Raw genomic sequence first — 121,896 nt, 5'->3', positions numbered from 1 at the left:
AAGAATTTTAAATGCAGGGCTATATTGAATTGGCAAACTGCAACATAAGACTGGGGCAACATAGGTAAATGAATACCAATTTCACTCTATGTGATGCAAGCATGCTACTTTCCCACTAATTTAAATTACTTCTGATCACTATGAGCCAGAATGCATGCCCGGACCTTAAACTGCATGTTAAGAATAATGCCTTACTCTAGAAATTAAATCTAATTAAGTACAATAACCAAATGATGATACTTTAATTTTTTTTAAATGCAAAAATTAAGATGTCAGTCTTTCCTTTGATGTGTCCCTCCCTTACCACAAAAATGAAAGGAGTGACTCATTTGGCAGCTTGCAGGTTACTTCATTTCATCCAGGTTAACCTCTTTTAATTTACGACAGGGTTTCTATACCGTATACTGCAAGTGCCTGCTCCTAATACTGATACAAGCTGCATTTTAATTTATTTAGTTATTCATTAACATGCAAATTATCTAGGAATCCCATTAAGCAGGATGAAACAATGTAGAAAACCCTTACTTTTAAAAGAAAAACATAAAAGAAAAAGAAAGCCTTTTACTGCTTGTGACCTCCATTTGTAGGTTTCCTTTATTGTGCGTAAAATAGTTTTCCTCTTTATGTATCCCTATGGTTCATTTATATGGTTCTTATTTTGGTACAATTCCCCACAATAGTCCAGAATGTGCTGTTTCGTTAATAACTTTTTTCTTCTTCACATCCAGTGCAGAGTTGTAATAGGAGACTATTTCCACCCACAAAGGCTCCAGATGTTAAAACATTTCCCAACATCGACTTAATACAGTGACAGTAACACCTCCCTCCCACCCCTCCCAGTAGGGTTGGGACTGTACTGTATTCCCTACTGGTTCACCCTTCCCCCCGGTAAAGGGTAATGATTTCCCTGGGTGCAGAAGCTCCCTCATAGTCTCCCAGACTGAAGGACCTGTAAAAGAAAAGACAGAGGTATAGTTAAATCTTACCTTGAACCTTAACTGACAGATCAGTGCATAAACAAAGAGCTTTTTGCCTTTTTTAAGTGGTAGGTGCCAATCTTTAACATAAAACCAAATTTCTGCCGAGATTTTCCCTTTTAAGTTTGTTTAAGAAAAGAGCCCATTTATACCAGATAAATTAATGAAACAACACCATATACTTTAAAGCTATGCTGACAATTCCACTACTGTGACTAAGCTTAGATTTAAGATAAAAGCAGTCCTATATATTCTAAAAAGCTTTTACCTTTTTAGTACAAGATTATGAGGTAGTTTGAGAAAGAATATTAAACATACATTCTACTAACATAACATTTTCACTTTTAGGTGGATTAAACAAGATAGTTTGTACTGAGGATACACTATGGTTGAGACTAATTGACAATTTAACCTCTTTGGATTCCTCTCCATTAGGATGATTACCCCACTAATTTCAGAACTAAAATTCCATAATTTATAAATATATAATGTTTGAAATTGGTTTATTTTTAATCCATTGTTCAGATCAAAAATGTAAATCAATTTCTTATGTCACTGTCTGACAAATCCTAGGTTGACTTTTTAAACAGATTTGCATGATTCACTCACATAATTTCAGCACAAAAATCCTAGAGCAAGTATCAAATTTATATAAAGACTGAATGAATAAACTTAATTTGCTCCCTTTTTCTGGGTAGTATAATAATCTCTTCACAGTATCACACTACATGTGAAAACTTTGATTTATACATTGTGCACAAACAGCATACAAAGCAAGGTGGTATAAGAATACAAGTATTCTAGAATGCACAATCACAGTTCTTTTCTGAAGTTGAATCATTCTCCAGACAGAATTATAACAATTGTGAATTGGTGCATAAAGTGGAACATGGTAATATTAAACACATCAGCACCCACAAAACATCAAGCTCTATAGCCAGGAGAGTTACAGATTATATACAACACCAGGCCTACTGACACCTGACAGGATGCATTTTTCTCAGAAGGAAAAGGGGTTTTGCACAGGAGCTTGTTGGGCTCCTTGATAGAGCTTTAAACTAGATTGGAACAGGGAAAGGGACAAAACCAGGCTTGCCAGTGATAAGCAATGGGATGGCATGCCAAAATTTGAGGGACTAAATGCTGGTGACATCCTTCAGTCTACTCCACAAGGTGTTGGCTACAATGAACCACACTTGAAATGTTTCTATAGCAACTTGTGCAACTTGAGGAACAAGCAAGAGGAGCTCAAAGCCTTGGTCCAGTCCCTAAGATATGGCATCATGTCCTAGTTTTGGCCAGGACAGGGTTAATTTTTTACAGTAGCTGGGAGGGACACATGGCCAGACCCTAATGCTATTTGATACCATCTCAAGTCACTTGCAAGGGGCAGGAGTAAGGGACTCACTCTCTCTCCTTTCAAGTCAGGGAGAAAGTATGGTGGGTGAAAAGGTCCAGTACTGGTTTACTTTTCATGTAAATTGTTTCTTTGTCTTATACCTTCTGTTATTAATATTGTTGCTGTTACTGTTCGTTTTTGTATCTCGTTGCTGTTTCCAGTAAATTGTGCTTATCTCAACCTGTGGTTGTGTGGTTTAGGAGAGTCTCCATGGGGGCACTGAATTGGGGAGTACTATTCCTAAACCATGACACATTGGCATAAGCAAAACCTGGTGGGATGAGTCCTGTGACTGGAGTGCCATGTTGGGTGGTGATGCCTTAAGCCCCTAATGGTTTTTTTTAATTTATTTTTCTAATATTGGTAAGACTTGTAAGTTTTAAAAGCAGCAACCTCCCTCCTTTGTCCCTTGTCCCTTATCCTTTTCCCTCTAGCACCCTTGTTTATACATTCCTTAACCCTCTTACCCCATTCTATCCTCCCTATATCACTCATAGCCCCAAATCTAATAGAAATGTTTAGTCTTTTGTCAAGGCAAGGCCTAGACAGTTGACAGAACAGCATATCTGGGCCTAAACCACAGAATGAAGTCAAGAATTAGGTAACTATGTACCCTTTGTGCTCTGATGATGGTGAAGGTGATGAAGTAGGTGGTCCCAAAATGCACCCCAGACCCATTTTCAGGGGGTGGACCCCGGGGCGGACCAGAGTAAAGGCCACAGGGTGGACACATCTAGGATTGGATGGATGGTATTATAAAATGTAACCTCTCGGGCACGGGGGCGAGCGTCTTGTAACATCTTCTGCCTTGGCAAATAAACCCTTTCTTATCTCACCCCTAATTAACTGCTCCGGGAGATTTTTTTCAGCACCTAAATCCCACGGCAACAGTTGGTGGCCCGTACGCTGGGGAGACCTGGACCGGGACTTCTTCAGACTGGAAAATTTCATCGTGCAGGAATATTCCTCAGGAAGCCGGCTTTTGTCTGAGATAATTCCCGCCCCGGTCTGAGAAGCCCAGCTCCACAGAACCCACGGAAGCAAGCACGGAGCATAGAGGTGAGATAAGAAAAGAGCGAATAAGGAAACGGTACCTATTTGGTTAGTTAGCAGCTGTGGGAAAATTTTGTGTTTTGTGTTCCGGGATAGGGAACACGAGTTACTGGAAAGTTAACTTAAAGACTTGGGCCCAGATAGTCGCGAAAGTCGCTTTCCAGGAGGTGAACGGGTGGTTCACCATCGCAGGTCAGGGCGGGTTTCAGCCTAGGGCTGTGTGGTTTGGAGGGGACGCCCTCCGGTGCTCTGACGCTGTGGAAGGGCCGGTGGGGCTCTGGAGTCGGTGTGACTCAGTAAATAGCTGAGGGGTTACGTAACAGCCTTATAACCTAAAGTGCTACCTTTACACCTAGTGTGTGACTGGGGTTTGTTTTTGTTTTGCAAACATGGGTTGTGTGGATTCAAAATTTACGATCCCTGAAGAATCCCCCCTAAGTCTGGTTTTAAAACATTGGAAGACTTTAACTAGTTCTGAGACAACTTTAAAGAAGGAAGAATTGTGTAGGCTGTGTATAGATGCCTGGCCGTTGTTTGGCCAAATGAGAGGAGTAGCATGGCCGGAATTTGGTCCGCTAGAACTAGGTACAGTGCTTCGATTGATCTCGCTTTTACATGTAGAACAGAGGTGGCAGGAAATTCGATATGCAGAGCTGTTTTTGAGGCTGTTAACACGCCCTGAATTAGGTGTAGGAGATAAGAAAAATGAAAGTTCAAAACAGAAGGAAAAAGCAGAGATGGCTTTAGGAAGAGGGAAAAGGAAAGATCGAGTTGAGGCTGCTCCTGTCCCACAAATCCTATTTAAAAACACGGGGAATGGTGATTTAGATGTGTTAATATCACCGGATGGGAGAGAAAACAGCACGGGAGCTGCAGGAGGAGCGGCTCCTGGACCAGCTCCTGCTGGGCAGGCAGGAGCCATCGGTGGACCCTTTGGTGCGGATCTAGCTAAACCGGGAGGGATTAGGCAAATTGAGGCCTCTGGAGAAGTTAGCTCGGGTCCAGCGGGAGCAAGTCCTGTCGTTTTGGCTGGAGTACGCACAGAGGTGCAGGTGAAATCAGCTTTTGTTGAAGCTGCTTGCAGCGCGGCAGAGCAGAGCGAGAGTTATGCAGATGCTGCGGAGCTGGCTAACCCGGAAAGAACATCTAGTTTGATTGAAACAAGGGTAACAGCAAGAGAAACTCCCGGCCCCACAGGGGCAATGGTTGCGGGGGCTGCCCTGCCTGTTCCAGCGAGCGGGGAAGCAGTCTGTAGCTCTGCAGCAGCTGGTAGCTTTGCCGGGGCAGATAAAGTTGTCATAGCAACAACAGAAATGAGCTCGAAAGTAGAGGAACGAGTAACAGCTAAAGTTGATAGTTGTATCAGTAACGGAGTAAGAACGGTGAAGGCTGAAAAGTCAGCTTTTAGTAAGGTTGCTTTTGGTGTAGTAACATCAGGAAAAGTTATTATAGATGTGGCATCTGTTGTAGAAACAAAAGAGATTTTGGAAGTCACAGCGAAAGCGCCGCCGGGATTGGCCAGTGCAGAGACGGCGGCAGGTGTAGGAGTCGGTGATCTAGACAGTGACAGTGAAGCGAAGGCGTCGACCCCAGGGGGGGCGACGACCCTAAATGTAGAGGTGTTTGTGAGACCGAGTAGCCCAGCACCACAGATGGGTGCTCAGGCAGTTGATTCTATTGGTGGTGAGAGCGATAGGAGAACTGTAAGAACGGAGTTGTATGCCCCAAGTGCAAGAGATATGAGTTGGGTAAAAATGTACGAAACCAAGCAAAGAGCAAATGAATCACCCACAGAGTTTCTAAACAGATTAAAGGATGACATCGAATCAGATATGGGAAAGAAAAATCTGGTGTACCTATTTGTAGGACAGTCCACAGATGATATAAGAAGAAAATTGCAAAAGGCAAGTGGTATTGAAAGGGACATCGATGAATTATTAGAGATAGCCTGGACAGTATATCAGAACAGAGAGCAGAAAGCTAGTATGGTGGGCAGTGAGGCGATTATAAGAACAGCCATTGCCGCGGCAACAGAACTCCCGGCTCAGAGAGCAGGGGAGGCTTCTGGAATGGCCGTTACCACGGCGACGGAACTGGCTGGCGCCGTGAAAAAAAAGTGTTACCTGCGTGTGATACAGTGAGAATGCGTGTGACAGGGAAAGATCCGGGGACAGAGAAAGCGAAATTAGAGCAGAGGGCGATCCCGAAGTTTAAAACTGTAACGAGCACAGTAAAGCGGAGACAGGAAAAGCTAGTCCTAGTTGTTGCTCTGACTAGTGAAGAAGTTTTAGTTCCTACTAGTGTGGTCCAGGCAGAGACTGCAGATGCAAGTGCCAGGGCAGCGTTAACCACGCGCACAGAAAGAATGGGTCCAACTGCGGGACAGGCAAAATCTGGGTTTGATACAGGAGGTGTTGCCGCCTTTGCAGACAGAGCGGGGGCCGCAGCAGGGGCAAAGGCAAATTATTTCCTGGCTGTGGCCAACACGAGCGGAGCAACTCATAACACCTTAGCGGCTGCGAGCAAGAGATCGGTTGGGGTGCAGAGGCTGCAAGAGAGCCTAGAATGGTGTCTGTGGTTAGAGTCCCAGCCCAACCTAACACGGGACCCTCCGCTCCTCCCATCAGACCGAAAGGGGGGAAGAGAAGATAGAAGCAGTGTAAATTCCTGGCGAACACAAAACCTAAAACCCGCCGGTGCAATATGTGTTATAAGGTAATAAGGTGATGCTTTGAATACTGATTTGTCTTAAATATAGACTAAAAATGTGTCAGAAGTTAACTGTTCACAGACAGTCTGTTCCAGCAAACCAACCTGGAAGCTGTACCACTAAAATTCAAGCTGAGAAGCCATGGGAACAACTTTTATGCAGGAGTAGACACATGTCTTAACTGCAAACACCAGACCAAGAGTGAGTAGATAAAGGCCTTCTGACACAACTGAAAATCAACTTGCACTAATGGTGGTACAGAAACATGCATATATTGTAATTATTGTGTTTCTTTTGTTACTTTCTATTTTATGTTATTTTAAGCTTCGCTTATTGTTAGCTTAATTGCTAAGAATTGAAAGCTTATATTGCTTTTGCTCTTGTTACATGAATTGCTTCAAAGCTTGCAATGTTTATACTTGCGCATATCTTGTTCCAATGACAATTTGTAAACATCTATGTCTCTCTGCAGCTTGTGGAAGAATTTCCCAAAAGCAGTTTGATGAAGGGTCCATAGAATTTTCATGTGATTGTGGAATCGTGTTTATCTATTTATGTTTTAAGATACTTTTTATCTAGTGTCATCTAGGAATGTATGTGAACCTGAATTTGCAAAGAAAGTCCTACGCTGAAACAGAGGACGGATAAGAAAGTGGCATCAATGCTGTAGTGAAAAGCAGCAGAGCCGAGAAACCACAGAGTGACCCTTTGCCTGGATGCCATCACAGCTTCTGTAAAGCAGCGGTACTGCTCTAGCAGGTTCAACACTGCATCATGGGGATCCTGGTTCTGACTGCTAACCAGGAATTTACAGCACTGCAACAACACTAGTTCCGTGGACTCTCCAATAAGGCCCTAAAATCTGGCTTGCACCATTGCTCACAATCCTTGAGACAATCTGGTAACATCGTTGTTGGAATAATTAAAGTTGCTTAAATAGTTTGCTGAGAATGCTTTCTTAGCTCTATTGCTTTGTTGGTATTCATATATCTATAAATGCACCTATTTTAACAGGTGAAGAAGCTTTTATCCATGGAGGCAAGGAGTCCCTGTAAGACTACTCCATGAGGTAAAGATGATTGACTGCAGTCTGGGACAGGTTGGAACAGGACAACCTGCCCCCGGTAAGGCCTAGAATTCTTCCAGAGAGTATAAGCTCTCTGTGGTGAGCTACTGGCACTGCCAGGGTGCTTTTTGCATCCAGATGCAGTCTGCTTCAGGTAAGGTCTTGACTGGCCTATTAGATCTGTGACTGGCAGTTAATCGCTTTATGTGATAAAAGCACAAGCTCCTCTCTCAGAAGATTGAAATGCAGGAATTCCAAGATCCAAAATTCCTGTGAAATTGTCATCGATAGTCACACTTCATCGACTCCCTAGTTACATAAGGAGGTTTATTTGTAGAATTGTTTAATGTTTTAAGATCTGCTTCGCAGGAACTGCAGAAATTCATCATGTCATCTAAGCCTGTGAGGCTGGACACTCCTGCTCATCTGCTCCAACCCAAGGACTGAGTTTATGTTAAACTGAGACTGAAACTCCTGCAAGCCAAATGGAAAGAACTGTTTTTAAGTCCAGCAGACCATCTCCAACGTGGACAGTTATCATCAAAGACCCTAAATTTCACCCAGGAAGAAGAAAAACCTCTGTTCCTGAGACGAGTAGAGCAGCAAGGACTGTTAAAATAGTGGTTAAGTTTGCCTCTCTTATTTGAATTGCTTAGTATAGCCAGGAACTATGAATTAAGTTTAAAGCCTAAATTTATATTTGGCATTAACAAAATGCATCAAACATTCTTTATAGGGTGAGTGCTGAATTTGCACTATAGATTTGGCTAAAATTTGGCAACAAGTTTAAATTGCATATTGGTAATTCTTAAAGATATTTCATTAAGTCTATTTCTACAAACTTACTTCATAGTTACCAAGCTAAATCCGAATAGATCAGCCACTCATGTTAGTACAAAAACTGCATAGCTTGTTATATGGTTAGTGCTATGTATAAGTAGTAGAGATTGAACAAGATCTTTGTGGCAACAGTGGTTACAGGCTCTTTAGGAAAGATAGGCAGGGAAGGCCAGGTGGTGTGTGGCATTGTATGTAATAGAAGGGCTGGAGTGTATGGAGCTTGCAGTTTGCAATGGCACAGTTGAGAACCTCTGGGTAGGGATTAAGGGACAAATAATGCAGATGTCATAGTGGGAGTCCAGTATAGACCACCCAGCCAGGATGATGACACCAATCATAGAATCATAGAATGTTAAGGGGTTGGAATGGACCTTAAAGATCATCTAGTCCCAACTCCCCCTGCCATGGGCAGAGACACCTCCCACTAGACCAGGTTGCTCAAGGCCCTATACAACCTGGCCTTGAACACTGCCAGGGTTGTGGCATCTACAACCTCCCTGGGCAAGCTGTTCCAGTGTCCCACCACACTCGCAGTAAAGAATTTCTTCCTAATATCTGACCTAAATTTCCCCTCTTTCAGTTTGTACCATTTACTACTTGTCCTAGCACTACAGTTCCCGACGAAGAGTCCATCTCTGGCTTCCCAGTAGGCCTCCTTCAGATACAGGAAGGTTGCTATGAGGTCTCCAAACAACCTTCTCTTCTCCAGGTTGAACAGCCACAATCTTCCCAGCCTGTCTTTGTAAGGGACGTGCTCCAGTCCTCTTATCAGCTTTGTGGCCCTCCTCTGGACTTGCTCCAATAGTTCCATGTCCTTCTTGTGTTGGGGGCACCAGAACTGCACCCAGTACTCCAGGTGGGGTCTCATAAGAGCAGAGTAGAGGGGCAGAATCACATCCTTCGACCTGCTGGCCACGCTTCTTTTGCTGAAGCCCAGGATTCAGTTGGCTTTCTGGGATGTGAGCACACACTGCTGGCTCATGTTGGGTTTTTCATCAATTGAAATGGACAATGAAATAAAATATTAGATATTTAGCTATGAAGGTATGACTTTGCAAAATGTAAAACTGCTTAAAAGTCTCTGACCAAGCTGTGGGCAATTGAGATAAAAAGTTTAGAGAATAGGGAAGGTTTTTTTTAGCACGTAGAGAGGAACTGTAACTGTTTGAAGTGATAAAACTTTATGTAACTACTCTATAATGGTAGAGAATAGGAGGTAAGACTAAGTGTCTATTTAGATAAGGCAGACTGCAAAGGAGTGTATGTGTATAACCTGTAACTGTTTGAAGTGATAAAACTTTAGGTAACTATAATAGTAAGAATAGGAGGTAAAACTAAGTGTCTATTTAGATAAGGCAGACTGCAAGAAGAGTGTGTGTAAAGATAATTTTGAACTTGCTACTTTCAAAACTGTATAAAAGGCTATGGTATTTCTTGGCTCGGCGGAGTGCACTGGGGGGAACACCTGCCCCTTTGCATTCCCCGGCCGTAATAAATGTGCTTTTCAGATTGTCCAAAGGTTTCTTTGAATCACAACCATCACCTCCAAGTCTTTCTCCGCAGGGCTGCTCTCAATCACTTCTCCGCCCAACTTGAAGGTGTGTCTGGGATTGCCCTGACCCAGGTGTAGGACCTTACACTTTCTTGAACTTCATGAGGTTTGCATTGGCCCACCTGTTAAGAGTCCGGATTTGTATCTCACTGAGTTGTTTGATTGATGGGTAGAATCAACCATCTTGTCTGTGTGTGTGTGTTGGGGGAGGGGCCATGGTTGGGCCTGCAGCCTCATGGCAGTAAGGCACATGGTAAGGCCTGCAGCCAATATGGCTGAATCTATGGAGTGCACATGGCATGTGAGCCACGTGGCTGGGCTGTCAATCAAGGAAGGCCTGCCAGGTAGCCCACCCACACCACAACCCCTGGAGCCTCTGATTGGTTACAGCACCCCTCACTTAGGCTAGGGGGACACTGAATGGTCAGTGAACTGCCTGGAAGGAGTGGCCATGGTAGCCAAACTCTAGAAACAGAGACGCACAAGGTCTCTATCTTGCCTGGCCTGGTCTCCTGGAACCTGCCAACATGTGACCTCTTGGTGATAACTACATTTTTCTTTCCTCTCTTTCTCTCTTTATTCTTTCTTCTCTTAATCTCTCTTTTCTTCCTTTACTCTTTTTTTCCTCTTGTGAGTAACTTAAAACCTATTGAGTTGTATTTCACTTAAGTTGTGGGTTGGTGTTTGCTGGGTGCAAAGAAAGTTCCCTCCTCCACAGAAATGCCTGCTGGCTTGTAAAACCCTTGTGGGGGTATAGAGGCACATGGACAATGAGCCCTTGACCACAACTTTTTGTGTGCAGCCATCCAACCAGTTCTTTATCCAGAATGGTCCATCCATCAAATCTATGTCTCTCCAATTTGGAGACGAGGATGTCATGCAAGACAGTGTCAAACGCTTTGCATAAGTCCAGGCAGACGGTGTCAGTTGCTTTGCCCCCATCCACCAATGCAGTAGCATTACTTTGGGAGTTAATGAAAAACACATGAAGGACAACATAGTCAAAGGTCACAGCCAGCATGGCTTCAAGAGCAGAAAGTCCTGCTTGTCAAACTTAATCTCCTTTTATTACAAGGTAATCCACCTAGTTAACCAAGGGAAGACAGTTTGGGATTTCAGTAAGGCTTTCAATACTGTCTCTCACAGGATCCTTCTGGACAAAATGTCCAGCACACAGCTAGATAAACAGGTCGTGTGATGGGTGAGCGACTGGCTCATGGGTTGGGCACAAAGAGTAATAGTGAATGGGTTAACATCAGGCTGGCAAGCGGTCACTAGCGGGGTTCCACAGGGTTCCCTCTTAGGCCCATTTCTCTTCAACATCTTCATAAATAACTTGGACGCAGGACTCAAAGGGATGCTAAGCAACTTTGCAGACGATACAAAGCTGGGAGGAGCTGTTGACTCCCTCGATGGCAGGGAGGTCCTGCAGAGAGACCTTGACAAATGAGAGAGCTGGGCAATCACCAACCTTATGGAGTTTAACAAAGACAAGTGCCAGACTCTGCACCTGGGACAGGGCAACCCTGGATGTACGTACAGACTGGGGAATGAGAGGCTGAAGAACAATGCCGCAGAAAGGGATCTGAGGGTCCCCATCAATGGCAAGTTAAATATGAGTCAGCAGTGTGCCCTGGTAGCCAGGAGGGCCAACTGTGTCCTGGGCAAAGCATCACCAGCCAGTCAAGGGAAGTGATTGTCCTGCTCTATTCTGCACTGGTGCGGCCTCATCGTGAGTACTGTGTGCAGTTTTGGGTGCCACAATATAAGAAAGATATTAAGCTATTAGAGAGAGTCCAAAGGAGGGCAACGAAGATGGTGAAGGACCTAGAGGGGAAGCTGTATGAGAGCAGCTCATTCTGCCTCCTCATGAGGGGAAGCGAAGGGGCAGGCACCAATCTCTTCTCTCTGGTGACCAGTGATAGGATCCAAGGGAATGGCAGGAAGCTGTCAGGGGAGGTTTAAGTTGGATATTAGGAAAAAGATTCTTCCCCCAGAGGGTGGTCGGGCACTGGAAAAGGCTCCTCAGAGAAGTGGTCACAGCACCAAGCCTGCCAGAGTTCAAGAAGTGTTCGGACAATGCTCTCAGGCACATGGTGGGATTCCTGGGGTGGTCCTGTGCAGGGCCAGGAGTTGGACTCAATGATCCTTGTGGGTCCCTTCCAACTCAGCATATTCTATGATTCTATGATTGCATAACATTTTTTATTCAATGCAAAGGTCATATAGTATGTGGTTATGAATGTATTTAACTTCTCATGGCTAAAGTGTCTTAAATTTGCTTTCCTATCCTAGGCAAATATGCCTGGCTTAGACCACATCCGTCATCTACTAATACGTAAGACATAAGGAAGCCTGTAACTTTAGTATGATGGCTTGAAGATTATAATAATCATTTTGCTTATTAAACCTAAACAAGCACTTTGTTACACCTACATTTCCAACCTTATCTTAATACATTACTGCGTGTAGAGAAAGATAGTGGTTCCAACATATCTGAAAAATTTTAGCCTAGTGAATTAATTATGTTTCGTATAATGTAAACAGCGAGGAAGACTTGTTATACAGCTCTGTTTAGCAAGGAAGATTAGTGTGCTTACCTCTAATTATGGGACTGCAGCTAAAGTGCATAAGGTTAAACTCCATAGTAAGCTGCAAGGCGCTCCTTTAAGGGAAGAGGAAACTGGTCAGAGAAACGCCTCCAATTATCATCCCCAACTTGATTTTTAAATCCATGAAGAATCTACAAATGAGAGGGGAGAAATCAAGATAATCATTAAACAGCAGATACGTGATCATTATTTGCTAGCAGCATATGCAGTAAGCCACAAACTGCTGGATTGTGCATCTGTCCATTTGAATTCCTCAGTTTGATATTTAAATGTTACTAAGAAAGAAAGGAAGTCCAGGGGAACTCCCTAGCCTGGTTCAGCCTTTGAACTAATACCCATTGCTGGTCCTCCATGTGAGTGGTGATGAAGTCACAACGCAGAGTCCAAGGGTGATCAAAAGAGACTTTAAGGCTTTGGGACAGTTGGTGAGGGAAGCAGGAGCACAAGTTATTTTTTCCTCTGTTCTTCCAGTTGAAGGCAGTGACATTGGAAGAAACAGATGGACTCAGTCTGTACATGGCTACATGGCTGCTGTCACCACCAAAATTTTGGTTTCTTTGATAATTAGATGGCCTACATGGCACCAGGCTTGATGGATTCAGACAGGATTCCCCTCTGTCTTTGGTCAAGGGCTAGCAGGGCTTATTGATAGGGCTTTAAACTAGATATGACAGGGGAGGGGGATATCATCAGGTTTAAGGGTGATAAGGTAAGGGATGATATGCCATCCCACTCATACCAGTCAGATGCTAGAGCAAGCAAGAGATGCCCAGAGCCTAGAGGGGGATCAAAGGTCAGCAGGACAGAACCTGAAGGGCAGCACCAAGGAATTCCAACCACTCCAGACAGAAAGTCGGCTTCATTGGGGGCCCAACTTAAATGCCTTTATGCGAATGTACACAGCATGGGGAAAAAACAGGAGGAACTAGAGACATGCGCACACCTGCACGGCTATGATCTTATTGGCATCACAGAGATGTGGTGGGATGATTCCTTTGACTGGAGTGCTGGAATGGAAGGATACAGGCTCTTTAGGAAGGACAGGCAGGGTAGATGAGGAGGGGGTGTTGCCCTCTATGTCAATGACCAGCTGGAGTGCATGGAGCTACACCTGGGATGCATGGAGCTCTGCCTGGGGATGGATGAGGAGGTGACTGAGAGCTTGTGGGTCAGGATTAAAGGGAGGGCAGGGACAGGTGACATTACAGTATGAGTCTGCTACAGGCCACTCAACCGGGAAGACCAAGTGGATGAGGCCCTCTATAGACAGATAGGAGCAGCCTCATGTTCACAAGCTCTGATCCTCATGGGTGACTTCAACCACCCCAACATCTGTTGGAGGGACAACACAGCAGGGCACAGGCAATCCAGGAGATTCCTGGAATGTGTTGATGTCAACTTCTTTCTCCAAGTGATAGAGGAGCCCATGAGGAGAGGTGCTATGCTGAACCTTGTTCTTGCCAACAAGGAGGGACTGGTGGGAAACACGAAGCTCTAGAGCAGCCTGGGCTACAGTGACCATGAAGCTCTAAAGTTTGAGATCCTTGGGACAGCAAGGAGGGTGCAAAACAAGCTCACTACCCTGGACTTCAGGAGAGCTGACTTTGGCTGCTTGGATCTGCTTGGTAGAGTGCCGTGGGATAGAACCCTGGATGGAAAAGGGGCCCAAGAGAGTTGGATGATATTCAAGGATGGTCTCCTCCAGGCTCAAGAGCAATTCATTGCTACAAAGAGGAAATCAGGGAAGAACACTTGTGTGGATGAAAGAGGAGCTCCTGGACAAACTTAAACAGGTAGCTTACAGAGAGTGGAAGCAGGGAAAGGTAGCCTGGGAGGAATACAGAGAGATTGTCTGAGCAGAAAGGGATCAGATTAAGATAGCTAAAGCCCTGATAGAATTAAACCTGGCCAAAGACATCAAGGGTAACAAAGCAAGCTTCTTTAGGTACATCAGAGATAAAAGATCATCATCATGGCTCGGCTTCGCGAATGAAGATTTGGGAAAGGCTCTACCCACATTTGTTACAAGCGCGCTGGTGGCTAAAAAGGCCAATACGAGTTAGACACGTCCGGTTGCAAAAGGCACAGCAGAAGGACTCCTTGGGTAGTCTATTCTGCAAGACACGATTCTTTCTGCGTTGTCTATTCTCCTCAAGAGTGATCCTGCGTGCTTTCTCAAAAGAAGCAGCAGCGTTAAAGATAGTGTGTCTCCAGACCTCCCGGTTGGAGGCCAGAATAGACCAGTTATGTCAATCAATATGGCCAAGGCTGAGATGTTGTTTCAGGGAGTCCTTTTATCTTCTCTTTGGGGCTCCTCTCTTGCGGCAGCCAGTGGCAAGTTCACCATAAAGCATGATCTTAGGGAGGCAGTAGTCCTTTATCCTGGAGACGTGTCCTGCCCAACGCAGCTGTGTTCTCAGCAACATGGCCTCAATACTTGTGATTGCTGCTTGTTCTAGAACAGACGTATTAGTCACATAATCAGACCAGTGTATGTTTAGGATTGTACGGAGGCAACGTTGATGGAAGCATTCTAAGAGTTGCAGGTGGTGGCGGTAGATGACCCATGATTCGGATCCATATAAAAGAGTGGACAGCACAATGGCTCTGTAAACACTGATCTTTGTACTTTTCTTCAGGTGTTTATTTCGCCAAACTCTTTTATGGAGTTTTCCGAAAACACTATATGCCTTTGCTAACCTGTTGTCTATCTGTCAATCTTACCATCCGAGGAGATGAGGCTACCTAGGTAATTAAACTGCTGAACTGATTTGAGCTCTGATTCGCCAATGGTGATATGGGGATGATGGAAGACTTCCTGAGGTGCAAGTTGATAGAGAGTTTCTGTCTTCTTTAAGCTGACTTCCAACCCAAAAAGCTCAGCAGCGTCTGCAAAGCAGGATGTTAAACGCTGCAGAGCTACTTCTGTGTGGGTGAGAAGGGCAGCGTCATCAGCATAAAGCAGCTCACAGACAAGATGGTTTAAGGTCTTAGTATGGGCCTTCAGTCGTCTTAGGTTGAATAGGCTTCCATCAGTACGATATCGAATGTAGATGCCATCCTGATCATCGAGGTCTGCTGTGGCCCTTTGGAGCATCATGCTGAAAAAGATTGTGAATAGTGCTGGTGCAAGAACACAGCCTTGTTTAATACCACTGGTTATTAGAAAGGGCTCAGAAAGTGTGTCGCCATATTTGACTTGGCTGTGCGGATCCTCATGAAGTAAGATGATCATTTTAAGAAACTTAGGGGGAACATCCTAAACGTTCCAAAATCTACCATAGACCTTTTCTGCTCACAGTATCGAAAGCCTAGGTGAGGTCGACAAAGGTTACATAGAGACCTCTGTTCTGTTCCCTACACTTCTCTTGCAGTTGTCTGAGAACAAATACCATGTCTGTGGTACTCCTGTTGGCTCTGAAACCACACTGGTTTTCAGGTAGAATTCCTTCTGCTATAGTGGATATTAGTCTGTTCAAGAGTATTCTTACCAGGATTTTGCCAGCAATGGAGAGCAGAGTAATACCACGGTAATTTGAACAGTCTGATTTAATTCCTTTCTTCTTATACAAAGTGATGATGACTGCATCATGGAGGTCTGATGGTAGTTCGCCTAGTTCCCAACAGCACACCACAAACTCATGAAATTTAGCATGGAGTGCTTGACCCCCATGTTTCCAGACTTCAGGTGGAATTCCATCAACCCCAGCTGCCTTGCCAATTTTCACCTGCTATATGGCCTTAAGAGTTTCTCCCAAAGTGGGGGCAATATCCAATTCATTCTTCACCGGTTGTTGTGTGATGGACTGAATTGCTGAATCTTGAACTACACGGCTAGTACTGAAAAGAGTCTGAAAATGTTCAGACCATTGATTCAGAATGGAGGTTTTATCTGTCAGAAGCGTTTGACCATCTGCACTGAGTAGAGGGCTTTGTACCTGGTATGTAGGCCCGTATGCTGTTTTCAGGACCTCACAGAATCCTCTGTGATCACCCCTATCTGCACATAATTGAGTTTTTTCAGCTAGATTGATCCACCACTTGTTCTGGATGTCACAGAGTTTCTGTTGGAGCTTGCTGCATGCAAGATGAAAGGTTGCTTTTCTTACATGACAGGATGGCAGTGCAAGGTGTGCTTGGTGAGCAGATCTCCTTCCTCAACAATTCCTGGATCTCTTGATTGTTTTCATTGAACCAGTCCTTGTTCTTCTTGAAGGAGAACCCTGAGGATTCTTCAGAGGACTGCAGGATGCTGTTTTTAATATGGTGACAAAAGAAAAACTGTGGAAAACGTGGGTCCTCTCAGAAAGGATACAGGAGACCTGGTTATCCAGGACATGGAGAAGGCGGAGGTACTCAATGTAATTTTTTTTCCTCAGTCTTCACCAACAAGCATTCCAACCACATTGCCCAAGTTGAAAAGGTGAAAGCAGGGATTGAGACTGAGTTCAAGACCATTTAAGGGAACCTGAAGGTGCACAAGTCGATTGGACCTGACGAGATACATCCATGGGTCCTGAGGGAATTGGCGGAGGAAGTGGCTAAGCCATTGTCCATCCTATTTGAGAAGTCATGGCAGTCCAGTGAGGTTTCCAATGTCTGGAAAAAGGAGACTAAGGAAGACCCACAGAACTACAGGCCGGTCAGTCTCACCTCAGTGCCAGGCAGGATCATGGAGCAGATCCTTCTGGAAAGTATGTTAAGTCACATGGAAAATAAGGAGGTGATAGGGGACATCCACCACGACTTCACTAAAGGCAAATCATGCCTCACAAATTTGGTGGCCTTATATGATGAGGTTACAGCAGTGGTGGATGAGATTAGATATTAGGAAGAAATTCTTTATTGTGAGGGTTGTGAGACACTGGAGCAGGTTGCCCAGAGAAGCTGTGGATGCCCCATCCCTGGAAGTGTTTAAGGCCAAGTTGGACAGGGCTTCGAACAACCTGGTCTAGTGGAAGGTGTCCCTGTCCATGGCAGTGGGGTTGGAACTACATGATCTTTAAAGTCCCTTCCAACCCAAAACCATTCTATGATTCTATAAGTGCAAGGTCCTGCACCTGGGTCAGGGCAATCCCAAGCACAAGTATAGGCTGGGCAGAGAATGGATCTGGACTAGCACTGGGGAGGACATGGGGGTGTTTGTGGATGAAAAGCTTGACATGACCCAGCAATGTCTGCTTGCAGCCCAGAAAGCCAACCGCATTCTGGGCTGCATCCAAAGAGGCATGGCCAGCAGGTCAAGGGAGGAGATTCTCCCCCTCTACTCCACTCTACTGAGACCCAACCTGAGTACTGTTCAGCTCTGGGGCCCTGTAGTGGGTTTCTGTGGCTGGGTTTTGGTAGTGGGGGGGGGCTACAGGGGTGGCTTCTGTTAGAAGCTGCTAGAAGCTTCCCCTGTCCCATGGAGCCAATGCCAACCAGCTCCAGGACAGACTTCCTGCTGATGGCCAAGGCCAATCCAATCAGGAGTAATAGTAACGCCTCTGTGATAACATAGTTAAGAAAAGAAGGCTGTTGCGCAGAAGAATTCCAGCCAGGGAAGAGCGGAGTGAGAACATGGGAACAACAAGGTAGACACCAAGGTCAGTGCAGAAGGAGGGGGAGGAGGTGCTCCAGGCGCCGGAGTGGTGCAGACCATGGTGAAGCAGGCTGTTCCCCTGCAACCCATGGAGGACCATCGGGGTGCAGAGACCCACCTGCAGCCCATGGAGGAGCCCATGCTGGAGCAGGTGGATGCTTGAAGGAGGCTGTGACCCTGTGGGAGGCCCAAGATGGATCAGGTCCTGCCAGAGACCTGCAGCCTGTGGAGAGGGAAGCCCATGCTGGAGCAAGTTTTTCCCGGGTAGGACTTGTGTCCCCTGTGGGGGACCCACGTCGGTACAGCTCATCCGTGAAGGACTGCACCCCATGAAGGAGTGACCCACGGGACAGCAGTTTGGGAAGAACTACTTCCTGAGGGATGGACTCATGCCAGAGATGTCCATCAAGGACTGTCTCCCATGGGAGGGACCCCATGGGAGCAGGGGAAGGACTCCTCTCCCTGAGCAGCAGCAGAAACAACAACTGACCATAACCCCCATTCCCTATCCCCCTGCACAGCTGGGAGGAAGGAGGGAGAACATGGAAGGAAGGAGGGGTGAAGGGAAGTTGTTTTTAAGTCTGTTTTATTTTTCACTCTTTGGCTCTTATCCTGTTAGTAATAAATTTAAGTACTATCCCCACTTAGAGTCTTGTTTTGCCCATGAAGGTAATCAGTAACTGACCTCGCCCAGTTCTTATCTCTACTCATGAATCCTTAGGTTTTTTTTTTTTCTCTCTTCTCTCTCCTCTGTCCAGTTGCAGAGGGAGAGAGAGAGAGCGGCTTTAGTGGGTACCTGGCATCCGACCAGGGTCGACCCACTACAGGCCCACAACACAAAAAAGATGTTGACCTGTTGAAACAAGTCCAGAGGAGGCCACTAATCTGATCACTGGGCTGGAACACCTCTGCTATGGAGACTTGCTGAGAGAGTTGGGGTTGTTCAACCTGGAGAAATGAAGGCTCCAAGGAGACCTTATAGCACCTTCCAGTACCTAAAGGGGGCTTATAAGAGAACTGGAGAGGGACTTTTCACAAGGCCATTGAGTGATAGGACAAGGGGGAATGGTTTCAAACTGAAAGAGGGCAGGTTTAAATTAGATGCTGTGAGGGTGGTGAGACTGGAACAGGTTGCCCAGAGAGGTTGAGGACTCCCCATCCCTAGAGGTGTTCAAGGCCAGGTTGGATGGGGCATTTGAGCAACCTGGTCTAGTGGAAGGTGTACCTGCCCATGGCAGGGGGGTTGGAACTACATGACCTTTAAGGTCCCTTCCAACCCAAACCATTCTGTGATTCTATGATTCTAATGTCTTTCTTAAAGGAAAAAAAAACCAAAAACATTTCAGTTAAGGGTGACATATACAATATAGCTACCCACACAGATTAGCATAAAAAAAATAAATATATCTTCTATATAAATATACATGTGTGTATGTAGTTTTAATGACTATGGTGACAACCTAGAGTTAGGCTAAACATTATGTCAATTGACACAGTTTATATTTTAAGATTACTGTGTTCACATTTATATTTTTAAACATGTAATATGTTCTGGGAGGAAAGCTGAGCCAGAACCACTGCCAGCATTTGACAGAATCAATGCCTATAAATTTCTTGCAAAAACGAAAGCATCCTGTGAGAGCTGTGTTTTTTCCATCGAACCTGTAGACAACTATTACTAAAAAGGAAGCTATTAAAATCTTTTGTGTTTTGAAAGAACAGAGATCCACAGCATAAGATGGGAAGACAGGAAAAAAATAATCAAATCTATAGGTTTCAGCCTGGACCCTCCAATGTAATAAATTAACTGAAAGCTACAAAAATTGAATGATATTGTCAAAAACATCTTAGTATTTTAGCTTGAAAACAGCAGGTTAAAAGGCAAACATACAAAAGAATAAAAGAAGTTTAAATGGCTTCTCCTAATAGAAAATAGTCTAGAGTCTCTGAAGTTTTGGTTTGTTTTTCTTTTTTAAACTCAAGGGTACTTAACTGTGGAACAGTCTGTCATGAAAACATCCTCACAAAAAAGGCAATGTCAAAGTTAAAGCTCATGGTACTGAGCTTAACACAATTTTCTAAGCAGAACTGTTCTTAAACAGCATGAAGCAATAATAACATTACAGTGTCACAAGTTAATTTATTGCTTTTCTCCCTGAAAGGGACCTTCCACAGGCAGAGTCACCTCTTTCCTAACCAAAAGAGTCTGATTAGCCAGCTGCCAAAAAACTACCCAAAAAATCTGAGAATGTTCAGGTACAACAAAAGGAACACTTTAAAAAAATCTCACAAGACAGTTTTAGCAATTGAGCTTCAGCTACAGTCTTCAGATATTTTGCTTTTATAAATCATGATACAGTTCTTTGGGTATGTATTGGATCTCAACACTGGGAGCTCATGTACCTGTGCTCTTGGAAGGGGTATTTTCTCTCTTAGCTCTAGTGCTCCAAAACCAACAAACAAACCAACCAACTTGAACACCCCAAAACCCAAACACTGGACAATCCACTAGCAAGAAAAAGGCCTCGTGGGACTACGAATTTTTTTTCCCATTATTTCTAAAAGGCATAATTATTGTTGGAAAATATGTAACTGGACTACAGTAATCATGTATTCAACTAGCGTAAAAACTCACTCCAATAAGGAAGTAATCTAAAAAATTTGTATGCCATCACTTGAAGAAAGCTTTGTCTCTGTCCTTGCATGGCAAAAAGCACAAAAAATACACTTAATAAAGCAAGGATGTCCTTATGCCAAGTAACCAAGAAACAGTGTCTAGTTAGAATGCATTAGATCCCATGTGGATATCCTGGAAAGAATCTGAAAAAGAGGAGCGTAGCTTATTGAAGCAAGTATTGAATGCTGAAGGACCAGGACAGTAACATGTACTGAAACTGCTTTGGACAACCACCACAGACAGCATCCTGGACTTTCTTTTAAGCTTGTATTTCTTGTTTTCTTCTGCCGATGCCAGAATACTCACAGTCATGCATTTCCTGACACTGATGTTCCTTCAAAGCCTCTCAGACAATTGTTCTCCTGACTAGGACAGCGAGATTTTTGTCTTTGCTCCTCAAGATGGGATTCAAATGTTCTAGTCCATTCTGATGTGCACACCTGGCATTACTTGAAGAGGAAGTGCCAATATTGACCCATGATGCACGTATGTACTTAGAAATATGCTCCATTCTAGCTTTAAGAGCACCATCAACTTTTGACATACATCCTTCCTAAAACCAGAGATTTCACTTTACAACATATGAGAGCCACACTACTGAACAGTAACAGCTGTAACTGAAATAAGTTTATTTTATTCTGTTTTTTATCTGAAGACCTCAGTGCCAAAACACAATATATTACTTTCTGTGTGTGTGGTTTTTTTATTTTTACTCAAGACAAACAGTCTTTTTGCTTAAATTATATCAACACTTTGTCTAGGGATGCGTTCTTGGCTATCACTGTTCATTAGTTTCTTGAAGACTTGTTTATCCAAGAGGAATTCTGAGGAGGGTTAAGCAGTCCCAGAAACTTATTTTCAGCTGAAGCAAGATAAACAGATAAGGATACTACTGGAATACTTTTCATTTTCATTTTTCTAGATATTTCTAAAAAAAATATGCTTCTTGGGGTGGGGGGCAGGTCTTAAACCACACAGATCTCATTTTCTAGAAAAGAAAAACAAAACAGAAAAAAAAGTCTTCTATCTTGTATAAAACCCCCTGTTCTTCCAAATGCAGTCAAAATGCAGGAGGTTGGACATTATGAAAAACTCTTTGAGGATGATTATCCTTTCAAATAAGATCTCAGGTGAGCTTTTCAATGCTTTTAAAAAGAAAATTGGAATAACCTAAAAGCATGTAAGAAAATATAGGTAAAAACCTTTTATTATTTATATGATGTTTTGTTTGAAAGTTTATGACTTTGCAAGAAAGCATTCATGACCACAAATACAGTAAATGCTAATAATGGAAATAAAAACAAGAAAGAAACAAAGGATCTAAAGCAACCAAAGTTCAGATATACTGTCATACTAGAAACATTACCTTACAGAACATGTCTCGGAGATCATCTTTTGGGTTAATCCATGATGCAACAGCATCACAAAAAAAAATAAAGTCCTATAGGATTAAACAATCACATAGGTTAGAAACCTTAAATTTATAGGTCTGAAAACAATGCACAATGTTCATTCTATGAACTATGCAGGGTATTTGATCCTAATTCACAACTGCTTCTGGTTTTAGACCTTTATTTTCCAGTTAATTCAGACAATAATGGTAAGTTTCGTATGCTTAAGTGTATGGAAACAGAAATGGCTGAGCATAGGAATACCTTTGTTTAATCAGATTTTTTATGAAATTGAACCACAGTTAAAAAAACCCTCAAACAACAAAAAACTCCTCCCCTCCCATACCACATTTGTTTAACTAATTCTTTCAGCACACATTCTGAGTTTGAGATCCAATCACCTTAAAAACAATCGACAAACTCATGACCATACTTGCAACTTACTCTCATGTACTTTCAGTTAGGAAAAAAAGCTGTTGTATTTCTTTAAGTAGAGCCAGAAGTTGTTTCTTGAATACACGGAATGTTTATCATACAGGTTCAAAACTAAAACCACCCCAAAATCGTTACGTTTAGTTCATCTGCTCTTATGCATTACCTCCTACTATACCATTAAAATATCAGTCTTAATGATGAAGTTGATAATGCACATGTTTTTGGATAGGAACTGAGGATCACAACTACATAGGAGGAGAGCTGGGATAATGAAAAGAGACCTTAATTACTCCCTCCCTTTAAGCTATGCGAAAGAACAGACAGCAGAAGGAAATGCTAAGTATAAAATAAGGGATAAGCGAAATGAACTGCAAAATTCAAAACAAGATAGAGGTTCCATTCTTGTGTTCCAGGGAGAAGGATTCCAGGCAGAGTAGAGGGAAATTCACTTTCATTTTCCTCTTAGAAAATATTACCTTTGTATAGCTTTACTTTGGAGCTGCAGAGACTAAAGAGCAAATCATATTCTATTCTTGAGATGTGCCATTTATTTTAAAGAGATGCATCGTCCTTGTCATATTGACTATTTAAGCAATATATCCAAAGTTGAAAGAGAATCTTCCCTACCCAAGTTTTAAGAATGAAGGGGTGGTTATTGTTTTTGTTCTGTTTCTTTTTTAAAAGCCTAGATTGTATCTGAAAAATAGGGTTTAGCATATCAACTGTTGCCTTGTATCCTCAACATAAAAAAGACTGATAGAAGTATCAAAGTACAGTTAATCCAAGTTCATTATTTACATATTCCTTGTAAGTAAAAGACAAAAAATAAATTTAACAATACTGTCTTTTCCTTTCCATAAGTGATAATTACTGAAGCAGAAATTCTGAAGTATGATGATATGTATCATTTGAAATATAAACATTTCGGTCTCGATGTCTAAAAAGCAGTTATAGCACATACTACAGGGAATCAATATCAAGCTACATTTTTTCATACTCCATATGCAGTTTTCACTAAATTTCACATGAGTAAAGAAAAAAGAAGTTAAGATCTATTTATGTATCTTACTTGGACTACTCCACTGGGGTTGACTGAGATCATGGTACATATCCCACGGAACGCTGAATCCTTTTCCTCATTGTCTCTTATGTTTCGCAGAGAGGTGCACCTAGTAAGTTGGAGAGTAAAACTTAGCTAATTCTATTACTTTTTCATTCAATCAAGTCAGGACTAGATTACAGCATTTGATGGAATAAGTCACACTGATAAAATTATCTGAAACACTATTTTGAACACTTAGAAAGGTACTTGTTGCACACAGTCTTTACTAGTATATTCCCATTAGGTATCATCTACAGAATCTTGCTTTCCTGTTGTACTATATACAGTTAGAAAGTGTGACCTGTATTCTATTAAATACAAAAGAAACATGTATATAAAATATTTATAGAAACTATCATTATTAGAAGTGAACATTATATCAGATACCACTTACAGAACAGTTATTTAACCTTTACAGCATCAAGCAAGCTATTTTATACATAACAAGTCTAGAAACATATTCCTTACAGCAATTCAAGTCTCCGACTGAATTTTAAGTAATGCACAGTTTAAATTTTACAGTATTTGCATGCATTGTATTATTATTCTCATGGATTTTAAAATGCTCTTTCATAGTCAAGCTTTAACACGCAAGCATGTGACAATCTTATCCCATGCATAAATTAGTCATTAGCCACAACATAAAGAATACATGACAGTGCTACTAAAACCTCACAAATCTGATAGGACAAGATTAGTCACATGGTTGGCAATGATTAAGGATTGAGATTTTGTAACCAACTGAAAATATATCTAAAAGTGAGATAGAAGAAAAAGAAAGGAAAGAAAGGAAAGAAAGGAAAGAAAGGGAAGGAAGGAAGGGAAGAAGGAAGGAAAGAAAGAAAGAACAAAAGAGAAAGAAAGAAAGAGAAAGAAAGAAAGAAAGAAAAGAAAGAGAAGAAAAATGAATTAAAAAAAAATTGAATAATACACACCAGGGTCTTATAAACTGCTGTAGCATGGGGGCCACCTCTTGAGGACAAACGAAACCAAGACGACCAATTGTTATTGCTAAGGTAATGCAATCACGGTTATACACCACCAAACGCCAATCAAGACATGAGCAAATGAGGGGGGAGGAGAAAAAAATAAAGAAAAAAACAACAAATAACTCAGAAACAGAAGCAAACAGAATCTGTATATGATAGTAAACATAAGATTTCACCAGTGCTGTTAATTACCACCCCTTGAATAAGAGGCAGCAACATACATGGTATACTCTCCAGGGTAAAAGAAAAATTAAAGAAGTAAATGAGAGAACACCAAAAAACACAATTTAAAATGCAAAGGCTTTTTTGATGTAAGCAGTCATTCTGCCCTCTTCACTAAATTTACCTACTTCAAAGTTTTTAATAAAAAGTACTATTATGAATACTATTGACAGAAAGGAATTAACCATTTTCAGTTTTAGTATCAAGTAGTGCTAAATACTTTATTTTTTCAATATTCAAAATTCAAGATTTTAATAGGCCTACTATCTATCATCAGTAAAAATATATTTATAAACACTTTTAGATTGAATACATTGTGGTCTATCTAATAAACACTAAATAGATTAAACACTCTCAAAGAGTCCCAAATATTTACTTTCTTCATAATCTTGTAGAGAAGTTAAAGGGGTTGCTAGCTCAAAGCAACTGACTGGAGAAAATTAATTTTTTAATCCAAATATTTCTCCTGTTCAGAAAAACTTCCTTATAAAACTTGTATAAGAATCTGACTTCTGATACAAAAGCATAAGGACACATGAAAAGCAAAACTGCTTCTCTGAATGATTAGGTAGTGTGGTCCTTGGTTCTGAGGGCCAGACTGAAGAAAATATCATCATGCAAGTGTGTTTTAATGATGTTTGCTCAACTCACAAAAGATTAATCTTTAGAAAAAAGAGAAGGTGGGAAATAATGTATCAGGATTACTTGAAGCAAAATACATGAATAATACTAAAATCCATCAGATTTATATGAAGCAGAGAAAGGAAACCTATGTTTAAGGGACATACTATGCAACACTAATTAACAAGCATTTGTGAACAGTTTCATGAAACATGCAATAAAGCAGATGATACTTTCTCCAATAAAAGTTTAGTGTAGGATACACTAGCAGTTTGAAATGTACCCATTCCATGAAAGCTGCAGCTCACTGGTAATGTACTATTTTGCCCAGATATTACTTGATTTCAATATGCAGTGTCAAATTTTTGGCAGATCTAACATAAAACTGCATTTGAAGTGATACTTTCAAATGAAAATGCAGTTTAAGGTTTATCTGTAAATTCTCACAGGTAGAGTCTGTACAAAGAATAGTAATTTCTGTCAAAGCTTAACTTTTTGGCATGTACTCATTATTTTCTATGCAACTACTTTTACTTAAGCTGGTCTCATATGTTTCCATAAGTGTTTTCATAGCTTACATAACAACCTACAGCAGAAAACAGTAATACCCTTGCACGTACCAATGGCATGCAGCACAATATTCCGCAACAAACTTAAAAGTACACCAACCACACTCACAATTTATTGGTAGTTATGAATCTGCATTTAAAGTAACTATTAAGATACAAAAAAAAAAATTAATGTTTGGATACTTCAAAAAATTCTCTAGCAGTGATGGAAGTAAACTTTTAGGTACTGGATGTTTCTCAGCTACAGATATTACACATCCATCAGCGCAGACAAAGAGGGTTGGGGCAGGGGGAAAGAAAATTAATTTTGCTATACTATTCCATGGTGCATTTCATAACAAGTAATTAGTGTGAAAATTATCTTTTCAAAAAGCAGCACCTATAATATGCCAGACAACTAGGCAATTTTCCCTTCAAGTTCACCTTCTATACTAAATAAGGGGATGGGGTGTAGAGAATACTGAAGGAAAAATATGCATAGAAAGAAATCCCAATTTATCTCATACTTAGCTCAAGCCCAAATGTAACTAGCACTGAATTTGCATCATTTTCAATTATGTCCAGTATAATGACTAAACTATCATTTTTTCGTACAAGACAATTTTCAAACAGAAAAAAAGTCAAAATATTCTCAATCAGTAAAATAGCAAATCAGAAACTTGTTAAATTATTAATAAAGTTTTGCTGAAGTATGGAAGGTGCTCTTCATACCAGAACATGCCCTCTATAAATGCAAAAGAACCAGACTCAGAAATTCCAGTTCAATAAGGCATTTGGGGACTGCTCCCAATTCAGAAGGCAAAGTAGCTAGCCAGAACATAGAAATGTACGTGCCACTGTTAAGACTTCTTTTCAGAAATTTGTTATTAAGTGATCAGGTAATAAAATTATACAGAATTTCAGTTATGTTGTGGTTAAAACTGCCATCACAGATCTATATTTTTGTGCATATTACTACAAATTAATTTTTTTTTTAAAGTGCATTACTGTAAATCCAACGAGTTAATTATTTGTTATATATATGCCAATTACATTTGTTTCAAACACTAGACATACATACAGTACACATGTGTAAGGACACGCATATATTAAAATCAGTGTAAAGTCACTTTAAGTGTTACTGCATACATTTGTCATATTGTATCCATAAATAAAATTGGAAGAATACTTAAATAGACGATAAATATAAAATGTTATAAAGGTGAGAAAGCAATAACTCTAATAATCTAGATATATGACGTGTTTTTCTGCAAGACTGAGACTTGTAAGAACTTCTGCAAAACAGTTGTTTTTGCTTATAAAAGCCAAATACATAGCAATAAACAAAATTCTATTCGATTTTTTAAAATCATTATAGAAAAAAACCCTCTAATTCCCTTCACCATAAATGGTTCAATTTTTGGATACCTGTGTTCTCTAACAATGTCTTTGGTGTGTTGGGTCTGTTAATTATTTCTACAAGCTGGTGCAACACCACTGGAATATAAGGCTGCATCTCTATACCTGAAACAGCCAAAAAGAAACATTCAGAAGAAAATGACCATTAATATACACAATTTATTTAGATCTGGTACCTTGAACTTACTGTCAAGGACAAGAATGTAAAACTTAATTTAAATTTTTCACATGAAAGCATCACTAAAAATAATAAAAAAAAAAAACAACCCAGACAAACCATTCTAAATATGTAAATATTCAAAGAAAAAAAAATCTTACCCATCTGGATGGAAATTTCTCCAATAGCCCAGGTGGCATTGTTACATACAGAAATGAATTCAGGGTTTAGATTTGTTCCCAAAATGGGCATGAAATCAGCTAGAAAGAACAACATTTTAAAATCTCATCACACAATACAACCATCTTGTTCCTTTATTGTAAGGTCACGAGGGGAAAGAGGTTTTTTTAAAATCATGTAAGCATATTTAAATTCTTGTAAAGCATTACATCTGAATTAATAAGAGCTGTATTTTTGCTATATATCAGATTAACCTGGATGATACAACCTAAGCAGATCAATGCAAATCTTTTGAAACTATGATTTAAAAATATTTCAAATAGATTTTACATTTATGTAACTCTAAAACCCTTTTTTTATCCCCTTCCCAGGAGTAGGGAAAAAAAAGCACACCTGGATAGCTATGTATTTAGCTGTGCTAAAAAAAAAAGAATGACCAACTCCCTCTCCCCCCAAAACAAACACCCCCTTCGACAAAAACAAAAAAACACCAAACACAACACCAATCCCCCCCCAAAAATACAACAGCCAATAAAATGAAGCCTAGAAAGAAAATCACAGCCTTGATTAAAATTTATTTGGCAGATGTTATAATCTATCTTTGTGACTAATATTTCACTAAAATTCAAATTCCAAGCCTATCCAAGCATTTATGGATTCTAGTAGAACAAAAAACCCCACAAATTCTAGAATTTACTAAAGAAAGCAACTGTTCTAATTGAAGTATAAGCACATCTGTTTTGCTGTATTCCAGCAAAACAGGAAACATGTTACACTATAAAAATCAAGCAGCAAAATCAACTTTTGCACTGTATATAAAAAAAACAACACATCTTTAACACACAATTCAAAGGAGAAAAGACTACAGACCCTTGCTAATAAAAGAAAATGAAAGCTTACAACACCATGACAGGGTAAGCCACAAAAAAGCCTCTTATCAGTTTGTAAAACAAGTTAAGTATTTAATATGTAAAAGAAACATACCGATGCAAGGCTTAACATGCTGAAAACACGCCTTTGTCAGATCACCTAACAATGCAAAAGAACTCTGCCGTACCTCAGGCATTTTATCCTAAAGAGAGGAAGAAAAAAACCGGACAATTCTAGAAGTGTTTCTGATTCTTTTAAGAAAGAAAATTATTGGATTAAACAGGTTTCTCATCTCACCTGCATGCATTGGTACATTAGTGTCAGGATATTGCTGCAAGCCACTAGCTGTTCAATGTTACCTCCAAGTCCTTCAGCTAAACCACTGAGTAAATCAAGAGCCACAATCATGAAATCTTTATCTGGAGCCTCGTATTGATCGGGCTGAGCATTGTGTAACTGCAACAAATAATTATGCATTTTCAAAATAAGTATTAGATTTTCTCAGGGGTATGCATAAAAGTAAAAACAAAGTTTCAGAACTGCAGCTTCATTTAAATATTCAACAGTTAATACTACTAATCTCCCTGCAAACCCCTAACTTTACATAGTTAATACATTGATTTAAGGAGATATTCTGAAAACATTGGAATAGCAATAGAAAAATACCATGGCTTGTGCAAGAGTCTTCTGCACCAGATTTACGCAACGCTGGTACACAGGCTCACAGTATGGAAGAAAGCCAGATTGCAAGGCAGTAGCAACTGACGACAGGCACTGGAATAAAATAAAGAAGAAAAAAAGCAAGAGAGACACTAACTTTCCTCACCTCCCCCAAGTACCTTTTACTTGTGTGAGGTAAATTAAAAGCCTTTTAAGTATACCCACAAGTAACTGATTAAGTAAAACCAACCTGGAAAGGTAGTAACGATTAGCTGAGACAAGGCAACTGTCAGCTAATTGTTACTCTCTCCTACGTATGTCAATTGAGAAAAGTTCTCAGGAGCAGAATCTTCTTTGAGATGGCCAAGACAGTTCATATGAAGACTACTATAATTCAGCTAGCACTTACACTAAACTTCAGTACCCCGACAATGTATAAGCCCTAACATTATCCAAGAATTATGAAACTAATTTCTCTAGAAGTGTTTTCCTGCTTCACACTTGGAAAGTACAGAGAATAGACTACATTGTCTGGTTCATAACTTCAGCCTGTCGGTAATTGTTTTAATGGAGGGACAAAGAGAGAGAAAGGAGAAAGAGAAGACAAGAACAACAGGGATGGAACAATTTTTTTAAAAAAACAAATAATCCCAAAGAAAACAATCAAGAATGGCAGGAAAAAAATAAATCTTAAAGAAAGATTTCTGCTAAACTGAATGACATTTCCTCAGTCACAAAATTCTCTCACTTATTGTTGTAACATTTTCTCCATAATGGGAAATACCTAACACTGACAGCTTTCATAGTCGCACTTCCTAGTAGAAGCATCCTTAGTAAAAGGTGTAATTCCCAAAAGAAGTTGATAAAACACATTCAAATTTTAACATTTACCTCTAATAAAGGGAAGAGATCTTTATCTTCATCCTTCAACATATTCCACTTCTGGATTAATGGAGGCATTAGCATCTGAATATATTCCTGTTTAAGTGGTTACAAACAAAACAAAAAAAGTCATTAGAAATTAGCACACATATTCCACCAATTTCTTTAAAGTCCCATTTCATATCTCTATTGATATATATATATATATCCTTTGAGCTGAAAAGTTATGAGAATGAGGGAAAAAAAGTCACAATAAGGCAAAGTACATTTCCTAAGCCACCAAACACACAATTATTTATTCAAAATGAGAAATATTTGTGTAGTGGGAAAATTACATACAGTCTGTGTATTTTACATGTAAATATTTATTATTACTGAACCCAGAATTTATGTTTTATAACATATAAAGTACACTACAAAACCCACCAAACCAGTTTTTCATTATGTGATGAGTGTTTCTACAGACCATAAGGTATACTCACTGGTTTATTTAGATGATGTCCTACAGAATCTGCTAGAGTTCCTATAGCATCATAAAGAATGAGCAGGTTTTTATGCTGGTATTTACTAAATGCGAAGACCAAAGTGTCAAGTATATATGCAAGATAAGGAACAAGCTCTGTACAAGCCTCCTCTTCTAGAGTAGCAAAGGCACTGAATGACAAAAAACCCCCACCATAAATAGAAAAGTCAGTATCTTGGAAAGAACAAAACAAGACCACCCCAAAATGCACCACACTACCCATTCCTGTTTAAACGTAGAACTGTATTTAGTCTTTAAATTCATCCAAGGTATGTTTTCAAAATGGTATTACTGAGAAACCCAATCTATTTTGATTGAACACAAAGATACACCATGGTGAGTAAAATTTAAAAATATTCCATTAAAAACCTTTTATGTATATATGCTACAGATCTAATCTCGTTTTATGAAGAAACTTTCTTGGCAGTCTACTGTGTACACTCTTGCCCCACACAAACTGACATGTAAAAGCTTTATTTGCTGAGCTTCCTGCACAAGAGGTGTACTCATTCCATTAATGGTGTGTCCATTTTTTTAAATATCAACAGACAAGGAAGAGAAGGGAATCTTACCTCCAAGGATTTCCTTTCAAGAGAAAGGGAATATCCCTTGAAAAAATTGTAATGCAAATGTTTTGGTAATCCTGAGCTAAACATAAACATTGCTAATGCAACGATAGTATAGTTTTCCAGTATTGACCTCATTCATAGGCCTATAAAAGCCATATTTCTGGTCAGTGAAACCACAAATATTGAAAAAAACCAGGTGCCACATGCAGATAATTTCTTTTACTGCAATAGATTGTTTAGTTTGATTATTCATATATTCTAAAAACAAACTGGAAAAGAGAAAGACAAATTATATGTTTTGATTTTACTACAACTTGGAGTTATTTGTGATGACTTCAGAAGAAGTCCAATTTAAAAGGAAAAAAATAAAATACATTAAGAGCTAGAAATGAAGTTATACTTTCATCAATAATGAATTAAAATATTTTCCCATGAAAAAGCAGTGTCATGGATAGTACTTTTTGTTTAAGCTTTGACTCACCTGCAGGCAGCTTCTTGTACTCTCTTGTTGCTATCCAGAATGCGCTTTAGCAACTCAGTCATTAATGGCTTCAAGTATGTGTCTGGGGGTTGACTAACTACCCAGTGTGCATAGCGACTAAGAGTCCAGCAAGTAATGGAGCGCACAAGAGCCTTTTTATTAGAAAGGCACTGAATAAGGTGAGGGATCAGCTCAGGAAGATATGGAATCATACCCTGCATGCAGCCTAGAAAGAAAAATATAGCTATTACAGTAGGAAAATTAGAAAACATAATAGAACTTTTTGTTATTTCCTAGAAGGGACGTATTTTCATCCTCTATTATGTAGTAATACATTTTACCAATATACAAAGCAAGTCTACCTAATTTATGTTGTCCTAAAAGGAAACCACACCATAAACAGTAATTAAAATCCCCAATGAAATTTACATTCATTCCAACTACATTTCTACTTCAGTGCTTCCCCAATCCCCATAAATTCTGTTTTATTAAATGGAGAATAGCAAGAACATCCAAATAAAATTAGTTTATAAAGCTCGGAAGTCTTATGCCAGCCTACTCAGAGTGACCAAGACAACAAGTAGAGAAAGATTAGGCCTTGATAACAAATCATAATATCATTAAAAAAGATTCCTTAAGAAATTTAATTTTCTTCTTGTTTTCTCCTAATATCACACCAATACTGGCGCAAATAAAAGCTACACACTTCAAGTCATCAAGGGCAGTAATACACTGAGATTTGCCAGAAGTACTAGCTTTTACCTTGCTTGACTTGAAATCAAAACAAATAAAAATACTTTCTAGCAACAAAGAAAATATATGTTCACTAGGCACTGTACGAAAAGATAGATAATCCAGGCATGGACCCAAACATATTCCTTCAGTTTGCAAAATGGACAGACATGATGAAAATACAGGTAAAAAGCCAAGACTGTAAGTAAATACAAAGAAATGGAAGTTATCACATTTAAATCAGAGAACCATCCACAAAAAGCAGCTCAGGGCACTGAAGTCACAGGTCTGGTCTTCTCCATTTCTGAAAACACTGAATGAAATGTAAATATTCCTGTTGTATCAAATCAAGGTAGTACTTCATGAAAGACCAATAAATATATGCTACAGTTAAGAAAGAGAGGAATAAAAGAAATTATCTAAGTTATTTAAGCCTTTGAAAAATGCAAATTTGAAAATTAAACAAGTAACTTCAGTCATCAACTAGTAGATGTAGAGATTAATCACTAAAAACAAATCAGCTAAGGATGTATACTTGCTTACACAAGTAAATTCACCCTGAAAGGATGACAGAGCTGCTTTAGAACCAATCAAAAATTCAGCAACCTGATATGCACTATTGCCTTACCTTCAGCAATTGCTCCAAGAACAAGGATACCAGATTCTTTAACTACCCATTCAGGATGGAAAAGTAATTCCTTCAAAAGAGGCAAGATGTGTGGCAGAAGTTCATCACGAAATACATTAGCTAGGACATCTAGAGCAGCAGCAGAACATTTCCCTGAAGGGAATTAACAGTGTTAATCTGCTTATTATATTATTATTATACAAGCAGTTGTAGTTAGACAGTATGATCCTCATTTTAACTTTGAGCTGGCAGGGCATCAGGAGGAAAGATACTTTTATTTCATTAATATACACAGGGATCCGTTGTGCTCTGGTACAAAGCCACAGTTCTTAGAAAGTCATTTTTGCAGCATTTTTATAGCTACTAATAGGACTTATACACTAGGGATATTAAAATACTCACTGACAGGAAACACACCATGTAAAAATCCTAAACTGGATCTAAACTACTAGTGGGCCCAAACAAGACACATAATTTTTCAGCTGGAAGATAGTAACTACTAGAATAGATAACAAAAAGAAAATTTTTTTCTACTCTGCTTCTAGATGATGTCCAACAAGCTTGAATAAAACCAAACATGAGCCCTCAACTCAGAGCAGATCTTCACCGAAAAACAATAACAAACAGCACAGACTACCAGAGACTAGCACCTTAGAAAAAGGTTCTTCACCCAGAGGGTGGTTGGGTACTGGAACAGGCTCCCGAGGAAAGTGGTTACAGCACCAAACCTGACAGAGTTCAAGAAGCATTTGGATGATACTCTCAGGCACGTGGTGTTACTCTTGGGGATGGTCCTATGAAGGGTTAAGAGTTGGACTTGATGATCCTTGTGGGTCCCTTCCAACTCTGCATATTCTGTGATTCTATGATTCTGTTTCAGCTTTCTACTAGAAGAAAAAAAGGTGGGCTTCCATATTTAGTTACCAGGTCTCATTAGTAACCAATGCTGCTGTCAGGCTGTGCTGACATTTCTTCTTTGCTCAAATTGGAAATCAAATATAGAACACTGGATAATAAACAGGGCACGCAATTCTGAAATTCAGATAATCTGAATTCTCTCAAGTCCGGATGACATACATGAAAACAGATTTCTTAACTATTCTGTTCTCTCTCTTTCCAAGTCAGTTTTAGTTTCCTTGTCTTCTTAACCAAAACTGTGGACCACAGAGCACTCTCTGTCATTTCAACTATGTTTTCCAGAAAATATTGATTTAATTCTGGAATTTCTACACACAACGACTACAAGAACAGCATTATGAATTTAAAACTATAAAAAGATACTTTACAAAGGAAACATATTTGTGGTTTTTGTCTTCTAAAATAATAATTACAATAATAATAACATTAAAAGTTTAGATATGTCTCAAAGTTGTTTGATCCATAAGTTTCAAGGTACATTCATCTGTACTACATCTGAACTACTGGTAATGGCTGCCAGTAGTAGCATGTTCAAATGGAGGGAAAAAAATCCACACACAAACCAGATTTAGAGGGAAGACTGAAGTAAAAGAAAGCATTATTAAGCTAAGAACAATGTGCAAGATTGTATTGGGTCTGGCTGAGATGGAGTTTGTTTCCCCATAACAGCACTCACAGTGCTGTGCTTTGCATTGGTAGCTAGAAGTGTGTTGATAACACACCAGTGTTTTGGCTACTGTTGAGCAGTGCTGGCACAGCATCAGCGCTGTCTCTCCAACATTCCCCCCATCAGTAGGCTGGAGGTGGGCAAGATCCTGGGAGGGGACACAAGTAGGCCAGCTGACTCAAACTGAACAAAGGGATATTCCATACTATATGACGTCAGCTCAGATATAAAAGCTAAGGAAAGGAGGAGGAAGGGGGGACATTCATTATTTGCAGTGTTTGCCTTCCGGAGCAACTGTTATGCATGCTGAAGCCCTGCTTCCTGGGAAGTAGATGAACATTGCTTGCTGATGGGAAATAGAGAATAAACCTATTTTGTTTTCCTCTTTGCGTCCAACCAAGGTCAACCCACCACAAAGACTTTTTTAAAAAACAGTGATACATGTTTTCTATTATCTTGTAGAATTAAAATTCAAAATCCAAAGCTTCTGTTGAATTGCATCCAGTAGATGTTTTCAGCTCTGTTGGTCATATTCAAAATAAGTTTAAAGGTGGCTAGATTTTTCAATAGTTATATAGTCAAAAGATCACCTGAAAGACTCCCCCTCTGCCCCAATCACCAATTATATCAGCAGATAGTTCTTTTTCTATTCAAAAGCAAAACCTCAGTATTTCTATACTCAAACTCCTCTTTTTACTTTCTTGTATTATGCAAGTAGCTATATTTTAAAACATTTTACACATTACTTTGACATACTTAAATTCCAGTCAGAAAGAGTATCATCATCATCAAGATCATTGTCATCATCATCATCATCATCTTCAATACGATCTTCTTCATGTTGCTGAGCTACTGTCCGTGAACGATGAAAACGAGGTCTTATGTCCTGTTCACTATCTGGAATAGCTTCATCTTCTTCAACATCTCCCTGCCAAAAAATGTTTTATCAGATAAACTAGTGCAACTATATTGCTCAAGGAACTAAGAATGTAGTGTCAATTTTAGTTCAATATATTTATAAACGTGAAAGATTCACATCCCACTTGTGCTGCCCTGCTAACTAAAAATGCCAGTGTTCCTGCATTCTGCTACAGTATTTACCAGAAAAAAATCAGGAAAATAGAAGCAACAGAGGTAATCTCACAGAAAAGCACAAAGTACCCTTCTTGTAAAGAAATTACTCTTGATGGGAAGGAATTAGAAGAAAGAAGAGATAGAGAAATTCAAGTACACAGACACATTCTAAAATGTTATGATGGAAAAAGCTGTGTAGTTCAAGATAGAAGGGCATTAATTAATTCTGATAATTTCTTTTCAGGTTGCTTTTCTGCAGTAATTCATGGGTAAAAGTATCCCAGCTCTGCCAAAGTTGGGTAAAGGGGAGAGGGGTAAAGCAGGAAAGCCCATAGATTATTTTCCAACAAACATGGCAGTAGTTGCATTTTGTTTTTGGAACAGCATACCTTGCCCCAAAAAGCTCCATTGAACAGATGGCAGACCAGATCTGGCCTACCAGCTCAACCATTCTGATTTACAAGTCAGAAGTTAACCAGATATTCTTACTGAGTAGAAAAGAAAGGAATGCTTACCTTTAACAGAATAATATCAATCTCTGAATATTTCATACCATTTACCAGCACAGGTATCAGTCTACAAAGAAATATTGATACACGTCAAGAAGGAAGACCCTGGTAACTACAGGCCTGTCAGTCTCACTTCAGCACCTGGTAAAATTATGGGGAAAGTTATTCTGGGACTTATTGAAAAGCATTTGAGAGACAACGCAGTCACTGGTCACAGTCATGGGTTCACGAGGGGAAAGTCCTGTTTAACCAATTTAATTTCCTTTTACAACAAGGTCACCCATCTAACTGACCAAGGGACACCAGTAGATGTGAGGGTTTTTTGATTTTTAGCAAAGCCATCAATACTGTCTCTCACAGTATCATACTGCACAAAATGTCCAGCACACAAGTCCATAATACATTGGGTGAACAATTGGCTAATGGGTCAGGTTTAAAGAGTTGTAGTAAATGGGGTCACATCAGGCTGGCAACTGGTCACCAGTGGGATTCCCCAGGGCTCAATTCTAGGGCCAGAGTTCTTTAATGTTTTTATAAATGATCTGGAAGTAGGAATCAAATATATGGTAAGTAAGTTTGCCAATGATTAGACTAAACTAGGAGCTGTGGACTCCCTGGAGGCAGAGAGGCACTGCAGAGAAACCCCGACAAATGAGAGGGCTGGGCAATCACCAACTGTATGGAGTTTAACAAAGACAAGTGCCAGATTCTGCACCTGGGACAGGGCAACCCTGGATGTATGGACAGACTGGGGAATGAGAGGTTAGAGACCAGTGCCGCGGAAAGGGACCTGAGGGTCCTGGTTGATGGCATAGTCATATGATTTAGTGTTAGTTCTGCGAGGAGCAGGGAGTTGGACTTGATGATCCTTATGGGTCCCTTCCAACTCAAGAGATTCTATGATTCTATGTCAAAATAACACATAAATAAAGCAAGCTGGTTTTCAGTTACCCAGTCCATAATTTTGGCTGTAACCATACTCTCCCCAACAACAAACAAACAAACAAACAACCCCAGACAAAAACTTAGCCTGATAACAAAAGTTAGTACCTTAACCACACTCCATTTCATGAGGTTCATTAATACTTTGTCATCTGAAAAAGTGTTAATTTCTAACTAGAGGTAGCCAGATGGCACAACTGTGTTTTACATTTTAAAAACAGGATATTCTTCCATACGATTAAATCTATTTTGAAGCACCTTTCAGAAATTAAGTCAAATTCTTTTCAGTAAGAATTCACACTTCCAAAATATGCTTGATAAACAAGTTATTAAGTTGGTTCTTGTATACTATTTGTCACTTTACTAACCTGTGGCTGAAGACTCTACCTCACTACTCTTAAGGATGGAAGTCTACCTACATTGAGCTCTCCTATCCTTTTGTGATAACTTCAAGTATCACCCCTTAAGACAAGTCCTTGACATTGCAGAGATCTTGACATTAGTTAAGTCATTAGTCTATATTAGAACTTTACTTAGTTATTAAACTGGTTATGGCCATGGGTCTCCAATGGTATTGATGTATGGCAAAAAAAAAAAAGTACCAGGAGAAAAAAGTCAAGTATTTTACATATAAACACATTCGCTACAAAAATAAATCCATAAAAAAAATATATGTATTAGAAGCCAAATCAAGCTAATACTGAAATTACCATGGACTGACCGAGTACCAGCGACAGACTTAATCTCTCTATATTCTACAGTTGAGGAGTTTTGTTTCTGAAGGTATTCAGGCCAGCAATAATCCCTCTGAGTGAGACACCTCTCAGAGTTCTCAAACCCTCCAGTTTGTGATACTTGAAGGACCATCACTGACAACAAGGCCTAGGTTGATATCCCCCCACTATCTCCATGCTCCTCCAGGTGCAACCCTTGCCTGTTGGGAAATGCAAAGGGATTTGACGTATTTCACTGAACCTGAGGGGAATTGTTGATAGGTACATTTACACACATAGAAATAGGCGTACACATGGTTTTACCTGTGTGCATGTGAATTGATTATGGTATGAATGTTGTTATTGTGAATTTATAATTAAGTCATGTTATAACTGTAATAAATCCTACTGAACTAATTTTTAAATGCTAAATTAGTCAATGATTAAGTGCTGCTAAGCCCTTCTGCACCCTTATCTTTTGTATCCATATCCTTTACACCCTTACCCCCTTTTGCATTCCCAGTCTTCATGTAAATCATTCTAAATTGATTCTAATCTGATTTTCCTATGTATGCTTTGTCTATGTAGTAAGTAACAGTGAGCCTTGCCATCAAACTCTGTTAAAGTCACACTTTTACAAATACATATTAAAACCTGCTTTTTTCCAATACCTTTGATGGTGACTTTGAGCAGCTGAAATTACTCGTTCACAACAATTACCTTCTGAACTTTCAATAAAAGAATAGTGAGTATTTGGATTAACACCTATTACTTGGCATTTCCGCAGCATACTTCATGAAGTATGAAGGAGTTATATATTTTATAAAAAAGTCTAAAGGATCAAAATGGAACAAGATACTAAACAAACAGGTTTTCAGATCTTGTCCCACTTAATCTAATATAAAAGAATTATCATCAAGTACTGGCAAATTTATACAGCTCCCTAGTCAAAAAGGACTCACCAACAAACAAGTTGCTTTCAACAAATATGACATTGAAAGATAAGAGATATGTAATGTTACTCTTATCTGTTTTACTATAAATATAAAAGCTCCTAAAAAAAACCACAAAAACTGAGGATGAAGCTGTTGCAATGTCAATGGTCATGATGATGCCTAAAATGGAAGAAAAAACTCTCCAAAAAATATTAGTATAGATAAAGTAGAGAGCAATTCTTTAATGAAAGAGGTCAGAAGAGGTTTACAATTTATACTGAGAAGGTGACTAGTATTAATATATGTGTTGGGAGGGAGGGAGGTAGAATCAAGAACTGTGCTATAATTTTTTTTTTTAGTTATAAGAGTACGATTTATTAAAAACATTTTAAAACTTCAAAGTAATTTCTCATAACACTGGGTCTTCTGTTTTCAAATCCTATTCCTGTACTGCTACAGCAGGTGTTTTAATCTCAATTCTCTGTTTTCTAAATGCTTATGAAAACTGAAATTTGGAAACCCCTTTTTTCTTTTAATTGCTTTACATCTAAAATGGTCGTTTTTGCTACAAATAATGTGTCTCATCTCTCAAGATTTTAACTGGAAGAGCAGAATCACAGACAGAACTGTTCTAGTATTTTCTAAAACCTTCCATGTATATGTCAAAAATAGGGTCTCCATTTATTGGGAACACTGAAGAATTTGTTTCCTATTGAAAAAGTCTTTAGATTAGTCTGGAAATAAGTTATTAGCACTGTTGCAGACATGTAGGTGTTTAAATCTCAAATATGGATATTCAATTCCTGTTCAATCAAGGATCTACATTTTAAGGTTTAGGAAAACTTTTTGAAACTTAGAAAAAAGTTTTTGAAGCTTAAAAAACTACTGTCAGTCTGAAGAAGCATGAAGAAAAACATTATACATGTTTTCAAGTTTAAATTGCCGTGGTAATTGATATGAAATTGATTCCAAAATCTAAATGACCATGTCATTTTGTTATGTTCTTCATAAAGATGGGGAACCCCTAGTATGACTATGCACATAGAAGCATTGCATAGAAATGCTACTTGTCAAGACAACGTGTTCGTGGTACACCAAATATTACAGGTATTGTCACATGAAGATATTTGTTTAAGCTTAAGCGCATGATAGTATACTTTTATATCATCTGATACTTAACAAGCTGTTAAGGTTGAGGTAGAGCACCAGTGATACAGTTTAGGTTGCTTCTGGAGTCAAGTCTGAAATCCTCAGAAGTCTTTTCAGTGACCTCTGTGCTACAGCCATTTTTAATATGCACAAGAACTAGCTACAAGAAACTCCTCCTAAGCATACAGCAAGCTAGATACGATCTCTATAAGAGTAACCAGGAAAAAGTCAACTGAAGTTTAAAGATGACTATTGCAAAATAACTAGTTCTAATTCTTAATACTTACTTAGTAAGATGTCGACATAATACATCTTTACAAATTGGCTGTTCAGCCAAAGTCAGCCAAAACTCACAAGCCTCCAAAGCAACATTTTCATCTTGGTCCTGGGTCCTTTGAAGCATATACTACACAAAAAAAAAGCCAATCTTGTATAAGTTTTAATTGAAGAAGCTATCAACATTGCAAAGCATGTTTGCAAAAACAGACTAGGCTCCCAGAGTAATTTTGTTTCTTTGGGGCAAGGGGAAGAAACAGATATAAGAGACTACTTAAGGCTATGGTGAGAATAAGCCAAGAGACATTTCTCAATGCTAGATGATTTGGATTCTAAGATTTACACTGTTTAAGTGAGAACATTATTACCAAGAAACTATAGACAGAGACCCATGATAGTAAACAGTTTCCTGAGAATAGTTGTTTTTTTCTTCAATTATTATTTTAACACTCCCTCCCTTTCTCTTTTTGCATAAAACTTACTTTTGAATAAAACACTTAGTAAGATGGAAATACTTTTTATATCCAGTACCATAAAAAAGCTTCCCTTTAAAATCTTGATTACCTGACTGGATGCAATTAAGTAGAACCCATAACAGGGGAAAAAAAAGTCTCATTTTTTTCTAGCATGAGTGGTAATTCAGATTCAGTATCAAATCTTTAGGCTTGCTGTAAAAATTTAATCCCCCTTAAACAAAAAATAATCAAATACCCACATAAACAGAAAGGTTAAGTATACCACAGATACATTAGTTTTTTGTACATGACTGCCAAAGCAATTTAGGGAAGATGCTTGCAACTTCCCAAAAAGTAATTTCTGCATTCTTCCATGCCAGCTCTTATTTCTGAAACAGTTGGTTCTTCCACTCATTTTAGAAGCCTCATGGAAGTCCTTTCCTCACATTTAAAACAAGCAAAAGAAATCCTCCTTCAGAATTACCATTTTGTTCTCAAAATTAAATAGGATGGGACAACCTATATTATCCTTATGCATTTCAGGGATCCAAGATTTGCAACAAACATATTCCTTCCTACAGAACTGTATTCCTACAGGGCTGCATCAAAAGAAGCATGGCCAGCAGGTTGAGGGAGGTGATTCTCCCCCACTACTCCACTCTGGTGAGACCCCACTTGGAGTATTGCATCCAACTCTGGGGGCCCCAACACAAGAAAGATGTGGGCCTGTTGGAGCAAGTCCAGCAGAGACCACGAAGATGTTCAGAGAGCTGGAGCGACTCTCTTATGTGGAAAGGCTGAGAGAGTTGGGGTTGTTCAGCCTGGAGAAGGATTCGAGGAGACCTTCTAGCACCTTTCAGTACCTAAAGGGACTCCAAGAGAGCTGGAGAGGGACATTTTACAAGGGCATGGAGTGACAGGACAAGGGGGAATGGTTTCAAACTGACAGAGGGCAGGGTTACATTAGATATTAGGCAGAAATTCTTCACTGTGAGGGTGGTGTGACAACGGCCAAGAATGCACTCAGACAGCAGGGAAAGGCACACGGTAACTTTATTTATATTAAACTTAGATTTATATTCTTTTTCTCTGTCCACGCGCAAGTATATTATATTTCATTGGTCAGGTACTACTCTTCATGTGCCTAAACTCGTCTTTTGATAGGTGGTCGACAGTTCTTCGTGTGTTGGTAAATCTCAAAAACAGCACCTGTTATTTACAGCAGTTTTGCTCCTTTTCTACTTTCCCATCGTGGATTGTTTACATTCTTTACAACTTCAGAGCTGCAACTGCTCAAATTCAAGGTCTACCATCCAGTAGTTTCCCACAGTGGTGAGGCACTGGATCACGTTGCCCAGAGAGGTTGTGGACTCCCCTCCCCATCCCTGGATGTGTTCAAGGCCAGGCTGGATGGAGTTCTGAGCAACCTGGTCTACTGGAAGGTGTCCCTGCACATGGCAGGAGGTTTGATTCTATGATTCTATGAACTGCATATATCGTGTTTCCTAAAGGGTCATTATTGTGATTAAGAACTGACAGCAGCAAAAATACTGCTCTATTCTGACTTATGAACAGATTACAGCTTGGAAAAGTTGAAAAATGTCCTATCCATTGCAAGCAAGGTTCATTAATGCAACTGAAGTGATTTGGCATTTTTCTCTAGAGGGCTTGAAAATCCACACTTTTCTTGTGTCCAGTTATTTGTCACAAAGACAAAACCAGAATGACAAAAAGTAATTTCTGTTTCAAGATGCTCCTCACACTGTCATTTTCTCTTTAAGCATGTATTATATGCTCCATGAAGTTAGATAACAGTAGATTGAAAAGGCTACTTATATTCAGTGGTATAAGATAGGCATATACACAGCATGGAAATCAGAGAGAGGTTTGGGTTGGAAGGGACCTCAAAGATCATGTAGTTCCAACCCCCCTGCCATGGACAGGGACACCTTCCACTAGACCAGGTTGCTCAAAGCCCCATCCAGCCTGGCCTTGAACATTTCCAGGGATGGTGTCATAGGTTTGCTTGTTTTAAAGAAAAAAACCCAGCTGGGAATTTTTTCCCCTGTCCCACTGTGAAAGAAAGATGTTGTCGAGAGAGGGGGAGGGGGTAGCTAGAGTGATTCACACACACAAAAGAACTAGCCAGCAGCCCCACATTCCAAGCTAATGGGCCTCAGAAGACTGTGGGGGGGAGGTGAGTTTTTCTCCTCGGGAAACTGCATCCTTTTTTACCTTTTTTTCTGAGACTCAGGGAGTATGCAGGGTGGAGAAGCAAGCTCCAGGTTCAGTTTGGTTTTTTTTTCCTCCTCGTCTGGGTCGCTGGTTCTTTGAGCCCTGAGGGAGGTCCCAGTTTCGCCTCCGACCCCTCACGTCCTGTTTTGCCCACGGCCTGTGTACCCCCCTCGGAGCTGCCAGGGATCCGGAAGCTGACAGCATCTTGTGAGTTTTTTCCCTTTCTTCCTGGGTTTCCCCTCTCCTCGTTGGACAGACTGACATCCCGGTCCCTTGCTAGCTGCCACTTTCGTGGCTGAGGGTGGGGGACACACCTTGGGGTCTTGAACGACCCGGCACAGCTGAGATCCGCCATCTGCCACGTGGGGTTCGTCAACAGCGCCCCCTGCTGACCACCACACAGCAACTGCAGGTTCTGCTCCTCCAGAGATCCAACAGCGCCCCCTGCTGGTCGTGCTTAGAATTGCGTCAAAAGGAGTAAAGAACTGCTTTTGGGTGGGAATTTGGGTGCAGGATTGTTGTTTGTTTTTGTTCTTTTGGTGTGCTACCTATACACATACATCCTTTAATAAAAGGCTGTTAAGTTTTTGTTTCTTTCTCCACATTTCCTCGACTGGACCCTCTTAATTTCGGATTTACAATTGCTTAGAGGGGGAAGCTTGGTCTTCCTCATAACTCACCCTCCTTAGCAAACGCTTCTGTCTTGTTAAACTGAGACAGATGGGGCATCCACAACATTGCTGGGCAATCTGTGCCAGTGCCTCACCACCCTCACAGGGAAGAATTGCTTCCTAATATCCAATCTAACCCTACTCTCTAACAGTTTAAAACCACTGTCCCTTGTCCTGTCACTACAATTCTTGATAGAGTCCTTCCCCATCTTTCCTGTAGGCCCCCATAATAACAGTGATACTAGTAGCAAAGCAAACTGTGGGAAACACTATTTGAAGGCTTTTAGGCTTTTTCAGTATTTCTCAGAATATTCCGAGTTGGAAGGGACCCACAAGGATCATCGAGTCCAACTCTGAAGTGAATGGTCCATATGGAGATTGAACCTACAACCTTGGTGTTATGCTCTAACCAACTGAGCTAATCTCAGGGTTGTTCTTCTGCCGTACTTTAATAAGTACTTTCAATGATAAGCTAAAAAATTCTACTGACTTTAGGCAGTGGAAATAGTTGCTTCATAACAAAAAATTACAAAATAGCATAGGAATATTATTCAGAACTGCTTTGCGTACTCTGTAACAATGTTGTGTTAGTCTTGCTATGTCAAACTATTGAAACAGGAGCCAGGCCTAAAAGAGTTAAATGAGATATCTTGGTCTGCTAAGAAACCCCAATGCCTGTTTTGCTAGAAGAACATTTTAGGGGCACTGGTTAATATCATGTTCTGTTCTGATCACTGGACCACAGGCCTTATTATAGAAAGAATAGGAGTAGTACACACACAATAATAAATTAGGTAAACTAGATGTTTGAATAAGATATAGAAGGCCCAGAGCCAGGATTTTGCAAGCTTGAAGAATTCAGGTCACCTAACTGAAGAGGTCAAATTGAGGAAGACGTCCATAGCCACCACCAGAGGGATGAAGGTTTGAGGAGAAGACCCCCACAGTAGAAGACTGCGCATGTCTGGAAAGACTCTGCCCAGAGACTAGTCTACTTATTAATATGTATGTAAAATGATGTAACCATGTATCTAAAGTGTATAAAATGGCTTGCTTTTGCACTTTCAAGTTGAGCAAGTTTGTCCAGCGCAAGCTGGTTTGCTCCCAACGTTGAATAAACAAATACCTTGCTGCTTAAAGATAAAAAAAAGACTGAGTAGTTTTTCGGACTGAGTTTTTCGGAATCACTATTAAGAAAAGAAGAGCGTGATGCACAAAGCATTAAGACACATAATTTGAGCAGTAACAGACATCTATCTGAAAGCAACAGGATGCACACAATCATTACTTCAGCAACAAGCTGAGTTTCTGTGTTATAACTTCATACTATCAACATCATTCATTAGAAATAATCGCATTATGCATTGTTGAGGGAGGAAGGGGTTGAAAACAGAAAACTGGCAAGGAGAAAAGAGAATAAGTTGGTTTTAGAATTGTTTTCGCTTAAAGACCAATCTTGCAGCTGGGAATTGTTAAGAATATTGCTTCAGTGTGGGAATCTTCACAGCCTGTGTTTCCTTTAGGTTGTTTTCTGTCTGTTGAAAGAAATGGAATTCTCTCGAGGAAGATGACAGAATGTTGTTAAAAACTTAAAAGCATTCTTTCCCGAAGGTTTGGGGGGAAGGGAGATAAGAGAGAAAGTTTAGAACTGTAAAAACAGCCTAGTGAGCCACTTGTGCATGCATCAGGCCTTTGATATGTAAGACAAAACCCAGACCCGGCTGGTGCTTTTTGCCCCTGCTACGCTTTGCACTTTTTGACCCTGCTACATTTTGACTTAACAGTGTATGTGTGTGTCCCTGCAAATGATGGAATAAATCTATTCTTCACACTTCAGCTGTGAGTCGTGGCCATCTTGGTTAACCTGCATCTATCAATTCTTACAATTGTACTACAAAAAGTCAGGACTTCTATTGACAAAAATCTTAGGACCCACGTGTCTGGCTAAATATTCCTTATCCTTGCTGTGGTCAAAAGATCCAAAAAGGTGACAGCTTCAATGTGTAAACTGCAACAGTATCAGCACCAGACCTAAGATTTTTAACATGATCTTCTCACTTGTGGTCAGACAATGCCTGGTTGCTCCATGGTATAGCTGATCCTGGCCATTTCAGGATTAATTAACTTAATGAAGAATCAACAACTGCCATATGCATTGTCTGTCAAATACAATGTCATGTTGGCAATTAGCTAAAAAGAAACTTTTGCAACCTCAAGCATATAATGAAGAGTAGGTAAGCGCAAGAGTAACATACCTATTCTGATGTATGCTTTTAATTTGCTATTATTTATGCAATCTCAAACATGTTTCAGTATGCAATTTGGGAAATGACTCACCTCAACTATACTAATCATATGAGGAAGCAGGCGATCCATTCGAACTTCCAGCAACATTACCAAAGCACGACAAACATTTTTGCGTACTTCAGGCTCCTCATCACCAGCCAGTGCAAAAAGATTCTATTGGAAAGTAATACCAGTTGAAAAGTTTCAAATCATCTAGTTCAAATTGTATTTAAATTGACATTATTGGCAAACTAAAGTATGCAAACATGTACTTCTGTACCCTCACACCTCACACCTCAGAAAATCGTATTATTTCCTAAACACATGGTTTAGCAAATGAACTCTTCGGACTTTCAGTGTGTATTGTTACCCAGTGTTTTGGTCATATGTACATTAGACACAAGAACATTATTCCCTGAATTTTTTTCCCTAAACATTAATGAAGTTCTGAAGCTAGAAAATGCCTTCAGTACATAACAGCAGCAAATAAAATACTCTGGATAACCCAAAATATTATCCTTCTCATCCACATTCAGTAGTAGTATTCAGAGACCCATAATCTAGACTCAGTGACATAATGATCCCTGTACTGAACTCTCAACCACAGGGAAGTGACAGACTGCTGTCAGTACCTCTATGCAAGAAGTTTCCTCTATTTATGAAAAGGAAGCATTTTTCAAAATACTAATTTCTTGGGTTGAGAGAGTTCTTAGATTATTTTGAGCATAAACATGCAGAATCACTAAGAATGGGAAGCCATCAATGTGGAGTTTGGGGGTAGTGGTGGTTGTAAAACATTATTCAAAGCTCTTGATAAATTAGATATGTTATTTGACTTAACCCCCCCAACCAAGAATGCACACTCACCTCAATAAAAGAATCTATGTGCAACATAAGAGCTTGAGTTCTGCTGATGATGAATTGATTGACACATGCAACAGCATGAGACCTACAAATGGAACAGTTAAAATATGTTTTTCATGACTTAAACATTTTCTAAACTGCACATAGGCATCAAAAACATTAGGAAGTAAATCACACTGTCCAAGCATTTTCTAGAGGCAAGAGGGAACAAATCTGCACATCGATATTGTTACCAAGAAAAATTACTAAACCACATTTTTAAGTACCACCTCCAATATATATAATAAATAATTTTAAATTAAGTATTCAGTAAATAAAAAACATAGCAGGATGACTATACCTGGTACATTCATTCCAAACAGTATGCAAGGATGATCTTTTTCATAATAATCATAATATAGTATTATGATTATTAATTTTCTCTGATATTAACAATTCCATACAAGTCAACATGGTGACATTTTAGCACGCTCTTCTTCATTATTAAGTATCCAACTGCCTTGGAAAGATTTTTATAATTTAATGAGACCAATATGCATCAGTAATATAGTTGTAGCTTAGAACAAATACACACTTGCATTAGGATATATAATAAAACACTTGTGGTAGAAACAAACTGAAAGTGAAGAACTGGTTCTTCTATTTCACTTCATGCAAAGCCATTGCTTACAAGTCTTTTTCATTCTCAGAGATACAAAAACCAAATTATATAAGTAAAGGCACAAGATAAAGTTACCTTTAAAAGCCTCTGAAAATCCATTCAAGTATTTTTACTAACATAACTCCGAACATCTAATCTGTTCAGACATTTCTTGGAAGAAAGTCTCATAAAACAGTGTTCAAAAGTTGTCTCTTGACAGATTAAAATACTGTTAATATTTAAATACTGTTAAATACTAATAGTATTTTACTGACACTACAAATATTCTTCATACTTCAGCACTATGTACTGAAACCAGGCCACAGGTCAGCAGGTGATCTGCTTTAAAGATGAAACTGGTTTAACTATCTCAAAGCCAAAGCTTATCTTTCTACAAGTGCTAGTTCATGCTTCATTATATATTTTCCTTGGGGACCCCTGGTGGTCTAGTGGTTAGGATGCAGCACTCTCACCACTGCGGCCCGGGTTCGATTCCCAGTCAGGGAAACTCCCCCAGGCAGATGGAGCTCGTCAGCCCTGTAAGGCCATCCGTCTAAAAGAAGGTCACTCTAAACAAACCTACGTCCTGAGGACCTCACTGCCACTGTCCAGGCTTGCTCGGTCCCGGCAGATGAACCTTAGGATTAAAGGGTGGGCTCAGTTCAGCGCACACTGTGTCTCACCTAAAAAATCCACTGCCCAGGTTCAAAGGGTAAAGACCTTTCCCAAATCTTCGTTCGAGAAGACTGGCCATACATATATTTTCCTTAGTGTGCATCTATTTTAGGTGAGTTTTTAAATCTTATTTAAATCCTATCAAGATATATATTCCTAGTTATGCTCTTTCGTCTAGTCTTCACCATCTACTACTGTTGGCAATAATTGAACCCTCCAAGTCATAAAATCTTTCAATATAATTTTCAAACAGGAGTTCAAAAACACATTTCAGAGAATCACACAGAATGGTTGAGGTTGGAAGGGTCCTCTGTAGGTCAGCTGCTCAAATAGGGCCACCTACTGCTGGTTGCAGAGGACCACATCACAATGGCTTTTGAATATCTCCAAGGATGGGGACTCTACCACCTCTCTGGGTAACCTGTGCTAGTGCTTGGTCATCCTCACAGTAAAAAAAGTGCTTCCCAATGTTCAGAGGGAACCTTCTGTGTCTCAGTCTGTGCCCACTGTTGCATGTCCTGTCACTGGACACAAATGAAAAGAGGTTGGCTCTGTCTTCTTTTCACCCTCCCTTCAGGTATATACACACGTGGATGATGTCACCCATGAGCCTTCTCTTCTCCAGGCTAAACAGTCCCAGCTGTCTCAGTCTTTCCTCGTAGGAGAGATGCTCCAGTCCCTTCATCATCTTTGTGGCCCTTCACTAGACTCTCTCCAGTAGTTCCATGTCTCTCTTGTACTTGGGAGCCCAGAACTGGACACAGTTCTACAGGTGTGGCCTCACTTGGAGGGTGAGGGGAAGAATCACCTCCCATGCTAGTAACACTCCAGCCCAGGATACCATTCACCTTGTTTGTGGGAAGGGCACATTGTTGGTTTATTTCAGGGTAAAAGCTACTGTTCTTGTTGATAAATATTAGCAGTAACAAGTTAAATTTGGAATTTTTCTTCTATTCTATACTTCTGTTACTTTGGAGAGATTAATACTGTATTAAAGTAAAAAGATGTTGAATCCATTTAATTTTATCTAGCTGAAAGATAAAGAGTTTTATAAGTTTTGGTGCAGTTAAAGTAGAAAAATATTTTTCTGCAAGAACTCAGAAACTATTATCAGCAAATAATTTTTTACTCTCCCATTGCTGCAGTCATAACAAAATGAATGCAAGATAGTTGTTTCTAATCAGAATATGAAATTTTAACCACAGCATTGAAATTTTCATAATAATATGCAAAATATTAAAAAAATTGATTTTCAAAGTCAGAAAGATTCTAGATTTGGAAGATGTATAAAGAGGTGAGGTTGATTTATTAACTAAACAGATAAGGGTGGAAATTACTGATGCATGAAATTTCTGTGCCTTCGCTTCTCACATTTGCATATGCAGGATCGTTTAAAAAAACTAAGCATTTTTTAAACTGATCTACAAAATATCAACCTTGCTGCTCGTGTAAATAATTTTTTAACAGATAACTTTAGTGTAACACCTACACCTACCTTATTTTTGGACTGCTGTGTTTGAAGAATTGCAAGAATTTAGGTATCATGATATTGAGTGGTCGGTCCAACGCATCACTATCTAAAATTTCAGCAGAGTCTTCACATATCTTCTGAAGAGCACCAAATGCACCCTGTTTAAAAACAAACAAAACCCAATAACAACAAAAAAAATATGTTCTTTTACATTTTGAAGAAAGTAACATTTTAGGTTTTGTACCGAACATAATTTTAGCAAAAGACCACAGTAAACATAACTAATTAACAAAGTAAATGTAGCTGACTAAATATGGAGTTAAATTAAAATAACCTTAAAGACTTTTTATTTAAGCACTTTATACTATCATCTGTAAGATCTCAAGTTGGATGAGTCTATAACAGGTAAGTAGTAATTTTAATTTTAACATTCAATGCTCATTTATTTATTCATATTATTAAAAATGCTTAAAAGTAAGATTTTTAAAAAATCAGACGACTTTTTCTCTTCATAACTTAAAACAGTTAAGCTGGTATTTATTTATTTTCCTTCATAAACACTGAACAAAAAAGATTATATATGTGCATATACACGCATACAAAATACTATACATATATACAGTATCTATGAAGAGAGACAAAAAATATTCAAATTTAAATAATAATCCATTTCAAAATAAGCCTCCTTACCTCACAGGTATTGTAATCTTCAGAATCCAACAGGCTGCAAAGCTTTGGTAAGAGGTCAGGCCAATTCTGTAATTCCCCTTTTGAAGCAATGGTTGTTATCAGAATGCCTAAGTGAATCAGAGGAATAAAGGAAATGAGATCTCGTATATCTTTACAGGTTTCACACCAATTTTTCTCATTTTACTCTTCTTAAAGATCTAAGGAATTAAGAAATTTCTTGTTTTATTAAGAACTGGCAAACATAAAAAGAGGAAATACATATAATTACAAATGGTATTTAAAGGGCTTTGAAATGCAAAGGCAGGTTGCTCCTTCCTGCTATCATGAAGGGCTCAGATGTGAGAAGTCAAGCACAAAGTAATTCCAGTTAAGGTAATAATCATGTCCAAATACTCCAAGGAAGGTTCTGCTCTACGTTTACTAAAAACTGTACAAATCTTGACCTCCAGTAAACATAGAGTAATATCCAGCTCAAGTCGCCCCCTCTTTATTATGATACAAAGGCATGAACACTGAAAGATGTCATTCTAAAAAATTATAACCCATTGCTAAATGATGTGTTCACAACTTTACTGTTTACACAAAACATTAAGAGCACATGCTGATGTCCAGGTGTTAGAAAGATAAATTAACTTCTTGGTAGAATTGCTTTGTTAAGGTTTAGGGCTGGACATGCTTCAGTGATCTCAGACATAGTGGACACAAAGAATGCAGAATTTATGGGCCACAAGGACATCTGGTAGAACTCTCAAGATAAGGAAGAAACTAATAAAGCCAACTCAGCAACTGTACAGAAATCAGCTCCAACTGCGTAAAAGATAATTCTGACAGGGGAAGATTGCAACCACTGACTCATGGACCAACGACCCAAGAAACCCACCGACCCAAAAGAAGAGGAAGACTGAACATGTGGACTAATTAGCATGGGAAGTGAGAGAATCATTAACCAATAGAAGGTAGAAGACTAATTAATAAGAGAACTATGTAACTTGTAGCCAGCTATCATTAATGCCTTTGTTAAAATGTATAAATAGTGTAAGATTTTGATGATTGGGGAGCCAGCCTTTTGTGGGTTACCAGTCAGCTCCCTACTTTGCACCAACTAGAATAAAAAAATAGAAATACCTCACCTCAGTGTGTGAATTGGCACTGTGCACTCAGGACAACAATTCTAAGACATACCTACTAAGAGCTTACACACTATGGCAGGTCATCCAGTGATCAGCTGTAGGGGTTGGCTGATTCAGATCCAGCAAATAGAGAGGATGGCCCAGAGAGTCACTTCCATTTTCAACACTGTGGTGGGTTTCTGTGGCTGGGTTTTGGTAGCAGGGGGAGCTACAGGGGTGGCTTCTGTTAGAAGTTGCTAGAAGCTTCCCCTGTCCCATGAAGCCAATGCCAACCGGTTCCAGGACGGACTTCGTGCCGCTGGCCAAGACCAAACCAATTGGGAGTAATAGTAATGCCTCTGTGATAACATATTTAAGAAAAGAAGGTTGTTGCACAGAAAGAATTCCAGCCAGGGAAGAGCGAAGTGAGAACATGGGAACAACAAGGGAGACACCAAGGTCAGTGCAGAAGGAGGGGGAGGAGGTGCTCCAGGAGCTGGAGTTGTGACCCCTGCAGCCCATGGTGCAGACCATGGTGGAGCAGGTTGTCCCCCTGCAGCCCATGGAGGACCATCGGGGTGCAGAGACCCATCTGCAGCCCATGGAGGAGCCCGTGCTGGAGCAGGTGGATGCATGAAGGAGGCTGTTACCTTGTGGGAGGCCCAGGATGGAGTAGGGTCCTGCCAGAGACCTGCAGCCCATGGAGAGGGAAGCCCATGCTGGAGCAGGTTTTTCCCGGGTAGGACTTGTGTCCCCTGTGGGGGACCCACGTCGGTACAGCTCATTCATGAAGGACTGCACCCCATGGAGAAGTGACCCACGGGAAAGCAGTTTGGGAAGAACTGCTGCCTGAGGGATGGACTCATGCCAGAGAGGTCCATCAAGGACTGTCTCCCATGGGAGGGACCCCACGGGAGCAGGGGAAAGACTCCTCTCTCTGAGCAGCAGCAGAAACAACAACTGACCATAACCCCCATTCCCCATCCCCCTGCACCGCTGGGGGGGAGGAGGGAGAACATGGAAGGAGGGGGAGGGGAACATGTTTTTAAGTCTGTTTTATTTCTCACTCTTTGGCTCTTATCCTGTTAGTAATAAATTTAAGTACTATCCCCACTTTGAGTATGTTTTGCCCATGAAGGTAATCAGTAAGTGACCTCTCCCAGCTCTTACCTCTACTCATGAATCCTTATCTGGTTTTTTTTCCTCTCTCCTCTGTCCAGTTGCAGAGGGACAGTGAAAGAGCAGTTTTAGTGGGTACCTGGTATCTGGCCAGGATCAAATAGCCCAGGAAAATCTAATTAGGTGACAAGAATGGGGAAAACTGCTTATAAACTCGGACTATGAGTCCATTTTGCCTCAACTAGTAATCTCCCAAGTGACAAGTGATGAAAAAAAAGCTTTCCTAAGCTTTTTCTTTGAGCTAATCACCCTATATCCTTTTTCTTTGGAATAAAATGTTAAAACTGTTATTAAATATACAAGAATACAGGACCATATTACCTCCTAAATAGATGCATTTATTTCCTGGTAAGTTTGTGGGTCTTCAAAATATGCAACTGTATTTTTTGAAGTTGAATCCATATTTCAATGTTGACACAAGGGTTTTTAAAACCTGTACCGCATAGCACAGAGAAGTTCCACAATGTTACTCATTTCACAATTAAAATAGAGAAAGCCTAAGTAAGTATACAACAATGCATAGTTATCATTATGTCTCCAATCACAGTTCTAAAATAGATGCTATTGTCATCTTTATTGTCCTCAGTAAGGTGACTTCTGAGAAAGGGATGAATAAGCCTGCTTCCATCTTGATCAAAAGGTATCAGCTTTTGTCTGGTTATCAGATGCCAGAGACCACAAAGGCTCCGTTACTTCTTCCCTGATGCTATTTTGATGTACTTGCTCATCTTCCTCTCAGATTCCAGAGATCTTATTTGTGATTGGTTCATTAAATTGTCAGTGTTTCAACAGCAATAATATCACAGAATCACAGAATATGCTGAGTTGGAAGGGACCCACAGGGATCATTGAGTCCAACTCCTGGCCTTATACAGGACCATCCCCAATAGTCACACCGTGTGCCCAAGAGCATTGTTCAAACGCTTCTTGAACTCTGTCAGGCTTGGTGCTGTGATCACTTCCCTGGGGAGCCTGTTCCAGTGCCCAACTGCCCTCTGGGTGAAGAATCTCTTTCTAATATCTAACCTAAACCTCCCCTGACACAACTTCAGACCATTCCCTCAGGTCCTGTCATTGGTCACCAGAGAGGAGATCAGTGCCTGCTCCTCCTCTTCCCCTCACAAGGAAGTTGTAGACTGCGATGATGTCTCCCCTCAGTGTCCTCTAGGCTGAACAGACCAAGTGACTTCAGCCACTCCTCATACAGTTTCCCCTCAAGGCCTTTCACCATCTTTGTCCTCCTTTGGACACTCTCTAATAGCTTAATATCTTTCTTATATTGTGGTGACCAAAACTACACACAGTATTCAAGGTGAGGCCACACCAGTGCAGAGTAGAACAGGACAATCCTCTCCCTTGACCAGCTAGCAATGCTTTGCCTGATGCACCCCTGGACACAGTTGGCCCTGCTGAGTCATATTCAACCTGCCATCAACCAGGACCCCTAGGTCCCTTTCTGTGACACTGCTTTCCAGCATCTCATTCCCCAGTCTGCACGTACACCCAGGGTTGCCCCATCCCAGGTGCAGAATATGGCACTCTCCTTTGTTGAACTTCATATGGTTGGTGATTGTGCATCTATGGTGGTTTGACCCTGGTTGGATGCCAGGTACCCACCAAAACTGCTCTGTCGCTCTCCTCCTCAAATGGACAGGGGAGAGAAAATATAACAAAAAGCTCATGAGTTAAGGACCAGAAGAGATTACTCACCCATTACCATCACAGGCAAAACAGACTCCAATTGGGAAAATTAGTTGAATGTATTAAAAATCAAAACCAGAGCAGGATAATGAGAAGTAAAACAAATCCTAAAAAACACCTTTCCCCCACCCCTCCCTCCTTCCTGGGCTTAACTTTATTCTCAATTCTCTACCTCCTCCTCTATGCAGCAGCGCAGGGAGATGGGAATGGGGGTTATGGTCAGTTCATCAAACATTGTTTCTGCCCCTACTTCCTCCTCAGGGAGGAGGAAGCTCCAGCATGGGGTCCCTCCCACAGGAGACAGTCCTCCACAAACTCTGAAATGAGTCCTTCCCATGGGCTGCAGTCCTTCACAAACTGCTCCAGCGTGGGTCCTTTCCATGGGGTGCAGTCCTTAAGGAATAGGCTGCTCCAGCATGGATCCTCCATGGGGTCACAAGTCCTGCCAGCAAACCTGCTCCAGCATGGGTTTCCCTCTCCATGAGGTCACAGGTGCTGCCAGGAGCCTTCTCTAGCACAGGCTTCCCACAGGGTCACAGCCCTCTTTCAGGCATCCACCTGCTCTGGCATGGGTCTCCTCCACAGGCTGCAGGTGGATCTCTGCATCCCCGTGGACCTCAATAGGCTGCAGGGGGACAGCCTGCTTCACCATGGTCTGTACCACAGGCTGAAGGGGAATCTCAGCTCCAGCACCTGGAGCACCTCCTCTCCCTCCTTCTCCACTGATCTTGGTGTCTACAGAGTCGTTTCACATATTTTCACTCCTCTCTTCTCTGGTTGCAATTACATCTGTGCAATAACTCTTTTTTTTCCCTTCTTAAATGTTACCCTAGAGGTGTTACTGCTATTGCTGATTGTCTCAGCCTTGGTCAGCAGTAGGTCTGTCTTGGAGCCAACTGGCATTGGCTCTGTAGGACATGGGGGAAGCTTCTAGCTGTTTCTCAAAGAAGTCACCCCTGTAGCCCCACCTGCTAGTAAAACCTGGCCATGCAAACCCTTTACAGCATCCTAAAGAGCAGCTATGACTAACAAAGGCCAACTCATATGCTAACAAGGCGGTCTAGGCAGGTAGCAATATTTTTACACCTAGTTAGTATGAAGAGACCCGTGAGTACTGGACCAACCTCACTATTAAGACACAAGCCTACATGGATCCAATACTTAATTACTTCACATAGGAGGGTGAAAAAATACTAAATAGCGACTCTTACTATGTAAGCATACAATTAATCAGTTGGTATGCATCTTCAGAGTTCAAATATGCTTGAATAATCTTTGTAAGGACCACTTGAAGCTCAACAGTAATTGAGTTATGAATTCAAAAATGTTTCCTCAAATCAAACAATAAAATACTCAAAACCAAAATGCTCAAAACACAGCCTGCAACCTGCCACCTCCCCTAGTTGTCACCACCACCAAACCACCCTAAGAGAGCAATCCAAACAGAGCTGTTATATATTCTCCTGAGGGAATTGGCTGATGCAGTTGTCAAGCCACTCTCCTTGATATTTAAAAAGTCATGGCAGTCAGGTGAAGTCCCAGGTGACTGGAAAAGGGGAAATATTATACCCATCTTTAAAAAGGATGGAAAGGAAGACCCAGGGAAGTACTGACCTGTCAGCCTCACCTCTGTGCCTGGGAAGATCCTGGAACAGATCCTCCTAGAAACTATGCTAAGGTACATGGAAGACAGGAAGGTGATTCAAGACAACCAGCACAGCTTCACCAAGGGCAAGTCCTGCGTGACCAACCTAGTGGCCTTCTATGAATAACTACATTAGTGGACAAGGGAAGGTCTACGGACGTTATCTACCTGGACTTCTGTAAAGCCTTTGACATGGTCTCCCATAACATCCTTCTCTCTAAATTGAAGACAGAGATGGATTTGATGGATGGACTGTTCAGTGGACAAGGAAATGGTTGGACAGTCGCATCCAGAGAGTTGTGGTCAACTGCTCAGTGTCATGAGGAACATCAGTGACAAGTGGTGTCCCTCAGGGGTCCATATTGAGACCAGTGCTATTCAATGTCTTCATTAATGACAAAGGGATCGAGTGCACCATCAGCAAGTTTGCAGATGACACCAAGCTGAGTGGTGCAGTTGACACGTCTGAAGGAGGGGATGACATCCAGAGGGACCGAGACAAGCACAAGAAGTGGGCCCATGGGAACTTCATGAGGTTCAATAAGACCAAGTGCAAGGTGCTGCACCTGGGTCGGGGCAACTCCCAGCCTGGGGAATGACCAGATAGAGAGCAGCCCTTCAGAGAAGGACTTGGGAGTGCTGGTGGATGAGAGGTTGGACATGAGCCAGCAGTGTGTGCTTGCAATCCAGAAAGCCAATCATATCCTAGGCTGCATCAAAAGCAGCATGGCCAGCAGGTTGAGGGAGGTGATTCTGCCCCTCTACTCTGCTCTGGTGAGACTCCATCTGGAGTACTGCATCCAGCTCTGGGGGCCCCAGCAATGGAAGGACATCAACCTTTTGGAGTGAAACAGGAACCAGGTCTAAAAGAGTTAAATGAGATATCTTGGCCTGCTAAGAAACCCCAATGCCTGTTTTGCTAGAAGAACATTTTAGGAGCACTGGTTAATATCATGTTCTGTTCTGATCACTGGACCAAAGGTCTTATTATAGAAAGAATAGGAGTAGTACACACACAATAATAAATTAGGTAAACTAGATGTTTGAATAAGATATAGAAGGCCCAGAGCCAGGATTTTGCAAGCTTGAAGAATTCAGGTCACCTAACTGAAGAGGTCAAATTGAGGAAGACGTCCATAGCCACCACCAGAGGGATGAAGGCTTGAGGAGAAGACCCCCACAGTAGAAGACTGCGCATGTCTGGAAAGACTCTGCCCAGAGACTAGTCTACTTATTAATATGTATGTTAAATGATGTAACCATGTATCTAAAGTGTATGAAATAACTTGCTTTTACACTTTCAAGTTGAGTAAGTTTGTCCAGTGTGAGCTGGCTTACTCCCAATGTCAAATAAACAAATACCTTGCTACTTAAAGATAAAAAAAAGTCTCTGAGTAGTTCTTCATACTGGATTTTTCGGATTCAGGAGCGAGTCCAGAGGCCACCAAGTTGATTAGACAGATGGAACACCTCTCCTATGTGGAAAGGCTGGGAGAATTATTGTTCAACCTGGAGAAGACTCCAGGGTGACCTTATAGCAGCCTTCCAGTACCTGAAGGGAGCCTACAAGAGAGCTGGAGAGGGACTTTTTACAAGAGCATGGAGTGACAGGGCAAGAGGCAATGGCTTCAAACTGACAGAGGGCAGGGTTAGATTAGATATTAGGAAGAAATTCTTGACTATGAGAGTGATGAGGCACTGGTACAAGTTACCCAGAGAAGTGGTGGATGCCCCATCCATGGAAGTGTTCAAGGTCAGGCTAGTTGGGGCTCTAAGCCACCAGGTCTAGTGGAAGGTGTTTCTGCCCATGGCAGAGGGGTTGATCTTTTTGGTCCCTTCATACCCAAACCATTCTATGATTCTATGATATTCTTATATACTTCAGTCAGCTCCATTGTACTTCCCCGACAACTTCTTTGATCAATCAATCAAGTACAACTTTCTACAACCATAAATCACTACTGTCCTTAGGGAAACGGAGCATAAATATAGTTCACAGTAACACAAATTCACAAGGGATGAGACAGCAGGAAAAAGCAAAGAGATGCATATTTTCCTCTACTCCAAAGTCCTTAACCCAGATGTCTGGAGAAAGAATCCTATAGAAAGAGTAAAGGATTCTAAAGGAGCAAACACTGGTAGATTATTTGTCCTGGTATCATCTAGGAAAGAGTTCATTTTCTTCTCAGTAGGTGGTACAGTGCTGTATTTTGGATTCAGTATGAGAATAATGCTCATAATACACTGATGTTTTGGTTGTTGCTGAGCAGTGCTTACCCTGAGTCAAGGGATTTTCAGTGTCTCATGCTCTGCCAGTGAGGAGCTGCACAAGAAGCTGGAAGGGAGCACAGCTGGAACAACTGACCCAAACTGGTCAATGGGATATTCCACACTATAGAATGTCATGCTCAGTATATGAACTGGGTGGAGGTGGCTGTGAGGGGTCAGTTGCTGCTCAGGGATGTGCTGGGCATCAGTCAGCAGGTGGTGAGCAACTCTGTTGTTGTTATAGGTTATAAATCCAATAGGGGATTTTTTCTTTCCTACTCCACTGTAAGAAAATGGAGTGAGTGGGGGGAAGGGGATCAATTAACCTTACAAAAGAACCTAGCTGACCAGACCGCATTCCTAAAGGATGGCCCATAAGAGGTTGGGGGGAGAGGGGAGGAGTTTTGGGAGGGGGTGGTTGGTTCTTCTCAGAGGGGAGAGATCAGACTGCGGAGTTCTCTCTCTGGGACAGAGACAGGGTCTGTGTCTGGGCATTTTTGGAGAAAAGGACTGGAAAGCCGGTCTTTCTGGCTTTTCTTCCTGGTGAGGCCTGACCACCGGCCTTGATCAGCTTGCACACTGCCTCGTGACTCCAGCCGGGACCTACTGGGTTTTTCATCAGAGAGTTGTGTGTTTGCTGGGAGAGAAGCAAGGAGCCTTGAAACACCATCATCTGAGAACAACAGTGAGTCCCGTGGGGGGTGGACTGTTTTTCCTTCTGCCTTTCTTCCATTGGGGGAAGGGTCTCTGTTTTCTTTTTCAGCTTCTCTGGCGATCCGAGACCATCCCCCAGACCCCCCTCCCACGCGGTGACTGCCAGAGCCCAACAGTGCCCCCTGCAGACCACCACTGCGTACTGCAAGCTCTGTACCTCCAGCAATCCAACAGTGCCCCCTGCAGGTCAACACAGAGTACTACAGGCTCTGCACCTCCAGTGATCCAACAGTGCCCCCTGCCAACCGTGATTAGAGCTGTGCTAAAGACAGAGAAGTATTCAGACCTTTTTTTTTTGTTCTTTTGTTTGAAGGGGACTTTTGGGTACAGGACTATTGTCTAGTTATTTTTTTTGTGTTCTGTTACTGTTCTTGCCAACATACATATATCTTTTAATAAAGGGTTGTTATTTCTTGGGGTTTTTTCCACACTTCCTCGATTAAAGCCCCCTTAATTTTGAATTTACAATTGCTGAGAGAGAGGAGTTTGGTTTGTCTCATAACTCATCCTCTTTAGCAAACATTCCAGTCTCTTTAAACTGAGATAATTGTGCATCGCTTGTTTCTCTTAGCTTCTGTTACTCTCTCTCCCTCTCATGACAATTATTATAAGTATTATTAGTATATATTTATTATTAATATTACATTGATGCCTTAGAATTTTTAAGATCTTTAGTAAATATGGATTTTAGTATAGCTGTAAAGTTTCTCACACTTTAGAATAGTAGTTGACAGTTACCAAACCTATTCTTATGCTTCATATCAAATTTTCTAAATTCTTTAGGTTTGTTTAATGTTCTTCTCAAGGAAAGGGACTCTTGCAAGCACATCTTATTTAAGACATATGCACCTGGACTGGAACAAAAGGATATCATTGTAGCCAAAGCAACCTTGAAGGTCCAGATGACCCTGAGTGGTCTGGGGTGCAGGTTTCAAACCTGTAGTTGTCATCAATATTTTGTTTCAATGAATATGTATAAAGTAAGTGAGAATATCTAATGAATATGTAAACAGTATGTCTAATAAAAAGCCCTGTCTATCTGTCATTTGGCACATTCAGTTAGAGGAGCTATCCTCCAAGTGTCCAGTGCACTGAATAAAGAATCCCTGCTTTTTAATAACTACAAATTGGTGTTAAGGAGTTTGGTTTTGCTGCTTTTTGGTATCATTTTTGGCAACCCAGATGGGACCCTCTGCCTGATCTGCCGTGGATCCAAGGGATCTCTGGATCTTCACTCCAGCACCAGGACTTTCCTGGAGAAGACCACAGATCCCCGGACCAGTCTGGGACGGGGGTAACATCCCATTCGATAATAAAGCATTCTTTTTGGAAATTCTGCCCATATAAGACGTGGATCTTCTAGCGCATTGGGTGGGTTATTTGGTATTCAAGAATTTGGTTTCTGGTTTTCTTTTATTGATCAATAATTATTTTGTATTTGTTTCTGTATTGTAACATTTTGGGTCTACATTTCAGAGATGGGTAGTGGACAATCTAAAGGGAGTACTTTGAAAAAGTCCCCACTTGGTTGCATTTTGTGACACTGGAGGAAGATTGGCAGACCCCCTGGGGAACAGCTACCAGGGAGAATTGAATTAAGTACTGTAATCAAAGGTAGCCATTATATAAGCTAGACTCTGGAGAAAAGTGGTCACAAAATGGAACATTAAAATACAATACATTGTTACAGTTAATGTTTTCAAGACGGGAACAGAAGCGGGATGAGGTTATGTATACTGATAAGTTTTTCACGTTGTGGAACCATCTGGAAAGGCAGAAAGATTGTGGTGTGAATCCAGCCTCCTCAGATCCCTTAGTGTTAGCCCTTGAAAAGGAGAATCATGGGAAAGGGTTAAAGCACTATTGTTTAATGTGTAGCATAGGAAAAATTTGTTCTAAACATCTCCCTGATAAGGAGGATGACTTAAATCTTATGGTTAGCCCAACTCGCAGGATGGGTGGGGGAACAGATAATCAAGCTGTAGAAACATTGGACACATTTGGGATTGGATGGATGGTATTATAAAATGTAACCTCTCGGGCACAGGGGTGTGAGCGTCTTGTAACATCTTTTGCCTTGGCATAATAAAGATAAGAAAGGGTTTATTATGCCAAGGCAAAAGATGTTATAAGACACGCGCACCCCTGTGGCCTTTACTCTGGACCGCCCCAGGTCCACCCCCTGGAAATGGGTCTGGGGTGTATTTTGGGACCCTCTGTTCATCCCATCTTCACAATCATCAGAGCACAAAAGGTACATAGTTAGACAGTTTTTGACCGTGTTCTGTGGTTTAGGCCCTGATATGCTGTTCTGCCAACAATCTAGGCCTTGCCTTGACAAAAGACTAAACATTTCTGCTGTATTCAGGGGTAGGAGTGATATAGGGAGCATAGAATGGGGTAAGAGGGTTAAGGAATTTGTAAACTAAGGGTGCTAGAGGCAAAGGGACAAGGGACAAGGGAGGGAGGGTTGCTGCTTTTAAAATCTACTTATAAAACTTACAAGTATTAGAAAAATAAAAACCATTAAGGGCTTAAGGCATCACCTCCTTCATAAGAAGTAAAATTCCTGGGAATTTGGTGGAAGGGAAGAATGGTTTGTATTCCCCCAGACACACTTACCTGCCTAGACCAACTTAAAACACCAGAGAATAAAAAGGATTTACAGCATGCTTTAGGCCTGCTGATTTTTTGGAGAAAACATCCCCGATTTTTCAATAATTGCACGGTCCTTACATGATTTGTTGTGGAAAAAAGTAAGGTGGAATTGGACCCCCCCTTCACGATGAAGCCCTACAACTCCCGATTTTTGAGGTCAACACATATCACTCACCAGGCCCCATACACCCTACCGATCCAGTACAAATTGAGTGGGGATTTGCAAGCTCTGGACTGTCCATACACTTATGGCAGAAAGGACCTGATGTTCCCACCAGGCCTATAGGGTTTTATTCATGCAGTTTCAAAGATGCTGAAAAACGATATTCTACCTGGGAAAAGGGTTTATTTGTGGTGAGTACTGCTTTTCATGAAACAGGAAAAATTGTCCGTCAGCAATCTCTAATTTTAAGGGGACCCTTTAAGGTTGTCAAGCCTGTTTTGACAGGAACCCCACCCCCTGAAAGGGCGGTCGAGCGAGCTACTGTTCGGAAATGGTATGCTCAAATTGAACAATATTGCACCATTTTTCAGGTACCCGAAGGAGCTTGCAAAAATCTTCCCTTACAAGATGAGGTAACTTTAAATAGCACAGCTGATTCTCCACCTTCTGTGATTCAAATTGCACCCCCATACTCAGAGCAATTGCAAAATGTGTGGTTTACTGATGCCTCAGCTAAGCAGGAAGGTAAAGTTTGGAAATATCGTGCTGTAGCTTTACAGGTACATACAGATCAACACGGCCAAGTCAGGGCACTTTCTGAGCCCTTTCTAATAACTAATGGTGTGAAACAAGGTTGCTTTCTCGCACCAACCCTATTCACAGTCTTTTTCAACATGATGCTCCAAAGGGTCACGGCAGACCTCGAGGATCAGGACGGTATCTACATTTGATACCATACTGATGGAAACCTTTTCAACCTAAGGTGACTGAAGACCCACACTAAGACTTTAAACCATCTTATCCGGGAGCTGCTCTATGCTGATGACACCGCCCTTGTCACTCACACAGAAGCAGTTCTGCAGCATTTAACATCCTGCTTTGCAGACGCTGTTGAGCTCTTTGGGCTGGAAGTCAGTTTAAAGAAAACAGAAGTTCTCCATCAACTAGCACCTCAGGAAGTCTTCCATCATCCCCATATCAGCATTGGCGAATCAGTGCTCAAATCAGTCCAGCAGTTTAATTACCTAGGTAGCCTCATCTCCTCGGACGGTAAGATTGATGGAGAGATAGACAACAGGTTAGCAAAGGCATATAGTGCCTTCAGAAAGCTTCATAAAAGAGTTTATGAACTCTTTTATGTTCATAAACATAAGTACCAAGATCAGTGTTTACAGAGCCATAGTGCTGTCTACTCTCTTATATGGATCTGAATCATGGGTCATCGACCGCCACCACCTGCGACTGCTAGAACGCTTCCATCAACGCTGTCTTCGCACAATCCTAAACATCCACTGGTCAGATTATGTGACCAATACATCTGTTCTAGAACAAGCAGCAGTCACAAGTATTGAGGCCATGTTGCTGAGAACACAGCTGCGCTGGGCAGGGCACGTCTCAAGGATGAAGGACCACCGCCTCCCTAAGATCTTGCTTTATGGTGAACTTGCCACCGGTTGCTGCATGAGAGGAGCCCCAAAGAGGAGATACAAGGACTCCCTGAAACAACATCTCAGCCTTGGTCATATTGATCAACATAACTGGTCTACTCTGGCCTCCAACCGGGAGGTCTGGAGACACACTATCTATAACGCTGCTGATGCCTTTGAGAAAGCACGCAGGATCACTCTTGAGGAGAAAAGGCAACGCAGAAAGAATCGTGCCTTGCAGAATTTACCACCTAAGGAGTCTTTCTGTTGTGCCTTTTGCAATCGGACATGCCTGTCTCGTATTGGCCTTTTTAGCCACCAGCATGTTTGTGACAAACATGGGTAGAGACCTTTCCCAAATCTTCGTTTCCGAAGCCCAGTCATGATGATGACAGGAGACAAAATAGTAACCGAAGGAGAAGGCAGTGCACTGGTAGGAGAATTAGTAGCAGTTTGGAGTGTATTTAACCATGAAGCTGAAACCTCTGACTCTGTATATGTTTACACTGATTCTTTTGCTGTGTTCAAAGGGTGTACTGAGTGGTTCCACTTCTGGGACAAAAATTACTGGGAAGTGAATAGAGTTCCTGTTTGGCAAAGAGAAATGGCAAGAAATTCTTGTTATGGCAAAGAAAGGGAATTTTTTAGTCGGATGGGTAACCTCTTACCAGGAAAATGAAACTGCAGCTAGCCACTGGAACAACAGAGTAGATGAACTGGCCAGATTAGCCCCTCTAAGTGTAAAAACTCCCACAGAGAACTGGGACAGATTGTTAGAGTGGTTGCACTTAAAACGACAGCACACAGGGGCACAAGACCTATACAGAGAAGCAGGAAGCAGGGGATGGTCAGTAATTCGAGAGATGTGCCGCACCTGCATATCCTCATGTGAACAGTGCTGAACCCAACTCGAGCGTCACCCTTTAGAACAATCCCTGTTACATATCAGAGACAGAAAAGGGCTGTGGCAGATAGACTATATTGGACCCTTTCGAAAGTCTGAGGGAAAACTATGTGTTAGTGGGAGTGGAAGTTAGGTCAGGATTAGTGCAAGCAGAAGCTTTCCCTCGGGCAACCAGTACAAACGCTCTAGAAGTTCTTAAAATGTGGTTCAGTTTTTTCCCAAAACCTGTATCTATCCAATCAGACAACAGGTCACACTTCACAGTTGCCATCATCCAGGAGTGGGTCAAGGAAGAAGGAATCCAGTGGATATTTCACACACCATATTATCCACAAGCAAATGGCATAGTGGAAAGAACAAATAGCCTGCTTAAACGATTTCTAAAACCTCCGAAATCCAATTGGACTGAAGGACTATGGGATGCTGTAAAAATGGTGAATGACCAATGGGGAGTAAATGGCTGTCCTAGACTCACGGTTTTTTATCCACAGCCTCCCTCTCTGATACCAGTAACAGTAAAGCCTGAGAGTAATCAAAAACCCTCTCACCTTCCCAGACAACCTGTATTAGCGGAACTACCTTCTGTAGGACCTGTACCAATGGTACTTGCCACTCCCTTAAACATATACACCTGGAAAGCAAAAGATGCTTATGGCGAAGAACACAAAATAAGCTCTCGGTGAATTGTTCCTACAGTTTAATGTTGGGCCTAAAAGGGGTCAGACAGACCTTTTCTTTTACAGGTAACTGTTCAATGGAGAAAAGTATTCAGAACTGTGAATGAATAACCTCAGATTTGGACTATGGTTCAGTTTACTGGTAACTGTACTTATAATTTGTTAGTTATGTTTGTATGGTTATTTACCTTGTACATGTGCTCAGCCTCCAAGTTAACAATCTTCAATCAGCCACAGTAAGAGACAGTTTCCAGGCAAACCTTCAAACTAGGCTCGAAAACATTCCCACAGATTCCTCTCCTGAAACAATCTGGTTTCATATTAAAAACAGCATCCTGCATTCCTCTGAAGAATCCTTAGGGTTCTCCCTCAAGAAGAACAAGGACTGGTTCAACGAAAACAACCAAGAAATCCAAGACTTGTTGAGGAAGAAGAGAACCGCCCACCAAGCACACCTTGCACTGCCATCCTGTCATGTAAGAAAAACAGCCTTTTGTCTCGCATGCAGCAAGCTCCAACAGAAACTCCGTGATATCCAGAACAAATGGTGGATCGATCTAGCTGAAAAAACTCAATTATGCGCAGATACAGGTGATCACAAAGGTTTCTGTGAGGCCTTGAAAACAGCATACGGGCCTACATACCACGTCCAAAGTCCTCTACTCAGCGCTGATGGTCAAACCCTTCTAACAGATAAAACCTCCATTCTGAATCGATGGTCTGAACACTTTCAGACTCTTTTCAGTACCAACCGTGTAGTCCAAGATTCAGCAATTCAGTCCATCACACAACAACCAGTAAAGTATGAATTGGATACTGCCCCCACTTTAGGAGAAACCCTCAAGGCCATACAGCAGGTAAAAATCGGCAAGGCAGCTGGGGTTGATGGAATTCCACCTGAAGTCTGGAAACATGGGGGCCTTGCACTCCACACCAAATTTCACGAGTTTGTGGTGCGCTGTTGGGAGCTCGGTGAACTACCATCAGACCTTCATGATGCTGTCATCATCACTTTGTATAAGAAGAAAGGTACTAAATCAGATTGCTCAAACTATCGTGGTATTACTCTGTTCTCCATTGCTGGCAAAATCCTGGCAAGAATACTCTTGAACAGACTAATACCCACTATAGCAGAAGGAATTCTACCTGAAAGTCAGTGTGGTTTCAGAGTCAACAGGAGCACCACAGACATGGTATTTGTCCTCAGACAACTGCAAGAGAAGTGTAGGGAACAGAACAAAGATCTCTATGTAACCTTTGTCGACCTCACCAAGGCTTTTGATACTGTGAGCAGAAAAGGTCTCTGGCAGATTTTGGAACGTTTAGGTTGTCCCTCCAAGTTCCTTAAAATGATCATCTCACTCCATGAGGATCAGCACGGCCAAGTCAGATATGGCAACACACTTTCTGAGCCCTTTTTAATTAAGAATGGTGTGAAACAAGGTTGCGTTCTCGCTCCTACCCTATTCACCGTCTTCTTTAGCATGATGCTCCAAAGGGCCACAGCAGACCTCAATGATCAGGACGGTATCTACATTCGATACAGTACTGATGGAAGTCTATTCAATCTGAGGCAACTGAAGGTCCACACCAAGACCTTAAACCATCTTGTCCGGGAGCTGCTTTATGCTGATGACACCGCCCTTGTTGCCCACACAGAGGCAGCCCTGCAGCGTTTAACATCCTGCTTTGCAGACGCTGCTGAGCTCTTTGGGCTGGAAGTCAGCTTAAAGAAGACAGAGGTCCTCCATCAACCTGCACCTCAGGAAGTCCCCCATCATCCCCACATCACCATTGGCCAATCAGAGCTCAAATCAGTCCAACAGTTTAATTACCTTGGTAGCCTCATCTCCTCAGATGGTAAGATCGACGGAGAGATAGACAACAGGTTAGCTAAGGCATATAATGCTTTTCGAAAACTCCACAAAAGAGTATGGCGTAATAAACACTTAAAGAAAAGCACCAAGATCAGTGTTTACAAAGCCATAGTGTTGTCTACTCTCCTATACGGCTCCGAATCATGGGTCATCTACCGCCACCACCTGCGTCTCCTAGAACGCTTCCATCAGCGTTGCCTCCGTACAATCCTTAACATCCGCTGGTCAGATTATGTGACCAATACATCTGTACTAGAGCAAGCAGTTGTCACTAGTATTGAGGTCATGTTACTGAGAACGCAGCTGCAATGGGCAGGGCACGTCTCAAGGATGAAGGACCACCGCCTCCCTAAGATCCTGCTCTATGGTGAACTTGCCACTGGTTGCCGCATGAGAGGAGCCCTGAAGAAAAGATACAAGGACTCCCTGAAACAACACCTCAGCCTTGGCCATATTGATCACCATAACTGGTCTACTCTGGCCTCCAATCGGGAGGCCTGGAGACACACCATCTATAACGCAGCTGTCTCCTTTGAGAACTCACACAGGATCACTCTCGAGGAAGAAAGGCAACGCAGAAAGAACCGTATCCTGCAAAATACACCATCTAAGGAGTCTTTCTGCTGCGCCTTTTGCAATCGGATGTGTCTGTCACGTATTGGCCTCATAAGCCACCAGCGTGCCTGCAGCAAATGTGGATAGTGCCTTCCCAAATCTTCGTTCGCGAAGCCTAGCCATGAATGACATGTGCTCAGTAGAATAGACTGTTAAAAGTGAAAATCAAAGGAACCTCACCTGGGAACTAGTCAAAGTGTTTGCAAAAATATGGAATCATACCGATCAGGGTATATGTGTAACTTTACCCGAGTCTGCTGAACAAGGATTGTGATTTTTTATGGTACCATTGAATTTATCTTTTGTTTTTAACATGGCTAGTGTGACAGACCCATTACCCCTACCTGAAAAGTGGACAAACAAGACCAATGGAGCCCAAATACTCTGGAAAGGTATTCCTATAGTGCATGGCCTTTACCAAACTTACACCCCACCTCCTAATATAACTCAGGACTGGATGTCACACTGCAAATATTGTAAAACTATATGTCCAAAGGTAAATGTAACCATCTTATCTCAAATTGAATTCCCTCACCCATCTATTACATCAAGTAGAGGTGAATTTAAACCTGGAATGATAACCTTTGGGGAATATAATGCTAGACAACCCTGCCTTATTTACTCATGGGACCCACTCTTTGACCCATTATACACGCCAGATGTATAAGAAAGTAAATATGCCACAGTTTTTAGTCCTTCCTGGTGTGTACAACTTCCTAATACAAGAAATATAACTCCAATTAACTGGAAAAACTTAATGTGGGCATGGTCTGTACAAGCATTTTTTGAATCCAAATTTACAGAACCCAAATTTACTGTGCCTCAAGTAGAAGATAGTCCTTTATTCAATTGTTCAAAGGTTATAACATGCAAAGAAGGACCAGGAGATCCTCCAAAAACGTGGGTTTTGCTTAGAATTAGAACACTGATAAGGGACATGAGTACTTGTTGGAGATACCCCTCTAAAGGTTGGAGAAATCAGGATGAATCCTGTGACTCAACCTACAAATATCTTCTTAATCACAGCAGTTTTTAATAGTGCTATATTGCTATAGATGCTTCAATACTGCTATGATGCTTTCATGGTGCTGTATTGCTATAGAATGATAACAAACACTCAAAACGGCAACACACTCTTGAAACAAAATTGTTCCAAAGTAAACCCTACATATATATGTTTACAAACACCAATTATTCAGTGTAGTTTCACTCTAATCCACCCCAAGGGATTTATTAATAAGAACTTGGGTTACCCTCCCCTTCTGGGGCAGGTTGCAACACCTAGAAATAAGTAAAAAGCCATGTTATGGAAGAGGTGTACTAAAATACAGTATTTAGGAAATCAGAAAAACATTCAACAAAAACAGTTGTAGCTGATATTCTGATTGCCACACTTTATCTACTGTTTTCTGAAAGAAGCTATTTAAAAAACATAAACTCATTATGTTAATGTATGTAACATCTGGTGTAATGATTCCCTGAAGAGGTGTGCATTTGGGGGAGCAAAGAGGAAATCAGCTAACAGAAGTGTTTCACTGATGTAAGTGGAGTGCTGAAATAGTTCTGAAGTCATTATTCCTGGTTTTAGGTATAAAAATTGGCAGTAAGCTGAATTTTAGTAGATTCAAGTAAACTTATGTTCAGTCACATTTAAAGAGATACGAGCTGAATTGCTAAATCAGTTTTAAGAGAACAGGAAGGAAAAATATATTTGTGTCTTCACACAGAAGATTAATATCAGAATCAAAACATGGCGTAGTTGTGATAATTATCAGAAGCAAACAGTTTTAGGAGTTTAATAACTCTCACTAGTGCAGCTCTCACTTGTATCAGTAACATTTTCAGTGTGCAAAAGACAGCAATAAGAGTAAACTATGAGAAATAAATAACCTGCTTTTATTATAAGCAAATGAATTTAGTAGGAAGATGGAAGGGAGTGGGTTTTTGGTTTTTTTTAACCAAGAGGTTTTTTAGGCGTACCGCAGAGGCTGTAAGGTGGATGGTCCTGTCTGGACCTGACGTCAGGGAACCTTTCACAGTCGGGAATAGAGAAAACGCATAAATAAAGATGTATCCTCTCTGCCATGTGGCAGCCTATTGTGTACAGGGGGACCCCTCTGTACAGGTCCAGGGTGGTTGTATCAGGGGTTACTTACACTGATACTTTTGGTCTGTGTTCGACCCAGCCACCTGTAAAAGTTTTGTTATTTCCCTGCCAAGTTATGAGAAAACAAGCACTGATAAAACAGGAACTTTGTCCTTGAAGGGAGTTTTTGTATAAACTATATTTAATTGGTGTTCTGTGATTGGTTAATTCTTCTCCAAGGTCACTTGAAGGAGAAATTGAAGACTATAGTGATGAAGGACACCCCCAGACTCATTTGGAAAAGACCCCCCTGAGTGCAGTACGCAGGTGCAGGGAAAGCCACGCGTGCGCAGAAGAGATGCACTTACGTAACCAAGGGGGTGGGACTGAGGGCCTCTGGTTGGGCGGTGATGGCCACACCTGCCTAGGTATAGTATAGTATGGCCAGTCTTCGCGAACGAAGATTTGGGAAAGGTCTTTACCCTTCGAGCCTGCGCAGTGGATTTTTTAGGTGAGACACAGCATGCGCTGAGCTGAGCCCACCCTTTAATCCTAAGGTTCATCTGCCGGGGTGGCAGATCTGCTTGGATGGTGGCAGTGAGGTCCTCAGGACGTGGGTTTGTTTCGAGTGACCTTCTCTTAGATGGATGGCCTTACAGGGCTGACGAGCTCCATCTGCCCGGAGGACTTCCCTGACCGGGAATCGAACCCGGGTCGCGGCGGTGAAAGCGCTGCATCCTAACCACTAGACCACCAGGGGGCCCCTGCCTAGGTAAAGGTCACTCAATTGTATAAAAGCAGATAGCGCTTTCTTGGAGAGGAGCAAGCTTCACATCAAGGATAACGTTGCCTTTGGCGGGGGACGCCTGCCAATTTGTGAACTTACTGACTTTCCAAGGATGCAGCTTCTGTTATTGGTAATTATAGGCATTCTAGGCCAGTGAGATAACTTTATGGGCAACAGCTGGGTGACTGGGGGAGGTCGTGCTAGGGGCTTATTTCTCTCCTCCTTCCTCTGTTTTGGGTTTGTTCATTTTGTTGGCCACCTCTTGGTAATAAATATCAGTTTTGTTGAGCTTCCAATGGTGTCATGGTTTCAAGATTTCAGTATGCTCAAATCCTCCCTAATACAGGGGTACTTCACAATCAATCAAGGGAAAGGGTAACACCCCCTCCTGGGTCAGAAAACTTACCTTTTAAGGTAAAAAAATGGCAGTCAATGAATAGGTAACAGTTTATGTAACCGAAAGAATACAAAAGGCGTGATTTTCAAACGGTTGGTGTGCTTCCAGACCCGAGTGGCCTTGGAACACACAGTGCGTTGCAATAAAAAGCTTCTCTACACATTTTCCTTGTCCTACAGGTATTTTTGCTGTCTTTAAAATCTAAAGGAAGGATTTTTCCAACATAAACTTACCTACAGTAGCTCTAATTAAGGGGGAGGAATCACCAATGTTGTTCAAACATTCACTTTTAATGAAGTCGGTTACCCCGTTTGGAAAGTTGTGAAAATGTGCTTTAACATTATTCTTCAAGATGAGACCACTCAAGGAACGTGTTGGTTCATCTGCAACAGAAAATAATTACATTTATAACTTTGATCAGCTCATAGGATAAAGTGAATTTCCAGAACAATGGAACAAGATCAAAGCTTACAATGATAGATATTAATCTTTATTTCCTTATCTCTCTTTCCAAATACACCCATCAATTTACATAGTAAAGTTTTTTAGTTTCAGAGTTCACTCATGAGCAGATTCATGTTTAGTTCTTCAACCAAGGGCATGAGTAACTTGGTATTACTTTTGAAACATGTTGAAAGTGAGATGTGGATGTTCTACATAGAAAGGATTAGTTTATAGTATAAGAAAATTTAAATTTACAGTTTACAGCAATCCTAATCAGCACATGAAGCTAATTTTAATCAGCATTTTAGCCTTTGGTCAGTTGCGCACCCCCAGCCCACTCACTGGTGAGTTGGTATAAGTAGAAAAGGCCTTGGCCCTGTGTAAGCTCTGCTCAGTAATAATAAAAACATCTCTATTATCATCACTGTCTCCAGCACAAATCCAAAACACAGTCCCATATTGTGAAGAAAATTAACTCTACCTCAGCCAAAACCAGAAAAGAAAACCTGATTTTGGCAAAAAGTAAGGATGTTCAAAGTTCATTTGCACAATTTACACACATATCTGTTCTAGGCCTTCAAAATAATTAACATCCCAAAAGAAATATAAGCAAAATAAGAGATATAACTTTCAAATATAAAGTATTTTAAAACTAAAAGTTACTGCATCATAACACAAGGACTCTTAGCATACTCATGATGATTGACTGAGGGTCATTAAAAATACTTTCTTTTGTAATCAATGCTAGTTGAACAGAAATGACACTTTTCAAAAGAGGGGCTATTGCTAAAATTAATTTTAATCAACTGATTATGAGTTCCCAAACCAGAATGCTGTATATAAGCATAAAAACAAGATTAAAAAGTATATTTCACTCTTCCTAAAGAAGCATTAATTTTCATGCTCTGTAACTATAAATGTATTGATTTACAAACATAGCTTTTACATAGAATTCAGTAACTTCAAAAACCAGGAATCCATCCTATGCATATATATTTAAAAGAATTCTATAACTTCGCCTTTAATACAGGTTTTAAATACCCACCAACTTCTAAAAAATGTAAATATAAAAGTTCTTCCACTTGCACAGCACTGCATTTCAAAGGCCAACAACTTTTCTGGGAGAATGGATTTACGATTTTGAATAAAAATATTAAAAACTAGATGAGCGGACAATCTCTCAGCTACAGAATGTGGTTATGAGACGTGACAAGTATTACTATCACTATAACATGGCAAGTCAAATGAATTCTATCATTTTGTTTAAAATTTTTAAAATGTCAATAACAAAGGTCAGGTGGAGAATGTCCTAAAGAAAGATGTTCTCACTTGAACTCTTGATCAGCCTCAGGTTTGCCTGAAATGCTGATGCCTCAGAGTTTTTTTTGGATTTTTTTAACTTTTATAGATTTTAGAAGTAGTTGTATAGTAAATGTAGTTTTTAATGTAGCTGCATTATATCCCTTACCCTTTATCAATCTCTCTAAATTCCGTTAGCGTGTTTAGTCTTCTTTTCAAGGTAGAATTGTAGAAAAGCATCCTAGGCCTGGAGATATCACCCAGGCACAGCAACCTTCAAGTCCAGAACTCTGGAGGAACTCCAAGGACTGTACGTGCTAAGAAGACGAAGATGAGGAAGAAGGGGAATGTCGGGGGGCAGAACGGGGCAGAATCGGGGGTGGACAAACCTGGGATTGGATGGACCTTATTATAAAATCATAGAACCACTGTCTGGGTGCACGTTCGTGGTGTGTATTCCTCTAGGCCATTGGTCTGATAAAGGACCTGCTCTCTTTATCTTATACACTAAATTGGTCTGGAGTCTTTTTCTCCTCAGTCTTTTTAGGCAACAGTTTGGCACTCCAAAAGGTGAAAAAGTGGGACCTGTGACTCCTCCGGATCAGGAAATATCATCCTGCAGGAAATTCTTCTGCTGGCATATTTTGGAGAATTCCCACATCGATCTTGAGAAGCCCCAGCTCCTCAGAACAACACACACAGGTGAGATAAAAGAGCAGCTCCTTTGGGTAATTTTGCTAGCAGTTGCAAAGGGTTTTTTCCTGGAAATTGAGGAATACGGTAGGCTGGGAAGTGAGACTTTGGGCCCGTGTTGTTGCAAAAGTCGGTATTTTCCCAGTCTGTGGGCAAAAGCCCGGGACCGTTAAGGGGGAGTGGGTGGAGGACCAGCCCCCCCTCGTGGTTATGGTAAAGGCAGGGCAGGGACAGTGGACAGTATCACTGTAGTTACTCAGGGGGGTTTGTATTGGCTTGGTTCAGCCAGAAGGAAAGGGACGCCTTTTTGCATTAAAATAGCTTCCTCTGGCCTGAAGTCAGTGGTGGTGCATGGAGACAGAACTCCTGTGGTAATCCTCAGGTCATAGGTTCAAATCTGGTGCTGGGAAGTTTTTTTTCCTGCCTGGTAGTTGTCATCATGGGTTGTGTAGAGTCCCGAGAGGAAGAGATTCCAAAAGGATCTCCTTTAACCTTGGTTTTGTGGCCCTGAAATATCTTTAAAGAGGCAGAAGTTATGTAGGATCTCTATAAATATGTGGCCTTTGCATGGGCTGTTGGAAGGGGAGACTTGGCCAAAGTTTGGCTCTTTTCAAATGAATACAGTGTTACAGCTTATGTCGACCCTCCATAAGGAGGAGCAGTGAAATGAAGTAGCATATGCTGAATTGTTTCTGGCTTTATTAAACTGTCTGCAATGGAAAAGTGAATATAAATTAGGGAAAGCCGTGGCAGAAGCAGAGCTCTCAGAAAGCTCTGAAAGTGGAAGGATCATTTTTTTTTTTTCAAGCACAAGTCCTATGAGGAGAGCCTGAAGGAGTTGGGGGTGTTCAGCCTGGAGAAGGCTCAGGGCAGACCTCATCACTCTCTACAACTACATGAAAGGAGGTCGTAGTCAGGTGGGGGTTGGTCTCTTTTCCCAAGCAACTATCAGCAAGACAAGAGGGCATGGTCTCAAGTTGTGCCAGGGGAGGTTTAGGTTAGATATTAGAAAGAATTTCTTTACAGAGAGGGTGGTCAGACATTGGAATGGGCTGCCCAGGGAAGTAGTGGATTCTCCGTCCCTGGAGATTTTTAAAAAGAGACTGGATGTGGCACTTAGTGCCATGGTCTAGTAACCATAGCGGTAGTGGATCAAGGGTTGGACTTGATGATCGCGAAGGTCCCTTCCAACCCAGCTGATTCTATGATTCTATGAAATGGTTTTAGAGAGAGGAAAGAGGAAACACCATAGTAAACGTGACCCCATCAGTCAAATTTATGTTAAAAGCCCGACAAACGAGGATTTAGATATTTTAATTGCTCCTGATTTGCGAGGGGGAAGCCTGGGCGCCACAGGTCAGGCGGGCACCGGGGCCGCCGGCGTGGCTGTAGGCGCTGCTGTGGGCGTAGTGGCGGGAGCTGCCAGACCGGCAGGAGCCGTGGGTACCGCAGGGGTTGCAGGGGCTCCAGGCGCCGCCACCGGCGCTGCGGGCGCAGGTCCTGCAGGACCGGCGGGAGCCGCGGGACAGGTGGGTGCAGCAGCTGCTGGCGTGGCCACTGGCACAGGACCGACGGGAGCCGCAGCGGGCGCGGATCCTGCCAGATCGGCGGGGTCGGGGGTGGCAGCAGCCGCGGGAACAGCCCCTGCCGTGGCTGCTGCCGGAGCTATTGCCACGGGGGGCGATGGTTGCCACCATGGGAGAAGCGGGGATCGGACGCCCTGTGGACACCACGATGGGAGCCACTACGGCAGGTGCTGGGGGAAGTAGTGCTGGAGCAGCGGTGGCAGGAGCCGCCTTGAGTCCGGCGGATGGAGCAGGGACCGCAGTAGGTGCAGGTACAGAACACTCCACGGCTACAAGCGGCGCTGACTCAAATGCCCAAGATATCTTGGGAGAGACAGGCAAAATGGCTGCCGCTGGAGGAGGAACGGAGACGGCGCCTACAGGCGTGGTCACCGCCCTGATAAACACCGGTGCTTCTGGTTCCACCATTATGGGCGGAGCTGGAGCCACCTCTTCCCCATTCCAAGTCTCAGTCCCTTACGGTCCTTACCCCCCCACCGGGTACGTTGAGAGTGGGGTAATCTCAACTGCCCCCTCCGCCCCCCTCCCCATATACAGGTTTTCCCATTCTGGAAGAGGGGGGCAGCATCTAGGGGCGTTTCCAGCTTTTGCCCCATATCATCAGGGGATGGGCAGGCCAAGGAGGAGCAGATCATTCTCAGCCTCTGAGAGGAGGCAAAGGCGGGGCCTTCCCCCCTTTGACCTTTCGAGCATGAAATTCAAAACTAGAGACAGTGATCTCACTGACACAGGTACAGAAGCCTCTGATGACGAATCAGACAGTACTTCAGAGGAGGAAAAAGCTCCTGTAGTAAAACCAAAAACAAAGGTAAAGGTTTCCACAGCAACTGTGAAGGGAAGGGGGAGAAGGGTGAGGCTCTGTCAGATCCAAGCCCTGTGGCTAGGAGAACGAGAACAAGGAAAGGAAAAAATGTCTTAGAGGTTCCCCTGAGACAGGCAATGGGCAACCAAAGACCAGTTTTGATAAAAGTTCCTTTTTCTCTGTTTGAGTTACAACAATGGAAGGCCTCAGTGGGGGCATATAGAGAGAACCCAGAAAAGGTGGCTAATTATGTAGAAAGAGGAATAAGAACACAAAATCCGGACTGGTATGACCTGGAAGTTATAATGGATACATTACTTGATAGTATGGAGAAGGAAATGGTTAAGCAAGCTGCCTGAACTGGGATTGAGCTACTACTAGTATCTGGAAAAACTCACAGGGGAATTTAAGAATATATTGCCTTTAGAGGACCCGGAATGGGATCCCAATTTACCAGAAAAGATGGAAGCATTGAAACACTATCAGGATTGGGTGGTGTATGGTTTAAGACATGGTATTCCAAAAGCAGTAAAATGGACAAAAATGTATGAGGTGAAGCAAGACAAGAATGAATCCCCGACAGACTTCTTGAATAGACTGAAAGAGGCCATACGAAAATAGGTCATACGAAAATATACAGATGTGGACATCAATTCAGACCTTGGGAAAAAACACTTGGTCTATTTGTTCATAGGCCAGTCTGCAGAAGATATAAGGAAAAAGTTGCAAAAGGCAGATGAGAATAAAAGATCGGTGATTCACTGGATATAGCCTGGACAATGTATCGGCGTAGGGATCAGAAAGGCAAGGCAAAAGTACTGAAGGTGGTGGCAGATGGCTGCCACACACCCCATAAATGCAGTAACTGCCATGAACGCCACAAACACAATGTCCACCACAAGTGTTGTAAATACAATTGCCAGCATGATAAGGGGAACGGTCAGTGTTCTTTCTGCAAAAAGAAATGACACTGGAGAAGGGATTGTCCAGATTTGAAGAAAAGTGGAAACCCAGTCCCTCAACTGGCTGTGGACCGGGATGGACAAGGTGTCTGAAGGGGACTGGAGGATTCTTCCCCAGCAGAACCTCCAGTTATAGCTAAGCTGGGAGGAAAAGAAGTTGAATTCTTGGTTGATACAGGCGCAGCATATTCTGTGTTAAATACTTTGGAAGGGAAACTGAGTCATGATACTGTAAAGGTGGTTGGTGCTACAGGGGTAAGCAAAACAAGGCCTTTCTTTAAACCTTTGAGATTTAAATTGGGAAAGCACTGGGTAACTCATCAATTCCTCTATATGCCAAACTCTCTTAAGCCTTTACTGGGTAGGGATCTATTGGAGAAATTAGAAGCCGAAATTAAATGTTGCAAGGGGGGGGAATAAAAGTCATAATTCCTGACACTAAATATATCGAGGCAGCTACCTTTTTCATACAGGAGAACCACGGAGAGATCCCCGCAGAGGTTGAGAATGCTGTCATCCCTATAGCGTGGGCTAGCAATTGTCCTGGGAGGTCCAAGCAAGCTCAACCAGGAGCAACACCGGTAAGACAAAAACAATACCCTTTGAAGCTAGAAAGCCATAAAGGATTAGCACCCCTAATTGAGAAGTTTCTTAAATTCAGGTTATTGGTAGAATGTGAATCCAAATACAATACCCCCATCCTACTGGTAGAAAAGGCTGATGGTAAGAGCTATTGATCGGTGCAGGATCTAAGGGCAATCAACAAAATAACAGAGGATGTACACCCAGTAGTGGCCAACCTCTATACCTTACTGACCACATTAACAGATGATTTAGGGTGGTTTACTGTGCTTGATCTCAAGGATGCCTTCTTCTGCATTCCCATGCATAAGGATAGTCAAGAGTTTTTTGCTTTTGAATGGGAAAATCCTGAGACGGAGAAGAACTCAACTCACCTGGGCAGTTCTACCCCAGGGCTACAAGAACAGTCCGACTATATTGGGAAACCAACTGGCAAAAGAACTGGACGACTGGAGAAGGTAGCAGCCAGAAGTTGTCCTGCAGTATGTGGACGATATACTAATTGCTGCCAAAGGTCAGGATGAGTGCATCCAGCTCACTGTGTGTTAAACTTTTTGGGACTAAGTGGGTATAGACTCTCGAAAGAAAAGGCACAGATTGCAAAGGAAATAGTCATCTATTTGGGGCTTGAGATCTACTGTGGACATCGATGACTCCACATGGACCAGAAAGAAGCCATCTGTCATCTTCCAGACGCCCACACCGTACAAGAAATGCAGGCTTTCCTGGGAATGGTAGGATGGTGCCACCTGTGGATACCTAATTATGGGTTACTAGTCAAACCCCTATATGGAGCACTAAAAGCAGCCAGGGAAGGAGTCGTGACATAGACAGACAAAATCAGAGCCGCATTTAAACAGCCGAAACAATCTTTAATGTCAGCTCCAGCATTTGGGACTACCAGACCTAACTAAGCCTTTTGAACTGTTCACATGTGAGCAAATGAATGTTGCTCTGGGGGTACTGAAACAGACCCCGGGAAACCAGCAAAGGGCTGTGGCTTACTTCTCCAGACAGTGTTAGCCAAGGGTGGCCCGGGTGTTTGAGAGCTGTAGCAGCAACTGTTATCCTGATCCAGGAGGCCCGAAAATTCACCCTTGGGCAATGCATTGTCGTGTATGTACCCCATGCAGTCCAAGTTGTGCTTGAACAAAAGGAGGGCCACTGGTTGTCCCCTAGCAGAATGCTTAAATATCAAGCTGTTTTGTTGGAACAGGATGATGTTATCCTGAAAACAACATCTCTTCTAAATCCTGCTATGTTTCTGTCCTCAACATTGACTGACATTGTGCCTGAGCATGACTGTTTGCAGACTATCGAGGAGGCCTATTCCAGCAGACCAGACCTGAAGGACATGCCTCTGGAAAACCCAGATTGGGAACTGTACACGAATGGAAGCAGCTTCATGCAGGATGGTTAAACGAATGACAGGGTATGCAGTAACAACCAAGGACGAGGTAATCGAGGTGAAAGCCTTGCCAGCGGATGTGTCATCCCAAAAAGCAGAACTGATTGCACTGACAAGAGCTCTAGAACTGAGCGAAGGAAAGAAGGTAAATATATGGACTGATTCTAAATATGCATTCAGTGTTGTACATGACCATGGAGCCACCTGGAAAGAAAGAGGGCTACTAACTGCCCAAGGCAGTGGGATCAAACATGCAGACCAAATACATGCACTCCTGCAGAGTAGTGGGAAACCTGAGGAAGTGTCTATCATGCATTGCAGAGCTCATCAAAAGGGGAAAACAACTCCCAAATTGGGAAATCATTTTGCCGACCAGGCGGCAAAAGGGGCCGCAGAAAAAGGTATCCTAGCAGTAATACCGCAGAAGGAAATCGATCTGACAGGGTTCACCCAAAAATATAGTGAGAAATACCACCAGTTAATTAAGTCCCTTAAAGCTGAAATCAAAGAAAGTGGATGGGTTGTTACACCTACAGGACAGGTTGTAGTCCCACCCCAACTCCTTAGGGAGATAACTCTGCGGGAACATGAGGTTACCCACTGGGGAACAGAAAATCTTCTAAAACATTTGAAGAAGGTAGTAAATAGGGTCAGGTATGACCGAAGTCGTGCAATCCATTTTAAGTAAATGTGAAATCTGCAGGCAAAATAATCCCGATACAAAGCAAGAGAGTGGTGCTTGGGGTAACAAAGGCTTCCTGGAGATTACTGGCAAATAGATTTTGCTGAGTTACCACCCAGGGAAGGATAGATGTACATACTAGTACTGGTTGACACCTTCAGTGAATGGCCTGAAGCTTACCCCGTCACACTGACACAGCAATGTCAGGAAACATCCATGTCATGGGTTCAGGTTTTGCCTCTAGCTCTGCTGAGAATTCGCATACAACCAAGGCAGAGATAATATAAGTCCTTATGAAATATATAGGAGACCATATCAAGTTCCACATATTCCAGGGGACATTCACATGAGGGGAAAAGTTGACTTACAGAAGTATTTAATGGTTCTAGGCTCTACTTTACAGAAACTCCAGAGATTCATTGAGTTATCCAGACCCATAGAATTGGACGCCCCTGCTCATCAATTCCAGCCTGGAGACTGGGTCTACATTAAATGGTGGGACAGTGACACACTGTGAGCCAAGTGGAGAGGACTATTCCAAGTCCTGCTGACTTCCCTCACTGAAGTCAAAGTTGCTGGAAAAGGACCCTGGTTTCATTATTCCAGAGTTAAGAAAGCTTCTGTTCCTGGAACAACTAGCAGAGTCTGACACCGATGAAGAGGATGCAGCTCTTCTGTACATTTTATCTGTACAGTTGGTAACTATGATTTGGGTTTGGAACCAAAAATTACATGTGGTCCTAGTCCAAAATGTATCTAAAATCTTTCACAAAAATGACTGCTGGATTTGAACTCAAATGACAGCAATTGATGATGAGGATAACAACTGGTCTTTAATTGGCATTTTGTTGAATAAAACATACTTTGGCGTGACTGTTGGACTTGGGGAAACCCCATAAATGGTCATCCAGGGAACCTGGAGATGGGTTATTAAGGCCTACTTGCCGATAGCCCTAAGCAACATAATTCCTGATCAAGAAAATTGTGCAGTTCCCTGCATGTTTGTTAATGCTTCAGGAAAGATCATTCTCCCTCCCTATTGTGATAAAGACAGATCCAAAACAGGGGTAAAACCAGAAACTGTAATAAGAATGGCACCAACGCCCTGGAGATTAATTCCTCCACAGGGTTCAGGATGTTACTGGGTCTGTGAAAATTAAGCCTGGAAAGTTTTGCCCCTCATTAAAGATCGGGTCTGTGTCCTTGGGGTGAAACAAGAGTCAGCCCTAAGAGAGTTAACTAAGATAGGCCCCCTAACATCTACTCTGCCTGAGCTACCAAGACTCGTTCTGTTCTGCCCACTGGACCAAAACTTAGAAAAGCGTCCTAGGCCTGGACCAGGAGATATCACCCAGACACAGCAACCTTCAAGCCCAGAACTCTGGAGGAACTCCAAGGACTGTACGTGTTAAGAAGAAGATGAAGATGAGGAAGAAGGGGTCCCACATGCCCCCAGACCCAATTCCTGAAGGGGCGTGTCAGGGGACAGAACAGGGCAGAACCGGGGGTGGACAGATCTGGGATTGGATGGACCTTATTATAAAATCATAGAACCACTGTCTGGGTGCTCTCTGAATTCAAAGTAAAATCTCTCCATTCATTATTACACCAATTTAATATGTCCAATTATGATTTCCTTGCATATCTATAATCCACTGATAGATATGCACATATCCAAGAAATCCAGTCTTCCATAAGCAGTAATTAAGAATAAGGGCTATTGGGGACCTGGTGTTTTCTTAACCACAGGAAATAAAAGAGTTCCCTGGTCCCCCACCCAAAAGAGCCACCTATTGGGCTGGAGGGCTGAGTCCCCTGGAGAGAGGTGATCCAATTGCCAAGGTAACTTCTATGGATCAATTGACTGAAAGTGTCCAAAAGGCTGCCTGTCTCCAATTAATGCATCAACACATATTGGAACCTGATCAAGGTTCCCCGATGACCATGCAAGTGGATCCAGATTGCTTGACCCCACTAATACGCATTTCTCCCAGAATCATTAAAGAATCTGGGAATTCACTTGCAAGATCAAATCCACTCTGCTCTAGCCAATGGCAGTGAACACTCCACCCTCGATCAGACATTCTCAGGCAGACCAAGGGGGAAAATGTGGACATGGGGGGAGGTTGCCCAGGAACTGATTAGTTATGGCAGATGTTTTGGACCCCCTAACCCAGCACCCTCTAAATCTGAGTCCAAGACTGCAATCTGCCAGGTTGAGTGGCAAAGTACTGCTGCTGCTCACCAGGGAAAGGAGGTGAGAAAACCCCTCCCCAGGGGAGCACAACATCAAAAGGAACAAACACTAGCAAAAGGGGAAAGACATGCCCTCTGGATTAAAGGCATCCTGAAGCCTTATGGATAACCAGTCTAACACAAATTTGAAGGCATTAGTTGAAAACTGGGCAAATTCTCCATCCAAGCCAAACCCTCCCCCATCCACAGGTTCCCCCAAGTCTGTGCCTTCCAATCCACCTATTGGGACACTGACTGATTTAAGTGGGCAGAAGTCGGGAAACTCCTTGGGCCATCCCCAGTAAGTGAGCCAGGGGATGGGTGATGGCAACACCTTAGAAGGCTCACAGAAAGCTTATCTGGGGAGAGGATGACAACCTTTCCTATAGGTCTCCATACTGTGACTTACTTGACACAGGGGCACAGATATCTGCTTTGCACACTGATGATACTGTACGGTGTGGCATTGTGTCTAATAAAAAAGGAGTAATAGTGGCAGATGCATTTGGTAACCTGGAGTCACAACCAGCCGCTAAACTAAAGTGTTGGCTACTGGGAAAAGTCAGCGTCACTGAGACATTAATGGTCATTGGTCCATTCCCTGTTAATTTGTTAGGCTTAGACATCTTAAAGGGCAAGTCCTGGACCAATGACAAGGGCAAGCACTGGACTTTTGGTTCAGATTTTTCATTACTTCACCTGTTGCAAGTTGCCCCCCTCTGCCTCCTTGAAAGGTAACTAATATAAAATCATATCCTTTGCCTTTGGGGGCCAGAGAAGGGATTTCCCCAGTAATATCAGACTTAAGGGAAGATGGAATAATTGTTCCCACTCGTTCCCCCTACAACTCTCCTGTATGGTCCATAAAAAAGCCAAATGGGAAATGATGACTGACTGTGGATTACAGAAAATTAAATGCCAATATAGCGCCTTTGACAGCAGCAGTGTCTAACATGGCTGAATTGATTGTCACAATACAGGAACAAGCTCATCCAATTTTAACCACCACTGATGTTAAAGATATGTTCTTTATGGTCTCACTTCAGGAAAATGACCAAGAATGTTTTGCTTTTATTTGGGAGGAATACAATACACATTTACTCAATTACCATAAGGTTATCGCCACTCTCCCACACTGGCACATTATGCCCTGGCCCAAGAAGTGTCTATAATTGCAGTAGACAAGGCAGTAAGGACCTATCAATATATCAATGATGTACTAATCGGAGGTCCAGACACAGACAGGGTAGGAAATACTCCGAACTGCATTATTAAAGAAGCACCACCATATAACGAGCTACCAGAAAACAAAAGAGGCTATGCTCTATTTACTGATGGATCTTGATGTGTGGTAGGAAACCATCAGAGGTGGAAAGCTGCTTTGTGGAGTCCCACACAATGGGTCGTTGAAGCTGTTGAAGGAGAGGGCAAGTCAAGTCAGTTTGCAGAAATGAAAGCCACCCAACTAGCCCTAAAGATTGCTGAACAAGAAAAGTGGTTTGTGCTATCCCTCTATACTGATTCCTGGATAGTGGTTAACACCCTATGGGGGTGGCTACAGCAATAGAAGAAGGTCATTTGGCAACGTAGGGGTAAACCCATCTGGGCTGCTGCATTGTGGCAGGACATCGCTGCATGTGTGGAAAACATGACTATGAAGGTGCGTCATGTCAATGCTCACATGCACAAAAGTCACGCCACTGAAGAACATCAGAACAATGAGCAAGTGGATAAGGTTGCCAAGATTGGAATAGTACAGGTAGACTTGGACTGGGAGCAGAAGGGTGTGCTATTTATAGCCCAATGGACCCATGAAACATCAAGACATCTATGAAGAGATGCGACATACAGATGGGCTCGTGATCAAGGGGTGGACCTGACCATGGAGGTCATCATACAGGTTATTCATGAATGTGAAACGTGTGCGGCAATTAAGTGAGCCATGCGAGTAAAATCTCCCTGGAATAGAGGGTAGTGGTTGGATTTCCAGTATGATGAAGCCTGGCAAATTGACTACATCAGACCACTGCCACAAACACTCCAAGGCAAGAGCTACATACTCACCATGGTGGAGGCAACAACTGGTTGGCTGGAAACTTATCCTGTAAACCAGGCCACTGCTCAAAACACCATCGAGAGGCACATTCTGTGGCAACATGGGACCCCAGAAAGAATTGAATCAGATAATGGGACTCACTTTCAGAATAATCTTATAAGCTCTTGGGCAAAGAAACGTGGCATCGAGTAGATCTATCACATCCCTTATCACCCACAAGCCTCTGGGAAGATTGAGAGGTATAATGGACTGCTGAAGACTATGTTAAGAGCGTTAGGTAATGGGACATGGAAGCATTGGGAGGTAAATTTAGCTGAAGCCACTTGGCTGGTCAACACTAGGGGATCTGCCAACTGCCCTGGTCTTGCCCAAACAAAACCCCTACATACTGTGGGAGGGGATAAAGTTCCCATACTACACATGGGGAACTGTCTTGGGAAGTCAGTGTGGGTTTCTCCTCCCACAGGAAAAGGCAAACCCATCCATGGGATTGTCTTTGCTCAGGGACCAGGGTGTACCTGGTGGGGAATGCCAGAAGATGGAGAGACCTGGTGTGTGCCTCAAGGAGATCTAACCTTAGGGGAAAAATAATCTGTGGTGTAAGTCGTATGTTGCAGGAAGTAAATAGCAGGACAATGAAGAGCGAATTCTGTGAGGAGCAAGGAGAGTGTGACAATGACCCGAGCCAGGTTGGTGTTGGTGCCCAACGATCGATTGTGTTGCTTCTCCTGTCCTGAGTATCCATCCCAATGGAATGGAGCCCAAGATCTGGAGGGGTAGAAGAAGGTCATAAAACGAGATCTGTGCAAGCGTGGCAGATAGTCAGATATGGGATCTGAGTATGACATAAATGGTATGGAATAATGGGTGGAGATTGTATTGGGTCTGGTTGAGATGGTGTTCATTTCCCCACAGTAGCCCTCACAGTACTGTGCTTTGCATTGGTAGCTAGAAGGGTATTGATAACACACTGATGTTTTGGCTACTGCTGAGCACAGCACCAACACTGTAACATTCATTCCCCAGTCAAGGGCAAGATTCTGGGAGGGGACACAAGTAGGCCGATCCAAACTAACCAAAGGGATATTCCATACCATATGACGTCAGCTCAGATATAAAAGCGAAGGCAAGGAGCAGGAAGGCAGGCATTCATTGTCTCCAATGGCTGCCTGCTGAGGAAACATTATGCGTGCTGAAGCCCTGCTTCTCAGAGGTGGCCGAGCATCACTGCTGATGGGAAGTAGAGAATAAATCTTGTTATCTTTCACTTTGCTTTTCCGCATGCAAGTTTTTGCTTTGCTTCTGCTTTAATAAACTGCCTTATCTCAACCCACGAGTTGTTTTCCATCTTACTCTCTCCCCTCTCTGGTTGGGGAGGGGAGTGAGAGTGGCTGGGTGGGCACCTGGCATCCAGTCAAGGTCAACCCACCACAAGGTGGTACCTCCAAACGAACAACTCTGGGACCCCCACCACCGAGAAGACCAGGATGAAGAAGGAACAGCGGGACACTGCAGGGATTCACATGGTGGTGCTATCTTTTGCTTAATGTCTCTCACTCTCTCTTCCCACCCCCTCCCTATTTCTCTCTCTACCTCACATTAACTGTTAAATAAAATCCATACTGTTGACTTTGGCATATGGTCTCGTTTAATTAGGGCATAGGCATCCCTTTATAAATGCATCATAACATTCCCACATTAGGATTGGGTTAAGCATCAGTCACTAGAATACAATCCAAGATCAGGATCACAAGGACTTTGTATAGCTGCAACAGGATAGATAACTATGGCTATATGGGCCAGTAGAAAGCAACCAGGAACAGCAAGCATTTATCTCAACATATGTTCCCATTAGCCTAGGTTCCGCCAAGAGCCCAGCAACACTCCTAAAGGGCAGGTCAAAAGAAGCCAAACTCAAAACTTTACAAAAACTGTGTCCAACTTATCCTTCTTAGACAAGAGATAGAGGACATGGTTAAAGGTAGATCTGAGAAAGGACATATGTTTTGGCATTAACCATATGACAGTCTGAATATAGGCATAAACATTGTAGAAATAGTCTGAAGAGATTACAAAGTCACAGTTTAGTTTATCTTTAGAGTTCAATAGAGAAATACTACCAGGTGTCAACACAGTAGTCTCTGCTGATGCAAGCATCATCTCAGTGCATGCTGATACAGCCTTGAATCAACAAAATATTATGGTAAGATTATGATAGTCATCACACCCAATACTCCCTAACTGACAAGTTGAATTTCCAAAGACTGGAGAATATTCTTGATGAATGACAACGGCTATCATCTTTTGATCATTTAGCATATGCCACATCTACCTCTCATTCACAAAGTTCAGGATGCTGTGTGAGATAGCACATGCGGGATGGAGAGGTGGTTGGTGTCAGTTGGAGGCTGAAAGAGGTGTAATTCCAGGTTAAAAATAATAAGAAAGTCCCAGAATTGTCCTACTGTAGTGGCTTTTTGTGGAAATGTCTTTAGTAGCAGATGGGCTGCAGGAGTGGCTTCTGTGAGAAGACACCAGAAGCTGCTCCCATGTCCAACAGAGTCAGTTCCAGCCAGCTCCAAGATAAACCTGTTGCTGGCCAAGGTTGATCCCATCAGCGATGGCGGTAGCACCTCTGGGATAACAGATTTATCAAGGGGTAAAAACTGCTGCACAACAGCAGGCAGAAGATAGAGCAGTGAGAATATGTGAGAGAAACAACTCTGCAGATACCAAGGTCAGTGAAGAAGGAGGTGCTCCAGGTACTGGAGCCCATGGTGCAGACCATGGTGAAGCAGTCTGTCCCCTTGCAGCCCATGGAGGTCCCTGGGGGAGCAGAGATCCACCTGCAGCCCATGGAGGATCCCACACCAGAGCAGCTGGATGTGCCTGAAGGAAGCTGTGACCCCATGGAGAGCTCACACTGGAGTAGGTTCCTGGCAAGACTTGTGGCCCTGTGGAGAGAGGAGCCCACATGGGAGCAGGTTTGCTGGCAGGACCTGCGAGCCCACGGAAGGGATCCACACTGGAACAGTTCATGGAGGACTGTCTCCCATGGGAGAGACCCCATGCTGGAGCAGGAGAAGAATGTGAGAAGGAAGGAGTGGCAGAGACAGTGTGATGAACTGACCACAACCCCCATTTCCCATGTCCCTGCACTGCTCAAGGGGAGGAGGTAGAGAAGTTAGGAGTGAAGTCAAACCTGGGAAGAAGAGAGAGGTGGATGGAAGGTGTTTTAAGATTTGTTCTTATTTCTCATTATCCTGCTCTGGTGTTAATTGGTAATAAATTCAATTAATTTCCTCAACTCGAGTCTGTTTTGCCTGTGACAGTAATTGCTGAGTGATGTCTCCCTGTCCTTATCTCAACTCATGAGCCTTTTGTCATATTTTCTCTCCCTTGTTCAGTTAAGGAGTGGGCACCTGGCATCCAGCCAAGGTCAACCCACCACAAACATATAAAATATAGAAAGTGATCTGAGAAACAGCAGCACCAACATGCACACACTCCAGAAAATAACTCATTAACAAAAGAAGAGAGGTCTGAGTTCAGATCAGGGGACATTAAAAAAAACCAAAACAAACCCAAAATAAAACCCCCAAAAAACTAAAGCAGGGCAGTGTTACTATGTTATACGTCAGGTTTTATGCCTGCCAAACCAAAAAGGAACAGTTACAGTAACAGAGCATCTAAATGATAATTTTCATTTACAAAGAAATTAGTAAAAACAAACTTCTTTCATTACCATATTTTTCAGTTAATCTGAACTAAGGAAGATCTCCTAGCACCATGCCTCCTGGGAAGTACCTTCTAGATACCTATACCTCAATCTTTAATGGCTTGGAATCATATTTTATTCTATCAGCTTGCCTACTTCCTGAACCTCTGCCAGTAAGGAACTGCATAAGAAGCTGGGGGAAGCATGGTCAGGACAGCTGACCCGAACTGGTCAAAGGGATATTCCACACCATAGAATGTCATGCCCAGTATAAAAACGGGAGGAAAAGCTAGTCAAGAGCCGCTGCTCGGAAACTGACTGAGCATTGGTTGGTGAGTGATGAGCAATTGCATTGCACATCACTTGCTTTGTGTATTCTAATTATTTTATCATTATTATTATTTTCTTCCTTTTCTGTCCCAATAAACTGTCTTTATCTCAGCTCACCAGTTTGAGTTTTCCTATTCTCTCCCCCATCCTGCAGAGAAGGGGGGAAGTAAGCAGCTGTGTGGTGCTTAGTTGCTGGCTGGGGTTACGTTACAACAATGGTATAAAGCACATGAACAATTAAAGTATTGATAGCATACTCATTAACAACTAAAAATTGAATACTTTATATCTACATTAGCACCTTGCTCAAAGATTTAATATGTTGGCCGATTCAGGTCTTCAAAGTGCTCTCTCAAACTTGAAGCATTCCCCCAAGGCCTTAAAGATTATCAGATTTCCTACATAGGATGCATAAAAACATTTGGATATATTCCAGCCTTCAAATATTAAAATATACTTTCTTCCTCCTCCCTCTTTTGTTTTTCCTGAAGTAAGCTTACAGCACAACCAAAACACGAGTTCAAACATAATATATATGTTCTTGATGATGCTCTAAATGTTACAGGGCCCACATGTAAGTAAAATCTAATTTAAAGTGAAAAAAGTAAGCATTCAAAAACTTAGAGGTCAAGCATTAGAAGGCAGAAAAAGCACTAGTAGCAGGACACTAAGGAGAAAAACAACTCCCCCCCCAAATCAAACACATTAAGTACAAACAAATATGAAGACACATGCCCAAACATGTCTCTTTCACTGGCAAAGACCTCAGAAATCTGTAGCTGTAGTACATTGGAAAGGAAGTCTTTCACACATCCTGATCATTACTAAGGAACTACCTGAATTTACCAACCGGAAGAGGTTACACAGTATGCCATAAACAGTTTGTACTAACGTCCATAAAAATAAGCCAACAGTAAGTAACTACATTTTATTAGAATTAAGATTTCAGAATGAAGATTCTACAGACATAATATTGGACAACTCTAGTCTGTGATTGTCCTGGTTTCAGGTAGGGTAGAGTTAATTTCTTCTCAGTAGCTGTTACAGTGCTGTGTTTTGGATTCAGTATGACAAAGGTGTTGATAACACACTGATGTTTTGGTTTTTTGCTAAGTCGTGTTTATCCTAAGTCAAGGACTTTTTTCTTGTCTCATGTTCTGCCAATGAGGAGGTACACAAAAGAAACTGGGAGGGAGTATAACTGGGACAGGTGACCTGAACTGGCCAAAGGGATATGCCACAACATAGAAAGTCATGCCCAGTATATAAACTGCGTAGTGTTACCCAGAAGGGCGGTTTGGGGATTTGGGTTTAGGAAGGGGGGTCTGGCATCGGTCAGTGGGTGGTGAGTAATTGCATTGTGCATCACTTGTTTTTCCCTTTTAATTATCATTATTATTAGCATTTACCATTATTACAATATTTTATTTTTGATTATTAAACTGTTCTTATCTCAACCTACAAGTTTTACTTTGATTCTCCTTCCCATTCCACCAGGGCAGGGGGGGGAGGCGGGAAGGGGGGTTGAGTGAGTGACTACCTGGTGCTTCATTTCCAGCTGGGCTTAAACCATGACAGTGATCTTCAAAATATTTAACAGATTGATTACTAGGAAGATCACAGTCACAACTGGATTTAGCAGCATATTTTATAACATGTATAGTCATGATTCATCACCATGAAGTGCAAAGTTATTCCACAATTTCATTATAGTCTGATAGAAGTATGATGCTCCCACATTTTTTTTAAGATTTCATTGGACATTTAGAATGGAATCTATTTCAAGACTGAAACTACAAGCACCAACATGTTATCAGATCTTTTTCCACAAAGATTCCCAAGAGGATAAAAAGTTCTTCTACATGACTATGGAGATCAATGTACCAGTACACTGAGTATAGAAATCAGCTTCCATTTTCTTTCAAGTAAAATAAAATAAAATTAAAAAAAATAGAATAAACTAGACAATGTCTCAAAAATTTACCTTCAGACTTCAACTTTGTAAGAACAAAAATCAGGTAGTTGTTGAAATCTGGATACTGATTGAGTTGTTCTAGTTTCTGAAGAGAAAAACTGTTAAGGAAATAAATTAAAATCACACACAGCATTTATAGCTTTCTGAATACTATGATTGAGTTATGCACTACTGCATCATTTCAAAATGCTATAAGCTCACAACATACAGAGTATGAACATTCTGAAAACAATTGCTGTAATTTTCATACTGAAGCAGTAGCTTTTTAGTTTTGTTGAAATCTTAGAAAAGAATCCAGGAACAGACACAGAAATCCCTACCCTCCCAAAACCCCCTACGTTCCTCTGTACAGTTTTAGATGTCAATATTTACACTTAAAAGCCAGTAAAACCTAAGGAATCCACTGAGACACAATCACATAACACCATTTTTTTCCTCCACAATAAATAAAAGTATTTCAGCATTAAAATACAACAGCTATGATGATTTTGATAAGCTACTCACTTTAATATTAGTCATATACCTTTTTATGATGCTAACTAGCCACAGTCTGAGCTTTCAACTACGAGAAGCTGTTTAATTGTAAATGCCCAGATATTTGTACAAAAAAGTTCATGTTTATCCATGGTCTCTTTAAAACAAAAATACTGTACACAAACCAATTTTCTAGAGTGACACTTCTCTGAATAAGCATCTTACTAGCAATACCAGCCTCCTCACTATGTTCTCTGGGGCAACTGCAAGAATTATTATGTTTCTGAACAGTTAGAAGGTACATAGCTGTTTTTATAAAATTTTTCATTACTTTTGCCTCAAATTTTTAAGTATTCTGCAACTGCTTGGCTAGAACAGCAACCTGGCATTCTCCTTGTATCCTGTTCTCACACCCTGGTATTAATTACTATTATGCTCAACAATATTTTAAATCATAAGCATGCAGTGCCAGCTTTAAGTTACTAAACCTACTAGATATCATCAGTATGGTAAAAAATGAAGACATTTAACAAAAAATTATTTTTAGAGGTAGTAAGATGATTTGCTTCATAGGCATTTACTTTACTTGCTGTACAGCTAAATCTCTAAATATTCAAAGTTGCTAAACCCTAGCCAAATATATTTATGTTGACATTGATGGCCCTTCCAATGATCAATAGCCAGTGTCTCAATCACAAACTTAAAAAACTTCAGTTTTAGATATTTAGGCTTCTTATATCAAGCAGTCTAGAGAAACCTGCCCTCTTTCCACTTAATAAGACAGTAAAGTGTACTTATCACAGCCACAAGCTCCTTTGCTGTGAAACACAATGAGATGAAAGGTAAACAGGATGGTCACAGCAAGTGAAAAATAATACAGAACATTCTACATGGCTCCTAGAAATGAATAAACACATATCCAAAGACTGTTGCCAAAGATGCCATGCCAAAGAGTTCTTTCAGAAACAGACAAGATTTAGGGTAGCATATTTCAAAATTTTTTTCTTCTTCTCCCTCTAATTGATCTAGGAATCAAAGAATAGCTTATAGGCCATATTTTCTCATCAATTTCTTCACCCACTTCAACATTTTCCTTTTTTATTCCAAGAAACATCTATATCTTCATTTGAAAAATGTTTGAAAGCCTTACCAATTCATAATTTGTTAACAAAGGGTTTGGGCTAACTTATGCTCCTCACTTTATTACATTTCAGTTCTAAACACCTAAATATGCCAAAATTGTATCACAAAGAGCATGAGAGTCAACACATTGATAATCTTATTTAAAAAAATTATGGACTGGAAGCACTTCAAATTTGAAACCATTGCCATCCTAATTAGACATACTACTAAAGTAGGATTCCACAATACAACAGTCATTACAAATTTTTGTGGAAACAATCTCAAAGGAAACTTTTTAATTATAGGACATGGTCTATCCAGTTGTATTAGAACATTTTCCCAAATTGATAATACAGTAGTAAAAATGTGCCACTTATCTAACCTTTACAGGTCAGCATATGAGGATCTCCTTGAAAGCACAGGTATTTCAGCACAGCAGTGAGTTACAACTGCCATTTAAGAATTTCAAACATCAGTTAACAGCATTTTTGTTCAGTAAATTTTTATTCATCTTCAAGACAGACAGCATCACCTATATTGTCCATCCTACACATACACTGTTATTTTTCAAAAACAAACCAGATGCCATTATTTGAAGTAGACATTTAAAATGTAATTTTACATGAAAGTTATACTATAATCACTGCTGCTATAAAGACTTTTGTATTTGAAATACTAAAGAAGAGCACCTGTTTAAGTTTGGGGCATTATCAGAACACTTAGCCACTTCTGTATATCATTTTTCAAAGGAAGCAATAGCATCTTAAGAGTCTGAAACATAGCTGCAAAACCAAGGTGAAAACTACCTCCACCTTTCAGGTAAGAACAGAAGCTTTCCAAGGTTTGACCACATCTGCTAAGAAAGCCTAGAAGTCAAGCAAATTTGGCTTCAAGCTAAACTCCTAACATAACATACATACATATTCTTACCTATGTAAATAAGTTCTGTTGCCTTCTGTGAAGACCTTCAAGCAAATGCCTTAAAAAAAAAGGGATCAAGATGCTAAACTCATATTTTTCAAAGGACAATATCCTTTCAGGACTTCTAAATATTTTAAAGCACCTCTATAGTTAGCTCAAGGAGCAGGAGACAGTAGATGAGAGCTTTTCAAGACTTATGCGTCTACTAGTCTTAATGTACAATTTTCCTCTCGACACCAAAACAACAAACCAAAAATCCACAACACTAACACAAAATGCACTGCAAAGCTGCACAAGACACATACAGTAGATTTCACTCTTCTTGTGAAACGTAAAAAGCGTAACGAACAGTATTTCAGGCTCAGGATTCTAGGCAGGCAGAAACATCCTCACAACGTAGCAAAATACAGTGTCAGAGCCAGCAGGCCAACGAGAGCATGCAGCCAGCGGCTCCATCAGGAACATTCCTCCCACCAGCTACGGCTTTCGCCGTGAATCCCAGCGCCGGTTAGTTTAGGAAGCCCCTGATCGTCCCTACTTTGCCGCCGGGGCGACAGGTACCTCGCGCCGCATTATCAACTCAGCTTGGAGGCAGAGGCCCCCGCTCCCCCGCCCCAGCCCTCTAGGTGGGATCCGCCGAGGATGAGGGCTAGGTGCTGGCAGCGGCCCAGCGTGGGGTAATCTGGGAAAGCAGCAGATACCGAAGCAGCCACACGGAAAACAGGGCTTAAAAAGAAAAAAAACGAACCTTAGCTCCGGGCTCGCAACATGTCCCCGGACACTCGGTGGGGGAAGATGGCCTCGCGGCCTATAGGCCGCCTCGGCGGTTCAAACACCGCGCCACGGCCACCCGCAGAAGCGGAGGCTCAGCCCACAGTGTTCGCTGTGGCGGCTCCCCAGGCAGGTCCGGCCGCCGCCTGCCTGCCTGCCTGCCACAGCGCCGGCCTGAGGCCGCGTTGCCCCTAAACGGCGCCTCCAGCCTCCCCAGCGGTCGCCCGGACCACCGCGGCCCTGCTCTGCCTGCTCCACCCGCCCGCGCGGCGTAGGCCTCGACCAAGGATACTTGTTGCACGGCTCTCTGCGTGGTGGTGTCCGGGGACTGGGATTCCTTGAGCAGCTGTAGGATCTGTAGAAGCCCCTGTTCGTCAGGCTTCCACTCATGCTCCATCTTGGCTTGCTGAAAAAACACTAAACAAGAGGCCACGATTAGCGGCGCGGCAGACCCCGGGAGGGAGGGAGGGAGAAGCAAGCAATCAAGATAGATAGATAGCTAGCTGCGTGACGACCGGTCCGCTCTTACCCGAGCCCGGCCCCACAGAAGGACAGCACTAACCTGCTCCTGTACACGGACTGAGTCACGGCGAATTTGCGCTCTGGCCGTAAGAGCCACCTCGCGTCCTCCTGGGTCCTAGCACCGAGCGCGCCCCGCCCGCCCGAGCCGCCTCGGGCGCGCCGGCACCGCCGTCAGCCTTTCCCTAGTGCATTCCACACCGTCAGGAGCCTGGGGGCGACAAAACGCGAGCCCCTCAATTCCGGGCGGCGGAAAACGGGGCGCCTCGTCCACAGCCCTTCCCCACCACCACCCGAAACAAGAGAGAAAGCTCCAACAGCCCCGACAGGCAAAGGGCGAAGCAAAGCCCCAGCCCGGCCTCCTCGGAAGAGCTGCGGCCCCGCACCCGCTGCACCTGGCAGCCCACGGAGGAGAAGTGGGGATGCGAATGCAGACCCAAGAGTTAGGAACGTGGTACCTACTTTGCTGTCTGTTTTACTTCTACATGATTTAGTTTAATGATGGATAGATTTCATAAGTTCTCGATTTCACGTGTAAAGAGGGAATAAGACCAACTATGCAAGAAGGGGGAAAAGAAACTAAAAAGAAACTACTTTCAATACCTAGTGTATCTTAGCCTCAAAATACATCAGAGGAAATTTCAGGTCAAAATTAGCAATTTTTGTGTATATAGAATAGAATAGTTCAGTTGGAAGGGACTTACAACGATTTTAGAAAAAAATTTCTTCACGGAAAGGGTTGTCAGGCATTGGAACAGGCTGCCCAGGGAAGTGGTGGAGTCACCATCCCTGGAGGGATTTAAAAGACTTGTAGATGGCCTTGGCAGTGCTGGAATAATGAGTCCACTTGATGATCTATAGGTTTTTTCCAACCTAAACAATTATATTCTATGATCATCTAGTCCAACTGCCTGACCACTTCAGGGCTGACCAAAAGTTAAAGCATGTTATTAAGGGCATTGATCTAATGCCTCAAACGCTGACAGGCTTGGGGCATCGACTGCCTCTCTAGGAAGTCTGTTCCAGTGTTTGACCACCCTTTTGGTAAAAAAATGCTTCCTCAGGTCCAGTCTGAACTTCCCCTGGCACAGCTAAGAACCATTCCCACCCATCCTGTCACTGGATCCCAGGCAGAAGAGCTCAGCACCTCCCTCTCCATTTCCCCTTCTCAGGAAGCTGCAGAGAGCCATGAGGTCACCCCTCAGCCTCCTTTTCTCCAAACTAGACAAACCCAGAGTCCTCATCTACTCCTCACAGGACATGCCTTCCAGCCCTTTCACCAGCCTTGTTGCCCTTCTCTGGACACATTCAAGGACCTTCACATCCTTCTTTAATGGTGGACCCAGAACTGCACACAGCACTCAAGGTGAGGCAGCACCAATGTTGAATAGAGTGGGATTATCACCTCTTGACTGACTGGTTCTACTGTGTTTGATGCCCCCCAGGATGCATTTTGCCCTCTTGGCTGCCAAGGCCCGCTGCTGACTCATACTGAGCCTGCTGCCGATGAACACTCTCAGATCCTTTTCTGCAGGGCTGCTCTCCAGCCACTTCTCTCCCAATTGAGCCTGGTGTTACTCCATCCCAGGTGCAGAATCCAGCATTTGGAGTGCTTACATTTCATGCCATTCATTAATGATTTCCCAGTGTTTTTATATATATAAATACATTTGCATTACATACATATTATATATGTATATATCATATATATGCTACTGGGCAAAATAAGAACGTACACTGATTAAAACTGGTCTAAAATATGAAAATGAAAAACAGTAATTACTTAGCCTTTTACAATCTTATTTTTAGTCACTGTGTTTGCAATCATCCTGCTTACATCCCCCTTGTCATGGTTTGAGAGCTCCAAAATCTAATTCTCTAGTCCAAACCCCCTCCCACATCTCAACCCGATGTGAGATGGTTTTCCAGACACCACACGAGACTCAGAATGGGGAAAAGGGAATATATTACAATGACTGTAAAAATAAATACTACAATACATTATATACAATCTTAATTATCTCTACCATGACATAAGTATTTACAATGGATCAAATCTCTTCTCCCCTCCAAATAAAAGTCCAGGAGGGAAGAAGGAAAATATCCCTTTCTACTCTCAGAGCAGCAATGTCTCTAAGGCAGCAGGCATCTATCCTCTTCTCATGCAGCAGCTGTAGCTGGATCTCTGCCAGTACACACGAGGGGGTATCCAAGCCCCTCGGCCACCCATCTTCAAGCGAGGGTCTTATCTTCCGTGGGCTGCGTTCACCCAGACAACGGTCGCGTCACCACATCATACCACGAAGCACGGGGGTCTTCATGACGGTCTGTATCTTCAGGGGATTCAAGTCCCCTTTGCAGAGCTCTGTGTTCTGTCTCAAGCAGCGGGAAGGGCCAAGGTCACCCTCTCCACATTCCTTCTCTGAGCTTTTTAGCTCCTCTCTGCAGTGCTGCTGCAGTTTTAGGACTTCCATTCAGTAGGAGTCCATCCTTTCCACTTAGGAAAGGTCACAAAAGGAGTTTGGGGTTTTTGGTTCAGTTTCTTACCCCAACTCTGTCTCTGTTTAAGCTTAGTTCTCTCTCTCTGCTGCTGGCTCTCTCTCGGCTCTCTCAGACAACTCTGTGTCTTCCTTGGCTGCATGTTTGTTGCTGCTTCTTCAGTTATCTCTTGGCTCTTAGCCACAATCTCTGGACGCTGCTTCTGCTGCTGCTCTGTCTCTGCTCACTCATGGTGGAGAAAACTTCTTTAGCTTTCAGCCACAGGTACTTAGCCCCAGCCTTACACTCTTCCAAGTTCCTGCAGCCCCCCCAGCCGGGGCTGGGGGGCCAGAGCCCCCCAGGGGCTCCTCCCCTTTCTCCTCGTGGCTTTACAACATGGCTACTTCTCCCAACAACAACTACAACTACCTTCTCTTCCGTTCTGCTTGTGATATGTTTATATTTTGCAGAAGCGCTCATTGGGTAAAACCTCAAAACTTCAAGGGTCACCACTCCCTGGGGTTTTACTATTTTATAACTGCAAGGGGAAAACTGTTTCCCCCCACCACACCCCTTCAACTGAAAACTTCCTGCTTCCTCTCCTGCAGCATAGTACTCAATACGAGTGCCACACATATGCTGCACATCACAGCCTTAACAACTGTTCAAAGGCACCGAGGGCAGGAAACATTAGTGGTTCCTAACAGTGTGGCCCAGGTAATTTACTGTGTGGTTCTTCACCTCACCTCCTCAATGCTTTCAATGAAATCCATATTTAAGTTACAGTCAACTGTCCAGTCTCAGGTGCTAACATGTGTCCCAGAGACAAGTGTCTCCAGGTGCTAAGAAGTGTCCTGGGAGAGTAAAGGCTTGCCACCAGTTAATAGGAAAGGACAGGCACAAAAGTTTATATGAGGTTTTTGTGAGCAGTCCCTCTAGTACAGAAAAGTGTCAAGCAAAGGATCTGGGTTAGCCAGGCTCAGGCCATTAAAACCTATGCTCGTGGCTCACAACCATATGGGCAAAAGAGTTCTCCATACTGATGCTTGCACAGATGGAGCAGATGAAAGGTGAGGTCCAGCAACTCAAGGAAGGGCTAATTTGGGTCTCATTACCCTAACCACTGCCTTGCCAGGAAAGCTGTAGAAATTTGATTATCTTTGAGACTTTTGGACCACTGTCAAATTTGGTTGAAATTGATTAGAGCTTCAAAAGTTACTATTCAGAAATTATGACACAAGGATTACATCTGTCTAATTTTATCAGGAAACCAAGTGCACTAGACAAAAATAAGATTAAATATAGAAAACAAGGGAATAGAACCAGAAAGGAAGGTTGAGACAGAAAAGGAAAAAGCAGGAAGAGAAGCAGGCCATAGATCCATAACTAAGAAAAACCGACATAGGTTTCCTTTCCATGAACATGACCAGAATTAAATCCCAGAAAGATCTTTCTGCAGTGGAAAAGAGAGAAAAAGCCTGGAAACAAACAGGACCCCATGGGAGCAGGGAAAGGACTCCTCTCTCTGAGCAGCAGCAAAAACAACTGACCATAACCCCCATTCCCCATCCCCCTGTACCGCTGGGAAGGAGGAGGGAGAACATGCAAGGAAGGAGGGGTGGGGGGAAGGTGTTTTTAAGATTATTTTACTTCTCACTCTTTTGCTCTGATCTTGTTAGTAATAAATTCAATTAATATCCCCACTTTGAGTCTGTTTTGCCCGTGATGGTGATCAGTAAGTGACCTCTCCCAGCTCTTATCTCAACTCATGAATCCTTCATTGTTTTTTTTCTCTCCTCTGTCAAGTTGCATAGGGGAGTGAGAGAGCGGTTTTAGTGGGTACCTGGCATCCAGCCAGGGTCAACCCACTACATTAGGAGAGACAAACCAGGAAGGTGTGGTGATGGAATTGCCCTCTATGTGAGGCTACACTTGGAATGTATCAAGCTCTGTCTTGAGATGGATGACAGTCAAGAGCTTATGGGTTAGAAAGGCAGATGAGTAAGAGTGACACCGTTGTGGGTATTTGCTACAGGCCAACTGATCAGGAGGCCTTCTACAGACATCTTGAAGCAGCCTCACAGTCTCAGGCCCTGGTTCTTGTGGAAGATTTTAACTATCCTGACATCTGCTGGAGAAGCAACACAGCAAAGCACAAATGGTCCAGAAGGTTCCTGGAAAGCACTGATGACAACTTCCTGTCACAGGTAGTGGAGGATCCCGCACGGAATGGTGTGCTGCTCGACCTCATACTAACAAACAGGGAAGGCCTTGTTGGAGATGTGAAGGTTGGGAGCAGCCTTGGCTGCAGTGACCATGAGATTGTGGAGTTCAGTATCGGGTGAGGAGAAAGCAGGGCAGCAAGTAAGATTGTAACCATGGACTTCAGGAGAGCTAACTTGAGCCTCCTTAGGGATCTTGGAAAAATCCCATGGGAACAGGCCATGCAGGGAAGAGGGGTCCAAGAGAGGTGGTCAATATTCAAGGATCACTTCCTCCAGGCTCAAGAACGATGCATCTTGATGCGCAAGAAATCAGGCAAAGGGGGCAAGAGACCTGCCTGGATGAACAAGGAACTCCTGTCATTACTCAAGCACAAGCAGGAAATGCACAGGAGATGGAAGCAGGGTCAGGCCACTTGGAGTGAATTTAAAGAGGTGGTCAGAGTAGGTAGAAATGAGACAAGGACGGCCAAGGCCTAGAATTAAATCTGGCCAAGGACGTCAAGGAAAACAAGAAGGGCTTCTTCCAATACATCAATAACAAAAGGAAAACAAAGGATAATGTGGGCCCATTAGTAAATGGAGAGGGGTCCCTGGTAACAGAGGATGCAGACAAGGCAGTTACTGAATGCCGTCCTTGTATTGGTCTTCACTGACAAGACCAGCCCTCAGGGATCTCTGACCCAGGAGACCAGGGCAAAGGAATGTTGGAAGGAAAACATTCCCTTGGTCAAGAAGGATTGGGTCAGAGAACACCTAGGAAAACTTGACATCCACAAGTCCATGGGCCCTGACGGGATGCATCCATGAGTGCTGAGAGAGTTGGTGGACACCATAGCGAGGTCATTCACAATCATCTTTGAAAGGCCGTGGCAATCAGAACTGGAAGAAAGCAAATGTCACTCCAGTCTTCAAAAAGGGCAAGAAGGAGGACCCAGGGAACTATTGACCAGTCAGCCTCACCTCAATCCCTGGAAAGGTGATTGGAGCATCTCATTCTGAAAGTCCATCTCTATCCACATGGAGGACGAGAAGGTGATCAAGAGTAGTCAGCGTGGATTCACTAAAGGGAAATCATGCTTGACCAACCTGATTGCTTTCTATGATGAAACAACTATTTGGATGGATGAGGGGAGAGCAGTGAGTATTGTCTACCTCAACTTCAGCAAGGCTTTTGACACTGTCTCTCACAACATTCTCATAGACAAACTCAGGAAGTGTGGACTAGATGAGCGGACAGTGAGGTGGATTGAGAACTGGCTGAATGGCAGATCCCAGAGGATTGTAATCAGTGGCACAGAGGCCTGTCACTAGTGGTGTCCCCCAAGGTTCAATACTGGGCCCAGTATTGTTTAATTTATTCATTAATGACTTGGATGAAGGGGCAGAGCACCTCCTCAGCAAGTTCACTGAGAACACAAAGCTGGGGGGAGTAACCAATGTGGCAGGAGGGCCTACCCCAATAAGACCTAGAATCCGGTCAGAGAATGCAAGCAATGCAAGCTATCTGTGGTAAATTACTGGTGGTAATGTTTTCAGTGTTGAATTATGCTAAAACCAGCCTGGTTCACCAAACTTCAAACACACATCCTGCTTTTTGAAGTAGGATTTGACAGATAAGATGGTGACTGGCCTGTAAATTTGTGACTAGCAGTCAATCACTTTATACTATAAAAGTCCAGTCCAAATTTCATACAGTCAGGTTCTTCTAACATAACCCTTCTTGGAGTGTATGTGTGGAGATTCTTCCCTTGGGTGGGGACGCCCCCCAAGGATACTCGCTGAGGTTGAGAGAAAGAGATTTCCCCACAAGTGTTGGTATGGGTGAGTTACATCAAATCTCAATAATTATTTTCTTTTTGCTACCTTTAATATAATTGCTTCAGTAATTGCTTTAATATAGTGCGCTGTCCTATCTTATACTATACTACTAGTAGTTTTAGAGTTTATACTGTGTAGTAAATAATTCTGATTAAGATCTTTTGTCTGATCATTTGTAATAATAAATGATTAATTTTATGTCGTGGTCGGGACGGACTACGACATATAATATTCAGCAAGAAAGTTTATTGGAAAGAATAGGAAGCAGCAGCAGCCACGAGCTGCTGTTTACAGCCTCTTAAATACAGCTCTTTAGGCACACATATATTACACAGATAGGTCAATTTAAATACACAAACTACAATTCTCACAGCCAATAGGTAGATTTTAGCTGGACTTTCTTAGTTCTACTTTCTCACAACGTTTCTGCGCATCTGTCCTTGTTTTCCTTTGATGTTTATATTTTTCTCAGTCACTCTGTTCAAAATAAGTCTCTATTCTCATGGGAACAGTGTCCTTGTTCTCACGAGACAGTGTTCTTGTTCTCCTGATGTTTTTCTCCTCTTCCCAGGGTGCATGTTGCCAGGACCAAGGCCTCCATTCCCAGTCAGCTTTTTGTTCTATATTAAGGGTCTTGGTCAAGCCGAGATTCCCCACAATTTTATATAAATTTTCTCAGTTTGCCATCATTAAAACCTGCAGGACATAAGTGGTTCAATCACACCTCTATAATTCCTTAAATTTAAACCATTGACAAAATCTGAGGCTAAGATTGGATCCAACTGCACCTAGGTTCCTCTCTGAGGAGTAGTTTAGAAAGCATCTCATGATTCAATGGCAGGGCTTCTTTAATAAATTTTGTCTAAGCCTTCCACTCTCACCCACGACAGCCAATACCCCAGAAGGCTGTGCAGCCCTTCAGAAGGACCTTGACAGGTTGGAAAGATGGGCAGAGAAGAACCATATGAAATTCAACAAAGGCCAATGCAGGGTCCCTGCACCTGGGGAAGAATAACCCCAGGCACCAGTACAGGCTGGGGGTGACCTGCTGGAAGGTAGCTCTGCGGAGAAGGACAACAAACTGTCCAAGGGTCCTGGTGGACAACAAACTGTCCATGAGCCATCAGCGTGCCCTTGTGGCCAAGAAGGCCAATGGTATCCTGGGCTGCATTAGGAAGAGCATTGCCAGCAGGTTGCAGGAGGTGATCCTGCCCCTCTACTCAGCCATGGTGAGGCCACATCTGGAGTTCTGTGTCCAGTTCTGGGCTCCCCAGTATAAGAGAGACATGGAGCTCCTGGAGTGGGTCCAGCAGAAGGCAAGAAAGATGATTAAGGGACTGGAGCATCTCTTTTATGAGGAAAGGCTGAGGGAACTGGACTTGTTTAGCCTCAAGAAGAGACAACTGAGGGGGGACCTCATCCATATCTATAAGTATCTGAAGGGAGGGTGTCAAGAGGATGGAGTCAGACTCTTCTCAGTGGTGCCAAGCAATAGGACAAGAGGCAATGGGCAGAAACTGATGCACAGGAAGTTCCACCTGAACAAGAGGAAGAACTTCTTTACTGTGCGGGTGACCGAGCACTGGAACAGGTTGCCCAGAGAGGTTGTGGAATTTCCCTCACTGGAGATATTCAAGAACCATCTGGACACCATTCTATGCAATGTCCTCTAGGATAACCCTGCTTGAGCAGGGAGGTTGGACCAGATAACCCTGCTGGTGGTGCCTTCCAACATGAACTGTTCTGTGATTCTCTGATTACTTTGAAATTATTCTTGTCCATCTCTAATCCTTAAAATTCTGTGAGGAAGTGGGAGAGGGGAAAATAATTTAACTGACCGAGTCAAGAAAAAAATTCAGATTGAAAACAAAGACCATTATATAAAAAAATAGAAAATTGTTTCTTTCCGTATCCTTTGTCTTTGTTTCTTAGTACCCTCAAGCAAGAATCTTCTTGTGTAAAAAGGAAATAGGAATCAATGTTAAACTAAGTACCAGGCAGAAGCAAAAAAACTACTCATCAAAACATATGATGGCCTAGTTCAGCCCACTCAATCAGTAGAATGCACCAGAAATAAATTTGAAACATTGCGTCTATATATATATATATGTTAAGAAGACAAATGTTCACTGAAGACACGAGTCTTGAACAAATGCTGAGGCTAATCTCTGATTTCTCTATTATCCAAGCTTCAAATCTCACACACTATCCAGAATCCATTGATACCACAACAATGCATAATATTAAAAGCAAACAAACTAATCTATATCTTTAATTTCTTTCTCTCTCCACAAACCTTGTCTTGTTCTACTCAAGTATCCACAAATAGACTACAAATAAAATTTTTATCTTTGGTTTTGTTGCCAATACTTTCATCCCTTTACTTATCAGAACGTTCCATTAGATCAGGTTGAAATGATGCATTACTGGCATTTTTCATACAAAGAAACAAAAGGAATGGCTAAAATATATAGCATTGCTATTTCATTCAAAATCCAGTATTTAGAGTACTAGCTTTGAATGCACAAGGCAGGCTTTAAGTCTTGCTTCTTCCTAGGGTGATGAACTCAATTTTTTTCTGAATGTATCCTTACAGTGTACTCAGTACGATTTCTTTTAATCTCTCCTGTTGTTTTCCATTATATTATAAACAAATATTAATGAGAACTTGGATTAGAAATTTTCCTAATCAGCATCCTGTATAATAATTGACAGTTGATACTTAAAAGACAAATGTAGACAGCACAAATAGTTAGGAGACTTATAACAGAATACCCTCTCCAACCCTCCTGTAGTCCCAGTGCACTGAAAAGAGAAATAGGACAGTGGTGCAAAACCCTCCCAGAGATTTGAACTAGTAGGAAGATGTCCCATCCCTCAAATGCCATAGCCTCCATAGCCTACCTTTGGGAAGTACAACTTATCGCTTCTAGCAGTTTTGAACCTAGTTTCAAATAATTATTCTCTAATCAAAATTATTTCTCAAATCTGTCCTAATTACAGAATTGTTAGACAGTCTCAGCCACTTTATCGTTTAGAAACTTTTTCCCTGTCTTTTACTACATTGACAATATTGGATTTGTATTTTTTTTCTTTTAAAGAGAATTCTAATGCGGTCTCAGTGTAAACTCTCATTTCAGATGGACATGTGAATTAAGCTAAGCAGAATAAAAGCTCTTATAACACAGAATAAATGTGTCTGTCTGAAGGAGCTCATGCAGAATAGTTATACCTGCATTATTTTGCAATGCATCCTGCCTGGAGACGTGCCTTAAGCTTTGATTTAAACAAATACCATTAGTCCTCACACCCAGCATATCAAATGAGAATCCATTCTAAAACATTTAGTGCAGTCTTCCTGAGTTCAGTCATATGATACAATATTATTATTTATTACATAATGATTTCATAGAATCATAGAAAGGTTTGGGTTGGAAGGGACCTCAAAGATCATCTAGTTCCAACTCCTCTGCCATGGGCAGGGACACCTTCCACTAGACCATGTTGCTCAAAGCCCTGTCCAACCTGGCCTTGAACACTTCCAGGGATTGGACAGCCACAGCTTCTCTGGGCAACCCATGCCAGTGCCTCACCACTCTCACAGTAAAGAATTTCTTCCTAATATCCAATCTAAATCAGTCCTTTCATTTTGAAGCTATTCCCCCTTGTCCTGTTGCTCCATACCCTTGTAAAAAGTCCCTCTCTAACTCTCCTGGAGGTCCTTTAGGTATTAGAAGGTGCTATAAAGTCTCCCCAGAGCCTTCTCTTCTCCAGGCTGAACAATCCCAACTCTTTCAGCCTGTCTCCATAGCAGAGGTGCTCCAGCCCTCTGAGCATCTTGGTGGCCTCCTCTGGACTCGCTCCAACATGTCCACATCCTTCTTATGTTGGGGACCCCGGAGCTGGATGCAGTACTCAGGTGGGGTCTCACAAGAGCGGAGTAGAGGGGGAGAATCACCTCTCTCAACCTACTTGCCACACTGCTTTGGATGCAGCCCAGGACATGGTTAGTTTCTGGGCTGCAAGAGCACATTGCAGGCTCATGTCCAGTCTCTCATCCACCAACACCCCCAAGTCCTTCTCCTCAGGGCTGCTCTCAATCCATTCTCTGCCCAGCCTGTACTTGTGCTTGGGATTGCCCCAACCCATATGCAGGACCTTGCCCTTGTTGAACTTCATGAGGTTCACACAGGCCCACCTCTCACTCCTGTTCAGGTCCCTCTGGATGGCATCCCTTCCCTCCAGCGTGTCGACTGCTTCACACAGCTCAGTGTTGTCGGCAAACTTGCTGAGGGTGCAGTCAATCCCACTGCCCACATTGCCGACACAGATGTTAAACAGCACTTGTCCCTATACTGACCCCTGAGGATGCCACTCATCACTGGTCTCCATTTGGACATCGAGCTGTTGATCGCAACACTTTCCCTGTGACCATCCAGCCAATTCCTTATCCACTGAGTGGTCCACCCATCAAATCCATGTCTCTCCAGTTTAGAGACCAGGTGGTCACCCTCCCCTCTTGGAAAGAGCTCAGCTGTGGTTTCCTCTCAGCAGGGAGCGACATCCTCAGCACTCACCAGAAAGGATGTGGCAACACAGACAGAGCCCCCATGAAAACTTGCAGCCATTCAGGTCTCAGACTGCAAGGAGTGCCAGAGCCTGGCACTGATATTAGATGGCAGTAGAAACAACAGCTGAGTGAGGTGTGACCAGGTGAATTATCTGCTCAGCCTGGTGGCAGAGCTAAGAGAAGAGGTAGAAAAGTTAAGAAGCATCAGGGACTCTGAGGAGGAGACCAACTGGTGGACCTATGCTCTGGCCTCCCTGAGACAGGAGCAGACATCAGAAAGAAACCAAGATAAGAAGGGTTCTGTACCCTCCCCCAGCCAGGTAGAGGGCAGTAGATCAGAAGGAATAGGTGAATGTAGGCAAGTCCTTACTTGGGGAAACAGGCAAAAGGCCCTCCTGGTCCACCTCACCCTCCCCGGTGCCTCTGTACAATAGGTATAAGGCTCTGGATGTTAAAGGACAATCAATGGATGATGAGGACAAAGGTCCCTCTCCACCAGAGGTGTTGCCAAGGTCAGAAAGGCCTACAACTTGTATCAAGACTGGTTCCACAAGGAAGAAAAGATGGGTTATTGTGGTAGGCGATTTGCTCCTAAGGGGAACAGAGCGTACAGTATGCTGGATGGACTCTTCTCTCAGTGTGAGAATAGAATACCGTTTTTGCCTGGAAGATTTTGTTACAAGGAGACAGTTTTCGCTTAGGAAGGCTTTCTGCCTGAAAGGTAACTCTTTCTCAAAGGCAGTTTCAATGCTTTCTCCACCCCCCGCATAGCAAGAGAAGTTCTCAGCCTCTCTCTCTCTCCTACATCAGAAAGATAGCCCTAACAGACATGTACAGAGGCCTTGGGAAGATGAGGGAGAAACAGAGAGGATAAAGAGGCCCTGAGAGGGAGAGAACTCGTCTTTTTTCCCTAGGGGCCTAGTGTGTGCAGCATTGTTAAGAAGTGGTCCTTGCATCTGAAATGAACCTTTTCTTAATCCTTCCACTGCCTTGGCATTCTTGAGAATACCTGCCTATGTTTTACCTTACACTCAGGAAAGTCTGCTGCCTCCCTGGGGCATGGGTTGAGGACATCACCAGGAAGCTTCCTAGCCTGGTGCAGCCTTCAGACTACTACCCACTACTGGTATTCTACATGGGGGATGATGAAGTCACAACATGTAGTCCAAGGGCAATCAAAAGGGACTTTAAGGCCTTGGAACGGTTAGTAAGGGATTTTGGAACACAGTTTATCTTCTCCTCTATCCTTCCAGTTGCAGGCAGCAACATTGGAAGAAACACACGGGTCCAGTCTATGGCTCCATGGCTGGTGCCACCACCAAAATTTTGGGGTTTTTGACAATGAGACGGCCTACACAGCACTGGGCATGCTGGCATCAGATGGGATTCAGCTTTCTCAAAGGGGGAAGAGAGTCTTCACTCAGAAGCTAGTGGGGCTCATTGACAGAGCTTTCAACTAGATGTGAAGGGGGAGGGAGATAATACCAGATTTGCCCTTGGCAAAGCTTAGAGGGAGGGAGTGCTAGTGAGGGCCTTTTACCAGTAACTCTGACATGTGCTGGCCACACTGGAGCAACTTGAAGTCTTACAGAGATGAGCCAGGGACTCGACAGGTAACAGAAGCCAACAAAAACACCAGAGAATTATCTGAAAGGAATTAAGAGATGTTCCTCTAGGAAGGCAATACAGCAGACAGCCCAGCTGAGTTGCCTTTACACCAATGCACAGGGCATGGGCAACAAAGAGGAGTTGGAAGCCACCATGCTGCTAGAAAGATACGACCTTGTTGCCATTACTGAAACTTGGTGGGACAAATCCCATGACTGGAGTGTGACGTATGGCTACAGGTTGTTCAGAAGAGACAGGGGAGGAAGGAGAGGGGTTGCCCTCTACATCAAGAGGTGGATTGAGTGTGAAGAGTTGTCTGAAGAACAGCCATGAGCAGGTCAAAAGTCTGTGGGTAAGAGTCAGAGACTGAGGCAACAAAGGGAACCTTGTGATTGTTGTCTACTACAGGCCACCTGACCAAGGGGAGGGAGCCTATTGACAAAGCCTTCTTGCTCCAGATACATGAGGCATTATGCTCACAGGCTCTTGTCCTGATGGGGGACTTCAACTACCCCAACATCTGCTGGGAAAGTAGCGCGGTAAGCTGTAGGCAATTCAGGAGACTCCTGGAATGCATGGAGGATAACTTCTTGAGCCAGGTAATAGACAGCCCTACCAGAGGGGATGAGATACTGGATCTAATGGTCAACAACGTAGGCGAGTTAATCGGGGCATCAAGACTGGAGGCAGCCTGGGCTGCAGTGATCATGCACTGGTGGAGTTTGTAGTCATGAGGGATATGGGTCAGGTAAGGAGTAAAGTTAGGCCCCTGAACTTTAGGAAAGCAGACTTCCAGCTCTTCAAGGAGACAGTCAATAGGATCCCCTGGGAGACTGCCCTCAGGGACAAGGAAGCAGAACAGAGCTAGCAGATTTTTAAGGACATCTTCCATGGAGTGCAAGACCTAGTGATTCCTAGGCATAAGAAATCAGACAAGGAAAGCAAGGTGGCTGAGTAGGGAACTGCTGGTCAAATTAAAGGGCAAGAAGGAAATGCACAGGCAGTGGAAGCAGGGACAGGTACCCTGGGAAGGGTATAAGGATGCAGTCCAGTTGTGTAGGGATGTGGTAAGGAAGGCCAAGGAAAACCTGGAGCTGAACTTGGAAAGGGATGCAAAGAATAACAGGAAGGGCTTCTACAGGTACATCAGCCAGAAAAGGAAGGTCAAAGAAGGCATACATTCCCCTCCATAAAAAAAGAGTGGCAAACTGGTAACTATAGGCAAGAAGGTTGAGGTACTCAACTTTTTTGCCTCAGTCTTCAATGGAAACCTCTCTTCCCACACCTCTTGAGTGGGTGGACAGCAAGATGAGGACTGGGGGAGCAAAGTGCTTCTCACTGTAAGAGAAGATTAGGTTCATGACCACCTGTGGAACCTGACTGTACATAAGTCTATTGGACCTGATGAGATGCATCCCAGAGTCCTGAGGGAATTGGCTGACACAGTTGCCAATTCACTCTCCATGATATTTGAAAAGTCATGGTGAAGTCCCAGGTGACTGGAAAAGGGGAAACGTACCCATCTTTAAAAAGGGTAGAAAGGAAGACCCGAGGAAGTACTGACCTGTCAGCCTCACCTCTGTGCCTGGGAAGATCCTGGAACAGATCCTTCTAGAAGCTACATTAAGGCACATGTAGGACAGGGAGGTGATTTGAGACAGCCAGCACGGCTTCACCAAGGACAAGTCCTGTGTGACCAACCTAGTGGCCTTCTATGGATAACTACATTAGTGGACAAGGGAAGGGCTACGGACGTTATCTACCTGGACTTCTGTAAAGCCTTTGACATGGTCTCCCATAACATCCTTCTCTCTAAATTGAAGACAGAGATGGATTTGATGGATGGACTGTTCGGTGGATAAGGAATTGGTTGGACAGTTGCATCCAGAGGGTAGTGGTCAATGGCACAGAGTCCTGATGGACATCAATGACACGTGGTGTCCCTCAGGGGTCTGTATTGGGACCAGTGCTATTCAGTGTCTTCATTAATGACATAGACAAAGAGATCGAGTGCACCATCAGCAAGTTTGCAGATGACACCAAACTAAGTGGTGCGGCTGACACTCCTGAAGGACAGGATAACATCCAAAGGGACCGGGACAAGCTTGAGAAGTGGGCCCACAGGAACCTCATAAGGTTCAGTAAGATCAAGTATAAGGTGCTGCACCTGGGCCGGGGCAACCCCTGGTTATCAATACAGGCTGGAGAATGAACCAAACCGAGAGCAGCCCTTCAGAGAAGGACTTGAGAGTGTTGGTGGATGAGAGGCTGGACATGAGCCAGCAGTGTGTGCTTGCAACCCAGAAAGCCAATCGTATCCTGGGCTGCATCAAAAGCAGCATGGCCAGCAGGTTGAGGGAGGTGATTCCACCCCTCTACACTGCTCTGGTGAGACTCCACCTGGAGTACTGCATCCAGTTCCGGGGGCCCCAGCACAGGAAGGACATTGACCTGTTGGAGTGAGTCCAGAGGAGGCCACCAAGATGCTCAGAGGGCTGGAGCACCTCTGCTATGGAGACAGGCTGAGAAAGTTGGAGTTGTTGAGCCTGGAGAAGAGAAGGCTCCAGGGTGACCTTATCGTGGCCTTCCGGTACCTAAAGGGCCTCCAGGAGAGCTGGAGAGGGACTTTTTACAAGGGCATGGAGTGATAGGAAAAGAAGGAATGGCTTCACACTGACAGAGGTCCAATTTAGATTGGATATTAGGAAGAAATTCTTTACTGTGAGGGTGGTGAGGCACTGGCATGGGTTGCCCAGAGAAGCTGTGACTGTCCCATCCCTGGAAATGTTCAAGGCAAGGTTGAACAGGGCTTTGAGTAACATGGTCTAGTGGAAGGTGTCCCTGCCCATGGCAGAGGGGTTGGAACTAGATGACCTTTGAGGTCCCTTACAGCCCAAACCTTTCTATGATTCTATGCACTTACAGTGTCTGGTTAAAAAAAAATAAAAATTAAAAAAGTAATGCATGACAATATAATTCTTATCGTATTCTTAGTTTTTACTCTCTTCACTCATTTCTACCCTTGGTTTTTAAAAAAGCAGTCTTATAACTACATTTATAATACCAGCTTTGAAGCAGTATTGAACCAGAGTAAAGGAATGCAAGCAATGCACAAGGTAAAGCTATGTTACTGTTTCTACACAGAGAGATTGTTGTGTAGATGAACGATCAGGTACAATTCCTTGGTAATTAATGCAGCCTTAAACAAATAGAATAGACATTAAAACCACTACCAGTCTGCATAGAATTTATCTCATTTTATTTCAAATGCAGCATTTTATGCCAAAAGAAGTGTCCTAGTTAGAACAGCTGGGACCAGTTCATCACTGTGTGGGTGTAACCCAAAACTGTGTATTCTATAGCCTTCCATGCCATTTCCCAGAAACTGTTATCAATAGACCATTTACACCATCTGCCCAGAGCAGCCTGACTCCTCAGGCTATAAACTGGGTGTTAAGAGGCCTGCGAGATAGGAGGATGCTCCTGTCCTCACACCCATTGTGGAACTCCCCGCCCTGAGGGAGGTACTGAGCATTCCTGCCTGAACCGGAGAATATAATCTTGGAGTTTTGGGACTTTTTTAACCACTCGTGGGATCCAGAGAAGGACTGTGACCACCACTCTCAACCAGACTGAGACCACCACTCTCGACCGGACTGCAATCACCACTCTTGACCAGACTGCAACAGCACTCTCACCAACAGGTTTTTCCCTCTCCTTTTACTTTGGACTCAGGGGGCCCAACGAACACCACTCTGTTCATGCCCCAGGGTGCTGGGTTATACATTTGGGGTTTGTGGGTTAAAACCAATTGTTTGTCTGTATAATCGTATTTATTGTATTATTTTATTAAATTGTTATTCTGATTTATAATCTCTCTTTTGAGTTCATTTCCCCTGCTGGTTTACCTTTAAACCAGCACAAGAAGAAACATTATAAACCAAAAATTAAATTAAAAGTAGATTATTTACTCATTTTAGAAAATCCAGATAAACCTAAGGAATTCGAACACGTAAAAATGTAATTCAATGAGGAATTTCATTGTCATTTTTACTTGAGTTGTAAGTTTTCAATATTTTAGGTGTTTAAATACTTTAATGTTGGTTTGTGAAAGATATCAGAATTGTATGTGAATCAGAGAGGGTCCCTAGCTGTGATAACTTGTTAGTCTAAATAGCATAAAGATGTTAAATAATTCTCTTAAAATGTGACCAATAAAGCAATTAATACAGAACAAATGTTTCAAAGTTTTTAAAGGTGGGGTTTTTTCCTTCCCTAGAGGTAAAAGGAATGTAAATAGTGGGGAAATTATAATTTAAAATAATTAAATTTACCTTAGATGCACAGGTCATTTAATAACTTTAAGGTTATTTTAATAAAAACCTATTGCAAATAGTTTCACTATCTCTACTAAATGAATTTACTGGCATTCCATGCATCATCTTTGTGTTAAAATAATAGTGCATTCACTACATAAACTTAAAGCTATGAAGAGTTGAAACCATGTTCACAGATTAAATCATCTATAGACAAGAGAACAAATTATTGTCTCAGTCCTATATAACAGTTCTTATATATTATCATGATGTAGAATCTGGGCTGTTTTCCCTGCTAGTGATTCTATGGTCTTCGCCTCAAGGTTAAATTTACTGACCAGCAGCATTACAACATACTTTCTGCCCTTTCTCAGAGTTTATGTAGAAATTCTCCTTTGGCGCAACGTTCACAGATGCCTTGAGTCTCTCTCATGCTTCTCATTTTCCTTGTATCTGCCCCTTGTAGAACATTTCTCTTTTATTTTGCAATTCAGTTGTAAGCCATATGCAAAAAATACTTGCTTTTTTACACTTGCCTAATGTGTTAGAGTTTTAATTCAGATGTGGATCTTCTGGGCATCACTGCAATTCAAATATTAACTAAAAGATATTATACTCAATTGCAAAAATGTTTGGGCTATTTTCTGCATGACATGGCAGCCAATCTCTTAGTTTTGGGTGCTTTATTTTTCTCTTTTTTAATTCTTTTAAATCATCTTCAATAATAATTCTGATAATTTGACAATGACTAGATTAAAAATTACACCTCTCAATTAAAAAAACTCTTTTGTAAAACATGGTCTTACCATCATAGCATACCAATACAAATAATAAAGTTTTAGGAGATTCCCTTCTGAAGGGAACAGAAGGCATCATATGCAGATTGGACCCACTCCTTAGGGAAGTCTGCTGCCTTCCTGGGGCTCGGGTTCAAGATGTGAAAAAGTTTCCTACCATGGTATAGCCCTCAGATTATTATCCATTATTGATTTTTCAGGTAGGCAGTGATGAAGTTGCAACAAGAAGTCCAAGGGCAATCAAGAGAGACTTCAGGGCCTTGGGATGACTGGTTAAGGGATCAGGGGCACAAGTAGTATTCTCCTCTATCCTGCCAGTCACAAGGAATGATAAAGAAAGAAACAGGAAGAGCCAGAAGACACCTGGCACTGAGCATGGTGTCACTGGCAGAATTTTGGGTTTCTTGATCATGGGTCAGTCTACATGATGCCACGCCTGCTGGGTACACCTGTCTCAAAGGGAGAAAATGATCTTTGCACAGGAGTTAGCAGGACTCATTGAAAGAGCTTTAAACTACGTTTGAAGGAGGAAAAGGATAAAATCAGGCTCTCTACAGACAATCTGGGGGAAGGGGGGAGTTAGCAGGACTCATTGAAAGAGCTTTAAACTACGTTTGAAGGAGGAAAAGGATAAAATCAGGCTCTCTACAGACAATCTGGGGGAAGGGGGGAGGCATGTGACTGAGGGATGTTACCATCATGGAGACATGGTGGGATGACTCACAAAACTGGAATGCTGCAATGGGCAGTTATAAACTCTTCAGAAGGGACAAGCAAGACAGGAGAGGCAGCAGGGTAGCCCTGCACCTTAGGGAGTGTTTTGACTGTCTAGAGCTTGGCGACGGTGATGAAAGGCTCGAGTGTTTATGGATAAGGATCAGGGGGAAGGTCAACAGGGCAGATATCCTGGTGGGAGTCTGTTACAGACCACCCAAGCAGGATGAAATATTCTATAAGCAGATGGGAGAAGTCTCATGATCACTGGTCCTTGTTCTCGTGGGGGCCTTCAACTTACCAGATGTCAGCAGAGAGGAAACAGTCCAGAAGGTTCCTGGAGTGTGCAAAACATAACTTCTTGATACAGTGAGTGAGGGAGTCAACTAGGGAACTGCCACCTTGGACTTCCAGAGGACAGACTTTGGCCTGTTTAGGGGCCTGGTTGACAGAGTCCCTTGGGAGGAAGCCCTGAAGGGTAAAGGGGTCCAGGAAACGGTTACTGACCTGCCACTTAGATACTCACAAGCCTATGGGGCCAGATGGGATCCACTCAAGGATACTGAGGGAGCTGGCAGAAGAGCTCACCAAGCCACTTTCAATCATTTACCAGCAGTCCTGGTTAACTGGGGAGGTCTCAGATGACTGGAGGTGAGTAAATGTGATGTCCATCTGCAAGGTCGGCCAAAAGGAGAATCTGTGGAACTACAGGCCTGTCAGCCTGACCTTGGTGCCGGGGAAGGTCATGGAGCAGATCATCTGGAGTGCCATCATTCAACAGGTACAGGACAACCAGGGGATCAGGCCCAGCCAGTGTGGGTTTAGGAAAGGCAGGTCCTGCTTGACCAACCTGATTTCCCTCTATGACAAGGTGATCTGCTTAGTGGATGAGGGAAATACTGTGGATATTGTTTATCTGGACTTCAGGAAAGCCTTTGACACATCTCCCACAGCATTGTCCTGGAGAAGCTGGCAGCCCATAGCTTGGATGGGAATACTTTTTGTTGGATAAAAACCTGGCTGGATGGCTGGGCCCAGAGAGTGGGGTTAATGGAGCTACATCCAGCTGGGGCTGGTCACTAGTGGAGTTCCGGCTCAATATTGGGGCTGGTTCTGTTTAATATCTTTAACGATGATCTTGACGAGGGGATTGACTGCACCCCCAGCAAGTTTGCAGACCACACCAAGTTGAGCTGGAAAAGGAGGTTGTAGACAAGTGGGGGTTGATCTCTTCTCCCAAGCAACAAGTGATAGAACAAGAGGAAACAGCCTCGAGTTGTGCCAGGGAAGGTTTAGATTGAATATTAGGAAAAGGTTGTCAAGCATTGGAACACGCTGCCCAGGGAAGTGGTAAAGTCACCACCCCAGAAGGATTTAAAGATGTGTAGATGTGGCGCTTAGGGACATGGTTTAGTGGTGGACTTGGCAATGTTAGGCTTACAGTTGAACTTGATTATCCTAAAAAGGTCTTTTCCAGCATAAATGGATCTATGATTCTAAGAAAGTTGCTCAGCATGGTTAAGACCAAAACTGTTTTACTATTTCTTCAGAATTTCAAAATTGAACTTCAAAGTGTAACTGAACTGAGGAAAGTAGAGTTCAGTCCCACACATACTCATTACTAAATTAGCACAATATCAAAGGACATCTATATAATAACCAGTTTTTCCTAATATACAGTTACCTAGACTATAGACAGGACAGTTAGACTTCACTCAAGTTAAAAAAAAATAAAAAAATTCCTTGCCTTCATTCAGATTTTCCCAGATGCAATGCTGCAGTAATTCCACCTATACAAAAGTGTGACAACAGTGTTATGAATTTTACTATCTTAAATTAATATCATCTTATGGAGGATCCAAGGATTAAATTGCAATGGAAACATTACACTGTATATGACCACTTTGTTGAAATTCCTTTGAACTTGAGGTATCTCTTGTAATCTGCACAGAAGATGCTACAAGGGATGTTCCAGAGCTCAAAAGCACATACTATAGCATATTTTCTAGAATTTCTTCTAACAGATGTAATGTTTTATCACAGATATCAAATTCTTCTATACTGGGTAATTTCTGAAATTAACAACTCACCTCCTTATTTATCACTAACACCAAATCTCAATTCTAACACTTCCCGATTTCTGCTATTAACCTTTGATAAAACAAGAACATCAAGAAAACTGGATGAAAAATATAAATTAATTCTTACTTCTGCCAAATTGATGTTATTTTCTATTATTGTTTTCCCTACATGTAAAAATCTAAGTATCATCTGTTATTTGTGAAAATAGCAACTCAGATAACTAATAACTTACAGGTCAACTTTTAACATTTCTATCATAGTATAAGCTCAACTTGTATAACCTCAGATAATTTAGGATATAGCTATTTGTTTTCAAGGGTATACTCTTTTTCCAAAGCTTCAAGAAATAAGTGTGGTAAAGAAAGTTTTAAATCATCCTTATGTCCAATTAAATCTGCATTACTTCTGAATTTGGAAACATCCTGAAATATCCAAAACAAGACCTACAAAAAGACCCTCAAAAGGCAGCCTCTGTTATCTTATTTGCCATTTTTTTAAAAACAAGGAGAGTTCCACCCCAGTGGAGCTGAGGTTATCAAAGCCTCACTATGCTCCATTAGCCCTGTTACCTAGCAGAAAAGAAACAAAGCAATGGCAATAATCTCAATGTCTGCTGATTCTCAATCTCATGTGCAGATATAAAAATCCATAATCTAAAATGAGAAAATATTAAAGCATGCAAGTTCATATATTCATTTTTTCTTATCTAAAAGAAACCTTTGAAATCTTTGAAACACATTGTACAACTATTAATGAGAGACTGAATTCTGTAGTGGTTACATGCAAGATTCTCCTCCGTCTCATAAAATTCCCTTATCAGTATCATCTTTTTCCAGTCCACATTTTAAAGGATTGGAAACCTAAGTAGCAAACAAAACAAAGCACACCTTGAAATGTACACTCCAAAAGAAAGAAGTTGTGAAAATACTGCCAATTGTGCTTTATTTAATTTTTGTTTGCTATTTTGATTCTGTGCGATCACCAAGAAATTCAGAGAATTGCTAGAATGGACAGTGCCTAACCTAAAATATGCTTCCTTGCTAAAATGCAAGTTATATTATCCTAAATTGTAAAATATATTACAAGTACTCATTGGTTCAGAGAACAACTATAATAGGTTATTCTCCAGAAGGAAAACATTGTGTGAAATTACAGTGCATTATCCAGTTTTTAGTCAAGTAACACAAGACTTTCTATAGTCTTTTTCTACAGATAGGAAGATTTTGGAAGGAAAGCTGTCTGAAGATATTTGGTAACATGACCAAATGACCAACTGGATTTTTACAAATAAAAGGTTAAAAGATTTTAAGATAAGCAGATATTTGAAGTTGTGACACACAAACAAACACATACTTGCACTAGTGTATACATTTCTGTGTTAGAAACATGAAATCATAATTTTTTTTAACCAATCATTTCCTCTCATCAGTTTGTCTACCTTAACTCCTTTTCCATGGGGCTCCAATAGCATCTCCAGACTCCAGTGTTTTCTGTCTAGTGCTGATTAGTCTCTCACAAAAGAGTGAAGAATGTAATTACATGATTCTAGTGTTCCTGTTGATGCAATTGGTTCCCATTTGTTCAAAAGGTCCATTCAAACCTGATCTTATTGAATCAGGTCCATAAGTAGTTAAAAACAAACAACTGAAGCTTTCACCTCTTATGTCAACTCCATAAGAGTGGTGGTGAACGGTGTTGCATCCAGTTGGCGGTCAGTCACTAGTGGTGTCCCCCAGGGATCAGTGTTGGGCCCAGTTCTGTTTAATATCTTTATCAATGATTTAGATGAGGGGATTGAGTCCACCATCAGCAAATTTGCAGATGACACTAAGTTGCAGGGGAGTGTCAATCAGCTGGAAGGCAGGAGGGTTCTGCAGAGGGACCTGGACAGACTGGAGAGTTGGGCTGATTCCAATGGGATGAGGTTCAACAGGGTCGAGTGCCGGGTCCTGCACTTTGGCCACAACAACCCCATGCAGTGCTACAGGCTGGGCACAGAGTGGCTGGAGAGCAGCCAGGCAGAAAGGGACCTGGGAGTTTGGAAGCTGAACATGAGTCAGTGTGCCCAGGTGGCCAAGAAGGCCAATGGCATCCTGGCCTGTATCAGGAACAGTGTGGCCAACAGGTCCAGGGAAGTGATTCTTCCCCTGTACTCAGTGCTGATGAGGCCATACCCTGAGTACTGTGTCCAGTTCTGGGCCCCTCAGTTCAGGAAGGATATTGAGGTGCTGGAGCAGGTCCAGAGAAGAGCAACAAGGCTGGTGAAGGGACTCAAGCACAAGTCCTATGAGGAGAGGCTGAGGGAACTGGGGTTGTTCAGCCTGGAGAAGAGGAGGCTCAGGGGAGACCTCATCATTCTCTACAACTACCTGAAAGGAGGTTGTAGCCAGGTGGGGGTTGGTCTCTTCTCTCAGGCAACTATCAGCAAGACAGGAGGGCATGGTCTTAAGCTCTGCCAGGTTGGATATTAGGAAGAAATTCTTTACAGAGAGGGTAATCAGGCATTGGAATGGGCTGTCCAGGGAAGTGGTGGATTCTCTGTCCCTGGAGGTTTTTAAGATGAGACTGGATGTGGCACTTAGTGCCATGGTCTAGTAACCATAGTGGTAGTGGATCAAGGGTTGGACCTGATGATCTTGGAGGTCCCTTCCAACCCAGCTGATTCTATGATTCTATGATTCCACTTACCTACAGTACACCTAATGGAGTGCAGTGAAGTCCCTCCTGATTTCCAAGCACATAGAAAGTTATATCAGTTTAGCTTTAACTTGCCTATACATCAATTTTCAAAATCCCGTGTGGAACAATTTCTTTAAATTTAAGGCTGGTTTATGATTCTTTTTTTTTTTTAAGGAATGGACTCAAGCTCAACCAACGTGAAGCTGACTGAAATAAAGGCATCTATTCGGACTTTTGCATTGATTTAGCTTATTTGGTTTAAAAAGCAGACCTGTGCTTTTTATTCTCTGATGAGAATTACTCTTATCTTTCCACACTTGTCTGCTACTGACTTTCCTTGTTTCTCTATAAGAAAGGTGGCCAAACTATAGTGCACATACCACTCATGTCTGCTTTGTGATATGCTCAGTGCTGAACTGAGCCATGGCTCCTGGTTCTCACTGCTCTTACACAGGCAGCAGGGTTACCGCCTACTAAGTCCTATAAAGTCTCTGTAAACACAGTTAGGAACTACTGCAGCCACCATCTGCATCCAACAATAATGAACAGCTCTGCTGCCCCTAGGCAGACATGCACTTCTAGTTCACAATATAGGAAGAAGATCAAGATATGAAGTAGGAAGACCATGATTAGGGTGACAACATGCACACAGGGGAAACTGAGGTTCCACTTCACACTTGCTGGAAGTGAAGATTCAGGATTTGGATGTGTGCAAGGGGAAAGGATGTGGCTGAAGTGAAAAATGAGAGTAAACTTCTGCAGGTGCATGAATGGATGAGGAAGGTGAGTATGAGCATTGGCCTGCAATCCTAGCTTGGAAGATGGGAACATCCAGTAGGAAAGCTGGGAGAAGAAAAGCCATAGACGAGGCTCTGGTTTTGTGTGCTTAGAAAAACACATGACCCTGGATGCCAGAAGTTACTAATGATGATCATATACCTACTAAATAGGCTTGGAAGCCCCTGGTCTGTGCTACTTCACCATAATTTTTGCAAGTATTTCCTTTTCAGGTTCTAACAGAGTAACAGTTTTCTTCTATCTTTGTACCTACTCACCTACTATTTCCTATTCTCCAAAAAACATTTTATCTTGCCTTTTCCTCTGCCTTTATATTTAGCATTGATCAATTATTTAAATCAATGCCCTTAATGGCAACTTCATAAGCAGCATATTTTGAATGTTTAAGGGATTTCACAATGGTTTGTAGAAAATGTTATATAAAATTAAATTATTTAATAGCAGGATAATTTAACAGTAACTTTATATCCTATACTCAAGGCTCAAAACCCACAAGTTTTCTTTACACATGAATTTTGTTTGACTAATTAAAAAATATATACAGAAACTCAAAATTTCAAAAGCATTCAGTACACAGGAAATTAACAGTGATCTTTTTAATTGATTAAGTTACACTCTGGAATCTGGTTTGGAAAGGGAAACCTTCTGGAGGCTAAAAGTGATGTTTGGAAATTTATTTCTGTATCATTAAAAAATGTCATGTTCCATGGCCTCCATGTGTCCATGCATAAACATATTATGTACACTGATTTATCATGTATATGATAGATCACATACATAAACCAAACAACACTGGGTCTATACAAGTATATATCTACCAATTAAATATTTTAAAGATAAAATTTCAATATGAGCTATGGCCCTGATCTTGGGTCCCTACGGCTTTTGCATATAATACATATAGATATAAATACATATTCATTTTTTAACCATCATACGGATATGTAATCTATCAAAATATGTAGAAAACCTATCCAAATCAATACCATAAAATAGTTTAAAGAAGTAGAATAGGTGACCAAAACATACTACTGTTACATGTATTTAAATGTTCATAGAATCTGGAACTGAATTAACTGGTAAAATTAATTTCTGTGGTCAAAACTAATCAAAGTTACAACATAATTAACACATGAAAATAATGGTAAAAACAGTCCTAGCCCTTTCAAAAACAAAGCAAAATCCTCCCCCTGTTGCAAATCACTGACAGAATTCTATTGACAATAATGCATTGATGAGTGCATAAGTTTCACAAACCTGTGGTCCACATTTTTCTATGACAGTGATAACACTGAGTCTACAAAATATCAATGAAACATTTTGAAAATAAAATCTCAGTATTGATTTTCAGCCCTGATCTTTAAACTGTACAGATTCTGAATATCAGCTTTGATGAAGGAGGATTATACTTGGCCTTCTGCCACTTTCCTTTGTGCCCAAAGCAGGAGTAGGAAGGAAACTTGATTGAATAAACTCTGTCAGTCTGCTGGACAGCTCTGTGTTTACCTATCACCTAATTATAGGGTAACTCAGTCCCTGGGGTTGCTCCAATTTACACCATGAACCTAAAATTAAACACATATATCTGTTCTCTTGAATATCTGTGTATAAGGACTCCTAAACTGGAATCTAAATAAATATACTAGAAAAACGTATGTTAGATAATCCAATAAAAGTCTACATTCATAAACCCATTATTAATGTTATTTTCACCTTCCTGCCACAAGGCATGCTTAGCTCAATTTAGCAGCTGTGCTTACATCTATATCAATTTTGGAAGTCACTGAAGTGTCATTGCCTATATCCAATGGCAAAAATGGTCCTTAGTCAATATTAATTCTAACCAGAGCCTTCCTCCTTTAAGACAGAGAGTAAACTGCTTTTTAATCCTGTTTTTGCAGGATCATAATTATCCCTTTGCATTATATTGCTTAGAGTATAAGCTAACTAGATATTTTCACAGAATCACAGAATGGGTAAGGTTGGAAGGGACCACAGTGGGTCATCTGGTCCAACCTCCCTGGTCAAGCAGGGCCATCCTAGAGCACATTGCACACGATCCTGTACAAACAGTTCGCACAGCAGATGCAAAGCGAGGAGTTTTAGAAACAGACCATAAACTTATTTTTAAACATAGATGAGACTCTTGATTAGAAATATAGGCTCAGTTTCCAATTCTACCAAAGGCTCCTTGTATGATCTTGGGCATGCAATTATTTTTTCTGTTTAATTACTCACATACTGAAGGGACACAACTTTTTGTTCAGTGTTATAAGGATTGAACAATACCTGTGAAGTATTCAAATACCACATTAAGGACTACTTAAAAAGCCAAGAAGGCAAGCAAACAAATTATGAACCTGTGGTGGCCAGAGTGCATAGCAGAACAAGTCTCACAGTAAGAGGATCTCTTGGGTCCTGAGCATAAATTCAAGGGAGTGGAATTGTTACCTTTACAGCAAGGAGATAAAGAGCTTGAAGACTGAGCAAACCATTTATACCAACCCAAAAAGGTGTTTGTGCCCTTTGTACAGTCACTCCACAAAGGCTTTATGAGTTTCATCAGCTAGTTCCATTGAGCACCTAAATTATCAAGCTCCCCAAGGAAGCAAACAAACAAAAGTACAAGACAAACACGGAATTTCACTCCTTTCGAATATTTCTTAGAAAAAAAAAAAAATTAAAACCCACCTAGCCAGATCTGGACAGCAGGGACCCTATACACCCCAGAGAGAAAGGCAGGAAATATGGCCACTTTCTTATATTCCCCAGGTGACTCACTTTCCGGCTCGGTGCAAGGGCAGAGTTTGCGGAAAGGCTGCGGGGACGGCACCAGCTGTAACACTGGGAGGAGCTGAGAGAGCTGGAGAGGTGGGCGGGTGCCCGCTCCTCCGACCGCGACTCCTCATGTCCCGGACGCCCCGTATGCTGCGCCCCCCTCATCCATCCGTCGGCACGAGGTGGCAGAGACCGCGAACGACAGCGGGAAGAAAGGAGGCAGCCCATGGTCGGGCCCGCATGGCTCCCCTCCCAGCGGCGGCGTGAAAACTCATAAAGGCAGCCGGGCCCGCGGCTGGCTGGCTGGCTGCTCGGCTGCCCATCCGGTCCCGGCCCCGCCCGCAGGCATGCAGGCAGCCAGGCAGCGGCTGCCGGAGATGGGACGTCCCAGCCCGCCCCTCGCAGCCCGAACACCTACCCACACCATCCCAAACCCCGACGGCAGAGAAGTGGCGAGGGAGCGAAGCAGCCCGTCCTCTCCCTCCGCAGCTCAGTGCCCAAACCCGCTACAGTTTCTGAAATGGCTGAACAAAGAGAACCTCACTCCGTTGCCACCACACCTCCGATTGGCCGGGGGGGGGGGGGGGGGGGGCGGGGCTCGGCGCGCGGAGGGCGCCACTGGCCGGTCACCCTGGCAACGGCGGCCTAGTTTTGGGTCCATGGCCTCGGGTGTGATAGAGGTGACAGTGAAATGGCCGCCCGGCCCCACCTAGCCTTTCAGCCCCGGGCCTATCCCGGGCTTCCCGGACAGGGCCACCTCTTCCTGCCGACCCCCTGCTTTCACGTGGCTCACTGCTGGAGACACATGCACACAGGCCTCACGGACATACGTTTCCTCATGCCTGGGGATGGGGCACCCACACTGTCCCCTTTCTCCTAACCTGCCACCACCTCTCTCAAACAGGCACTAGTGTGACCACTTGGGCAGAACATATCTGTTGCAAAATGTGAAATATGCAAAATTTTCTTAAGAAAGGATGTTCTTTGATGTTTGATCTTTATATACTTTCAAACTTAATCAACTAGAAGGGAGATTTAATCTGTGAAACGCATAGCAGCTAACAAGCTCTAAGTGATGTTCAGGTGTTAGAAAAACAAATTACTTGTTGGTAGAATTGCTTTGTTAAGTTTTAGGGCTTGACACGCTTCAATGATCTCAGACCTAGGGGCAGGTTAACAAAGCTTGAGAAGAAGGATGCCCACTGATAGTGGGCACAAAGAATTCAGAATTTATGGGCCACAAGGACATCTTGCGCAACTGTGCTGAAATCAGCTCCAACTGGGTAAAGATAATTCTGGCAGGGGGAGATCACAACCACTGACTCATGGATCACTGACCCAGGAAACCCACTGACCCAAAAGAAGAGGAAGACTGAGCATGCTGACTAATTAGCATGGGAAGTGAGAGAATCATTAACCAATAGAAGATAGAAAACTAATTAATAAGAGAACTATGTAACTCGTGGCCAATGGGCACTAATTTCTTTGTTTGCTAAAATGTATAAATAGCAAAAAGTTTTTATAGTTTGTGTACTTGATTTGTGGAATACCACTGGACACCCAGGCTTGTGCAACTCTGAAATAAATAATCAACATCTCTCTCAATTGGCTTGTTGCACACCAGTAACAAATCCAATTTTTGTGGACAACACACCCACCCATGAGGAGCTCTCTTACCTCCTCAGCAGTATCTGTATCTCAGACCCACCAGCACAAATGGGCCCCTCACACATGCCTTTCCCTCAGGGCACTGCCAGGCTCCCCATATACTACATATACTCAAAACAGACCACTGACTCAAATGGAGAGAAGAACTGTGCCTGAGGACTAATTAGCATGAGAAGCGAGAGATGCAACTAGCGAATAGGGAGTTGAGTGTCGCGATGGGTCTTTATATGATAAAGAATGAGTCCGCTCTCCGATGCGGGTGGAATCAAAGAGAGTTTATTCAAACTTTGTGCTTCCTTTTATCCCCTAAAACCATGTGATCTTTTAACCAATGGGGTTATCCATCTAGGCTCATGCTCCCTTGGGCTTCTCTGCCCCGGTAGGTCCCCTGTACCTTGGACACACCTCCTACAGTTGAGTACTAATTAATAGAAAAAGTACCTCATCTCCTCGGATGGTAAGATTGACGGGGAGATAGACAACAGGTTGGCAAAGGCATACAGTGCTTTCGGAAAACTCCACAAAAGAGTATG

The 121,896-nt window shown here is 42.2% G+C and overlaps 1 protein-coding gene across 1 annotated transcript; it reads right to left on the bottom strand.

Annotated features, from left to right (window-relative positions):
• Positions 1–902: 902 nt before the first annotated feature.
• LOC116779991 (transportin-1-like) lies at positions 903–92,728 on the bottom strand. Its single transcript, XM_032674496.1, has 24 exons — positions 92,606–92,728; positions 89,035–89,110; positions 70,487–70,636; positions 50,047–50,153; positions 49,381–49,514; positions 46,574–46,655; positions 45,758–45,880; positions 40,071–40,189; positions 36,051–36,111; positions 35,218–35,389; positions 32,877–33,029; positions 31,517–31,742; positions 30,426–30,597; positions 29,953–30,039; positions 29,068–29,175; positions 28,699–28,857; positions 28,516–28,603; positions 27,513–27,611; positions 27,204–27,299; positions 24,331–24,406; positions 23,363–23,462; positions 21,834–21,908; positions 12,198–12,340; positions 903–949 (listed from the first exon to the last, which is right to left on the bottom strand). The coding sequence occupies exons 1-23, from the start codon at positions 92,708–92,710 to the stop codon at positions 12,233–12,235; spliced, it is 2,676 nt and encodes an 891-aa protein (XP_032530387.1). The 5' UTR covers positions 92,711–92,728; the 3' UTR covers positions 903–949; positions 12,198–12,232.
• Between the last annotated feature and the right edge of the window lie 29,168 nt (positions 92,729–121,896).

The sequence above is a fragment of the Chiroxiphia lanceolata genome, chromosome W (genome assembly GCF_009829145.1).
Source record: "Chiroxiphia lanceolata isolate bChiLan1 chromosome W, bChiLan1.pri, whole genome shotgun sequence".
In the NCBI taxonomy this organism is placed as follows: domain Eukaryota; kingdom Metazoa; phylum Chordata; class Aves; order Passeriformes; family Pipridae; genus Chiroxiphia; species Chiroxiphia lanceolata.
This window is presented reverse-complemented; position numbering and strand designations above follow the sequence as displayed.

What these genes read in the sequence shown, in the direction of transcription:
- LOC116779991 (XM_032674496.1), bottom strand. Translation starts at nt 92,710, where the DNA reads ATGGAGCATGAGTGGAAGCCTGACGAACAGGGGCTTCTACAGATCCTA. An exon ending in ACATAGATTCTTTTATTGAG is followed by an intron (nt 45,881 to 46,573) that starts GTGAGTGTGCAT and finishes ACTTTCCAATAG; the next exon opens with AATCTTTTTGCACTGGCTGG. An exon ending in TTATGTCGACATCTTACTAA is followed by an intron (nt 36,112 to 40,070) that starts GTAAGTATTAAG and finishes ATTTCTTTGTAG; the next exon opens with ACTGATACCTGTGCTGGTAA.